The sequence below is a fragment of the Neolamprologus multifasciatus genome, chromosome 16 (genome assembly GCF_963576455.1).
Source record: "Neolamprologus multifasciatus chromosome 16, fNeoMul1.2, whole genome shotgun sequence".
Taxonomy (NCBI): Eukaryota; Metazoa; Chordata; class Actinopteri; order Cichliformes; family Cichlidae; genus Neolamprologus; species Neolamprologus multifasciatus.
The window spans coordinates 9466813-9588708 of record NC_140454.1 but is presented as its reverse complement, the minus strand read 5'-3'; the positions used below and the strand labels follow the sequence as shown (position 1 = coordinate 9588708).

Here is a 121896-nt window from a genome sequence, read left to right as displayed (position 1 = left end):
CCTTCTTTATGTAGTCTATGTTTGTGATTCACTTTGATGGATCACATTAAGAGAACCATGTCGATGTTCCAAGAAACATTTGACACTCAGTGTAGATCTTGTTTGTTTTGCCTACAATGGCGTTAATTTCAGAGATAAACAGTGAGTGATCAGGTCACTGAAGCACACAGGGCCATTTGTGCATGTAGTGTTGGTAGTCTTCCATTGACAGATTGACACTGCTTTACCAGTAGAGTTTGCAAGACAGCAGGTACATCTAGTGTGGTTGCGTACCTCTGGAAACACCTCCCTGCAGGGGAGTTTCCAGGATTTTTTAAATCCAAAAGCAGATTAATTTCAGATGTGAACTGAAGCTCAGAATAAAAAAAAAAAAAGACAAGACACGTGCTAATAAAAGAACAATTTTTAATCGTTTTATGTTATCGCAGGCAGGTAGTAGCTGTATAAATACACACATTATTTTCCAGTTTTTTTCAGAGTGGGTTACGGCTTTAGTTCACATTTGATCAACTTTATTCCAGTCAACTTGTCAAATCTTAATCTGACTGTCCTGTCAAAACCAAGGTAAATAGAATTTGAAGCAGTTATTATTTACATATGATACAAAAATAGATTTCACAATCAAAGAGAGATATATTTACAATAAGAAGCTCTATAAAATACAAATATCTTTCTGTTATAAAAAGCCATTTTTAAAATAACTCTTCCAGCTCAAGTTTTGCACGAGGGAGTGTAATCTGGTCTGTGGCAGGATGGATTGTAATTCAAACAACAAATGTTCTAGCGTCTTTACTCCTCGCACCGTTAATGGGAGTCCATTACTTCATGGCTGCGCAGTATTCTTGTCCTACAAAGCTAATCTTAACCCTGACTGCAGTCTTTACAGCCATGTGGTCTGAAGTTAGTGCTGGGTTAACTTTGGGAGCGCTGAGCGGCTGGAACTGATGCTGTGGTCGAGCTACTTGGCAGCTGCTCTGCCATCCAGTTGCATCCTGTTGGGTGGTTTTCTGTGGGGGGGGCAGGTGCATGTTAACTGTTCAAGGGGGGTCCTCCAGACTTACACTCCCTCCTTCCCTCATGGCCAGGCTCCAAGCTGACTGTGGGCCTCTGTGTCACATGCCTAGACCAGACAGAGACGGACACGGTTAGAGCAGGACTCCCTGGCTCCTGGTTCTATTCTCAGAATGGTGGACGCTCAACTTTACAGGCTGCTCATCGTAAACACTGGTGGCCCCAATAAACACACCACACTCCGTTGCTAACAGAGGAGCTGGCTGACTGCCTGAATGGCTAATTGAATGTCCAACTTTGCAGACAGACGGGATGTCTGTAGCTAAAACAGAGTAGGGAGCCCAAGGAACAGACATGGAAATAAGAAAAGTTCCTCACTCCCACCCCTGTCTCTTTCCAATACTGACATTTAAAGTTGAAATTTCCGACAGGGTTTACCCGGCACACATTCCTTATTCTCTGATGCAAGTTCCAACTCTGACAAGGCCTGAGCAAAGAGGAGGCGCAGCACAAACCAGCCGTCTATTAGCCTGACATTGTGTACGCTACCAAATTGCCTTCTCAGGTTACAGATTTTTCAACTCAGGTCAAATATTATTATTATAGCCCAGTAGGCTAGAGATGACAAATTTGCACACACCACGGAACATTCCCTACCTCTGGGATGCCAAATATACAGCAGAGGTTCCAGATTCAGCCCATTGAATGGCTTTGCAGAGTGCAAAGACTGCAACAAGGAGGGCATAAATTTTGGAATTTTCACTGCATTTTACATTTGGAAGAACTGCACTGCTGGTTGATAAGAATAAATGGTGTGATGACAGCTGTTATTAAGGTCACTGCTGGGTTTGCAGAGTTTATCCTGACATCACTCATGGCTACACAAGAGTAAGGTGGGGGTTTCTTTGCTTCACTACCACCACATATTGTTCAAACTGACTTGTTTTTCTAAAGACATCTCATCATTATCATTACAAAGACATGTTTTATTACCTGTAGATATTTTCACATTGGAGTTACGCTTTACATGAAAAGAAAAGAAAGAAATAGGGATGATTTGGAGGGTTGAAGTGGGCTGTATGTGACCCACAAACTAAAATAAGTTTGACACCCCTGCTCTAGACTAAGAGGATCAATTTGGATAAAGAACAAAAGCCCCGAGGAAAATGCCTCCATACAGGGTATATGTACCATATACTGTATACATGGAAAGTGACAGGGGAAGAATAGACCAGGATGAAATTTAAAGCAGCGTTCCACTGTGTATGATCTGCACTTCAAAGCTGAGTGACAGGTGAAAAGGGATACGCAGCCTTTCTCTCCAGTGTGGCCCTGGAGGCCTGGAGGTCCATATAGCAAGCCTCAGCCACCTCATAATCCTGACACATCATTGTTTCATAGAAACCTGTGGGGTGGCTCTCATGGCATTTTATGAGCAGTTGTTAACACAGCCGACACAGGGAACAAACGCTCCGGTTAATCCCGAGTAGCGGGCGGCGCCAGCATGCAGGCTAATTTATCATGGGGCTCTGACAGCCAGATTGCATTAGTGCTTACTCTCTAGTGTCTTGTCCAGGTCAGCGATGAAGTCCTCCAGCTCTTTAGTGTCGCCCAGTTTGGCTGCAATGGAGACACGCAGAAAGAATCACGATTTTGAAGCAGTTTAAATATAAGCTTCTTCAATCACTCATTACTACATATACAGTACAACACAGCTTGTTTATGTCCATGAGTTTTCAAGGGCTTTTACTCACGTTTTGGTGACATTAGGGGAGGTGAGGTGGTGGTGGTGGGGGAGAGCATGGTGGGCGAGTTCAGTCTCTCGTCGCTGAAGCTGAAGCTGTTTCTGTTGAGAGACTCGGCACCTGTCAGAAAGAGACAGAAGAGAAAATGAAGGCACATAAGATCAAGCGAGTACTCACTTTTCTTTACATCTGTGTCAGTGGAACAAGCTTCAGTGTGCAATCATCGCGTGCATGCCTCACAAACACGTGCGGGTACAGCACAAAAACAAAAGTGTTAAAATGAATCTCTATGGAAGTCTTTGTTTTTCTAGCAGCAAAAATTTCTGGATGACTTTCAAAGCTAAAAAGAAAAAGTCTTGATGACCATAAATCATGGATTAAAGGACCACTGAGGCTGTTAGTGACAGTAATATCAAATGTTTTTCTGGGCAAAGAGGTCTCTAAAGGCAGCCAACTCTTCTCCTGCTCTTTAGTAAGATTTATCTTTGACATGTTCAAAACAGCAGAGCACGCTCTTATTTGGGATACTGTTTGTGTTTCTTATGCACCACCCAAATCTCTACACAGAGTCTTACATAAATGATCTAATAGTCACCTTTATTTTGCCGCACAGTACTTCAAACCACCACTGTTGCTTCACAGCAAGGAAGGTTCTGGGTTTGAATCCACCATCTGTGTGGCTGCTCCGGCTTCCTCGCACAGCCCAAAGACTTGCAGTTAGTGGGGTTAGATTAACTAGTGATTCTACATTGCCCGTAGGTGTGAGTGAGAATCTTTGCTTGCGGCAGACAAGTGACCTGTCGGGGTGTAGCTTGGATAGGGATAAATGTTTATCTGACAGCATGAGAGACTTTTTAAATCATTCTTTGTAGAAGTGCAAACCACACTGATAATAATGAATGTGTAGCTGTGAAGTGTGTGTGCTCAAACTAAGATTAGGCTACACTTAAAGATGCCGATGTGTATCTTTCACCATGTCTGAGATGTCAAGCACCCACTTGTTCCCGCCTTTCTGACCAATGCCTCTCCCACAACTCTGGATTGTGGGAAATTGCACGTGGGATAGAAGACAACACGCGAGAAGGGCAAGTGGAACACATGCAAACACACACACACACACACTGATGAGCCCTTAATGTCTGCACTTGACTTGAACCTGAACCCCTCTCATTTCTCAGCTTCCTCTGCTGCTCTATATTCATGTCTGTCTGTCCTTCTTATTCACTCCTACATTCTTCATACCACTTTCTGTGGCTCTCTGTCGCCTCTCTCACTCACACTGACACTCCAGGGTGCAGCTCCAAGACTTTTTTTGTCATCTATCTACGCCTTCAACAGTCAATACATCCATCAGACTTTGAGACAATAGATGACCCCTGTGGGAGACAGCTCGTTCGTCATTACTTCACAACCATGGAGAGGACAGGGTTCAAGCAGGAATCTGATCCACTGATCAAATCAGCAAGCTCATTAGTGCCATAGACATTTGTTCAAACACCTTCCCTGTGTTTGTATCACTGATGTTGCTCCCTGCGAGATCATTAGTGATAATGGCCCCTGTTATTGTGCAATTATCTAGTTTTAAACATCTGATTCTCTTTCTAGTATATATCATACATTCGACTGTGTGGCCATCAAACCTGTACACCCTCTTTCCTCCCTTAGACGGCCCAACCCACTGGCTTTTGTTTGGAAAAGTATATTTGCACATGGGGACATGAAGCATATTTTTCTCTGTGTGTCAGCATATCCCACTTGCCCGCCTGAAGTCGGCTCTACAGCTGAGGGAAGCTAGACTTTTAAGACACTGTATGGTAGAGTGATATGGTAACATATGACAGTAAACCCTTAGAGACGCAGCCACAAAATGGGGGCAGGTGTGCCAAAATATGCAGCTCAACGTGACGCCAACATCTCTGAAGCATGAGAAAGGGATTTTCTCTCACTGCTACTCTCCCTGCGTGCGAGCATACATGAAGGCGCATGCAACAGTTAGACGCTCGACTCGGGTGCCCTCTGGATGCGGCACTGTAAATGCAAACAATACCCTAATCAATTCAAAATAGTCTGTATGCTTATCTGTACCCCATACACCTGTGAGAACGTTAATGTTTAACTTTCAGTAAGTTTAGCAGTGTGCAGTTTGCACTTCTTGTGGATGTGGAATGTGGTCTCTAGCATTTCCTCCTGTTGAGAATAATGATTCCTGCTCAGTTTTCTTGTTTAGTTGATGGTCAAATGTTTGCTAGCGTTTATGTAACTGTGTGGTATGTGGTATGTAACTGTGACATTAATCAGAAATTGAATTTAGACACTTGTTTAATTGCAATACTAAATTAAAATTAAATAACACTCTCATGTTTATGTGTACTATATTACATTGATGTGACATATCCTCCTCAAGCCAAGCACACTCAAAATAAACAAGCTTGTGAACCTGGCTTTTTTTTTTTAAAGGTTTCCTTACTTAGAGAGTTTGCATGTTTTTTACATAAAGCCAAGTTTACAGTGTACCTGATAAGACACTACACACCCAAGGCATACAGTGCGCTGTAGGAGGAGTGGTACTGTAGAGATAACAAACCCTGTGTCTTCAGTCTGCAGAGAAGTACAACGTGTCATCATTTTGTGACACTTTGTAACTCTTGCCTGACTGTCTGGGGTCCAATTTAATTGCTCCATGTTAAGGATGACAACAAAGTCGCGCCACTGAACCTTTCCACTGGTTAGATAACCATGGTAAAACTGAGGAGCAGGTGAGCCGAGAGTAAATAACAATCCTTGCCCACTTACTTTCTGTGTCGCTGATGCCGCTGTCGCTGACGCTGGCGCTGCTCCTCCTCTTCACGGTCTTCAGGTGTTCATCGTACCTGAAGTGTCGCTTCTCCACCGGCGATGTGAAGTCTTCGATCACCGCGTCGAACTCGCACAACACATCGTTCAGATCCTCCTCATTGACGAACTTGGCTGCAAAGGGGGGGAAATAATTCACAAAATTGAAATAAAATGTTACGCAAACTGTTGATGTTATGATTCAGGTCTGAAAATCATTCACGTAGCACATTATTCTATTCTTATATAAACACAACTGCAATTCAGTTATCGTACTCATATATAAGATAATATTTATATACATATATATTTAAAACAAACGACATTACCTTGAGGCTTCAGCTTTGGGGACTTCATGATTCCACTAGTTCGCTTAGAAATGATCCAGAAACGTCGTGAAAACTTCTAAATAAATAAATGTGCCCCTCAGCGTAAAGTCCCACTTAGTCGTAGGGTTCTTCAGGTCTTTATCTAACCTCCAGGTCCAGGACTGGCGCTTTTTAACGAGCCCTGAGGAGTGGGGGCGGAGACGCAAGGAAGGGAGGGGAAGCATATGTGTGTGCGCGATCTTTTACGCGCTCGCCATTACCAATAAAGCTTCCCCGGGTTAAAGTTACGGTCCCCTGACGTCTCCTTCTTAAAAGTATGTTTGTAAACAACTTCTGTGTCACTTGCCAGGCAGAAGTGTAATGCAGGGATATTTATAATCACGAGTCAGTGCTTTTCATATTCTATCACCGGGCAGATCATCACAGTAGGGTGAGTAAGTATACTTAGTAAGTATACTTACTCACCCTACTGTGATGATCTATAGCCTCATCTTTGATGAATGACCAAGTTTCTATAATCAAACTGCGTTTCCTCTCTTTGCATTTAGAAGAAATGAAATGAGAGTATGATCAGTGTGGGGCATCTTTAGATCAATGATTAACTCGGTACATCTCAGCCTTACTGTGAGTGATTGATTTTCATTCACACAGTGGGAAACTGCGTGTTTGCTGCTAGAGTTATTCACAAAGAGACAAAACACCGACAGATCCCATAAAAAAATCAAGTTATTGAATAATTTCTATAAAAAATGGGAATTTATTCTGGTTTTATAGATAGAACACATAATCCTGCACTGTACTCAGATAGGAGTAGTGATGTGTCGGTCGCGAACGAAACGGCTCTTAGAGCCGGGTCTTTGACGTGAACGACGCGAGCCGACTCCTTATTGGAGCCATGTTTTTTTTTTCTTTCTCTCACCCTCTCTCTCGCACTTTTTTTCGCTTCACTCAGCTGCAAGCCTTGTGCTTTATGCTGGGCGGGGGGGGGGGGGGAAGGTAGTTACACTAGCAGTAGCACAGGAGCAGACGGAGAGACAGAGACAACAATGTCACATTAGAAAGGTATAGTAATGGTCCACAACTATTTTCAGTTGCAGATGATAAAGGATTCAGAAAGTTTATTCATGCAGGCCCATATGACAGAGAATATGCATGTTCTTTTTGTTTTCATATTTTAATTTATATTTAATTGTGTTGTGTTTTGCAGTGTTTTGTGTTGTTTCTCTTTAAATTTGTTTAAAAGGAAAAAGCTTAAAATTTAAATAGTTAAAAGTTGAAATGTGAATAGTTGTTTTTTGTATTATATTATTTATTTATTACACTTTATGTGGAGTGAATAAATAAAAGTATATTTACGGTGGCCACTACAGACAAAGCACACACAAACTCCAAAACACGTAAAAAGTCAGAAGAACGTACAAACTCCAAAACACGTACAAAAGACAAAAGAAGTGCTCCAGGATGCTAAGCGCAGTGTTGAGCTTTTGTTACTTAGTGGCTACACAAGCCAGCAAGTACCAACGACCGGATTTGGTGTGTGGTAGTAACAGGTAAATTAACTTTTTTTTAAATTATTTGAATATATATGTGTGCTTGTGTTTTTCTGGGCAAAGAGGTCTCTAAAGGCAGCCAACTCTTCCCCTGCTCTTTAGTAAGATTTATCTTTGACATGTTCAAAACTTGTGTCCTTTTGTGCATAATTTTATATTATTGTTAATAATAAATTAATTAAAGCAACAAAGCAACCTGAAGATCCGGTTCGGAGCCGAAAGAGCCGGTTCTTTATAAAAAGCCGGAAATCCCATCACCAGTGTGTGGTAGTAACAGGTAAATGAACATTTCTTTTTAAATTATTTGAATATATATGTGTGCTTGTGTATAAATACACAAACAATACACATATGCTTTCAATCATGTAATTTAAGTGATCTAGGTAGCTCTGTTTTGAAGTTCAGTTAACGCTAGAAATGTGTTTTGGAGTTTGTACATGTTTTGTCTCTAGGGGCCACCATATATATTTATATATAAACATGTATAAATAAAACCACTTTTTTTTTTTTACATTAGTAATTCCTCTTGTGCATAATTTTATATTATTGTTAATAATAAATTAATTAAAGCAACAAAACAGCCTGAAGAGCCGGTTGGGAGCCGAAAGAGCCGTCTCTTTTTAGTGAGCCGAGCTGAAAGAGCCGGTTCTCTAAAAAGAGACGGAAATCCCATCACTAGATAGGACCTCCATAATCCAACGAGACAGCTCGTTTTGCACTGTATGATCTCCAGGATCTCAGGGGCTCTTATTTTGTCTAGGTCTGATTTTCAGCCATCGTGAAACTGCAGTGACATCTGGTGGTGGAATCTCACAGTTGCGGCTGATCTTTGCTCAGCAATACAACAGTCCCAAAACAAAATCTCACTTCAGTTGTATTTTGAACTGAACTGTAATCTACATCAGCAAGTACAATTTAAGGAGGGCGCTCTCAATATATCGCCTTTGCTTTCATTTCCAGAGTACCCAGAAGGAACCCACGCAAAGACGGGGAGAACATACAAACTCCACACAGAAAGACCCCAGCCGGGTGGTGGAATTGAACTCAGGACCTTATTGCTGCATCATCATCATCATCATCATCAGTAGTAGTAGTAGTATTAGTAGGTTCAAGGTTCAAGGTTCTTTATTTGTCACATGCATAGTTATCCAAGTATAACACACAGTGTAACCTGACACGCTCCTCGACTTGTGCAAAAAGAGAGGGGGAATAGAGGAAGAAAATTATATATATAATATATAAGTTGAATGTGCGGTAGTAGCATGCATGCAGTATTATTATTTCCAAATCACACAGTTCAGCAGCTGCTCCCAGGCAGACTGCAGGTGTCCAATAAGGCTATCTGTGAGTTGATTTGCCTCCATAGATCAGTAGCAAAGTAATCCAAACATGCTGAGACGTTCACACCTCTGGTGCCCCGTTTAACATGATCAGCAAATGGATAAACATAACATGTGTGTGCAGCTGCACGTGTCTGTTGACTCTTGTGCTGCTAACAAAGGCTTGGCCCCAGCAGAGGTGTTAAAAGTGACACCTTCAGGACACCATGAGAAGATATCAGTGTTCCCACACTCATGCTTGGGATACCAAGGCTCTCCATTTGTACAGCGTATTCAGTCATGCAAACTGTCCATCCATCACTGAACATGACACCGAATAAAAACAATGCATATTGTATTTATTAGAAATAAATTACATGTCCGTTCTCTGCTTACATATTTACATGAATCAGTATTTGTTCCTGATAAAATACTGCATATAAACTTGAAAATACAACTAGTATTTCAAAAACACACAAATCCTACTTACTCATTACATTTTTACTACTTTTTACTACTTTGATTGCAACTTCCAAAAAATAAAAAATCATAGTGACAAGTGACAATTCACTGGGTTACTCAAGCTACAAGACAAATTTGGCAAATAGTCTGAAACAAACATGTGTGAGTTTTTTCATGTTAGCTGTGATTTGGTATTTCTATGTTATGTTACCTTTTTAGCTTCATGTCCATTTATTTGCATATTCATGAGCATGCTTGAGCTGACCTCTATGATCTATTATCTATTATCACTCAAAGTCACATCCAAGCAGCTCAATTCTCATGGTGATGGAGGTCATCCAGCTTTTGGGGATGACTCGGATAAAGCGGGAGAAAATGGGAGGGTAGATGTAGTTCCTGGCGTGGCCGTTGTTATTTGTATTTCCCCAAAAAACCTGGATTTGATGTGAGCAGAGAGACAGGAATAGTTTACAATCACTTCTTTACTTCACTCAGTGAAAACACAAGTTTACTTGCTCAACATGTTGGACGGCTCACCCTGGCAGGCTCATCCTCACTATCTGTGTACTCTTTCCACTCTATCCCATTGTCACTGTACTGCAAAATGTAGGACATGACATACATCTCCTTCCCCAGAGACTTGGCTCCCTGGGTTATGACACCTGTGATCTTTTTAATCTGAGGCAGTTCTACCTGAAGCCACTGGTCCATGTTGTTATACTGAGAAGGAGAAGAAACAAGAGAGGCAATCAGGAAAAATCTGTATGCTAATGAACTGGCAAATTCTCAAGGGTTTTTAAGTGTTGTAGGTGTACTGGTTTTTACGCGATGCTTACATTAAATCTGAATGCACTTCTGTTTTATCTATCATGCCAATATTAGGACATTTACCATAGCCCGCCATGCGTTGACGCCACCTTGTCTGTTGAGGCGTGCGAGTGATGGTTTCCAGGGTCCATTGTACCAGCTAGTGGCTGTAGAGCTGGCTGTGATGTAAATGTCCCCTATAGCTTCACTTTCCATCCCAAGAGGCACTGAGCAGCCTGAGGCAGGAGATCAGAAATGTTCAGGACCTTTCACTTGATCATAACATACACTTTTAAAATTTTCACAGCATTTTTTTTTTACTAAAATGGTTGTTACTGTACCGTCTTACCATCAAGCTCACAGCCAAAGTACTCCATGCGGACTGTTGCCATGTTGTACCATTCAATGGGGTGAAGCCTAATGAATCGTCCAATCACGGGAGGGAAGAAAATATTTGTCTTTGTCTCATAGGCTTCCTGGTTACCAGTGAATACCTGGTAAGAGAGGATAAGACACAAAGTAAGAGAATTAGATAGCTGCTCCCAAGCTTGTCCAGTTTGTAGGTGTTTGCATTAAAGAAAAGAAGTGATCAAACTTCCCCCCACCTTTCTAAAGCCTTTGCTGTCGCCTTTATAAAAGATCCACTTCCGGCGGTCGTTGCTGTAGGAGATCAAATATTTGACCACATACTGGGAGTAGAACATTTGCTTGGCTCCCTGAGTTGCCACCTGGCTGATCACAACTGGCCGCTGGAAGTCTACCTGTGTAGGGGAAAGTAGGTATTAAGGCACAGTGTCAAACATAAGGCTCGCTAAAGCCTCCAGTGTCCAGGATGTCTTCAGAAAATAAATTTTGGACTTTTAATTGTATTTTCAGAAGTTTCACAGCTTTTCCTGCTGATAAAAATGTCCCCCATGGTCATCCCTACTTAAACAAAGTTATTCAGTTATAGATTTCTGTAATTTACAGATTTACATTTACACATTTACTAAAATTTAAGACTTGTGATGACAGATTTCTTTCTGTTAAAATAGTTTGTATATGAGATATATAAGGAATTAAATGTGCAGTTAAACTTCTGTTCAATGGCAGAAAGGGCAGTTTTGCTGGTCTGTCCCACACAAGATCAAAGTGGATCAAAAAGGAGTTTTGATCCATGACAGGTAAAATTTGTGCAAATATTTTGTGCGGTAAAAATATTTTTAAGACCCACATTTTCTTAATGCAGTTGTTCACACCAACTGAGTCATTTCGCTTGATGAAACTTGCAGCATTTATTCTTCAGATAAAGGTAGATTTTTCAAATTTTTTCCGTATGAACAATAAATGTGACAAATCAAACTGCTGCATTTGGTGACAGGTGGGCTCACCGATATCGAATATACAATGATAATAGTTAAATAATAGCTGAGGTGCCAAAAGTACAGACTTTACTTAAGTAGAAGTATGGATACCTGGGTTAAAAAAATACTCCAGTAGAAGTACTGAAGCAACTTCTTCACTCAAGTAAAAGTGAAAATATACAGGCTGTGAAATGCACTCAAAGTAAGAAAACAAACTGTAGGTCTTTGATTCTACTAACCATTTTTGTCCAAAGGTAACTGAGGCTTGTGCTATATTAATATAATAATAAAATAATGTTAGTACATGAGAATTTAATTTTAAATGCTAATTCTAATGAATATACTTAGCTTGAACATGTTATGTAGGACACATGAAGCGAAAGAGAATTAAAAAAAACAAACACACTATTTTCTGTTGCCTACATTGTCGAGGGTGCTTCCACAGATAAACAATAAAATGAGCGCAGTCAAGGGTTACAGTCGGATTCAGTGGGATACATTAAGGAAACTCTAAGATCTGTGCAGTGTCTAAGCGTTAGGAAAAGAATCACAACTTACATTAATTTCTAATGTGAGCTCCAGTAGGTTTTCTTTGTGTACATGCTGTAATCAGCTGACCAGCTGCTCTTTGTGGATTCACACAACTGAACATGATGTAAGCAGTTTCACAAGCTATCTTGGCTGGTGTCTATCCCCTACACTGACACTACACTTTTTATACTGTGTTTATAATAGACAGTATAAAGATGGAATTCAGTTAATTAATATAAGCATCATTGACTTAAATGCAAACTTATCTCTGCTGCACTTGTAACCGAACACTGACCATGAGCAGCACAGCCACTATGCACCAGACGCACACAGTGTTTTAATAAAGAATTCGCCACAGTACTAAAACTAACCTGTTTACCCAGTATTTTCATGCAACATTTGAAGAACATAAAGTTTGTGTAGGTTTGTTTGTGTTGCAAGACATTTCACAATATGATAATACATAATTTATCAAAACACACCATATGCAAATCAAATATGTGATTAGAATTATGACATTGAATACAAGCTTTAAAGTTGCAGTTTATCAAGCGTCACTGAGCAGTCTTTATCTTTAAATCTAACCTCTCTTTTTCTTACCCACTCCTGTTTGTGTTCCTACATCTTCATCTCTGAGTGAACTTATGTCACACAATTTTCTCTCCCTGTAAAATACAGCAGCTGGACCTTTAGCTAGCAGGAGCACTGTTGTGCCAAGGTAGTTATACTTGGCATTGGGAGTGCACAACACCATTCCACTTTAACCCCAGATGATAAATGCTACAGATGACACAGCTGAACCTAATGTAACCTATCCCAAACCTAAGCTGTTTTGAAAATGGAAGTACAGCTAGTCATTTAAAGATCTAGGGAGTAAAAGTAAAAAGTTGTCAGAAAAAGAAATTCTCAAGTACAGATACCTGAAAATTCTACTTAAGTACAGTAACAAAGTATTTGTACTTCATTACTTCCAACCTCTGACTATTTTACCTAAGACATAATTTCTCTGCCTCTTCAGATGTGGTCCCAACTTTGCCAACAAGAGCTCAAACTGCCTCACTCACATCCTGAAACATGTACAAGCAGTCGTAAAACAGCTTCAATTCCTGGATTTCAAACCATGAAGTTCTCCCTGCTGCTGCCTTCTTGTGAGAAGTGGATGAACCCAGAATCTCTCTGTCTTCCCTTTCTGGTTTAGAAACATCAGGACCAGCTACTTTTTTCAGTCCAGTGTTGGAGGAATTTTTTTTTTTTTTTGAGAACAAACACTTTCAGTGTGTATATATGTTAAACAACAAGTTTGCATCTGAAAAATGTGGAATTTCATGTCTTTTTTTTCATCGCATCTGGTATGTAACAACTGCATTTACATGGTAAGCATGGGAGTGTAGGCTATCACATCTACACCACATTACCTGAATAAAGCTGTTGTTCTTGTCTGTGCTCCATGCATTGTATTTACCCTGATTGTTCAATCTGGCAAGATGGGGCTCCCAGTATCCTTAAAAGACAGAAAAAATTACAGACCTTTACCATGCAATAATTTCTCAGGTCCTCTGACAAGATACTGAACTCCCGATTCCCTCCGATGTATCCATCAGAGTGTGATTGGTCAAAGTGCAGAAAATAACGCGGGACAGGGGTGAATGCAGCTTGTGGTATAAGAAGTGCATTGAGTCCACAGTAAAAGTCCTTTTTATGAGAATTATAGAAAAGTTGTCGGATATGGTGGTGGATTTGGAGACACAACTGGTGAAAAGAAGGATTTCTGTGATAGTTGGTGCTAGAGCAACTGTTCAAACTGTTCCACCTGTAAATATAATGTAGAAGTTGGACTTCTAGTTTGGCTTTAGTTTTTATTATTATTTTTAAATGCTCTGGGCTTGTTTTATTGTAAATAAATTATGTTATTTGCTACTCTTGAGTTTTGTACTCCTTGGGTATCACTGCCCTTTTAGTTTTTTAGTTGATTTCCACCCAATGGAAAAGGACTTCCCTCTTCCTTCTCCTTTTCCCTCATTACATAAAGGAAATGACCTTGATTACCCTTCTAGTTTTAGTCCAGGTAACAACAACATCAGTAGATCAGTAGTGATTCGTGATGTACTGTGAGTTAAGTAGTACCGAAGTGTATTTGTTGCTAAAAGAAATTATTGCAGACAAGAGGTAGTATAGCTACCTCTAGTTTTGATTGCTGTGATCTCTCCATCCTTCACACTGCCCGATTCTAGACCCAGTGGACGATAGCAGTCTTGGGGACACACGAGAAATATTTCAGTATTAAAATGTAAGACATATAAAACATGTCAAAATAGGTAGAAAATCATGTTGTAAATGCAGCAGAGTGATAGTTTTATATCTGCACCATTATCCAGAACCAAAAAGAGTGTCTGCATGCCCTTCTGTTGGCTAAGGCCAACTTCTGTCTCCAGCTGCCAGAGGCCAGGTTTGGATGGATACATCTCCAGGGTAGCAAAGCCCCCTGCGAACACAGTTCATCACACTGATTCACTTGAAATTTTTCTCTCTGCTGCTACAGCTGACAATCCAAATCCTGTAGACTGTGAATTCTAATGTTTAAAATGTGGTGAAGAAGGTGTTACTCTGAGTTTACATATCATTCTCACCAGGCAGCAGTGGGTAGACAGCCTGTCTGTAGCTGGTGCTCTTCTTGTGTATAAATGTCTGCCCATGAAAGTGGACACTATGAAAATCATTGGGAGAACCCATGTTGATGAGATGCCAGGTCACAAGCTGGTTGGTGTACATCCTCAGGCCCTTCAGGCTGTGTATAATTCCATTGATTGCTAAAAAAAAAAACCAAGACATTTTTATATAATTCTGTTTTTGTCTCTAATAGGTGCATGGTATAGAAGGCACTAAAAGTTATCATATTTAAACACATTTTGGGTGGATTACATAAACCCTAATGCATTACAATGGAACTTTAGGTTCTCCTTGAAGGTGTGATCCATGATTCTCCTTCGCCTTTTTCTTTGCATCATCTCAGAGTTCTTCTCATAGTACCAGCTCCGTGACTCATCAAAAGTCATGAAAAGTAGTGTGAATTCTCTCCTATCTGTTAATTTCGTGTCCAAGGTTCCCTCTCGACACACCAGCAAAGGCCCAATCAAGCCTGAGTGGATATCCCTTTCCTAAGAGACAGCGCACATGTGAGTTTCAATATTATTTTAAATAAATCATTACTTTGTTTTTGTTTTATTGAAGATATAACTTAAACCACAGAAAATTCTATGCATCTCTCTTTTTTATAACAAGTATTAATTATTATACTCACAGGATTTACGCCTGAATAGTAGGCCCAGGTTCGGCAGTCAGACTCTTCTGGTTTTGGCCCAACTTTATGCCCGACTATCCACAAATAAGTAAAGGTGCTATTGGGTTTAACCTCATTGTCATATTTGAACCAGTAATGGGATTCATCCTCATAGGAGAGGCCTTCTGTCCGCTTGGTATAGGACACCCCATTGGGGTGTATTGAATATGGACGGTTGGCATTGTTCCTGAACACCACCTACGAGACAGTGACACACATTCTGCATTTTGGAAAGATGGAGTGTTAGGGTTGGGGTTATAAACTTTTTTGGAAAACGCTCTTTTTTATTATCTTGCTGAGAGTTAGATTAGGAGCTCTGACCTTTAAACCAGGATAGAGGATACATAGTGAGTCTATTAGCTTAGTGAAGGTAATTGGTTAGATGGATCTTGGTTGCTTTAGACAGAATATATAAATATTGAGAAAGTAAAGGCAGCTGGCTTATGTCGGGTTAGTCTTACCATGATGCTTTGTCCAACCTCCGCTTTGATGACCGGCCCCAGGATGCCAAGATGCTCGTCTATCTCCCCACGGATGTCGGGTGTGGTGAAGCTACTATCCAAGTAACCTCGAAAGACTACCTTGGTGAACTTAGTTTCTTGGCTGGGTAGTTCATGCTTTTCTTGCCTCCTGTTTAAATAACAGGATGATGCTTTAGCTGACATGTTCTTGATTTCCTGTAAATCAGCATTCAGGTGTTATATTAGTCTTTTAAATTTTCACAACTCTGAGCTTACCTGTGTCCATACCCTGCATAATCCCATTCGACCTCCTCTGCAGCAATGAAATAAGTCTTGACATTGGGGCCTGACATTCTTAAGTAATATTTTGTGGTCTCGTCAAGGTCAAGGTTCCTGATATCATCAGCAACGCTGTAAGGGTCTTTGTACATCACGTACTCGTATTCATCAGCTTTGAAATCCTGTTCTTCTAGCGCTAGGTGATCTGGTTCTCCCCCAGGAATATAAAGCTCATAGTCACTGAAATCAGGCCGAGGCACACCAATAACAACGGGCATGTCAATGACGTGGTCCTCGGTCAAGACGGGCTTTGGTGAGTGAGGCCGTGACCCACGAGGAGTCATTCCTGGATTAAATCCACGAGGAGAGAATGGTAAACCACTCCGGGCCTGAGGCTTGTATTCCTTTCTTTTCCTTGTTTTCATGCCATGTCCCTTCTCTGGTCTCTGTCGACGGTTCACAACCCTGACTTTCTTTTTTGGAGGCAGTGTTGTTTGAGGGGTTTCCTTCTCAAAGTGTTTCTTCAACTGGTCTGGAAGTTCCTCAGGTATCATTTGGTAAGTTCCTTCGTAGGTCCAGTTGTGACCTTGTATTTTGACCAAACTGGTTTTAATAGCCTCTGTATTGTTTTCCTTAAGGAAGATGATCACTTCTTCACTGCTCTCTGAGAAACCTAGCTCTTCAGAACTGAGGGACTGGTTACCTGAAACTGTAGTCTGATTAGAAAGACTTTCCAAAGATGTGTTGGTCAACTTGTCAAAGAGACTTGAGATATTCTCCTCACGCCCCATACTGCTCATCACTGATAGAGTTGATCTGGATGCATCACCTGTGACATTTTGCTCATTCTCAAGCAAAAGCTGGGTTACATTTTTATAGCTGGAATTAGTTGGAGTAGTCACAACTTCAAGATTAATTTGAAGTCCATACTCTAGCTCTCCTGAGCTCAAAAAAGTGTTATTGTCACTGGTTTTATTTTCTGTACTTTTAGTCAACTCCAAGATGGTTAAGTTGTTCCTTTTAATGTTGCTGCTGACTTCTTCAACATCTACCTCTAGAACTGACAATGAATGGTTTGTTCTCTCTGCTGACGTGTTGCCATACTTTACTGCAGTGTTAGTCTCGTCTTCCCGTTTTGTATTTTCCAGCAGAGTGTCAGCTGATAAATTGCTGTTTAGGCTACTGTTGAAATTGTTAATGCTTGGCTTTGACAGAGGCACAGAGTAAGAGAACACATCCCCTCTAGTGTATTTCTCCTCAGAGTCCTGTACAACCTCTTCAATAGAAGTGTGGTTATCAGTGGTCAGTGTTACATTTATTCTTTCCCTTTCTAAACTGTTACTTGAATTTCCTGATGGTGCTGCAGTGGGATTGGTTGGCTCTTGCAATGCTACGTTGGTAGTCTCTGATGACAAACTGCCATTTCTAGTTGTACTGGAATCCTTTTGTGACACATTGTGGCTATTCAAACCAGTTTGGTTCTCTGTTTGATACAGAGCGGAACTGTCTAAAACGGACTGTGTCAATGGTGTACTGCTGTTCAAAATATGTGTTGTATTCTCATTTGTGCTTTGGTTCTGCAAATTACCTATTGTAATATTCAGGACTTTCAAAATAAGAAACCACATTTCAGTTAATGTATCTGGGTTTATAGTGGAGGTCTCGGGTTTACTCTTTATCTCTGTGAAATTAAGGGTGCTGTTCATATCTTTTTCAAGGACATCAACAACATCGTAATCCAGGAAAGAGAGGTCCAAGTTCTCCATATCTGAGTCAGCAGACTGGTTCTTGAGAGACCTGAGATTCAATTCTTCTGCAAACATTTCTGTGTAGGTATCTGGCTCCTTTGATGGGTTTTTAACTGGATCTACCTTCTCTTTCTCTTTCTCTTCTCTTTCTTTGATTTCCTCCAAGCTTGGGGGCTTCCACACAGTAAACTCATTTTTTGGCAATGAATCTTCGTACTCATACTGGTAGTCACGGAAGCACTCAACATCCCGAAACTTAACACGCATTCCGTTAGTTGTCTCATGGGAATTCAGGGAAGCAAGAAGCCAGACACCTGGTTTAAAAGAGACACAAAAAACATCAGTGATAAAACTATGGAGTCACTTCTCATGTGCATCTGTTTCGGATGGTGGCAGTGACTGGTTAATTACATGGACTATATAGGATGGATATGGGAAATGTTACGTTATACTTATGAAATTTTGTGAAGTCATGAAACATTTTTGTTCTCACCATCAACCCACCAGCCTGGGGTGCCTCTAAACATGAAACCAAAGGACACTATCTTTGATAAATCGTGAGCATATCCTGACTTTTACAACTTTGTACAAAATGAACTTCTTGTATATTAACTATGATCTGTAATGTAACAATTAGGGCCATAAACTCATCAGAAAAGCATTTATTTAGGGCACAAAAAAAAAGAGCTGAGGGTTCTGTTTCCATAGACTTCTGTGCAACTGCACTGGCTTTAATTTTCACACCAGAGAGCTATTGCATCTATGAATCTACACTTAATATCATGCAGTTCAATAAAGTGTTGCTTTCAATGTCTTTCTGAAGGTAAAAAATATCCTGGCAAATAATTATCTGGATGTTAAGAATCTGACATAATACGAGCACTGTCAGTCCTTACTGACCAGTGTTGAGCATGTTCATAGTGATGGTCTCTCCAGTCATGGGGTAGAGGCTTAGGAAGTCCTCTGTTCTGTCATTCAGCTCAAATGTGTGGCCGTAGAAAGTAGCTGTCTGGATGTAGTCCTGTGCGCCAATGCTGGACACGTGCCATGTTGCAACCTCACCACTGCAGAAGCCCAAGGGTGGGTCGTACTTAAAGATGTAACCGTTGACAGCTGTAAGGTAATTCATGACAATTAGTTGACTGCAGCCAGGTAAATGCAGTGCCAATATGTAATATGAACCTTAATTAGCTCAAGGAAAAACTCACTGTGCATGATATTGGACTTATAAAATTCTGGGTCTTCCCTGTTGACTTTAGATTGATTACAATATTGGCGAATGTTATCCTCGAGATACCAACTCTTGTTCTCATCAAAGACCGCAAACATCGCATGCTGCTCTTTGTCTGCTTTCAGCTGTAGACAAAAAGAAAGACATGTACTCCTCTTCACACCATCAGTTTCTATATCAACAGCAAATACATCTCAGTCTTATAGTTTTTGGGCTTGCAGGTATTTTGGTCATCATCAAATTATTAGACAAATTAAAACAACATTCATTAGAATCTTTTTCAATAGTTGTTAACTAAACATAAACTAAAAAATGATAACTAACTGAACAAGATTGTGTGCTCACAAACGAAGTTTCGTTTTACTCTTTGCCTGGTTCTGGCGGAGGTTTCTTCTTCCTCTGCACTGGTGCCAAAGTGCTTGCTCGGAGGACATCTGATTGTTGGGCCTTTCTCTGTAGGTTCTTACCTTACAGTATAACTCGCCTTGAGACAAATGTTGTTGTGATTTGGTGCTATATGAATAAAACTGGACTGAATTCAACTTAAATAAGTGAACTTGGAAAACTATATGAAACCAAACTTAATTCAAAGTACCACTTTAATATGAAGACTGAGGCCTTTCTGTGTGGAGTCTGGACGCAAACCAAATAACACTGAAAGCAGCATTTATTATTTATTTTTTATTTTTGCTGCCCAGTGTCTAGCAGCTGTTTTTCTTACCTGCACATTCCTGACATTGAGGGACTGACTCTTGCAGATGAGCATTGGTCCGATCAGTCCAGAGGCGATGTCCCGCGGTGTGTTCACCGCACTGTGATAAAGTCGTGTCAGACATCTGGAATCTCCCTCCAAAGGCTCATCCTCTTCGACCACTTTCCACACATAGGTGTGTGTCTCACCTGGCTGGACACCATGAGAATGGTTTCCTGGAAACCATAATACAAAAACTCCATCAAATATATGTCAACTTTTAATATAAGCAAACTAAAGTGGGCTGTTCAGCCTTAGAACGTTTGCTTTAAATGGGATGAGAAATTAGTACCTCCTTTTGGGTAGTTGACTCCTTCTTGGGACTTCTCTATTGTCAGTCCATGCGGGTAGATACTGTAGGGTCTGGAGGCCATGTTCTTAAAAACAATCTGTAACAGCAGTAAGGGTACATGAGGACAAACAGTCTGTAATCACTGTGAAATAATTACACAATCCCTGCAGTCCACTTTAGTGATACACACACAAGATACTTGTCTTAGCTCTGTGTTTATTGATTTGAAATACCACGGACTGTCTGGATAAAGTGCTGACTTTCAACTTAAAAGTACATCTATTTCCTGTCTTTGAGAGATAGGTTTTGAATTTTTGAACGTAGTTAAATAATATTCTGTTTTAAATCATTTAGTGAAGACTGTTGATGCCTAAATAATTGTCATTTTATTGCCTGTCAGTGCACGTTGGTGAATAATAATTAAACTCATAATATGCTAAGTGACTATAATTTGGCTTCAATACATGTTCTCTCACCGTGATAATGTCTCTGATTTGCGCTCTGATCACTGGGCCCAAAATACCCAGCTCCTTTTTCCTCGCCAGGTTCTCTGATCTTTCAGTGAACGTCTCATCTTTGTACTGAGTGTACACTGCCTTCTTGTACTTCCCACCTATGCGTGTTGGTGACTGACTCAGGTACTGGTGCTTGAAGTCCCTACACAAAAAAATGAGAAATTTTCTATATCAGTTCATGTCGGCACATTTGCAGTTTTAATCTTTCATAAACCAAAAAAAATACCTAAAATGTTTTAAAATATAGCCTGCTTACTCATCAATATGGTCTTGGTTGGTAGGCGCATAGTCCCAGAAAATTTCCTCAGCAGCGATGTAGTATTTCCACTCTGTGCTTTGTCGTTGTTGTGTATAGGTCACCCACCGCTTGGGTTTTTCAAATCCTTTACAATTTATCACATCCACAAAAGCGTGCATGCTAGCTGCAACGATAGGAATAAATTTTTACTGTCAGTTTAACTACACAGGTGAATACTTTTCTACTCTGGTTAATGTAGAGAAACACTTACCTTCTATGTGCTTGACGGTGTGTGAGGAGAGCAGCCAGCGTCCTGTGTGGACAGCCACCATGCTGGCAGTGATGGAGGAACCAGTGATGAGCCCGACTGATGACACTTTATGCCCAGCATGTTCCAGTACTTGCCCGTTCATATGCACTGAGAATACCTCTGGCTCTGAGCTCATACCCACCAGATGTACACTCACAGGGGCATAGGTGCACATGCTGACATCTGGAAGGAAAAGAGGAAACTCTGAGTCTCTTTATGGTTTTTACATTTATTCTTACAGTCAATATTTTTCCTTTACACCGACATACACACCCTAGCATTTACCACTCAATTCCATCAGCAATGTCACTGTTCCTGAAAATACTGTTGTGGCCAAAAGTTCTGGCAATGGCACAAAGGTCTTTTGGTACACTTTGCAACTTGCAGCTTTTGAATGATTAAATCTTTGTGATTGTTCTTCAGTTTATCATAGAAACATGTCAATAATAATTTCATTAAAAACAAAAGCAGCATGAAGTGAATGAAAAACCTTGTGCCAATGTCAAAACGTTTTGTACAACTCACTGTATAAACCCCAGCTGTCATAGAAATGGAGTGAACTGTAGCTAAAGATTAACGAATCTCTTGGAAATGTGAATCAGAGATGCCAGTGTAAATAATTGTTTAGGCAAGACCCAGGCAAGACCCCAGGTGCAGGCTGTGTAAAGATGCCCCAGAGACAATCCAGCACATAACAGCAGGGTGCAAGATGCTAGCAGGCAAGGCATACATGGAACGCCATAACCAAGTGGCCGGCATAGTGTACAGGAACATCTGTGCCGAGTATAACCTGGAAGAAAACTGTTTTAAAGTGTTTTCATTGTTTTGCTATTGAATACTTGATTATTGTATTGTATTATTGTAGAATCCATATATTAAAAAAGGCCAGCTTTTAGATCCCTTAGTGACAAATAACTGAGTGTTATACAGACTTACCTGGCAGAGATCCGTTTGTATATCCATTGATAGTATATTTCACATGGTTGTCTGAGGTATAGCTGCTAGGCTCGTATTTGCTCTTGCTCTCATCAAAAACCCCGAAAAGAAATACATACTCGTGGTGGATGCCAGCCTGCTGCCCTGATTCATCTAGACTGCCTGCCCAGAGAGAAAGAAAAAAGAGAGTGATCAAAATTCTAAAAGCAGTGTAAAAAACACAAAAAGCACCAACACATTTTCATAGTTACCTTGCTTGCAGATGAGCAAAGTGCCAATGAGGCCAGAGTTGTAGTCTTTGACCACATTTTGATGGGAGATGTAGGTATAGGTAAGACAGGTGGGGTCATTTTTCTGAGGAGCAACATCTGACGTCACCTCCCAGTAGTAAACGTGCTCACTGTTTGGAAGTACTCTGTCGTCCTCTTTCTCTTTGTGTGATGTGTTGTCAAAGTAGTAGGCTCCTGTGAAGAAAGGAGATAACTACCCCGAATTACAGATAAATAATATCATGATGGCAAAATTAACAAAATGCCACTGGTGTGCAGCAACTACAACTAAAAAATAAACTAAAACTAGATGTGAAAAAAAACAACAACATTTTAGTTAACTAAAATAACATAAAAACCAGCCGTGTCTCATGTCGCTCCTGTCCCTATGCTCCGTGTTCCCTCTGTTCAGTATCAAATCCATGCCTCTGTGCATCTCGTGTGTTTCCTGTTTTATTTTGATAGTCCCTGTCTTGTGTTCAGTGTTTTGAGTTTTTACATCTGATGAGTTCCAGCTATGTTTCCACCTTTTCCCCATCCTCACGTTTCCTACGTGTGTATTTTAGTTCTCAGTCTTCCCCTGCTTATTATTGCGTTGTACTCTCACAATACTGTGTGTTTTCCTTTGTGTTCCTAGCTGTTCCCGAGTTTACTCTTCCTGGTTCGTTTTCTTGTGTTCTAGTTGAAGTTTGTAGTTTCCAGTTTCTAGTTTACTTTTGTATTTAATGTTGGTTTTTACACCCTAAATAAAGCTGCCTCCTTTAGTTCGCTCTTTCGTTATCTGTGGTATGTGGAAGTCTGAGAAGATTTTGAGCTTTCTTTTTTATAACCAGCTTTAAACAGTTTACAAAGATAATAGAGACTTTCCTGCATGGTTTTCTTAAATTTTTGTGTTTCCTGTGTACTCTGACTTTTGTATTAAGAGCAAATTAAGGAACACTTTGCCTCAATTTCCTAAGTTCACTTTAATTCCTGTAAGTCTCAGAGAGTGATTTCCTAAGGCTTAGCAGTTCTTCCTGTTGGACTTCAGAACTGTCTGCTTTGATAATCTGCCTGCCTGGTTAATATTTTAGAAGAAGACAAACAGATTTGTTTGTTATATTGGCTAATGTTGTGTAATTATTACAATAAGGGACATCACAAGCACTCGCAGTAACATTATGAGGCAGACTATGTTATGAAGTAGTGGTACTGTTGTTTTAAGGATAGCAGCATCTTTTGCATTCATCTGTTAGCAGCTGGGTTAATACGCACTCACCCTCAGACTGTTTCCCATAAGCCACACCGTGTGGGCTGATGCTATACGGGCTGGTGGCCATGTTTCTGAAAGTTACAACAATCGTCTCCCCTTCTTCTGCCCTCAGTGTGGGACCAAGGAGACCTGCAGAGAAGTTTATTTATGTGGAATCATGTCATTTCAAAGGCTTTAGTTCATCACAGGGACACACTCGGATAAACACAGAATGACTCATCACTCTTTCTCTTTAACTGTTGACTTGCACAGCAACTTGACCGTAAACATTTACAATAAAATTAAAGTAACCTTCTTTTTTGTAAATACAGCTTTATTTTTTTTTTCTTGCTTTCTGGGAAAGGAATTATTCTGTGACTGTTATTTCACTATCCTGCAAATGAATATATGCTTTGGCACCACATAAGAGGTGGAAGGGAGAAAGTCCAACCTTTTAATTCAGTTCCTTTAGAGAAAAATTAGCAAAAGTGGTAGCTGCTTATCCATTAATATGCACTCGGAGTGATACATTAAATGAATAATAATAACCGAATGTGTCCTGAAGATAAAAGAGTGCATTTGATAGCGACTGTCTGTGTTTTTTTCCCACTGCGTGACACCAGGGCACCTTAAAAGCTCCTCAACACTGGTTCATTAAGTCTCTAATATACATGCATGTACATGGTGACTGCTTTCTGGGAACATTATTGGTAAATACACCCCTCTATCTCACAGGTTAGTTAATGTGCAGACAGCGCAAGTGTTACTTAAAAATTTAAACCAGACATAAGGTGTGTTCATGTAAACCGCATGAAGCATTTACCTAACCACGATGGATGAGTCTTCGCCTTTCTGAAGCCTTTCTCATATTCCCGAAAGACCACTTTCTTATAGGTGGGACCAGACCTAAGGAAGGGTGGAAAAACACAAAACATTACTCATTGTGCACACATAAGAAAATCCCCACATTATATACACAAGATGTATAAGATGTGAAATTTACTGATTTAACAAGGTGTGACTACTGATTTCATAATAAAACGGATTTTTAAAAATACAATAATAAAGTTACCAGATGCAAAAAAACAAAAAACAAAAAAGCATTCCAGTTACTCTTTTTCAAAGTTTGAAGTGCTGTCCTACCCGTCTGTGTCGTTGCCAGAGTATTTCCAATCTATCTCCACAGCAGCAATGTAGTAATGTCTCTCCTTAGGCTGAGGCTGGTTTGCTTTGACCTGGTGGGCAGTCAGCAGAACCAGGACAGGTAGGAGCCAGCGAGCTCCAGTCCGGACACGGAGCCTCATACTTATGATCAGAGAGTGTGCTCTCTTCTACAACTCAAGAACTTGGGAGCTGACAGACAGTCTGCTGTGTGCTTTATCTGTCACTGACACACGTACACATACCCACACTTGCTAGTTCAAACATTATGTCCCAGGGCAATGAACTGCGCCTCTGCATATTTTTTTTTTCCTTTTGCAACTGGAAACATATGTGCGTTGCTGTGAGTCATGCCCGAAGGGTGTTGATTGTGGGAATGAGTGTTGAAATTCTGATCATAAATTTCTCTGGCCTAAGAATGTTCCAGAAAATCACTCTTAAAAACATGCCATAATTTCAGGGAAGCATTACTGCATGTGTAATAGGTGTGGGCACACGTCATTTTGGTTTAAGTCTAGAAGCCTCGGTGGGAAAAAGTAAACAAAGCTGGGGCATAGAAGTAGAACCGAGTCGTATGTGTGGAGGGACAGTAACTGTGTGTGTATATGTAAGCATTTAAACACTGCAGAGAGTAAAACTAACAGTAATAGTATTGTAGAAATTCATTTCACCGAAACAATAACGTGGTGCACAGTGTGACGTCAAAAAATGCGCTAACCTTTGACGCTGCATTTTCTTAGTTTTTCTCTTCCACGCATAAATGCAAAAACTGAGTTTTCTGGCAGGCGTTTTTAAAAATCTCGAAAATGCCGTTTGCGTGTGGACGAAAGGTGCAAACGCATAGAAAAATCTGCGTTTTTAAAAATACCCGGGTACGTGTGGACGTAGCCTATGTGTGGACGTAGCCTGAGAATAGATTTTTTTGTCTTTGTTTTATGTAAATGTGATACTTTAAGTCACATCTTACTTAAAAATAATAATAAACTGGTAAACACTAAGTGAATGTCCAGATATGAGTCTCTTGGCGTCTGGGCACAATCGGTTGCGATACAGCCCTTTGTCTTTTGCGCTGATTTTAACCTCCTAAGACCCGAGCTCTTCCACGACATGCATTTTTAATTTCTCTTTGATATTTGGGCATATTGGGGCCCGATGAATGTAAAAACAAAGAATTACCTGATTTTTTTTTTTACCTTATTTTTGTTTTTAAGACAAATGAGAGCCACAAATGAGGATATTCATTTATAATTTTGATAGAACAGTAGCAGTATAATGTCCTCGTAAGTGGATATCAGGCCCATGTAGAGCAAAATTGAGTATTTTGGTCTAAATAACCCAAAATGTGATGTCCACATATGTGGACGGCAGGTCCTAGGAGGTTAAGCATGGTTCTGACAGTCCTGCTTCCAACAAAGTGTGTTTGTTTGTTTTTTTAACTTTATTTAACAAACAATGAGCATACAACATACGAACAGATGAAGTATACAAAACAACAGAACATGAACACAAAACGCCAGGGGTAAAAGAAAAAAGTAACAATTATAAGAATACACCCAAAAATTCACATACATATATTGTTTTGAGAGCCTTTTTGTTGGTGGAGTCTGATATTGATTGTATGTACATTTCCACATCCTTAAAAAAATGACAGAAATATGGTGTTTTGTTAGTAAACTTATATTTATGGATAAAACATTTAGCTAAAAGTATTAACAAATTTATCATAAAAAATATTTATCATAATTCTTGGGGAAATTAAAGAAACAGAATAAAACATTTTCCCATCATAAAGAAAACTCCCTTAAAATATGGACAATAACAAACCTGCTAAATTCCTTCCAGAATAACACAGTAGTGTGTTTGTTTTGATTTGTGGCCTTCTGTCATGGCGCCGCGATCCCACAATGCAATGCGGCGTGACGTCAACTCCAAAGCCCAAAACGGGATGACGTCGTAACCTGTGTTTTAACGCCTGCGCAGATCTACCAGGAAGCGGTAGTGTTGGCGAAATGCAATCCCTCGGTTATGTTTTGTACTAAAGAAGACTAGCAGGCAGGTATTTATAACACTGCCCTGTTTTCTCATGTTATGGACAGTGGCCTCAAAAAAAATCCGAATATTTAAAAGAACAAGCGTGTTTTATTGGCGTTTATTGGCACAAAAGTGACGATTTAAAGGCTAGTGATGCAAGGCCACCTCTGTGCTTATAAAGCTGTGTGTTGAATTTTGTGTGTTTGAACAGTTTAACTTACCGTCCTGCCAATTTTCGGGTGATTTTTATAAGTTTTATGAGTATTATTGGACATGGCAGTGGAGTTTAAATTATCTCAAAAGCTGGAAGTTGATTTAAAAACTGTCGACTAATTTGCCGTTAGTTTGTTTTGTTAGTTCTTAAGTCAGTAAGTCTTTGTAAAAGTGAAATATAACTACGTATTTTAGCAAAGTGTCGGTGTTTAAATCCTGTGTATTTAGGTCTGTGTAGGTTCTCAGACGCCAAGATCATGGTAATGTAAGTCGCGTTTTCCCCCAAACGCCTTAGATTGCAAGAGTACAAAACACGTATTTTCTCTTGTGAATAGGTAAAGGAGAGGAAGCACTGTATCAAATAAGCTTAAATTAAAGCAAGAGTACGTTTAAAACATCATTCAGTAGTTATTATAGCTATCTAGTGTAATCCTTATTATTATTATTATTTTTTGTTAAATTAGTGAACAGAAAACCCCCCAGCACCAATACTTATTGCACTTAGCAGGGAGTGTTTTTTTGTTGTCTTGGTGAAATTGTGGATATACAGTATTGTGCTAAAATACTGAGGCTTCCCTCATTTGTGGCTATTGGCGTTTTTTTTTTTTTTAATTAAAAAACAACAACAAATTTTCAGTCCAGTCATTGTACCTGATTATTTTCAGAAGAACTTTTATTTATTTATTTTTCTTTGTTTGATAAGCCACTTAACACTGACCTGTGAATTATTCAAGAATAGGAGAGCCCAACTCAGTGTTGTGTCTGCACATAACAAACAACTGAGCAAAGAGCCAATTTTAAAATATATTTCTACCACTTTATTACTTGCTGCCTCTCACAAAAACACAGAATTTGTGCCCATTTACTTATTTGAATATACAACAAATGCCCAGGATAATGCTGTTTGACAGGGACAAAATTGTATTTTTTGCACCAAAGAAGTGTTAGCTGAAAACTTGGCATATCTCAGCGTGGTGTGCAGCGTGTCTTTAAAAGCAAAAGGAAGGTAGAGAAGTGGAGGACAAAAGAAGAAGTGGCAGGCTTAAAAACCTGCCCACAGCTGATTAACAGTATCTCAGAGTCACGTTCTTTAGAATCAGGGTGAAAAAATGCAGCAAAGACCTGACACAGGACCTGAGAGATGCATCTGGGCTTGCAGTTGATCCATATACTGCTTACTGAAGCCGCATCAGAAATGGTGTCAGTGTGAGGGTGGCTGTCAAAAAATTACTCTTAAGGAAGGGAAATTGGAAGAAAATGTTATGGTATGCCAAATGACACAATAACCAGACTGAAAATCCCTGTGAGCCCTGTTGCAACAGTGCTTATTGAGTCATAGTTTGACAGAGAATAAACAAAAACAGCCAACATCCACATAAAACTCTTGGATTACTTAAAGAATTGACCTGAAAGCTTGCCTGATACATAGATTTTTTGGAATATAAAGGTCATCTTGCTGAATATTGAAGTTTTAAAAAATTCTTTGGCGGTATAATAATCATAATGTAAAGGGGAAGTCTGATAAACATGTGTGCGTGCATGGTTGTATGTATTCCAGCAGGTTTGGCTGGATCCATTTCCAGTCGCAGCCATGGCGTGCTGCCGCTTGTGCCCCAGGCTGTGCTCCCGCTCATCAGCCTACACTCTTGCTCTCGGGCTAGGCTTTGTAACACTGGGGACCAGCCGCATCTTACTTCTGAAAATGTCTGCCAATGCCGGTGATTACCTGACAGTAAACACATGCACACAACTTTTTTTTTTTTCACAGCTGGATAAAAAGATTTAAAAAACAGTGTTAATTTTTCTGCCGTGCATTACAGTGATGTGTTGGCAGCTTGCTCAGCACGTGTCTTCACATTTTGTTCTGTTTGCAGAAAACAAGTATGACTTCCTCCCAGCATCTGTAAATCTGCTTGCCGAGGCTCTTAAACTGCTCTTCTGTCTGGTCATGTCAGTCAGGGTCATAGTCCGAGGTAAACTTTGATGCTTGCGTGTGTGTCCTAGTTGGGATCAGCTTATGATCTGGTTTCATATCACATCTCGAAGTGTTTTCACACCTGCGGTGTTTTGTCTGTTTAAATCAAACTCTAGTTCGTTTTCCCCCCTTGGTGCAGTTCGTTCGTGCAGGTGTGACTGCACTCAGGTGCGGATGAAAAGAACCGCACCGAGACCCTTTGGAGGAAGTGGTCTCAGTATAGTTCCAAATTGACTCCAGAGCCGTTCGTTTATGGTGTGAAGGTGTAGTTTGAGCTATAAAAACCCCCATCCCATAGCAATGTATGCTTTGTAATCTCAGCATCGAAAGGTACTATAGATGTGCAAAGGTCTGTACGAGCTAGCAGCTAACCATGAAATAAATGTAAATTCTCTGTGTTCTCAAATACCCCAGAACACAGCACCTTCTTCCTGCGTTTACTTTTGTTTCTCCCGGCCCGACACATCTGGCTGCTGAGCAAACTGAACATTGTCACATTGTTTGTAGTGACGCAGTTTGGTTTGTGTGGAGTTCGCTTGAATTCTTTTCTGTGTGGAAACAAACCCAATCACAGGGAAAAGCTAAAAGTTTACAAACTCATCAAGTGGTTAGGACCAGAGTAAATGAACTATAGATGTGAAAACACCCTCAGTTTCAGATATCTGGGCAAACTGCTTGAATGTGGAGGACATTAAAAAGAAACTAAGATAATGTTGGAAGTGTGATTACAAATTCTACAAGTTTGCCTATGAAAATAAAGAAAACATAGCAGTTAAATATGACTGATCTGTTTTTAAGGTTAAAAGCCCCATTTTTGTTGTTTCATTTGTGTAAATTTTCATCTCAAACTTACAAAGAGAGAATCTTTCTGTCAGACTGGCCCAATTTCCTGTAGAGGACCATTATTAATGAATTATTAATTATGTATTATTTATTATAAAGTCCTGTGTCTCCAGAATTTTGGGATTGTACCTATTAGTTTATCATACATAGGTGTGACTGCCTTTTGAAATTATTTTTAGATTTCAATACACCTGCTAGCTTAGATCGTAGAAGGCACTAAAAATCTAAACTAATGAAGTCTATAGGAGACAGGTTAGTGAATGATGGCCAGTCAAAATAAGGTCAACCCTCCAATTAAAGGTCAGTGGCAACAGGAATGTTGAATTAACCATTACAAAATAGAAGGGATCAATAACCTGGGTATTAGTATTTATCATGTCTCGAATATGACAAAAACCACGACAAGTCTTACAACTAATATTTGTGTTCATAAGTTTATCTGACCTCATTCTGTGTTCCATGAGTGAAGGATGTTCGTTGACTCTTTCTTTCTGTTACTACAGAGGGCCGATCATGCAGAGATTTGGGTTGTGCCTCCAGCTCTTCCTTCCTCAGCTCCCTGAAGTGGGCCGTCCCTGCTTTCCTTTACTTTCTTGACAACCTCATCATCTTCTATGTTATGAGCTACCTGCAGCCCGTCAGTACAGATAAGATATTTAAGATGTTTGCTAAATGATAGATGCTAGAGGGAAATTTGGTTGCCTGGACTGCAAATTTTTTTAACCCTTTGTTAACATCCAAATCTCATTTTCCAGTTTGTAGATTTGAGCTTTTCATATCAGACTGGCATTAACAAAATGTCCTGCATGAGTATTTGATGCTTTAAATGTGCTGAGCTGCTGCTGTTCTTTTTGTTCCCAGGCTATGGCAGTGTTGTTCTCCAACTTTGTCATTCTGACCACAGCTGTGCTCTTTAGAATTGTTTTGAAGTAAGATTCACTTTTAACTCAACTGTTCTTCAGAAACATGTTGTGTGTGTTTGATTGTGGAATGAGAGGTGATATTTTAAGATTTTTTTTGGTTGGTCTCTTGAGGAAAAAAGACATTTTTTTTTCATGTTTTCCAATTGTAAGCGGACCAAAGTGTGCATGCGAGTGAGAATGGTCTCCTATACTATGGAACACTGTTACTGAATGTGTTTTGCTTGTCCCAGTGCACTAAAGCACTCACAGGTAATTTGATCTTCAGGCTGTTATTTTTATTACTGTATATCATAAGCTAATAGATTAAGCGTCATTTATTTTTTGTTTTTTTACTTGGCCTTTTCCTACAGGAGGCGCCTGTCTTGGGTTCAGTGGGCGGCGCTGGTTATTCTCTTCCTGTCCATCGTTTCCTTGACAACAGGATCAGGAGGCAAGCAAAACTCAATAGCTGTTCCCAGTCTTCACTCAAACCCACTTTCTAGCCCCTCCAACTCTTGCCTACTCTACACCCAGCTTCTGGAGGAGATGAAGAACAGCAGGTAAAAGTGAAGCATGCAGGATTATTTAACCTTTACTTAACTAGGAAGTAGATTTTCGGAGATTCAAAATGTTTTTGCAGCAGAACAATTTTCCAGAACAAGATGAGCAGCAGCACAAAATAGAACAATACACATGAGATAAAGAATAAAGTGTAGAAACGTAGGTAAAATATTTCAAAACTATGAAAACATCATGACAGGTCAAATGTAGTGAGGATGCAAAACATTTATCACTGTATTCAAATAATTTCTAATCACCTTGAATTCATTTAGTGAGATCAGTCCCCTCAAATGTAGTTGATTTTGCAGCTCATGCTGGGAAGCTGATTATTAAACTGCCCACAGCTGTAGGGAGAGATGGAAAGATTATATGTATCAGTTCCAACTATTTTAGCAGGTCTTTTATGCAAAGGGAGAAGAAAAGGTTTGGTAATCTAATAAATGACACATATATGTCATATTTGTAATATTAGATTTAAATGATGGTGTTTTTGACTGCTGCATCGAGAAAGTATTCTGTAAGTAAAATGGCACAGAGAGCTTTGGGAAATTCTGAGCACTTCTTTTGCAACTTGATAACATTTTTGTATTGTTTATTAATCTACAGTGAAATACTGTAATGTACACGTTACATTAAATACGCTTTTTCACATCTTTGTTCTTTTACACTGCCAGTATATCATGGGCATCAGCCCTGCCCGGCCAGGCCTGGAGGGACAAAGTAGTATCGAAGCTTCAATCTCTGGGTGTGGGGCACATCCTGCTCATCCTCCAGTGCTTCATCTCTGCCATGGCCAACATTTACAATGAGAAGATTCTCAAAGAAGGAGAGCAGCTCACTGAAAGCATCTTCATACAGAACAGTAAACTGTGAGAAGCTGCTTGTGAAGAAAATGGGAAAGCAGAGGACACGTGGATGACTTTGGTGCTAACATCAGTCGTTTTTACTGCGTGTTTTTAGGTATGCCTTTGGTGTGGTGTTTAATGGTCTGACTCTTGGGCTCAACAGCGAGGCACGAGGTCTCACCATGCACTGTGGCCTCCTACATGGGCATAACATTTATTCCCTGGGCTTGGTGCTGGTCACTGGTGAGTAATGGTGGATTAATGACTCGCACTGTCATCACAAATTTGTATTTTTTTTCCCCATTGGTCAGATTTGTCAGTTTCTTCCAAAATGTCAGTGTTAAACAAAAGTGGACCAAAACTGCTTCAACATTTATTCTACTTTTGGACATCATGCAGTCATTGGGACCACAAAATTACATTTAACATTTTTAACTTTTGGTGTTTCTGCCTATCGCAAGATTGATAACTTCAGTCAGCACTGTAGTGCATCATTCTCACATCAGAGGGACATTTGAATACTGTTTTATACAGCATATGACTGGAAGATGAATATCAAGCAGGCATAAGTGTGATGTTTATTGGGCTGAGATCTCCTACTGTCATTTCTGTTGCTGGAGATGTCCACTCTAATTTAATTTAATTAGTTTGCTGCTTTGAATTATATGCAAACATGTCCATGAGGATTATAGAAGTTGCTTGAGGAAGAGAAAATATGTTCCTCAAAAGAAGACAGTTGAGGTACTCAGGGCATCTAACCAGGATTTCTCCTGGACTCCTAGGTAGGTGAGGTGTTTTTGGCCATGTCCTACTGGGAGGAGGTCTCAGCGGGCTTGGGGGAATACTGTGTCCTCCAGGATGAGCTGGAAGGGATGGCTGGGTTGAAGGAAGTCTGTCAAATTGATAAGCAGAGGAAGTGGTGCAGCACCTGGTTCTGTTTGTAGAAGCTCAGATGTAGGGGCAGCCAATCAGATGAAAGCTGGTGTAAATAGAGGAGGGGTTGGGGTGGGGGCTCCAAAAGACAGTAGCATGCAAAACCACTACTTTGTACAATTTCTGTTGTCTACAGACAAAATCATCTTAACTTGTGATCTTGTAAGCTGCTGGTACTTGAGTTTTTTATGCCTCTGAACAGAACCTGGTGGGTATTTGGTCCTGCTTCTGGCATCAGTGCTAAGCTACACTAACCCAGCTGCTGGATGTAATTTGTTATTAACTGGACTAGTTCATTTATCTATCTCTAGTATGCATTTGAACTCATAATCTTCTGTGTTCTCCCTAGCTGCCCTGGGCTTATCCGTGGCGTTCATCTTAAAATTCAGAGACAACATGTTCCATGTGCTGACTGGCCAGATCACTACTGTTCTGGTCACAGGCCTCTCCCTCTTCCTCTTTGACTTCCACCCTTCGCTGGACTTCTTCTTCCAGGCACCCACGGTCCTGCTGGCCATCTTTATCTACAATGCCAGCTGGCCCAAGGACCTGGAATATAGCCTGCAGCGAGAGAAACTACGGGTCATCAACGGGGAGGTGTTTGAGAGGTCAAGAGGGGTAGGAGACAAACCACAAATCCTCAGTAGTCACGCACACAAGCCCACACACTCCTTTTCCTCACACAACTTCGCTCACCTAACCCCGATGTATATCCACTTCCTCTTCTCCCGCCCACATACCAAGTGCTCTGCAGGAAACTTGGCTCTTGTTTCTCTGTAATGTCATTTCTTGAGTGCAGGAGGAAACCTGATTCCCAGCTATGAAAATAGCATCCAGGCTCATGCTGGAGCCTTACTTCATATAATTCCTTTAGTAGTCAAGTGTTTTTTGATGGAAGAAGCTATTTAACAATACAGTAGTCTGTGGGGATACTATCCTGGAATTCTTTTCATCCTGTTCTGTATTGAAGAAACCCTGTAATTCATGTGAAATGCCAGGTTTCAGGTGTTTGTTTCTTTGCTAGAGCACTAACAAAAATACCCTCTCCATTGGCAGCCGTGGCTTTAAAATGCACGGTACTTCCCCGGTGTTTTTCGGGGAGCAAATACTGCCCTCCACTTTCTGAAGACAGAAAAAAGATGTGCACAGTACCTCAATGTCTGTCGATTTGTCCACTGGATTTGACAACTTGTGCATTCATTCTGATGCCTTGTCTCTTTTTTGTGTTGCAGGACGGTGAGGAGCTCGAGCTCCTGACAAAGGCAAATGCAGACAGTGAATCTGATGAAGAGTCCTTGTAGTAATGATAGAACTCACTCCCAAGTATCCAGAGGATACTCTGCATCTTTCCTGCTGCTGATGTCGAACTGCACAATTGACTGGATGGAACATGGTCACAGATTGTCTGTGAAAGCATTTATTTGAACAGTGATAAGCAGGTAAACGGTGAAAGATACTGTTGATAGATTATATGATAGACTTCTAGAATTAAAAACAAACAAGGTGTTTAATAACAGAATTAGCGAAATCTGTATATTTTGGAAACGTGCCTGTCTGTGGATGACTGCTGTCATTCATATGGGGGAAAGTACCAGCAACGCTGTTTGTTGGAAAATAAGTGATAAGTGATACTTTTGGATTCATTATGGATTTCTTTTATGGACAGTGTATTTCTTTACATGATTCCTGTTGTACATGCTGCTATTTGACTGCTTGCTGGTGCTGGATGTCTAAGGACCAGAAACTGCAGTTTCAGGATCGTTTTGATAATAGATTTGTTTGAAATTGTAGTAGTAGTTCATGTAGTAGTCTTCATGAAACTCGACCCTTGTCCATCAGCCTTGTTTCCACTCCATTCTGCAGTCATGAATGGATGTAGGAGCTCCTTTAACTGTCTGGACATTTGCAGCTCAAATAATTTCACATGGTGATGAATAGAACCACAAAGAAGACGCAGAGTTTTCATCAAGGTAGATAAAAGAAACTGTCTTTTATTTGGTGATCTTAATTCTGGAATCACAAAAGAAGAAACTCAACCAAAGGGAAAAAAGGAACAGAGGCAACTATTAAGTCCAAAGTAAAAGGGAAAAGAAAGAAAATACCACTCACATTACTACGAGAGGCAAAGAAAGTTGTTTTTCATTGTTGACAAAAGGAAAGCAGAGCTGCAGCTTTTTATAGGACCTCAAATTTCCCCCAAAATAATAGGAGGCTTGCTAAAATTTAGTACACCCAACATTAGGTGGAAACAGAAAAAATATAAATGAATGTTTTATACATCTGGCACCTGGACTATTATTTTCATTGGACTATTGGTGTTTATTTTCTGAGCCAGAATAAGTGGTATTGACATAATTACCACTAATGCCTGACTTTCTGTCAGAACCACAAACTCCCTGCTTCTCTTACTTGGGGCTTGAATATTTTCTTGTTAAACTGTAAAATAACATTGTCAAAAGATTGTTGTTTGTGCCATTAAAATCCTCACGTGTGAATGCATTTTCTTGTAAAATAAATGGCAAGTTGTTTTACTTCTGTGCAAGTAATGCAATTTAAAACAATCGCTGATGTCTTGTCATAAATTTATGTGCATTTATTTAAATACTGAGGTTTTCTGGAGGAAGACCTAAAGGGTACTAGCTGCTCTAACTCCATGTTTTTATTCTATTACTTTGCACATGCTTGATAGCTGTTTTAGCTCAATATCAGTTCCTTTAAGCCAACTCTTAGATATTTTACCCACCTGCTGAATAACAGTGTTCCACACCCACTAACATTATACAGATCTAAGAGAAAAGAGACTGTAACGCAGTCTGATGTCTAAGCTTTAAATGAACAAGACTTACTTGTACATACACTTTGGCCATGTTTAATACAAACTCTGTCTCTTGCTCTATGGCAGCTGAGAGATGCTCCAGCCTCCCCATGCCTTTAATTGGATAAGTGGAAGAAAATGGGTAGGTGGATTCCAGCCCTTCTTACTCACAAAGTGTGTTTGCAGATGTGATTGCATTGAGGGGACAGTAAGTTGAGAAGGTCTGAAACTACTGTAGATATTACAAGTACGGCAAGTTGTTTCAATCAAACATGACCACTAGAATATACTTGGAAATATTCTTCCAGTTTTGCCACTAGGGGGAGGTGTTGCTCAAAAGATTATTGCAGCGCATTAGCACTGAAAGTGAGACAAATAATTTGAAGGACCTGGTAGTAAACAAATGTTTATTTTCATATAGCCATATAGAAACAGAGTATAAATAGAAACAATGTATAGCAACAGAAACTTTACAAAAGAGAAATAATGTGATGCTTTTAATAATATTATTGGTAACTGCACTTCAAATGCAACAGATGTCCAATAAATATGTTCTATTATCTACAAAATCAATGTGTGTGCTGAAACTATGTAAGTCTGACCTAAAAAAGCCAGCTAGAGATGACAGACGATGCAATAATGTTTTAAGTTGAAACAAACAAACAAAAAAACCCGGCAAAAACTAAAGTACGCAATCCATCTCTGAACCTTCAGGTTCATCCATAAATTTACTGACTAACCAGATCTGACGCTGCTAAGTATAAAGCAGCGTACTATGCTATATAGGGAATGTTAAAGAACTGGATATGTGAAAGCATTTTTCTTCCCTTCACTAAGTGCTACAAAATACTCGTCTGTGCCAACTGCCCGGTGGGAGATGGGAAAGACACAAAAAGGTTTTGGGCCAAAGGAAGGTAGCACCAAGGACCAGCTGCAGGCCAGTGTGCATCATTGGAAAGCACACACCTGTTAGTAACCATACCCCTGGTGATAGCCATCCTGATAACCGTGTTCGTATCCATGTTGATGGTAACCATAGCCACCATATTCATCTTCAGGGCAGCGCATGCCAAGTGACTGCTGGATGGCCATCTCCTGTCTGCGGAGCTGCATAGAGTCTACCAGGTCATAGATGATGGCCATGGACCACATGGGTGAGGGGTACCAGGACTTGACATTGCCATCCTTCCCCACCAGCAGCATGGAGAAGTATTCTGGGCTGATTTGGAAGTAGTTTCTCATGTCCTTCACAAGGGTAGCAGAGAGCCCTTCACGCTCCACGGTAGCACTCCCTGGATGGACCAGAGGATCAGGTTAGGAACAACGTATTAAAGATTGAATTTCACAATAGATGTAGCACATCGACATTTTCCTCTTCCTCTAAACTTATCACACTGAACTCAGATACCAAAAAAGTAGAGACCTTAGCTTTCAGAAAATATATCTGTTCACTATTTTGTATTAAAAATTCTTACCATTGATAGGATAGAGCTCCAAGACTCCGCCCATATCTGGCGACTCTGTGCCAACCAGCTTCAGAATGGCGATGTGCCTCAGGCCTGTGTAACCATGGAAACCATTTTTTGAAAAGACATCAGAATGAGGCAAACAATTTTTAGACAACAGCATGACTTCAAATGAGAACAGCAGTATGCTGACCAACTGTTCCTTATCAGTCTGCTTATTCAGGCTGATTGTTACTTATTTGTTATTGGAACTGTCCTAAGCACTGGTCTCTAGGTAAAGGGAGGAGAATGTGATGGTGGTCCGGAAAGCCCTGCCAAAAAAGCTGTTTCCTCTGAAGTGAGAAAGCCCACATTAAACACAGGAGAACGCTGGCTTCACTTGGTGAGCGCCAAGTGCTGAATACCAGGATCAAACCTCTCAGGCCTTCAGCCCAGTCAGCAGGACAGGCCTTTGTGTGGGATGAGGGAGCGAGGGGGCAGCCCTGGGTGCTAAACCAGCCAACAGCAACACACGAAGGGGAAAAAGTCCCAGTAGAACCTAAACTGGATCTAGTGATGAAGCAAGAAAAGCTGATTTTTTCAATCATCTGACTTGACTTAAATAAAAACAGTGTACACTCAAACAGATAAATGGTAGCACTTTCTAGGAAGTTATATTTCATGAGAGCTTTATAAGCTAGGACAAATGATAAATAATCTGTTAATGCTTCACAGATCAACAGTAAGCTAAAAATATTTTTTTATCATTGCAAGGTTGTAAAAATTTGCTTTGGCTTAAATATAAACCGCTATTTAATGCCCCTGTGTACACACAGTGTATGTGTGTTTGAAGGTGAAACAGGCATGAAACATTCAAAAAGAGAGTGCAGTGAAAGATTACTTGTCATCTTGTTCACTAGCCCTTAAGGTCAGAAACTGATATAATGTAATTGTAGATTTAATGGCTGATTGTTACAAATAAAACATCTGACTCAAGGTCAAGCTCATACACGTGAAAGACCATTTAGTGTTGCAAAAGCAACAAAAGTCTGAAGGGAGCCAGGAAGAAATGTCCAAAATCTTCAGCTTGTGCAAACAAAACAAGAGCGTGAGGTTCATCTTGGGCAGAAAGTCCTGCTGACAGCAGTTATTTGGTTTCACAGAGAAGGAAAGTTCACCATGGGCTATTTAAAGTTTACATGTATCTTCCACAAACCTGTCAAACATGTCAGGTTGTTGAGATTTGCAAAGTTGAGACAAATGCCTCTTTTTGAGATGTGCGGTAATAACTTTCAAGTTGCTGTGGAAAAGTTGACTAACTGGCCGGCTGAAAAGTCTCCTGCCAGGGGAGGAAAAGAAAAACAGTTCAGTTTTTTGCCATTTCCGTCATCTGGGCTCCTTCTCCACATCCGCTGGTGAACATGCATTAACACACACATAGTGCTCATGTGCATAAACACAGGCTGATAATGTCTGGAAAGTTGCAGTAAACAAAAAACACAACTTCTTCATTTGATTAACAGTGTTAGGGAGTAACGGAATACATGTACCGCCGTTACGTATTTAAAATACAAAATATGAGTAACTGTATTCTGTTACAGTTACCATTTAAAAAGGTGGTATTTAGATTACAGTTACTTTGTTGAAATAAATGGATTACACGGCGATACTTCCCTGTTTCATATTGTCGCGGGTCAGGACTGTTTGTGTTTTGTTTGACAGCTACGTTCTGTTGTTCCAGGTGGCAGCATTACGGTTGCCATGGTTACAGGGTGACGCCCTCTCTCTGCGTGTTTCCTGGGTGAGAGAGCGCCTTTTTGTTGTTGTTGTGCTAAGCTAATAGGCAGAATGCTACAGGTATAGCTCTAAAGAATGTAGCCTCATGGGCAGTGTAGTCCGTGCTGCAGGGAGAATGGACTGCCATACACGTTATGTGTCTGTGAGCGAGGGAGGGAGAAAAAGGAAAAGTACGAGCTGTCATCCAGCAAAAACGGGAGCTGGAAACATGTAAATATAATAATAACCACTGCAGCCAAGAAGAGTGCCTGACGAGCCCAGTTGTAAGTAAGCTATTAAGACTCGACTGTACACCGTGTTTTCCTCCGAAACAATAAGTTCTGTTGGAGCAGCCTTTCAATGCCTCTCTCTGTCTCTCGCTAGCAAAGTTGACCCAGACAACAAAGTAAAGCTATTTTTCAGCTACGAGCCCGACACAGAACCCACCGTATTAGCCAGAGGTCCCTTTACTACGGTTCGGAGCCGCGGACCTTCAGTAACAGTAATAAATCACAGCAATAGTACATTCATGTAGTTGTAAACAGCATGATAATATATTAAGTAATCCAAAGTATTCAGAATACGTTACTCTCATTGAGTAACGTAATGGAATACGTTACAGAATACATTTTGGGGCATGTATTCTGTAGTCTGTAATGGAATACATTTTAGAAGTAACCTTCCCAACACTGTTGATTAACATATTCATGAATATTCTGACTAACATTTTGGCAAGCAGGGACGTGACACAGGCCCGTGTGAAGTGAAGGTCACCTTGGAATAAACATGTCATCAAAGGGAAGTTTCATAAAGAGTTCTGCTCTTTTAGGCATCTCTTCCCAGGAAATGAATCTTTGTACTTTCGGACTTGCAGGAACAGAAGATTGTTATGGGCGGCTGTGCATCTTCCACTAATCGGAAGGTCAGTTGTTCAATCTCTTACAGCATTTCTTATGGGGTACAGAGTACAGTGAAAAGGCACATCGTGACCGTTTACAATGAATTAGACTAAGGAGTGTTAATCACACTAACAATCGGTTCATTCAGCCTGCAACTGTGTTTCTTATAGATTTGTTTTTTGGTTGCAGCAGGCAGCAGATTTTTGGAGAAAACCTACCTACACCTTGGATTTGTACCAAATTGTAACCTACACCACCTAAACAGCACCAAGCAGCAGAGAGACTCAATTAGAGCTTGGGTGGCGAGCATATTTGAGCTTTTAGCTACTGAAGTGACCTCTGAAAAGTGAAACTGGTTGACTTCTGGTGACTCACCCAGATTGCAGGCTTGGCTGTTGAGGGCGTAGAGCTGCTGCTGATAGGCCCACTCCTCGTCGTTGGGAGCGGAGATAATGAACAGGCGACGTCTCCATCGGAACCTGCAATCACAGAAAATTTGAGTCCGGATTTAAGTGGCACTTTGGTCCCGCAGTGAAAGCTCTGTACCAAGACAAGGAGTTTGTGCTTGTGTGCTACATATTCCCCCTATTACTGCCAGAGGGTGACAACCCGGAATTATGGTCAAAAACCTGCCAGATCTCTACACTGTGTTCTGGGGGATTCAGGTCTCTATGGCAACAAAAGACAGCCTGTCTTTAGACATCTCCAGGAGAAAATGTGACTGAAATGATTCAGCCTTGAGGAATGGCAGTGTTTTTGTTACTTTTGATTTTCATGGAACACACACATGCAGGCTGCTGCAGTCTGCCAAGTGCTGCTCAGAATTATTTAATTGTGGTCCAGCTGACTGCAACAGATATTTGACTGATGTGGACACAGCATGATGGGACCACCCAGTAATTCCAACTACACAGACTATATCGATCCTTGGGGGAACAACTTATATATGGCATCAATCTCAATAAAATGTTGTAATAGAAACTGTACTGAATACCTCAATTTGTCATGCAAATCTTGCCCCTATGGAATGGTTTGTACGTGTTATTTTTGAGCTAGAAGTTAATGCTACATCAGCATGGGTGCTCTTATCCAGTGTAAACTTCACTGACCAATTATTTTTGTCATAATTTTAGTTAGTTACCTTTGTTTTCATGATGAAAGGGAGACAATAACTAACTAAAAACTAGTGCACGAGACAAAAAAGTGCGATGGAATATATTGATACTTTGGTCTAAATAAAATGAAAAATGTGAGATCCAATCAGAAATATTTTAGCTGTGTACAAAGGCGGGACGAGTTTGGAAGTGACCCAATCAGATGTAATCGCCCTGTGCATAAAATGTGACAAAATATCGAAACCTGGGAGGAAGAGGAGAGTGAGCATATGCATACATTTCACATTTGATATCAAGGAAAATAAGATGGAAACAAACCTTTACACTTTCAATGATATTTAACAGACTAAAAATAGAAATAGACTGAAACTACAATATTTCAGATGCCTAAAACTAAATATTCAAAAGACTATGACTAAAATAATCAAAATGAAAAATGTAAAACAATCACAGCAGTATTCCTGTACACAAATCCATTCTTGTGTGATCCCCGAACAGTTTATGATTGCAGCTTATTAACCAAGCTTGCTAGTGTTAGCTAATAACTTTCTCAACCTCAACCTGAATCGTGTCTCCAAAAACACCACACCATAATGCTAAAATGTAAGGTTTTCAAAACAAGTGGATCAGTGAATCAGTGGCTCTGTCCATCTTTTGTCTACAGGCTTTATTAACTGATCTCACTCATGGGCGAATATCAGCAAATCCCTGCTGATAGTTCTCAAGATGTCTTTGTCAGAAAAAAAGGTTTTAATGTTTGTACATCCACAGTGTTTTGGTCATGCCCTATATTTCCACAGAAATCCTCACCTGGAGAGAAAGTTTTCCAAAGATCTGGGCTTGTCTTCCTTCTTACAGACCACTCCATCTCTCTTCTGCTGCTCCATCTCTCGGATTCGGGAGGAGAAGGTGTCGATGTAGTTAAATACAGCCTTCATGGCAATGGGAACCTCATAGGATTGCTGACAAACAAGATTGACAAGAACCAGTCATACTCTCCCAAAGGTCGAGTCCGAGGTGAAACCACAGAATAAATAAATCAAAATCCCTGTCGACAAAAAATAAAAGAATAAGTAACACTACATTACAGCGGGCATTAAAATAGAAATCCACTGCATGAAAATGGTGAAACTCCTTCCAGTAATGTGATTATATGAAGTTATGCATGTTATTAAATGTGGTGTGGCCTTTACCACATCCCAGCAAATCTTTATAACAACTTCTGGGAAGCAGCAAAACCAAGTATCTCATTTCATCCTAACTGGACACAACACGAACATCTGAAACACGCACAAAAATGTAACACACTTGTACATCTTCCTCAGGACATGCTGAAGTTGCCATTCTGATTCTTTTACACCTTTCCTTGCACTGCACTCTCTGTCCTTTTTCTGTCTAATACACACACCCACATCCGTGTACATTCACAGACTCCTCTGTCTCTGCTGCTGACAGCAGAGGATGTGAACACTGGCCTCTTTGATGAATCTGTCTGAAAAACAGGCTGGTGATTTATCCTGGCACATGCACACACACACTCTTATACACAGATGTTGAGCAAATGTCATGTTGTGTAAATTTAAACAGTGTTTTAGTAAAAGCACCATGTTGGCAGTATTAGGGCAGAGAAAAAGAGAAAGATTTAATGGAAGTGTAAGCAGATAAGTTGTGAATCAGTGAACACTGGAAGAGGACCAACCGACCAACAGCAGTGCTGTTAATCAAGGCTGTTTAAAAGTATTAGTCAGGACTACGTGAAAGGGCAAGTAAAAGAAGTACGATTAAAATCCTCCCTGCTAAAATACCATAGTATATTTAGAGGTCTTTCACAATTCAGTGACTGAATCCTTTAAGGCTATGTTCCAGGAAGGCAGGACGTTTGACACAGCTGATCATGCCGCCTTGGTGAATATGCTACATGACAACAGTCTTGTCCAAGAACGCCGTAACTTAGTTTTGAAATAACCATGACGTGTCTGCTTTCCTGGGTCTTCTTCTGTGTTTTTTCCCGTTTCCAAAGAAATGCCTTTGGATGTGTGTGTGCATCCAAAGGCACTTTGCATTGGTTACATTGTTGCTCTGCTTGGTTCCTTCTTATTTTTTGTATGTACATGCCTTCACTTTCACAATATTTTACAAATATTTGTTTCCCAGAGTCAGAACAGACATTAAAAAGAAGCATTTACCCATGCTGGCTATGTTACGTGGCCTAATCTACAGGGGGATATCTTTTATGAATGTATTCCATTTCCCTGCATTGCTTCTCTTCTCTTCGTGTCATGTCAGCTATTTACAGTGCAGCTGACTGAGAAGAGCTTACACTGCAAATGCTTGTTAAAGGCTCTTTGAGGCTGATGGTGGCGCTTGAACCTAAAGGTTAGTGTGAGCCTGCTATTATAGTTACAATGACAACACATCACTATCATGCTAACTTGTTAGCATGTACTAATTAGTCCTAAACATAACATGGAGCTGAGGCTGTTTGGAATGTCACAGGGTTTTGACATCATATGTTTAGACTGTTTAGCTTACACATATGTACCTCACTGCATGTTTATTGGGCACCGATGCATTACAAATATATATTTACTCATTTATTTTTTTAACACCTTGTTTTGTGTTTTCTTAACACTTTACTAAAACAAGACCATTTAATTTTGGTATCTCACCATAGCACTTGCAACAGTTAAAACAAAGTTAATTTGGAGTAGAAACCAAGTGTAGACATATCAAGTGAACACTAGATATATCTGTATGCCCATCCACATTATCTTTGCCTATATTGACAGCTGTTTATCTCTCTGCTTCAAGCTTTACAGGTACATTAATAACAGTTCTCATATTTAGGCTAAAGATTATTCTCTTTCATTATTATTTCCTCTAGATTAGGGTTGTAGTGGAGATATCAAGGATAGGCAAGGTTGTGGCACTGATTCAGTCTTTGAGCACTACGGTCACCCCGGTGTGTCAGCCAGAACACAATTTAAGGGCAAATTGTCGCAGAGTAGGGAAGAAGGAGCTTGAGGTTCGGTCTGAGGCACTTTATTGTCACAACTCAATTTCTGGGGCTGTAAAGCAGTTGCATGTGTATGTATGTGGTTTTACATAACACCCCCACCAGACCAACACTGCTCATCTGACCTTAAACTGCCCACCTTACTAACCGGATGATGTCACTATACGGTGGACTGGCCCAAACTGACAGAAGATTGAATATTAAATGAACAGTAGATAAACTTATATAAACTTATGAACACCAATAGAATTATCCTATGAACTTTGGGGCCTTTTATACAAGGGTCAGCCAACTCCAGGCCTCAGGGGCTGGGGTCCTGCAGGTTTTAGATCTCACCCTGGGTCAACACACCTGAATCAAATGATTGGTTCATTACCAGGCCTCTGGAGAACTGCAGGACATGCTGAGGAGGTTATTTAGCCATTTAAGCCATCAGCTGTGCTAGATCAAGGACAAGGGTACACACATGTATATTTATATGGCTCTTTGAGAGGATATTGATTAGGGCTGCACGATTTTTTTCTCGTTTTGCACAGTGTTGATGGGAGCCATATCTTTAGCCAGGTCATAAGTGATAGCCTCCGTAATTTCTTTGTGCCTGCGGGAGGTCGACGGGTATGGGGAAGTGCTGTATAAAGTTCCCGTTATTAATGTTTGGGTGGTTGACAGGGACGGATTTTCTCCTGTCACTTTCTTGGCCTTTACAGCTTCGTCATATTGCACTTTATGGTGACGTTTGAGGTGGTTGTACAGATTTGTAGTGTTAGCTTGCGGTGCTGCTACTATGGCAAAACACAGCTTGCAAATGATATTTTTTTGACTCTCATCATCTTCTTTGAAGCCAAAAAACTTCCACATGGAGGAATGAGAACTTTTTCTTGGAAGTAATTTTACAGTGGGGTTGTCATTCTCACCGCCATCAGGAAACGTTTCCTATGCGCTCATTGTGTTTTCTCCCCTCGGTAGTGATGTGCGGATCGATCCTGAAATATCGATTCCTCCGATACCAATCATTTATGTTCTAGAATCGATTCTCACATTAAAATATCGATATTTTAGTAATTTAGGGTAAATTTGTAGTTTATCATTAACTGGAACACAGTGGAAAGAAACTATAACATTCGGATTGTCTACATTCAAAGGAACTACTTCCTCTTCCGCCTTTCATAGTCATGTGCGAAATAGGCTGTCTCGCAGCCTTGTCGTGCGCACTCACAACAATGGCTGAGCGTAATTGGAGTCATGTGCGTTACCTCCACAAAAACTGAGACGTGGTTTGCCATACATGTGGAAAAAAGGTGAGGTGTTGTGGCCATACTAGGGAGACATTCAAAAAGGCTGTTGGGGGGGGATAAATACATTTTACAGGGTTTATTTATCGGATAAAATACGTTAAATGTCCGGAAACAGCAGGGGTGTCCAAATTCAGAGGCTGCTTCCACCTGAGGACCCGGCCTTCGTGGTCTAAAGAAAGCCGGGAAGTACGGCACGAGCTCCCTCCGTGGAGTGAAACTGCCGTCTGCTCCTTGCTATCTAAAATATAACCGGGCGCTGGCGTAAACTCTCGACCGTCTCACACTTCTGTTTAATCAGTTTTCTGTTTGACGTTTATTCAGCTGTGTGAAAATCCCGGAGGAACCCTCCTGAGGGATTAATAAAGTTAAATTTAATTTAATCTAATCTAATATCTCAGCCAAACTGATTTACTCACGAACAAATAAAACACTGAAAAACAAACAATAACATTTTTAAGTTATCTAAGTGACTTATATATCATGTTTAACCCGAGTAGCGAAAGACAGCGGGGGTTTGAAAACAATGTGTCGATGGGTTCAGATATTTGAAGTTTACACAGATACATTCTCGCCTGAAAATATGTTAAAAATGTTATGTCCCGGATCAAAATGCGGTACAATCGTCATCCTTTTTTCTTTTTTTTTTAAAATCATTGTCATTTGGAAATGAGATCGCACATAAGTATGAATCGAGATTGCGATTTTCTAACGATTAATCGTGCAGCCCTAATATTGATTGACAGTAATGCATTCCCAAGTCCCTCCAACAGGACTTGAAATTGGTGTGAAATATAAGAGCTGCTCAAAAAACATGTAACTTTTAAGAATTTCATCACAGCGTGAAACTACAGTTCTCAAAAAAGCTCACCACACCACCTTCTTCCTCGACACCGTCACATTCAGTGAGTATATGTTTATAACTCTTCTTTTCAAAACAAAAATGTGTGTGTGAATCTCCAATCATCTCCTGGATGATTGAGAATGCATCAAGACGTGAGTGTGTGTGGTTCATTTAGGGGACATCTTTACATTTTAGAGTGAAAAAACTGCTTGACTTGCATGCTTTCCAAATTCACACCGCATTAATTTAAGTATTCAACAAGCTAATTGATCTACACAGCATGGCCATTCTGTTATGGGGCTGCACCTTTATTATCAATATAACATACCTTGATGTGACTGTGGTCTGGCACTATTTACCTAAACCTGAATTAAATTATTCACAAGTCACTACAACAGGTATTTAGGCAAATGTGCAAACCACTACACTATAGAGCCCCAGCCTTCACATAATCCTCCCATACTGCTTAGAAAGAGTAAGTCTCTACCTTGACTCTCATGTCAGTGTCTGTGAGGACCATGTGGAACTCCTCGTAGGTCATGCCAAACTCTTTCCTCAGCTCTGTGATCAGATCCTGGTTCACCAGGTCTTCTTGACGAAGGCCCTTCATAGGCTTGTCATTCTCTGGAGAAATAAAGGCACATTAGACAGATTCAATATCTACTTTCCTACTTTAAAGGGGGTACTAATTTCCCCTTTAAAGAAAATCAATTAACTGTTAAAATCAAAGGAACATAACATTTATTATATTTGGAATCTTAGTGAAATGGTCCAAAAGTCAAATCTAATCTAATTAGATCTAAATAATCTAATATAAATCTAATATATTGCCCGGAATATCAGATTGGAAAAATTGGGGAAAGAAGGAAAACTGCACACTATTGGTTAATCTGTCTTCTGTCATGTCTCCCTCCCCTCACTGCCAGTCGGCTAGAAAAGTACAGGGCAGATACAAAAACTGCTTAAGACATGTTACAGTCGTATTTCTTAACGTAAAACGAAGAGCAATTGTTTCCCAGTTAACATGCTTACTCCTCATGTAGTTTAGTTATCTATGCTGATTTCAAAAAACTGCTCCTTTAACAAATTTGTCTGAGACGTTTAAGAATTAGACTCTTGAGTGAAGAGCAGAACTGAAGCATGCAGAATGAATCGGGGACAAACTGGACAAACAGCAGCTGAGATCTAAAAGGGTTGGATGTCTCAGAAGTCTAATGGAGCTGGTGTTTATGCAGACCAAAGCCTTTAATCATAGCTCCTCCGGTGTGTATGACATACAGACCACAGAACAGTGTGTTCTTGGTGGCTGGTTTGCCCACTCTCTGCTGTGTAATGTGTATGAGCAATCACGTCAGGAAACCCCCAGTACATGTAGGTGGCAGAGGACAGACTCTACACACAGATATGTACAGCAAACACTCTTTAATATGGTCTATATGCAAAACATACACGTGGCCAACCAGGCTACAACCCAAAGATGAAGTCACTGTAACCAGAGGAGGGGCAATGCTGAAAGGACCAGCTGTTTTTACATGATCACACACAGTGTGTTTCTCTCACTTCCAAGGACTCTTATGTTGACTTCCATTTACTTTCTTCAGATTCATTTACATACTGTTGCTTACCTTAACCTAAACTTAAATCAAGCCTTCATAATTAAAGCGAATGAAGACTTACCAACAGAGGTGGGTCACAACAATGTGACTACATAAAAACATTATGTCTGGATAAAATCACATCTGCACATTGAGTGACACACTTAAAAAGCTTAACAAAGAGCAGTTAACACACATCAACCGCAGCCTCTGGTTTGAGACGGCTATAAAATGTCTCAAAATAGAAGCCAAGCACAAATGACGCAGTGCGTCTCACAAAAACAGCAGCAGTTTTGTTTCATTTGAACAAGTAGGTTTTCAAGCACTGTTATAACTGCTCTCTGTGTGCATGTGGGTGTGATGAATTAAATGTCTCCAGCTTACACATCAACTCCGCAGGAGATGATGCACAGGAAAGGTATGCACTCTGGTTTGCTCTCCTGGTACATGTTATACAGACTCCTGTACTTCATAGCTGCTGAACTCATCACATTTTGTATTGGAAGCTGAAGGCATTCCTACCTCTAGCTACAAATAAAGTATAATTACTAAAATAAGCAACGGTATTATGGTAAATGAGCCGAATCTAACATCACTGAATTCAGAGGTCAACACTGTTTAGTATCACCTGCACAGAGAAGCACAAAACACTGTGGCTTTGGCAGAGTCGGTGCGCATTCTGGATGTCACTGTGGGAGCAGAGATCTCTGCTGAACACATCTAGTTTTACATAATGTGAGGAAGGTAAAACAAGGACAGGACAGCAGACGTGGCAGGAGACACTTTTCCTTGCCGCAGTCTCAGTATGGACAGCACTCGCACAACAACATTTCCCTGAAAAATGGTATTTTAAGGCAAATCACGTCTACTGTATTCCTAAAAACATGCAAACTTACTTACATTTATGACAGAATGCCTGAGTCTGTTTATTTCAGTGCTAAGTAGAGAGAAAATGCTTTCCTTTTTGGTGATAACCACAATTGTTATCAACAACCCTCCGGTGTAAGAGAGAGTTTCACTGTGAAGGAGATTAAGGGTGAGGTCAGTGAGAACATGTGGCTGGACACTGATTCCCATCATTGTTTTGTTACAATAATATACTAATACACAAAATGGGTTGATGTTTCAGAAACACAGTGCCTAACCCACTAACTTCATCTAAGATGACATTACCTTTGCCTCCCAAAGCCTTCTACTGATCTGAAATACAGGACTAGAAAGACAGATCATATTTCTTACATTCTTTTATATTGCTTCCAGTCAGGGCTAGATCGGGAAACCCTGAATCATCCCTCAGTCATGCTGCTGTGGGCTCAGGCTGATGGGGGACTTTGCAAAACACTGTGAGCATCGCACTGAACAGCTTCTCTGCTCACTATTTGTCTTCTCTTTCCAGCAGGTTGCGCCTTGTTCTCCTCTCTTTCTCCTCACTTGCCCAACTGTCTCACCCTGAAGTGGTTCTGTCAGAAATCTCTTCTTGTTAAAAAGTTCTTCCTTCCCACTTTCACCAAATGTTTACTTGCAGGGTATCTGATCATTGGGGTTTTCTCTTGTATTGCAGGGTCTTTAGTATATAAAACAAGTTGGGATGGCTGTTGTTGTAGATCGGGGCAATAAAAAATAAACCTGGACTAACTGCTTTGTTGTTCTGTGTTTCTAGTTAACATGTTGTTTTTTTGTTTGTTTGTTTGTTTGTTTGTTTTTGTGTGGTGCACAGAAGTTCCCACTGTTGTGTTACTGGTTTAATATTGTTTTCCTCATACTACATGTGAGTATTCTGTGTCTTCACAAAGTAGATCAGAAAAGTGGCAGCTCTTAAAATGACAGGAAAAGCATTTAGCTGGATCTACGATGACTCTGTCATCCTAAGGAAGATTTACTGACAGCAGAAACATGACTTTGAGTTAGAATTACAGTCTTTTGCTGGTTAACTGCGGTGTTTTGCTGCATGGAAGGGCTGTTTGGGAAATCCATCTTCAGTGCTGGAAACTTCAAAAATGTTTCATTGTTTCAAAATGTTGCAGTTGAGAAATGCTGCACGTCCGGAAAACATCTGCTCCAAATTGAGAGCCACATGAGCTATTCAAAAAAGGTGCCTGGCTGAGCAACTGAAAGACTTGCTACAGTTAATAGCGATTGTGGCATATACCATGTCAAAACAAGGAGCAAAAAAAACAACAACGTATTGAACCCTCTCATACTGCATATGGAACTACTTACCTATCTGATAGTGGTCGATTTTCATGGTGGAGTTGGTCAAAGAGCCAAAAATAGTTATGATAGAGACTTTCCTGATGGCCATCTCACACACAGACTCCAGGTACTCATCCCTCTGCTGAACATACATACTGATCTCCTCACTGGGGGATGTAATCAGCTGGAGGAAGGGAGGGAGTGGAAACAGGGAGGTTAGAGTATCCTGTGTATGCTGTGACACGCGCGCGTGCAAATACAGTGCGCTGCAGAGGTGATGTTTACATTAACCTGCAGGCGGACGGTGGGGCATATTTTCCCAGCCTGTTCACAGCACCACTGTGATAAGAATCTATACTGGCTGCAAAACAGAGCCGCACAGTCTGTTAGCTCACAGCTGTGCAGTCTTTCAAATACCTGGATGATGGTTGTGCTACCTACCCTACCACTTCACTATAAAGAAGTGACACTGTACAATAAATGGTACAGAGGTGCTTACCTGTTTGTTGACTAGTGAAAAATCAATCAACAATAAATTATTTGTCCTGATGTGAGTCTTTAGAACATTTCAGTACTCTGTCTTGGAAAACAAAGTCTTTCCTTATTGGAGCCGCACCAACTGTAGGTCACTTCCTTCTGCTCCACACTGCCAGCTGCTCAGTGATTCAGAATGGTGTAATGCTCAACTTCCCAACTCAAAACCTATCCAGTCGATCAAAATTTGAAGTCCAGAAAAAAAGCACTAATTTCATGTTTGACTAATGAGTTTGGCAGGCATGTCTGTTGGATCACTGATGGCTGTGTCTTTTAATTTCTCTTATAGCTGCATTCATTACTGTAGTGCTGATGTGTTTCTTTAAAGAAACTGTTTGAGATTTTAGGGAATTTTGCTTATTTGCTTCCTTGCTGCAAGTTGGATGAAGAGATTGATCCCATTCTCGAGTTTGTTTGGGAAATATATTAAGTTACAGCTATTGGCCAGTTAGCTTAGCATAAAGCTGGCTGATAGTTGTATTTGACAGAAAACTCAGTTAATTACTGAGGAGATATTTAGATTATTACAGAAAGGAGGCAACATCAATTAATTACTGAGGTAATGCTAAATCAGAAATTAAATCACATCATGCTTCATCTGTTGGAGCCATTTTTGGCTGGGTGTAGAGAAGTCCATGCTATCTGCTTATCAGGAAGTGGCTGTGTTTGAAATATAATAGACTAATAAGCAACTGTTCCAGATGCCCATAGTCTGATATTTGTATTCATCTGTATTTTGGCAAGAAATCAAATAAGCACTTTGGACAAAATGTTAAACCTGTTCCCACACTTAGCGATGGTGCTCTGAGTACTGACATTTCCCTCTGGCCAAAGCTCGAAACCTGGAGTTTTGCCAGGTGAAAGAGCCTCTTATAAACTGTTAGTATTATGTCATGCTCTCACCAGCAGCCGCCTCCTGTTTTCAAAGTAATCCAGAAAGGAGGCAAGGGCACCCTTTGGTGGTGGCGTTGGCTTTTTAGTGGGCTTTGGATAGTCCACTTTCTCCGGGTACTTTGACGCCTTCTTTCCATTTTTCTTTCCCCCGATCTTTCCCTCCTTCCCTGGCTTTCCTCTTCTGTCGGCTTTCTTGGCACCCTTGTCATTCTTTTTCTTCTTCTTGTCATGCTTATCGTGCTTTCCCTTCCTGGTAGGAGTGATAACAGTGATAACTTCTGGCTCCTCTGGATTGCTTGCTGTTGGCTTGCTAGGCTCATACTTGTCTTCATACTCGTTAGTCAACACCTGCGCACAAAAGCAGATATTATTTTTCATTTTGTTCACTGATTCAAACACTGTGAGAATGATTTGGTCTTGAGCTGGTGTCGTGGTAAACCTTTCTTTGTACACACAAAAATGATGGTGAAATGAGTTATGTTGGCTGCTAAACAGCTATTTCATTTGAAAAGCTCCAATGAAAAGCAATTAAAGTAATCAGCAAGAAGTGTGCTGCATAGGTACTCATGGATATTATTTAGAAATTTATGTAATGTATGGTTTTAGCACTAATATATGCCCAGGTGTTTTGTATTCTATAAATAGCATGAATCTGAAACCCATTAAAATACAAAGTCAATCTATTAAATCTATCTTTAAAATGAATGTTACAGATTACCTTGTCTCCACCGTTCTTCTTCTTGGTGGGTTTGGTCTTTGGGAGTCTATGTGTGATGGGTAGCTTGCGGCTGTGTGGATCTCTGTTGAGTTTGTCAGTGCGGTTATCTCCAGCTGGGGTGGTTTTCAATGGGTACCGTTCCCTCTCTCTGCGGTTGTAGTAGTATGGATCAGCGGTAGTTCTTGGCAGTGGGAGCCACAGGGCTGTGGTAGGAGCTCTGGTCGTTTTCTTAGTGGTGGTAGTAGTAGTGGGCCTTTTTGTGGTGGTTGGTTTTCTGGTTGTCGTTGTAGTTGTTGTTGCTCTGGTTGTTGTAGTAGTCGTAGTGGTGGTCGTGGGCTGGGTTGCTGTTGTTGTTGTTGTTGTTGTAGTGGTAGTAGTTGTGGTTGGTTGTTTAGTTGTTGTTCTGGTGGTGGTTGTAGTAGGTCGGGTTGTTTTGCTATTTGAGTTTAGTTTTATTGTAGGTGTGTCAGGAACTGGCAAGATGGAGACAGAGATCACGGGTAAACATTCCATTTTGCATACACTCAAAAAAAAAAAAAGATTATTCACCCTAATAAACATGAAGCAATAATTTTGAATAAAACACAACTGAAATAAATACAATTTAAGATTAATTTAAATTCAAATTCAAACTTTTAATTGAAATAGTAAATTCCTAAGGAAAATGTGCTTTGTATAAACTGAATGTATACTATTTAAGTAAATTTAATTTGAGCAGATTCCATTAAATGTAACATATTACATTGTACTTATGTAACAATTTAATGGACGATTTATGCATTGGTATGCGTCATCAGTGTATACTGTTAAAAAAAACATTTGTAAAACTACAGGAATTTTAGTACAGTAATATACTGTACTCAACTTTGTTTCTGAGTACAGCTGCACACTGTAAACGATATTATAAAAAATATGAAAAAATATGAACAGCAAGATACAACATAATTTTACAAAGAGGAAAAAAAAATCCTCTTTGGTTTAAATCCTGGATTTAACAGTGTTGTGAGAGTTTTTCAGTTATTTGGTGTTTAGAATTTGTTTGTTGTTTCTGTATGAGGTGTTTTTAAGAGACTGCGTGACTAAGAGTAGGGTTAAGGTTCAGCTGGCAATGCATTATAATGGCACAGAATCTTTTAGGAAGTAATCTGAGATAGTAATAAACTATAATGAACTACTGACAGTGCTGCTTAGTAAAAGCTATATTCTACATAGCACAGTACCATAAAGATTTTTACAGTGAGGAAATTGTTGTAGTTTATAGGAGGGCACTGAACACTGTAACAGCTGACAAATCTAGCAGCCAGCACCCTGAAAACCCAGAGTGCCATAATTCACATTATTCAAACTGGTCTAGATTACTTACATGAAGACTGGGCAAGTGAAAACCAACCTGAGGAAAGGTTGAGTGTCAACTTGATCTCATGGCTGCCCTTCCTGGTGTAACCATCCAGTTTATCCAGGCTGCAGACTGACACTAAGTCTGTTTGCAGCTTCTCCCAGTCTCAAACCAAAGATCTTTTGTTTATAAGGCACATGTGGTAATCACTGCACCATGGATATATTCTAGAAAGGTTCAATGTTAATTAAGAAGTTTTAAAACTAAAAAGTGTGGATTTCCCTGCTGTGAAAACAAACATGTTGAAAAAAATGTTTATCATGGTCATTCTCACCTGCAAGTGTGCCTTCTTCCACTTGTCCCTCCACACCTGCTCCTTTACACTTCTGGATGAAGCCTTTCTGGCGGAGCTTCTCGAGCTTCCTCATGGGTGACTGGTCAATGACCTCATACATGGCCTCCAGCCTCACAGGGTAGGGATATCTCTCTTCCACCTGCAGGGTTTTCTTCAGAAGCACCATTCCAAACTTGCCTGCAGTTCAACACATTAATAGATTAAGCATATGATATTTTTGGTTAATATCGGCACCTGCAATGACGTTTTGACCCATGCACAAGTTGAGACAGAGGCTTATGCTCTCTACCTTCTTACCTTTCTCTAGTTTTAGGAAGCTCATTAGTCTGGGGATGAGTGCAGTATCTAGTGGCTCCTCCATCACTTTCCCCTCTGTTGTAATTCTCCGGACCTTGCCTCCCATCTCTCCTTCTTGATGAAACATGACTATCTGGTGGACGTGTCTTTCTGCCAGCTCGCAGTAGACATCTGGCTTCAGAAGTGACATCATCAGTCGGTAGTAGCCGTCTGAGTCATGGGGCGCCGAGATAACGAGGACTCGGTTTTTTCCTGCAAAGCTGGCCAGCAGATTTGGTGACCCGGCGCTGCTGGGCATGCGGGTAACTCTGGCTCTGGCTCCTGGAGTACCTTCATCTGTCAGTTGACGGGACAAGCCAATCTGTCCATTCGTCCCTATCCTTCGCAACCGGCCTCCTGCTCTCTTGGCTCCCTCCAGGTTCCCCGACCTGGCGGTAAGCGGAATCGCCTCGTCTGCCTGCACATTTTGTGCGTTCTTGTTGCTGTGCACCGAGATTGCCGAAGCATATCCAGGGCGCAAACGTCCCTGAAAGCGTCGGCGCAGTTGCACCCGCTTGAGGTGAGTCTGTTTGTCGGCATGGGTCCAGGTAAGCAGATATATCAAAGCTAAACTGAGAACAAAACCCCTCATTGTTGTGTGAAATTAAAGTAGGCTAAACACTCACTGCCGTAAATGCAAAGATCCAGTGGTGGATCCTTGAACCCGTGCGTCTTTAGCGCATCTGAGGGTGACAATCAATTAATTCCAGATGAAGAGTGCAGCGCGCGCGGGATCGGCACATAATCTGCCAATAACCACTTTCAGAGCATGACTTCTACTGAGGAAATCCACGTTGCTGTCTGCCTTTAATCTGGCAAACAATACGAACACGAGAAGAGTTCAGCGCACAGATCTACAACTTCATCTCAGCAGCACTTTCGTTTCCAACTCACAGAACAGAAGATCAGAAGCGTCGATCATTGCAGTTATAACCTGCAAACATCCACAAGTGGCGCAGAAAAAAAAATCTATCACCGCGGGATACACTCAATAAAATGCTAGAGTCCTAGAGTGAAAAGTTAAGGACCACGTCACATCTCCAAAATGCAAAATTTGTTTACGCCCTAATTACTTCTTAACTAGTCAAAGTTCTTTTGGGCTCTGTTTATTTCCCACAACAATAAGTCTTCTGGCTGCAGAAATAGTGAAGATCCCTCAAAATGCAAGACAGTTAGTCTGAGCTGGAAACCTGCGCTTAGACTGTGCAGAGGAAAAGCGAATCTGCCTCTTCTCAGGTCTCCCCTTTGGCAAATCGGAGCTCTAGAGGTTTTCCCAGAAACGTCCACACAAACCTCAGCCTCCGGACTCTTGGCGACGCAATGTCAGGACCTGCCCCGGGACGTTCGGTTGCCAGTTCACTCTGCAACACTCCTTTCACTAGAAGGTTCTTTACAGGAAACTGGTCAGAATGAGGTGGGTTGCACTCAAAAACACATTAAGTAGCTGAGGAAGATTTAAGAAAGAAAAAAGTAAAGGAAAAAGTTTACTCCCCTGCTGGCCAGATCTCCGGGAAGAGAAATTCCCATAATCTGACACAGTGTCAAGTTCTCCCTTTTAAGGCGAAAGAGGAACGCCCCCAAATTCGATTTCTTTCTACCAGCATATTCCACCTCCTCATTTTCATTCGATTTAAATTCACATCATGACCATCTCTTTCATCTTATTCTAAATGTTACTGCGAAAAAAGGAGAAAAAAAAAAAACGTCAAAAGATTAATATAGCAATATGTTTATTTCCAAAATAACGTAACTGCAAGGATCGCCCTTGCTCTTTTATGATGTTTCTTGAACCCAAATCAGTGTTTCTCAATTTCCTCTATGAAAGTTTCCTAGGTTGGCTTGTAATTAAGGCCTAAGTAAAGAAAAGAAAGCCACCAAGTCTAAACCACATCCACTCTCACCCCAAAGGCAAAAGACTACCTCAGCATAAACAAAAAGGAATAGCTGCCACATTTCTATACACACAGAAAATATATCATGTCATGCAACAACCATCTTCATCTTTCTTCGAGTGATGTTAGTGTTTAGATGCAGCATTAGATTAGATTTCACTTTTGGTCCGTTTTGTCCACAATTACAGCAACGTGGCATTATTGATGTTTCGTAGATGACATTGCCACTTGTTATGACACTTTTCTTGATCCTGCAAATGCTGAAAATCTGATTACAAATACACACAATCAAATCAACAAAAGACTTTGTGAGCTTATTCCACTTTACTATTCCTCTCACACGTATAAAAATTGAAACAACTTATGAAGGGAAAGAAATGCAAGCTTTCTGCAGCTTACTGCAAGTAAACTCTAAAACAACAGTTGTTATTAACACTGTATGGCATTTCATAACTTGCAAAAACTCTCTTTATGATCTTTATACATTTCTGTGTATGTGCCACTGCAAATGTATTGGATTGGTGTTATTTTTATAGGGTAGGGTAATTTTAGGATATTTAGTGAGTTAGGTTGGTAGAATAATGTTTTTAGGGAATTATATCTTACATACCTGTTATTTGGCCCCCTACCCATAAACCTTATGAATAAAGATACATTCTAAGCACAGCACAACTGAAAAGATCATCATAACACTGGTAGTTTCAGGATTTGTGGTTCAGTATGGATGCATCCTGTGAGTATTTGTGCTTACCATTACAGAAGTCTTATCTCTTATAAACAAGTAAAAACATTATGTAGGGACATTGTTTGCATTTACAGTGGACAGAATTAAACAGAGCACTGATTACTGCATTCAGTGCACAAACTCCACAGATGTCTCCACGATTTGCTCTGTAATTACACTCAGTATCCAAAATCACCAAAGTCCTCTGGCCGCTCCACTCTGAGTGAGCCAAGGTGAAACTCATTCCCAGGACTGCCGGCCTCAAACCATGTATTTTGCTTCCATCCAGATGGTTCTGTACAACAGATCTTTAATACATTCAGAGAACCAGAATAAGCAGCAGTGGATGGCCATATGGAAGGATGCCAACATCGAGGAGGAGGGATTCAGATGCATAAGTCACAGTGGAGGAATCACATTTGGACCTGATACTGAACCAAACATTTATCACCCAGACAATCTGATAAATGATCTGATATTTACAACATGGTTTAGTTAACAAGTCAGAGGGCATGTTGATTGTTGTACACCAGAGCTGTGTTTCTTATACCAGACATCCTTTTTAAAAGTTCTTTAATGCTGTAACAAGAAAAAAAAAATCCAAAATTGTTGGTGTTTGGCTTAACAGAAACTGAAAATACTGAATTTTATGGAAAAGATATGGAGAAAGCCAGTTCTTGGTGACAGCTTGATGTCATTTTTTTGTTTCAATGGTGTGTGCACCAGTCTCTTTTCCTAAATTTTGAACTGTGTTTAAAATATTGTGATTGTAATTGTATGGCAGTGCTTTAATAAAAGGCATTCTCCATTAGGACTTCATACATAGACTGAAGAAAAATTGCAATTGATTAAACCACAAAGGTCAATTCATTTCAGGGTTATGAAGAGACATTCTGATGTTGTGATATGTTGAGAAACAAATTGTACATCCTCGATGAAATACTGCCTTCTATTGTATCTTTTCAAATTTGTTAAATAATTAAAAGAAATCCGGACAAGGACACTGCTGAGAGTTACGTAGAAACAGGATATTTCCTGTTTCTACGTAACTCTTGTGCAGCCCATTTAAAAATAAAAGATGTCCAAAATGTAATGTTGTGTTTTCCATTTCTTCCATTTCTGAATGTTTGGTTTCATGAAAGAGTGGAATGGTTTACAGCTGGAAACCAGGCTGGTTATAGCTCTGGACTGACTGAGCTCATGCAAACATAGTATCCTGCCTACCAAGTCAAAAGATAAGAAAAATGATTTTGGATTTTGTTTAGCTGGTAGAAAAAGCAGCACAGAAAACACAAATGCCAGGTCCGATTTCTGATTAAGTGAATAGCCGAGAGTAGACCTCTAAAGCAAACCTTCCACTTGCAAACAATCTTGACATCATCAGAGATTTGATTCGATTCAATTCAATTCAATTTATATACTGCTAATTCATATATTGTATGGTAACAACCCCAACAGGCAGACAACCCCTATAAGCAAGCACTTGGCAACAGCAGGAAGGAAAAAAAAATCCCCTTTAACAGGAAGGAATGACAGGGGAGGGCAGCCATCTGCCATGACTGGTTGGTGGTGAGGGAAAAGAGAAACACCACTGCCATCTCTCTGAGCTCTGAATATTCTTGATTAGTTTGTTAATTGATTAGCAATTAGTTTAGTAGTTTATTATTGTTGTTTGTTTTAGACATCATTTGCAGAGTCATTTCAGATACGCCAGCAGCTGGACAGTGATTTAATAAATCGTAGGTTATTAGCAGTTTTTCTTTTTTTCATCCAAATTACCCACATCTCATTTTCAACTGCCCACACATAAGAGGCTAGATCTGGCCCTGGCTGAAAAAGAAATTACAATTATAATAAGTGTGGGAGACAGGATCAAAAAGAGCAACAAAATAGTAAGTCCACAGAGAGGTACTTCATGTTCCATGTTTATACAGTATAGTATTGAATTTTCTAAGGCAGTATCTATTTGAATGACAATCAAACAATCAGGAAACTGTGTTTAAGAAAGAACATTTTGGCTCCCCTGCACCGCCTTCTCCTGCTAAAATTAACCTCTTCCCACAGTCTGCCATTCCACCCAAAGATTACAGCCATCTGTGTCTCACATGTTCTGTTCAAAGGCTTGCTTGAGGAGTATAACATGTCTGAAACGTCACGGGCATCCTGAGCTCTTCCTGAGATTTAGCTCTAAGGGGTCCTGATAGTTCTCACGTGACCTATAAAGCGGCCTGTGGTGCGCGGGTGAACGGTGGCCTGCTGCATCTGTAATTTTAAGATGCTCAGGGAAAGGTGGATTTGGTCACTTCATGGTGTTCAATTCCTCTCTATTCTAAACAGGGGAGGCTGAAACAATTAGACAGACATATTTTAAAATAGAAACAAGATGTCAGCCATCTGTTTACCAGAAACCTGCACATATCTTGAACATCATCTCTGCAGACCAAGCATGGAAATAAACAGTACTGTTTATTTCATCCACCAGAGCTACACCCATAAACAATAATGACCTTTGACCTTGCTCACTGGCATTTGGTATACTTTTCTTTTTTGACCCCGCTGGTGGGTTAGTGAGAAGGAAACCTGTTGCACACATCTATATGACACATGATTGGAGACAGAAAAATCAAGCAGCATCTTCACAGGAGGAATTATTTATTGAAGCAAAGTAAAAACAGAAAAAAGTTAAGAAAATAAAATGTTTTTTATTTTCTCTCCCAGCATGCTTTAGAGGCAAATCCTTGACCGACTCCACCCACAAAGTTTCCAGCTCAGGGGAAGAGAGGAACTGTAAAAGAAATGAGAAGCTAGTGTTTACATGTGACTAAAATAACCTAATGTTTCTCATATATTATCATTTAGTGAAGCAGAGCACAAGGGAAGGAAAAACTATGTGAAATAGGACAGTGAATGTAAGAGTGAATGGTTCCTTATCTCACTGTGTTAGCCCTGTGACAGTCACGTGGCTTGTCCAAAGTGTACCCTGCTTCTCACCTTAAGGCAGCTGGGATAGGCTTCCCCTGTGACCCAGATAAGGATAAATGGATAGATGGATGTAGATGATTATCTGACCTGAAGTCCAGTGCACAAAGTTAAAATTGGAACAAAAAGAAGACTTCAACTATTTTTATTATATTATATTTTAGAGTGATCCTTAAATCCATCTCAGACTCTGCATCACAGCACAGGCATCCTCACCATTCTGAAAAGCCCTTATATTACCACATATCCACTGACTCATGTGAATAGATTCTTCTATCAAGTTTGCTCAGCTCCGCTGCCTCTAAGTGTTTTAACCTTCTAAGGCACATGGGTGTATTTCTAAATATACATATGGATGGTTATGTTCAAAAAGCAAGCTCGGGCTGATGACCTCCTGGCCATGACTCAGTTTCCCTCAATGCCCCAGTATGAGGCTAAGACCATTCATCATGTCAATAGGGAGCCTTTCATAGGGGTGAAAAATCAGAGGCCCTGCGGTGGAGGAGGACAGACTATGAGTCAATTCCCGCTTGGTGCTGCCCAGGCCAGCTAATGACCCTAACATGTGGGCTTTTCAAAACAAACTTGTTTTAAGTTCTCTGCACAGCATAGCAGACATATTGTAAAAATTTATTTAAAGCTAAATCTGAGACTTAAATGTCAGTGGGGGGATTTATCTTCATGGATAAGAGCTGTAAACTTGAAACCCAGTCAAGATACAAAAATAAGGATTTGAGACAAGAAAGAAATAAACCTTGAAATGTCAGATTTTGATTTCCACAGAGCCACAGATTTTTTGTTGATTTTTGCTTCCTTTCTTGAATGAGTGGACAGATGCACCAGGACTTAATGCTATAACTGTGTGGTTACTAACAAGTGTCAGTATACATATAAAATAAGCCCAAAGGGACTTCACAAATAATGAAAACTACACTGGAACTTGAGGCATTAAGTTGCTGTTGCTGTATTTTATTGTTGTTCTATTAAAAATTCTTTAGATTGTACAGTCTGAGAAACATCATGGAGAAACATCACCAAAACAAATACACATCATAAATTAAAATAAACAAATGCACTCATAATCAGGGGCTCTGGCTCAGGAGATGGAGCAGGTCATCTGCCCTGTTGTCTTCACTGCAGTGTAGCTGTTGGAGACAAAGCTTAGGCACTGAAAAAGTGTTTGTATGAATGTGTGTGTGAATGAGGCATATTGTAAAGAGTGCATAAGTGGAAAGGAAAAGTGCTATATAAGAGCCAGTCTGTTTATTCTGTAAAGCAGCTGAAACTGATTTTCAAACAGAAGTTTCAACCTACAAAACTAATGGAAAATGGAGCTGAAAGCACCAAAAAGACTAACTGCTGTTAAAAACTGAAATAACTGCAAGGTTACAAACATGAGAAAACTAGAGGATTTCTGCATGAAAGGCAAATTGAGCAGGTTTGTTGACAAAGGCAAACAATGCAAAAAACATTTTGTCACGTGGGCAGAGAATCTATTAAAAAACCCATTCAAAACAGTCAGTTTTGTCCTTATCCACAATTATCCAGCTAAAATTTAGGGCTGCAGGACTTTTGAGAGTGAAGATACATTTCTCCCATATTTGCTTCTCTTGATTAAATAAATAATTAATTAAATAAATAAAATGAACTAAAAATGAGGGGGTTGGGGTTGGATTCATTGCCAATGATGACTTAGACCTCGGGGTTTAAGAAAAGGAGCTCATCAAATACATGATATTTATCATATTTGACAACACAATGCTGTTAAATTGCAAGCAGTGGGAAACTGGCGCTGATGCCGCTTGCAATGCAGATAAATTAAAGAGCCAGTTGCAATGAGCCCCAAACCCAAACTCAGCGGGTCAAAGCACATTCCTGCATCACATTAGTTTTATATGAAGACGAGGGAAAGAATGTTGCCTGATTCATCCTGGGTGCGGGAGCAATACGCCGAGACCACACTGTATCCCAAATTATTTCCATGTGAAGTTTCTGTTATTGCTATGCTAATGGCTTCAGTGCAGTGATACACTGGGAATGTGTGAAGAGAGCTTGGGCTCACTGACAAGGGGATCCCAGAAGAAAGAGGAAGGCATTTGCATCATATTCAGTTGCTTTTGTTCGATCTGCCATTTGTGTTACAAACTGAAATTCCCCTTTGTCATTCACTGCTGAAGTAGTTTTTTATTCTCATGTTGAAATATGTTGGAATTTTAAGCATTTCTGTGTGGAAATTAAACCATCGTGGCCGTGGATAGAACCAGGAAGGAGCAAAGAAAGAAGAATATAAACATGGAACAAACAAACAAAAAATAGAGGTTCATTTACACAAAACAAGCTAAACTGCATCTGTAGGTGATGATGATATTAACTATACTATTGTACTGTATGAAATATGTGGAAATGAGCTATATGAGTTATATCTGCACTCAGGAGTCTTGTTAGTTATATTGCCACACAGACTGGATAATAACTTACAGACCTCACTCTTGTAGGAGTAATGGGGCTGCTAACCTTGAAATACAAGCCACTAAGCCATAGACACATGCAATACACACAACATGACTAAATCCAAACACATATAAAAAAAATAGATGTCCCATGCCTTGTGGAAGGAAATAGCAGCTATAATAGACCACAGATGAGGATGATTATGAAAATCTGACTATGTTGCACAGTAAAGAGATCCAGGCTGGACACCGGATGTTTTTCTTGGATTGTAAGGCCAATCACGGTTTATAGGCATCTTTTAATAATACTGCAAATGTGTTAAGCCTCAAAGATTGTTCAGACTTGGATCATTCTTACTCAGGAGGAAATGTCTTTCTCCCCAAGTTTCATCTAATAACTCCACATTGTTTGGATAAATTACAGTATGAGCCTCTTTAAAACATAAAGAACTTTTTATTGGTTTCCTCATTTAATTGTGTTTACTTTATTCAGTATTGCCAACAATTTTCATTTTCAACATCACACTTTAATTTTTATTGTTCCATAACAAGGTTACTGCAAGCAGCCTATTACGTTCCATAGTTGTGTGCAACCTTCAGTGGCAACAGAAAGCACACTCAATGGAAAGGATGGAGGATGTCTCCTTATATTGTTATAGACCCGTAAAAATCAGTATAGAGAGAGGTTGGGGTTCTTGGTTGATGAAATGTTGGACTTGAGAGGCAGCAATTTTCACACACCTAGAATAATTTCTCCTCATTTTAGACAAATAGTGGCTTTCTGTTTTAGTCATGAACAATATAAAAACCTTAACTTCATGTTTATTATTGTAAATATGACTACAAGGTCACATGTTGTAACACAAAGACAATCTTTGCAATCGTCAAAGTCACCAAATGAATTCAATTTTACATAGTTGCAAATCACAGGCAAACAAAAGACCCTACAGTAATACAGAGACTGGCAACAGTGGGGAGGAAAAACTCTGCTTTAACCCTTTAAGACCTACCATAGAACCAAGTCCGCCAGAGCTTATATTATATTTTTACATGCTGTGGAGCCATTTTTGGGAGCATTTCAAGTTGCTATACATCAATACAACCATTATAGCCCAAATTTTAATGATATGTCTGCATTAAGTGCATAGTAATTACATAAATTGCAAAAAAGTGCAATAAACTACAAAAAAATTGAAAATCGTTTTTGTTTTTTAACATATATTTCTAGTTAGAGAAATTTAAGAGGCTTATCCCTCAAAACTGTAAATACAAAAAAGTTGCACAAAATAGTTTCCCACCACAGGAAATTTATTTTGAGTGTCTTCATAGTTTTATTTTTGAAATACACCAATTTTTATACACTGCAGGAAATGAAAATATATATTATAATGCAGATTTGCAAAAAAGCAGCATATGCATCAAAATAAACTATTTCCAGCAGTGCAATATGAGTCCTAAGCATCCCAGAAACGACACAGAAAGTCATAAAGTCAAACATAACTTTTAAAAACACCAGTATAGGCTCATGAGGCCCTGATGGTGAAAAACTACATTTCCGCGAAATGACGTCACTTCCGGTTTTGGGCAGGTCATGGCGGACATGTGAAAGTTCGTGCTGATGGACATAGGAAGTGTTACAAACAGCTGATCGGATCAGCAAAGCGTGTTTCTGGAATATTATGTTTTTGTTGCTGCAAGTGCTTTTTATGCAGTTTTTGCAAAGCTATATGTGGAAGGAAACTGTGACCGAGGACAAGCTGATGGCATAAGATGTAAGTACAACTCCTCCGGTTTCAGAAGCAAAAAAAATTATTGCGCTAGCTCACGTGGTTGCAGAGCTACCGGGATTTAAAAATAGTTACGCAAAACGGAGCGTGCCCGCTCTGACCGGCTTTAAAGGGTTAACAGGAAGAAACTTCCATACACTCATTTCTGACTGTTCACATGTTACACAGAATGGTAAATGGTAAATGGCCTGTATTTGTATAGCGCTTTTACTAGTCCCGCCTAGGGACCCCAAAGCTCTTTTACACGTCCAGTCATCCACCCATTCACTCTCACATTCACACACTGGTGGAGGCAAGCTACAGTTGTAGCCACAGCTGCCCTGGGGCTAGGGTTGCCAACCGTCCCTTAAAAAACGGAATCGTCCCGTATTTAGAAACAAAAGTACACGTCCCGTATTGAGCTAATAAGGGACGCACTTTGTCCCGTAATACAGTGAGAATCAAAAGTAGTCTATAAGTTTTAATGTAATTAACGCTTTGTTTGAAAACATAATTCCCAGCCCCGCCCCTGCTTTGTGACCAATGAGCTGACAGCACACTTATGACAATTCGAGTATGACAATTCAGATTACCGCTCATCTCATTGGTTGAGGAAAGGTCGCTTGCGGAGAAAATACCGGAAGACAACAGATGACCACAACAAAAAGCATGGCCAACAGGGAAACAAACGCCGACACTGCGGTGCAAGTCTCAGACGACAGTACACCTGAAGCTGGGCAAACACTGTGCGATTTTCAAACTGCACGATTGGCTCGCATGGGTTATAAGTTCGTAGGTCACGATGCAGGTCTCACACTATACCGCCCGATGCTCTGATGCGACCTGAGTCACACTGTGCCTCCATAAAATGAAGGTTATAACAGAAAATCTGTCGCTCGCTCTCCCTCTTTGTCTTTCACTCACACAGACACACACCACCATCAACTTTGCTAAATTACTAATGACAAACATGATCAGGCAGCTGTGATTGAGCAGCAATGTAAATCCAACTATTTTCACGGTTGTTGTGGTCGTGATAATTTGGTGATGCCACATCGAAAAGGCTCGGATGAGCTTTCCAAAGTTCTACAAGTTGTGCCTCCATCGCTTGTGTCCAGATCACACGCTGCACAGCCGTGCTGCTCCGTCTTTTTCACCGACGTTTACGTGTTTGCGCGTGAGCAGTGTGAGCGGCTGCGGTGACACCCTCACGAGCGATTGATGATCGGGAGCTGGTCGTGAGGTGTTAATCGCTTCTCGTTACCCCACGTATACTACACGATGCACGATAAAGGCCAAAATCGGGCCGATCACCAAATTGGTCGCACGACTCAAAAATCGGCTCAAAATGGGCCAAAAATCGCACAGTGTAAGCCCAGCATTAGACCAGCAATGTTTGTTCCTCTCAGAGAAAGAAAAAAAGGCTGCAAAAGTGCAGGGAAGAATGGGAAAAGGAAAACACCTGGCTGGAAAAGTGCACGATAACATCTATAAAGCGCACTGCACTGTGTGCCGGCGCACTTTTTCCATAGGCGTGCTTCTAATGGTGGGCACATGAAGAACATGAGGGGCGTGAAAGCTCGGGGAACCCTTAACCAATTTTTGTCTACCAGGCCACGAACCAGATATGGTAAACACTGGTTTGTTTGTTTTTAAACCCTCTGGTTAAGGTTAAAATGGGCATGTGCAGTGAATATCAGCGCTATGTGGCCAGAAGTGTGATAATATAATTTATTTTGTGTAATAAACAACTGCAAGGATAGATGATTACAACAAATAGATGAGTAATACATAAAAGTAATACATAGATGAATAATGATGATGAGTTATGACGCGTAATCATGGGAACAAGTGGGTTTACAAACGGGAGCAAAAGCTGAAATAATGCCTCTGCTGAAGCCAATTGCACTAAATGCACTAAATGTGCACTGTTACAAGAATATTTTTCTTTCTATTGTTTTCTATTAATTTATATAATTTTAAGTTAAGCAGGACAGAGTTCTTTTAAAGAAAGATTTACTTTTATTATCAAAAGTTAAGCATGACAGGCTTCTGTTTAAGAAAGAGACCTGTTTTATTGTGTTAATGTTGTCATTTTGAGCTAAAAATAAATGGCTAAATGATTTTTGTTTCCCATGTGTTGATATCACAAAGAATACGCATCTACTTAAATCAAATTCAAGTCAAATGGTTAAAAAAAATAATTTCACACACAAAAAAAGAGCTAAAAAATTCACCACACTGGGAAGGGTGAAGACAACTGGGTCGCCCGGCCCTGGCCACGAGGTGTCCCTTATTTATTTCTCAGGGAGTTGGCAACCCTACCTGGGGCAGACTGACAGAAGCGAGGCTGCCATATCGCGCCATCGGCCCTTCTGGCCAACACCAGTAGGCGGTAGGTGAAGTGTCTTGCCCAAGGACACAACGACCGAGACTGTCCGAGCCGGGGCTCGAACCGGCAACCTTCCGATTACAAGGCGAACTCCCAACTCTTGAGCCACGATCGCCCACAGCTCCTAATCGTGCAACAATCAGACAACAGTGGGAAGAAGCGAAGAAGATAATGAATCCACTGTACTGTGAACGCCAGCAATCTCCTTATTCTCTACTATTAGTAAGCATGCTTTCATTTCCACAAATTCCAACTTATGAGTAAGCAACAGTGGGAAAGAAAAACTCGCTTGTAATGGGAAGAAATCTCCTTAGAACCAGGGTAAGGGTGGAGCAACCATCTTCTGCTACCAGATGGGGGGTGAGCAGTGGGAGAATCAGAATTAAATCATTGATGTCCACAACAACAACTAGCTAAAAAGTACTTCAAAAGTACATCAGAGAATACAACAGTAGATCACAGATTTACTGTACAATTTATAAGGAGGAAGCTCTCAGCCTCTCTCTCCCTGTCCAAAAGAGGACCGAAACCAAGAATGTGTCAATTTGAATAACAGATTTCTTTTTCTCTTAGTCAGAGCAGAGATATTAAAACTACAGGTCATGGTCAGCCTGGCAGGGGAAAAGCCTCCCTGAGCTGACGTGGCTGAGGGCACAGCTATCGGCCTGAGAAACGCCAAGCTAACAGTTTAAGCCGCATGTCAAACAAACGCACTATAAGCTTCTTGTGAGATGAAGAAAAAAATGAAGGAGTAAGCCATGTGTTGGAAGCAGTAACTGGCTTTTACTCTGAGAACTTTTTGGCAAGCTCCATGTTGTGACTGTAAAAGCAGAAAAGAAACCCACGTACTTTAAAAGTCCAATAATACCTCCTTTTTCCTCAACAATGCCCACTATCAGTAAGCATACTTTAATTTCCACTAACTCCTCCACATACCTCTAAACTCATTGTGGCCTGAGGCTGAAGGATTTTGGATTATATACACCTTTTTCTTAGATGCATGTCAGGCAGCTGTTAATTTGGCAGCAATTATAGTACATTAGACTTGCTTTAGAATCTTTTAATGACTTGAAACCAACTTCCTAAAAGGACACTGATATAGCCTCAAATTTATAGGATATATACTGACAGCAATGTTGAAAAATACTAGATTCTCAATTCTGAACACATTTAGTTAGAAAACAAAGTCCTAAAGAATTCAAGAGTTCAACTAGGCTAACAACACAGACAGTCTGAAAGAGAAAATATGTAAACCACTTTTTTAGAAGTAACTCACTAAATGAATACACCAAAACCTACTTTGAAGGAATGTACGATACAATAACACTTCTTTGACATATGCTGTTTGACTGCTCCACTTGTCCTACTCCCTGGACAGAGTAGTTGTACACTACAAATCACAAGTTTATTAGCTCCAGAGCTGAGCAATGCTCGAATTCACAAGCAAAAACTTTGCAGAAGCAGCCCTATTCTTCCCTAACAGCAGGGAAAATCCAAACAGATTCTGGATTAAAAACTTGCTACCTACACAGATTTCTAAAGACAACACACAGAGCTAAGCTCAGTCCCACCGGAAGCCAAAGAGGTGATGAGATGGAACATTTCAAAGAATTTTACAACAAATCTCAGCAGCTCCCTTATGTTGAGGTGGATAACTGGTAGACATGTCTTTGGCAGTAATATTACAGTGCACAAAAATGTATGGTCATGCACATTTGTGAAATGTGTTATATAGATAAAATTGTTGGGCTACACTTCTTAATCTCTGAATTCAAGGGTTTTTTTTCAGTCCCTTTGCCACAGATGTATAAAATCAAGCACCTAGTCATGCAGTCTCCCTTTACAAATCTTTGCAAGTGATTTAGAGAAGTTGCTGAATTTCAGTGTGGGGATGTAATGCCACCATTGCAACAAACTGGTTGGTGAGATTTCTTTCCTCCTAGATATTATAAAATGAACTGTAATTAACATGTTAGGGAATCACAGCAACTCAGCCACAAAGTGTCAGACCATGTAAAGTTAGACCAGGATAACCCAGTGCATACAAGTCAACAACACTCTGCTAACTCAATAAGTACAGATTTCCAAACCTCTGCTGCCTTGATCATCAGTAAAAAAAACTGTTCACTAAGAGCTTCATGACATGGTTTTGCATGGCTGTGAGGCTCCAGTAGTAAACGAGTACTTTTCTCTATATAGTGTGCCTGTAGATAAACCTGATCTGGCACTCTTTCTGCTTTAAAATACTGTACAGGGTAGAGCAAGCAATCTATTTGAACATGAATAGAGAATATTATGTTTACTACTGAGGTGGCACCTCAATGATTTTAATCTGCATGCGAAGGGAACATAGTCCTCTGTGTGGGTAAGTCTATAATGTTTGAATAGTGCATTCCACAGTCAGGCTTTAGAATAACATTGCCTTCATGCACAGCTACTGCTACAAATATTTCCAAATGCCTCATCAGCTACAGATCCAGAACATTTAAGCTTTCATGCACAAACTGTACCTGTACAATCACATGTAGGACATGCAAGAGTTCACAATCATGTACACACACACATGCAGCTTATATGGAATACACACACATGCACACTTTATTCATGTTTAAGTAATATGTATTTTCTCAGATGATCTCTAGATTATTAGTAATAAAGCATATATGGTCATGTTTTAATGATGACAGGACAGGATAGAATGCTAGAGAGTTTATTTCCATAATTCACAGTTTTAAAGTAGTCCCTATTTATTTTATTGTGGGCCTTTGTGCAGAACATCAGTTTATCTATTGTCTGAAACAAGCCACTTTCACTCCTCTGCTTTAAGGCCAGGGTTCATCTGATTGGCTGCCCCTCATAAACAAAACACCTGGACAGCAGATGGGGCTGTGGTGCTCACAACCAGAACTTTGTGTCTGAGATGACCATATAAGTATATATTTCTTTTCATATCTTATACCTTGTAATATAATAAATATTATAATAATATATAATATAATATGTAATAATAAAATCATAAAAAACTGTCTGAAATTAAGCCTTTGTGCTCACAGAGATTATTTGTACATTTTTGCATACTTGTACATCTAATGTAAAAAAAAAAGAGAGAAAGAAAACTATGTCTCATTTTCCATTTCTGATCTTCTCTGACAGCTTGGTACAAGACTCACTAACATGAAAAGTCAAATCTCTTCTCTTTCTCTCCATCTGCAGTATGTGGAGAACTTGACCCCTGGTTATAGCAATGGTTATAGACCATTCTGCACATCAAAGATCCAGATTGTAAAAACCAGAGCTGAAACAAACTATTGCTATTGTAGGTGAATCTGTTTTCCATTACAAGTACCCCTACACATCCCTTCAAAGACAGTATGAAACAGTTAGAATGGAAATGCAAACTCTTTATACCTGCATTCAATACAGGGGAATTACGAGCCATCAACTTCTTCTGCTAAAATAAGTTCTAAATTTATTTTGAAAAACATATCCAGTTAGAACTCATTGTCTGAGGAACTAGAGAGAGGTATTAACATCATGTCTGGATGACAGTGTCCTGGGCCTTGGCAAATCTGGTGGTCAAGTTTACTTTGGGGAGGATTAAGCACGAAAATGTTTGCTCAAGCCAAAATTTCTTTAGCATCTTCGCCCGCCCCAGTTGGTGTCTCCTTGTGCCAGTTCCCCCTGAGGCTAGCAGCTTAGATGACCACTGGGCACCAAAACATCGCTCATGTCTGGAGTTGGATGAATAGAACCCTAATACTAGGTTGAGGATCCCATAAAAGATCAGATCACAGGCAGACCTAAACTAGCAGGGGCCCTATCATTAGCTCGAAACAGAGAAATGCAGACGCACCTGTACAAACATGCACATTTTTGAACACACACCCACATCATGGCCTTAAAGAGGTCAACATCCAAAACTAAATGTTTAGCAAGTAGCACACTGTAGCTGTACTGTGGATCCTGGTATTTTTTCTTAACGTTGACACTGGCAGCAATGAGCAAAAGGAACATGGTGTGTATCACTATGGTTCTATTTTATTTAGTGTGCTCATAATCAGTTCAACTATTTTAATGCTGAAGAAAAAAAATGCTATAATAACCTTGCTGGGTAGTAATGTTATGCAGCCAGGGCAGGTAAAATAGATTATAAAGGGGACAAATGGCAGATATTTTGTTGGCTTCTTTTTCTGGGTGTGTTTGATGCTGCTGTACTGAATGTGTGTATGAATGAAACTTGTAATAAAAGTGCCTTGATTGCTCAGATTGATTAAAAAGCAAGTATAAGTACCGTTTACTATTTACTTGGAAAGGTGATGAAACCTTCTCAGTAGTGGCCAGCCTATCAAAATGTCTCCAAGACCACATCAAGGACTCATCCAGGAGGTCACCAAAGGTCCCAGAACAACATCTTAAGAACTGCAGGGCTCACTTTCCTCATTTAAGGTCAGTGTTCATGATTCAAGAACACAAAAGCTCATCTCACATTTACCAAAAAAACATTTTGATGATCCCCAATACTTTTGGGAAAACACTCTGTGGAATGACAAAATAAAAGTGTGAACTTTTTAGATGATCTGAGTACTGTTACATTTGGTAAAAACATAACAGAGCTTTTCATAAACATAACAACAACAGTCAAACATGGTGGTGATAGTGTGATGGTCTGGACATGGAGGATTTGGCGTGATTAATGGAACCATGAATTCTGTTCTCTACCAGAAGATCCTGAAGGACAATGTCTGACCATCATTTCGCTATCTACCTATCGCACCTGGTGCATCCACAAAGCCACTAGCATTGTCGAGCAGCCCTCACACAGGCTTTTCATCCTGCTGCCTTCTGGCAGAGGTGCCGAAGCATTCGGGCCCTCACTGCCAGACCGTAAAACAGTTTTTTTACCCAAGCCGTCAGACTCCTGACACACTCAGTGACTGACACGACAACACACACACACACACACACACACACACACACACACACACCACACACACACACACACACACACACACAGCTCAACATGCACGCACGCACGACACACACACACACAACCTTCATACACGTCACTTACATCAAGCACTTTTCGCACAGTGTTCAGTCTCTGCACATTTCTCTTGCACTGTTGCGTCTGCACTGTCTCGTGTCTGTATCGTTCTGTCTGGTGTTGCACTGTCTTCATTCTTGTTTGTTTTTTTGCAATTTCTGCACTTTATGTAGTCCTGTGTTGATCATCTGTTATGTTATATGTAGCACCATGGTCTTGGGGGAACGTTGTCTCGCCTCACTGTGTACTACACCACTGCACATGGTTGGAATGACAATAAAGCCACTTAACTTGATTTGACTTGAAGCACACTTAGTTTATGCAGTTGGACAATGATCTGAAACACACCAGCCAGTCCTCCTATGAATGGCTAAAATAAATAAATAAATAAATAGATGAAAGTTATGTGGTGGCCTGGTCAAAGTCCGGACTGTCATCTAGTTGAGTTGCTTTGATGAGATCCTAAAGAGGCAAGTTTATGCTTGAAAACCCTCCAACATATATCACTCTCCAATTATATCAATTCTGCCAAGAAGAGTGGACCAAATTCCTTCACAACAATGTGCAACTTGGTGCTAAAGCTGGTTGTACAGGCTACCGAATCATGGAGTGTACTTAGTTTTTCACAGGACTTCATAGGATAAATAAAGGACAGATTCTGAACAACTCTAACTGGTTGCATGGAAAAAATAAAAAACTAATCTGAAAACATTTTTATCTTGGCCTTTGATCAGTTCATTCAAGTCTGTTAAGTGTTAGAGACCACACTAGATGCTTCTGCATGGGCCCATTAACAAGCTTTCAAAGGATAATATTAGATCCTTATGCAAGATCTGAGTATGAGAAAACAAAAAGAGGAGGGACAGATGAAAAGTGTGTATAATAGAATAATCATTGTCAGTTGCATATTTCCAAGCTAACGGCTTAAAACATTATTTCACACTGGTCTCATGTGTCTCTCTTTGCAAGCACATTTTGAATGTGATCACAGACAAACTGGGTGTAATTATAACATGATAAATAAATATGCAGTCTGGTTTATATTAAATGCTGCATTAAGAGTTCAGAACAAAGCTTCAAATAGTCTGCAAAAAAACACAAAAATTCCAAAACAGAGCCGAGCTAAGCTTTCCCAAGTGTCCCATACTTTGAACGCTTTGTCATGTATCCAACAGCCCCATTGTGGAGTAGAGAGGCAGACAGTCTGTGCTGTAATAATGTTGACATTTCACAGAGACAACAGGGGTGCAAGTGCTACAGTCACTGTTCCATTGAGCACCAAGTCTCTTCAACACAGACTGCATAACTTTCTCAAACAATTACACAAATGACTGCATGAAGCAGTTTCATTTTCACATCATCTGGGATTGAAACTGAGCAAGACCTGATATAGATATGCAAGCACTCGAGCATTACGTACCAATCTACGCAATACATTTAATAGTAGGCATAGCCAGCTCTTGTACACCCTTGGGACTGACAATACACACGATGGGAAAGTAATTTTGTTCCACATTTATCTAAACAGCTCATCATGAAAGTTGAAGTTGCTAAAGAACGATTCTAATTGATGTGTGGTGGATCCAGTTTAGCTGTTCCCACAGGACCTTTGTTTGTGATCAAGCTTAAATGGCAGGATTTTTGAACAATGCTTGGTAGAGCACATCACAAAGTAGTGCACTGCTTACTACATCCTGTAATGCAATTCCTTCATTTTCAAGAATTTAGTAAGTTAGTTATTCTTAACAGAATCTGAAGCTAGCGATGCTAGTTCAAAGCAGCAAAACTCAAGATATAATTGCTGATGATAATTACTTCCTTTCGTAGAAAGGGACTCAAATCCAATTGAAACACCAGTCACAGGTCACTTCCATGTTCTTCCCCAACTCTCTCCACCTTCCTCTTCCTTTTTATTTCCTTGCATATCTCAGGTGAGCCAATGCATCTCTTATGGGCCATGTTTTTTTCTTTTTTCTTTTTTAAAAAAAAGAACTTTATTGGCCAAACAATGAGTATACAACATACAGACAGACGAAGTTTACAAAAGAACAGAACATGAACACACAAAACCAGGGGTGAAAAAAATGATTAAATAAAAATTCACATATATATTGTGATATATATATAAACATATATTGTTTGAGAGCCTTTTTGTTGGTGGAGTCTGATATTGATTGTATGTACAATTCCACATCCTTAAAAAATTACAGAAATATGGTGTTTTATTAGTAAATTTACATTTATGGATAAAAATGTAGCTAAAAGTATTAACAAATCTCTGTGTAGAAGAACAGTACCAAAAAAGATGTGTCACAGTTTCTGGATGATCCCCACAGAGAGTGCAATTAGTATTTATGTATTTTTTAAATTTTACCATGTAGTGACTGGCTGGATAACATTTATGAAGAATTTTAAATGAAACTTCCTTCACCTTATTTACAATCAGATGTTTATGGGGGGTCATCCAGACTGTCTTCCAGTTGATATCTGGAACATAATGGTTCCAGTAAGATGTTATATGGGAGAGAGACGATATCTTCTTGGAATAAATTATGCATTCTCTTATTGCTGTTACCAAGTTCCTGTGAAAAGCAGATTTTTCCCACTGCTGACTCAGCTGGATCAGAGAGAGTGACTGAGGTATATATTGAGCTGTCAGTGTTTTTATAACATTAAAGTACCTGAGGGTATGGCACCAAGCACCATTGAGAATTCCCAAACACTGACAGGAAAATTATATAGTGCAAGAAATTCATTGCAAGTTAGTAGTTGTCCCTCTTTACTAACCAGCTGAGCCACCAATAGGATCCCATTTTGGACCCAAGTTTCCAGGAAAAGTGATTTATTTTTAAATAAAATATCTCTATTGTTCCAGATGAGGCTTATGAGCCATGTTAACGCCTGTAGTTTTCAAACAGGTTTGGATAGCTTTTTGCAGGATAACATGGCTGACATGGTCCTGGTCCCAGGAAACCCAGAACGGGCTGCACAGAGTTTCCATTCTCTAAGGGCTGCAGAGGAGATTGAGCAAGTTTTTCAGAGGTGCAACCCACATTTTCAACTCTGTTGTTCAACCCATAAATGCATTTTCCTTACAAATGTGGCACACACACAAACACAGAAATTATTGGCCAAACAAAAATTTCTGTATTTTATATCGGACACACCTTCCCAATTTTGTACTCTATTTGAGCTCCAAAATTTCTCAATCATATGCCAGTGCTGCCCTGGATCACTGTCATGTTTACAATTGTACTAGAACACAGGAAATCACAAGGCAAAGGCAGTGAAGGAACCACCGAATACCACATTAAGAGGAAAGAAGCCAGTCTACCCTGGATCAGACAATTACAGCATGCTATAGCCATTCCTCCACCATCCAGGAGATAACAGAAGAACATATTTAACAACATATTTGTAACTGTAATGTAATTACGGAATATATTATTGAAAATGTAACTGCAATGGCAGGAACACGTTACTTTGGAATGTGCTCCACTCAACAGTATCGGAGAGTAATCAGGGCAGAGCCTAGACACAAAACCTTAGTTGTACCTGCTGCTGTAAAAATAAAAAAAATTTAAATGTAGTGTGAAGATTTTCAGTGTTTCTGCTGCCCTACATCCTATATAGTCAAATGCATCCAATTCTACTGTCGCCATTGAGCATGCAAGGTCAGCAAGGAAGATGTCAGAGGTGAAGGCTTTTGGATTGGGTAAGTAATTGCATTTTTTAAAATATATTTTCAAAGAAGAATGTGCAAGTCTGATGGCATGGAGTTGGTGAAGCAAGAGAATACTAAGCAGGAGAATGATGCCAGTGCTGCAACAAATAGCTTTGTCCTAAAACTGTAGGTCTGAGAGAAATGAGCCATCGTGTTGTTTCTCCAAAGATTCTAACAATGTAGCTCACTGTGCAGTGAGGTAAAGTCAGCATAGTTAAATGTAAATATACAGTAAGCTGCAAATCTGCCTGCAACTCCTAGCTTTTAGCTAAAGCCAAGAAAAATTAACCAGCGTAGTACTGTTTATGTAAGGGAGGATCTGTAATACACTGAAACCTTTTAAAAGTAGTGCATTCAGAGGTAAACGAACAGTATAATGAATAATTGCTGCTCGGTTACAATGGATGTTTAATGTTGGAAAAATGCTGCAACAAATCATTTCTTGGTCAGTGATGTTATAACATTAACAAATAATATAATGTTCCCAGGAGGCCAGGCCAAGTCTGCAGTTTGAGTATGATCTAGTTATACAAAAGTTCGATGAGCACTTTGTCCCAAAGAGAAACGTTATCCACGACCGCGCCTGTTTTCACAAACGGAGCCAGAGGGCCGGGGAGACGGTCGAGGCTTTCATGCAGGGCCTGTACGAGCTCGCGCAGCACTGCGGGTTCGGTGGCAGTAAAGACAAGCAGATCCGGGATTGTATCGTCATTGGATTAATTGACAAAGATTTGTCAATTAAAAACTCCAGCTAGAGGCGGACTTAACTCTGGATAGAGCCGTTCAACTAGCACGCCAGAGTGAACAAGTCAAACAGCAAAGTGCAGACCGAGTGGAAAGCACGGTGAATGAGGTGAAACAGTGGCATTATAACAGCATGAGAAGGAGTTACTACCAACCTCGTCAGGTACGTGAGCAACAACATGGTGAGAGTAAACCAAAATGCCAAAGATGCAACAGGGTGCATGACAAAAGAAAAAACTGCCCAGCCCTTAATAAAAGATGCAGAAAATGCAATAAGTTGGGACACTTTGAAGTTGTATGCAAAACCAAAATGCTAAAAGAGGTCAGGGCTGAGGCTGTAGAGGACTCAGATGAGGATTCATTCTTCATAGGGGAGCTTTTCCTGGGAGCAGTAACTGAGCCAAAAACAACAGTCATTGAGGAGTCAGGCTCAGATGCCGACTGGGACATTGAGCTACTGGTAAATGGCAGTCCAGTTGATTTCAAAATTGATACAGGCGCAGACACCACTGTTATGACAGAAACAACCCTTAATAAGCTACAGCAGAGACCCAAACTTATCCAGTGTAAGCCAACTGTGTACAGCCCTGGTGGAAAAGTCAAGTGCATGGGTAAATTCCTTGCTACTACAGTGTACAAAGGCCAAAAGTACCAGTACTGGATTACAGTTATAAAAGGGCAACTAACCTACTGGGGAAGACAGTGGCGAAGCGCATGGGACTAGTCGCTAGAGTTAACAAAATCAGTAGTGACTTAACAGAGGATGTGTTCGGAGAAATTGGCCTGCTGAACTGTGAACCTGTAAAAATCGAGCTGACCGAAGATGCAGTGCCGTACAGTGTAACCACCCCACGCCGGGTGCCTTTTCCTCTCCTTCCAAAAGTGGAAAAGGAAATAAAGCGCATGCTCAAACTTGGCACCATTGAGGAAGTCACCGAGCCAACAGACTGGTGTGCACCAATGGTGCCTGCTCCAAAGCGCAACAAGGATGAGGTCAGGGTGTGTGTGGACTTAAAACGTCTGAATAAGGGAGTAAAGCGTGAACGGTACATCTTGCCCACATTGGATGACATAACTCCCAAGTTAGCAGGGGCTAAAGTTTTCTCCACTTTGGATGCTTCCAGTGGGTTCTGGCAAATACCACTGGATCCCAGCTGCCAAAAACTAACCACGTTCATAACTCCCATGGGCAGGTTTTGCTTCAGACACCTGCCATTTGGCATAACTTCAGCACCCGAGATCTTCCAGCGGCTCATGAGCACCTTGCTCAAGGGCCTATAGGGGACTGTCGTCGTGATGGACGACATACTGGTTTTCGGGGCTAACAAAGAGGAGCATGACCAACGCTTAGATGCAGTATTACAGACAATCAAAGCATCAGGATTTAAGCTCAACAGGTCCAAGTGCCACTTTGGAAAGAATGAGCTACAGTTCTTCGGTCACATCATCAGTGCGGATGGTGTGAAACCTGATGATGGCAAGGTGGAGGCTATTGCCAGGATGCCCAGACCCACCAATGTAGAACAACTCAGGCAGGTACTCGGATTAATAAACTATATTGGAAAATTTCTGCCAGGCCTGTCCACGGTGCTGCACCCCCTCTCCAACCTACTCAAAAAAGAGACTGTATGGGTGTGGGGCGAGCCTCAGGAGCAAGCATTCAACAAAGCAAAAGCAATGCTCGTGGCTGCACAGCACTTTGTTATTATGATGCAGGCCGACCAACAGTTGTCAGTGCAGACGCCAGCAGCTATGGCCTGGGTGCTGCACTGTTACAGGACAATGCCGGGGAGTTACGGCACATTGCTTTTTGTTCTTGCACGCTCACAGATGCAGAGAAAAGATATTCGCAGATCGAAAAAGAGTGTTTAGCATCTGTCTGGGCCTGCAAACGTTTTACCCGCTACATCCAAGGCATGGGTCATGTACGTCTACAAACTGACCATAAGCCCTTGGTGCCTTTGATCAACTCAAATGACCTTAATAAAATGCCACTGAGATGTCAGAGACTGCTGATGCGATTCAATGTCACTGCTGAGCATGTTCCCGGTAAACAGTTAGTGGTGGCGGACACACTCTCCAGACATCCACTGCACGGATGCTACCCGTCCGAGACAGACAGCCAGGTCAAGGCATATGTGAGCAACGTAGTGACAAGCAAACCTATCAAGTCACATAAGTTGGAGGAAATTCATAGAGCTACACAGAGGGACCCAGAGCTTCAAAAAGCAATCATCTTCATCAGACAAGGGTAGCCTCAGAGAATGGCAAAGAGCTCACCACTGCAAGGCTTTTATGCAGCCAGAAGCCACCTTTCAGAATCAGATGGTCTAGTGCTTTACCACGATCGCATTGTAATTCCCACAGCACTCAGACCCAGTGTCCTTGAACAATTACATGAAGGCCACCAAGGACTAACTAAATGTAGAGAGCGCGCAAGATCAACAGTGTGGTGGCCCAACATTGGACTTCAAATAACACATAAGGTGAGGTCATGCAACTTTTGCAGAGAGCACAAGCCTACACAGCGACGGGAACCCCTCGTGACTACTCCTCTGCCCAGTGGTCCCTGGCAAAAGATTGCAGCCAAGGTCATCAGTAAGTCTAAGGAGCCGAGATCCTACTTGGTAGAGATGGCAAATGGGAACGTGACTCGCCGCAACAGACGACACCTTCAGCCTGTCTCAGGCACCGCTGATCCTAAGGAGCAGCAGCAGAGCACTGTTCCAGCTACACTGACTACTCCAACTAAAGGGGCAGCTGCTTCCCAAGAACCACCAGTAAGGCAGGCATTGCCAATCCCTGTCCCGGCGTCTCCTCTCCGCCCTACCACACCTGTGAGAGTGACTTCCAGGGGGCGGGAGATTAAAGTACCTCTCAGATTCAGAGACTGAGGACTATCTCCTTTCTATGTTCTAAGGGCAGATTAATCCGTTATCAGGACTGAGGGTAGTCTACCCCCATGATGTCCTGCGTTCTGACAACACTGTTTTATGTTTAAAGTACTTTTGTTAAAGGGGGAGATGTTGTGAAATCTGTTTATGTTGTCCTAGTAAGGATCAAGCGATTGATGATCGGGAGCTGGTTGTGAGGTGTTAATCGCTTCTCGTTACCCCACGTATACTACACAATGCATGACGCACGATGAAGGCCAAAATCGGGCCAAAACGGTCACACGACTGAAAAATCGGCTCAAAATGGGCCAAAAATCGCACAGTGTGAGCCCAGCATTAAGCGGAAAAAGAAACCTGCACTGAAACATAGAAAGGACTTTGTAGAAAACAGATATTTTACACCATTAAATATCCAGCATGAGAGGCAATCAAGAGCTTTAATATTCTAGACGATCATTGCACCAAGAACATAAGGGCTACGTTCACACTGCAGGCGAAAGTGCATCAAATCTGATTTTTTTTACCCACATTCGATCATGGTGTGACAGTGTGAATGGCACAAATCCGATATTTTCACATTCAGATTGAGCATTAAGACCTGCAGTGTGAATGTAGCCTGAGTGTATTCAGACATATGAACTTAAACAGTGTCTCAGAAAAATAATGTTTTGATGATGGGAAGAAATATTTAGAAAATGTGTTTCACCACATTAAAAGACTAAAAAAAAAGTCACTGCTTTTAAATCATTTCAATGAACTGAAAAGTAGAGTTTGTGCACGCAGCTCTGTCTCTTTGAGGGACACATGTGTTTGACTCCAATCTTCCTGAAGTCACACACCAGCTCCACAGCTGGTTTGACAAATGAGAGCCATGAGTACTGTTTACTGATGGGAGAACACGTTTGCTGACTGACAGATTAAGGAGAGGCGGAGACAGGCTCAGGCTGAATTTGCTGCTTTTTGCTCCATAAATGGCACAGATGGGCTGGACTACATGCTGAAACTGAAGCAACAAGCGACAAGGATAATCTCAAAATAGCTCTGCAGGAATTTAAGTAATAATGCCTTAATACCCATCTGTTTTCCTTTGATCAACCTTTACAAGTGTGATGACATAACTTTTGGACTGTAAAAGCTATTATAGGAAGTTGTTGTTGTTGTTTTTTTTTTGCCTTGCTAGCCATGCAGTTTGGGGAAATGCCAAAAGTCTCTGTGTCAGCTGCCCCACCACTTTGATCCAGATGGAAAAGACTGGAAGGGTCTCCATCAAATTTAGTACAAACACTCATGGTAATTGATGTATCCAGTGAATAATTAATGTACCCATCACATCGCAAAGGATGAATTTAAAGCAAAACCATGTTCTTTTCCAGTCTTAACCATGTAGTTTCAGTGGTTTACTCTAACCAAACATAAATAGGGCCCCAGAAAATACCTGAAATGCAGTCCATTGCTCAACAGTTACCCACCAATCTGCTTATAGAATAGAATAGAATAATGCTTTAATTGTCCCACAAGGGGAAATTTGGTTGTAACAGCAGCAAAAAAACCACATATACAAACAGAACAGGACACAGGACATAGAACAGAAACACACACAATTTTTACATATTTACATCATGGACAATAATTACCAAGACAGAGTACTGTACAGTTATTAAAATTAAAGGACAGATAAGTGTCAAACCCAGGTTGTAGTGTGACATGTGTAGACATGTATGTAGACACGTAACTTCCAATAAGTTAGAATATATATAAACTGAGAAAAGTAATACGCAAGTTATAACATTAGAAGTTGTTCTGTTGATTAGTGTACTTTACACTAGTTTAAAGTCAAAACACTCATAGGTTGCAACAAACAAACACACAACATAATTGTTTAGTTAGAGGAAACCATGAGGTTTCACATTGGTGGTTTTAGTGAAATTTCTCAACTCAACTGACCTCAGCGTTTCATTGTGATGAAATGTGGACAAGTGATAAATGACTTTTTGACTTCAATTGAACACCTTCTTATTCTGGGGATGTTTTGCCAGATGTTCTGCAAAGTGCAGTCTGCCGTAGGAGGTCAGAGTCAAGGTCATGATGATGCCATTAATTGTTTCCGCTGGGGGATGAAAAAAAGGCAAGAACATGAGGAAATGAATTGCTTCGTGAACAGTCTTACCCACTACTTGCAATGCTTGCACTCCTTCTGCTCTACTCGTCGGGTGAGGAAGCAGCGAAGCTTTGGTTGATCACAGAGAGCATTGGTTCACGTCTTGAGAAAGCAAACTGTGAGAATTTGTAGCTTCTTCGTTTCTAAGTGATCGCTTTACTTGTAAATATAGTCGAAACTGCATCACAGCCATTATGTTTAACTTCTGTGCACAGTGATAATGTCAGATGACGAATATGGCAAATACTCAAAAAATTGTGAGTCAGCTTCAAGCTGTTCTTTGTGTTGAGAGCTAATTACCAAACAAAAGCACAGGAGCAGGCAAAACTAATAAGGTGAACATCTTAAACATCATGCCTGCAAGACATCCAAATGTTTGCATTGTTCCTGTGAACGTTTAACATTTAAAGCAGTCACTGGTATGGCTGACTGAAAACAGAGGTTGCCACTCTTTGCACCATGCAGTTTGTAACAGCTTGTGTTGCTTTTTCTATTTGAGTGCAGGTTTGCAACAGCCAGGTCTATAGAGAGCATGGGCTAAATGTGTCTGTCCAGAATAAACAGAAGTTGATTCATGGTGTTAAACCTGCATAAACAAACCTATACAAGGACTACATCATATTCACACACAAACTTTATGTGTTTAAAACAAACTCACAGCTAAATAAAGTGCAAAGCTTTCTCTCCCTATTGTGAGTTCAAGCAAGCCTGTGTCCAAAGACCTCTCAGTAATTTTCCAAAACATCCTCCTCGTTTGTAACGGGGCTGAGTAATACGGGTGTTTTTTTGGTTTTGTTTATTTACCCTAAACGCAGTTCTGCAGAGTATTCAAATATTTTTACTCTGGAGAAAAATTCGGTGTTAATGAACAAAAAAAGCAAACACGCACAAAAAAAATACACCTAATCATAACCATTCTTCTAAAACATTTCAAGCAAACTGAGCATTCATAGTTTTTCATAGTATTTCTTGCCAAGTGATGTCATTGGGAAGGTTTATGGTTAATATGAGCAACAAGTTTCCTGCTTCCTATGTTAGAGCAGACATCCTGGAACCTGAGGAATCCCAGCCTCAGTCCCATGAGACGAGCCTTTGACCCCTAGCAGAGGTTGAGTCAGTTGGCAGCCACTTCCCACCAAAACTTTCCACTGATGTCATAAACAACCTCTACCCAGATTCGGGGGAGTGAGGTTGACAATCCTAGAGTTGGCTGCCTGCTTATGACAGCAGCCATTTTTTTCTTGAATCCTAACCATCAGGAGTTACAGACCTCATGCTGCTGAAATACTCTTTACTCTAACTGTGTGTTTAGTTTAGAACTCAGAGATTACTGACAATCTCAAAACTCACACAAAATACTTTTTGTGTGAAATCTGACAAAATTGTGCACACATTTACAAATCATTTTAAACATTTAAAAATTAGACACCTTAAAAAAACATGATCTGTTTCAGTCAGGACTGAAACAGATCTTCATCTGTTTCAACAACAACAACAACAACAACAAACATTCTCACGCCCTCAGACAGTGGAAAAGGCCCCCATATCTGTCCTGCTAGATGTCAGCACAGCATTTGACACCTCTGATAACAATGTGGTTACATTACTGAGATTGGAACATATTATTGTACTAGGGTGGTTAAAGTTATAATCTTACTTGTTCATGTAAACAGTGATTTACCATGTACCAAAAATATCGTCATGGAGTTCCACAGGGTGCTGTGCTTGGACCACTACTTGTACTTTTGTACATTTTTAATACCTTATGATCACTTCTCTTAGGCATTATAAAACATGTTGGTCAGAACCACTATAGTCCAAAGAAGACTGATTTACCCGTCTGTAGTAAATTATATTTGGCTTCATGCTTTCGTTTTGGGATCACCATAACCTTCAATGGCCAACAGTGATAACAGTTATGACATCACACGTCAGATATCCCATGAAATTCGCCAGCTGGATGTGTAGAAAGTATCAGCTCAGCCATCAACTGTCATGTGGGCTGAAATCAGGTGATCTGCTGGAAATATGGCTGAGCCTGATTTTTGTGGCCTTCCTCAACTAATGGCATGATCAGTTTATTTTGTAACCATAAAAAATAAAAATGTGCATTTCATGTTAGGGATTGCTTTTTCAATAAGCAGGTAGAAGTTGGTCAGGTTAAAGCACTCTTATTTGTGTCCATTAGGGGAAACTGGTATTGCTAGAGTGGTTCGCTCACACATAAAAAGCATATGCATAATAAAGGTTATCAATGTTAAAGTAACATGGATGTTAGTTCAACATTGATTTGAGGTTGCATGAAGGTTACCTGGATTTCTTTGTTAGATTTTGTAGGAAGAGAAATTTGTGTTGATTGACTGATTAGAAGACGACAAAATAAAACATTATCAATAGAAAGAAAGAAGAAATAAATCAAACACAGTCTTTTTGAATGAATTTTAAACCCACTTGTTTTCCAGCTGATTTAACCAATGCAGTATTCAGGTAGCTGCAACCCTGGGTTTATGATGCTAACACTGGAGACAGAGAAAAAATGGCTGTATCAGTCTGAGGCACCACGTTTACCATACAACAGATGAGACAGATTTTAGATGTAGATAAATTTAACTGTCTTAAAAGGGTCATTGAGCAGGGAAACAATGTCACAGTGTTTGGGGTTTGTACGTGTTTTGTCTCTAGGGGCCACCTCATATATTTATATATAAACATATATAAATAAAACCACTTTTTTTTACATTAGTAATTCCTTTTGTGCAAATTTTTATATTATTGTTAACAATAAATTGATTAAAGCAACAAAACAACCTTAAGAGCCGGTTGGGAGCCGGCTCTTTTTAGTGAGCCGAGCTGAAAGAGCCGGAAATCCCATCACTACTTCCCTGATTACCTTATGTCAACTTAAGCCCTTAGTTTTCTTTTGTTCTTTGTCGTGCTGTACTATTTGTTTGCTTGAACAATTTCTCTGTATATGACCTGCCTTTGCTTAGTTTTGAACCCTGATTTTTCTTTTTTTCCCCTCTTTTTTTGCTACCTTACCTGAATAAAGGTTCATTTCTATTTATTCAAACCTGTCTTTGAGTCTGCATTTTGGGTTCAAGTTCCCCATATACCACAACAGTATCTTAAGTTAATATCCCCATATTTGGGTATATGTCAGTGTCCTGGGGGATCCAAGTAACAAACCTGACTTGGATGAAGCAAAGAACTAATTTGGAATTTGATGGTTAAAGGTCTCAGTCTATACATAATGCATAAGTCTGGATAGACATGTATGTAGACTGTAATCTGACAAGCCACAAAAGGCATAAATCCACATAGTGGCATTCTATGTTTACTGTGGGTTAGACTGGAGACACACTCGTGCTAGTTGTTGTGATGTAAACCACTTACACATTGTTTTATCCATTGTCTCGGGTTCCATGTCTGCATAACGGATGTGGAGTGCAAAGGCAGCCACAAGTTGTGGCTGCCTTTGCACTCCACATCCGTGTGTCCAAAAACATAAACAGTTGCAGATTGCAAACAGTGTTTGTTTTTCCACTTTTTTTTGTTGTTGCACTCAAAAATTTTCATTTTGTTTTTTTTTTGTAGGATCATTTTATGTATGCGAACTCATCAGTACTGTTGGCTACATTAAGAAAAACACACTGTGAAAATGTGGTACTTTCAAAGCTTAAGTAAATTTTTAAAATCCCTTCATTAACTTCAGGAAACCAGACTGTGCAGTTCAGGGGTTCCATCTCTAAAGAGTACTCGCATACTGGCTTTTTTTTCTGGCTAAGTGTTACGTTTGTTACAAAGACCAATAGTAGTTTAATTTCTGTACGTTTCAATGTTTGTCCAAATGTGCTGCTGTGTATTATGGACAAACATCTCCACTTTTGTCTTGCCTGTCCAACAGATGTTGTTCCAGAAGTCATGTGGTTTGTTCAGATGCAAACCTAAACCATACTGCCATTTTCTTTTTAGAGAGAAGACACTTTCTCCTGGCAAACCTCCTAAGCACGCCATACTTGTTCAGTCTTTTTTTAATTATTTAATATACTAACGGAGGCCTGAACATTGCACAGTCTAACCTTGGGGTGAATTTGATGGGATGACCACTCCAGGGAAGAGTTTGGCATCAACAGACACCTGAATGCTCCAGTCCATCAAACTACCAAGACTTGTGGTCACACTCTCTGATGATCAGTGAATGAAATGCATTTGATCAGGAGCAACCTGGCTGCCCTTAAACCTCTTTATACATGTGGTGAGGGTCCTTATTTTTTCACACAATGCGTCTACATTTTTACTTTTTTTTGTTAAATAAATAAAGGCACTGTTTTTTTTTTTGTTTTAGTTCATATGAGATTGCAATCTTGACACCTCTGCTAAGGACCAGGTGTTTTTTTATTACATCCTTAATCTTAGAACTGACAGATGATGTACTTTCTTTTTGCCATGACTGTAAGAGAGAGAGAAAAAACTTCTCATCAAACCCTTCAGCCAGTTTTACATTGCCCTATAACACAGTGCATAATAGAACCCTTTCATGTTTGCCTATCTGCCCAGCTGTTTGTCTTCTCGAAATAGTTAAGCAAGCATAACACCCACACACCTGAACTTCTGCTGAAATGTCAGAGTTTCAGCTCTGGCAAAGACAGGGAGCACCAGGTTTTTGAAGATTGTTTTCTTTTCACAGACACAATCACCACAGGAATGCACTGCTGAGACGCATAGGTCAGAATGTGTTGGGAAAAAAAGCTGCGAAGAGCCGCAGAGAAAAGGACTTGCTTCAGTAGTGTGTATGTGTGTGTGTGTATACACAGAAATGCACACATATAAACACATATACATGCACGTATACACATGTATATCATATACCTGCTTCTCTTTAAATATTCACTTCAAGGTTACTGTGAATGGGCACAGCACTGCACTCATACTTGTTTGATTTATAAACTGTTTATTTTTTCCAGTCTTAAAAAGAGGCTGGACTCTATGCTGCAGTTTAAAAGCTGTTTCAGTTTGCACAGCTGGTTTAATTAGAACTTACCTGTTTGTATTTATACAGTGTTTGGAGGCAGAGGTGTGTATTATTGTAAATAATGCAACACTTCCATCTGTGGGTCAAAATTTGCAAGCACATTGTCCAGTGGAGCTCTTAACTTGGCATTACATCATTATTCTGATTAAAACTTCAGTTTGTTCCAGGCCAGACAAACTCCTCATGTGCATTTGTAAATGTCCTGTGAGCAGCCTGCCACCTTTTGGCAATTTCAAAAACAAGTCCCGGGGAAACCTTCAATAACGTGCACACAAGAGGGAGCTATTAGTCCAGTATTTCTCCTTGACCTGGAGTGACCCATTAAGAAGCTGCAAGGTAGGAAGACCTCCCCGAACCCTCACCTGGGTCATTTCTAACACAAACCGTATCTTGTGAAGCTGATTCTCTTTCAGCTTGACACTCACTCAGTTAGATTCCAATTTGCTTAACTGATGCCGTCTTCTAACTGTTTTTTGACTGATCGCTTTCCACAGACCACCTTTCCTTGTTACGGTGTTCATTGATGAATGTTTGCTTTAAGAAGAAGTAGGCAGGTTTTAGTGTGCAATCACCTCCCTTTTTTTAATAAGGTACAGGTCTGTGGGACTATGTGCAGAGGGAAAAAAATTGAACATGCTTCAAAGATCTGTTATTAAGTTGTTCCACAATTCAGCCATGTCTGGTTCAAAATTTTTCATTTCCTTGAAAGAGCAAAAAATAAATATACCTGCAGTAAGAAAATGGATGAGACTTGTTGTAGTCAGGGGCATTTCCAGGATTTTTTTTCCACAGTGCACGAGTAAAAGTTTGTTCTTAATCCTGCTTATTATACAAATGTTTTTATCATCCAAACATACATATGTAAATGTGGTAATTATGCAGTGGTAATAATTATTGATTCATTAATGTGTGTATCACTGTGATGGTGTACGCTTATATTTTAAAATCTGCAAAATAACGTGTAGCAAAGCTTTTTTAAAAAAAAACAAAACAAAACAAAAATGTATGGGGTGTAAGTACAATATTCGCATCTATATTGCAGTTGAGTAGAAAGAGAATGCAAAAATGGGGGTCTGATTTCTTATATAATTCTGTCCTGCAGTATCATACATAAATAATACAGTATGCATTTAGGGTCTCTGGGTGGTCCCAGTCTATTGATTGAGACCTACTGCCCTCTAACAACCTGTGGCACAGTTCAGGAGGGTTTGGCTCCATCTATAATTACAGATAAAAACATATTCTATTTTATAGAAACGCAATTTCTGGTGTGTTTTGGTTAAAAGACTTGTTTGTGGCGCTTTAAAGAAAATGAAAATCAGTTTTAACTTTAACAAATAAAAGCATACACAGACACAGTGAGTCGGTCGGGTATTTAAATGATGAGTGGCAGTGAAGTCAACACCGTTGTGTCTGTTTAGGATTTCTTTGATTCGGTCAGTGTCTTTGTTCCCCCTGTACCCCCGCGTTCCCCCGCTCTCCATTTTCCTGAGGGGCCTGCAGTCAACTTTGACCTCCACGAAGAGTTTGTTAAATGCCTGCGGAATCCCCACGTCTGTGTTTGCGAGTGTTTTTTATTCACTGTTTTTGCGCAAACGCCATGTCCATGTGTGCGTGTGCGCAATCCGTTGGTCAGCCACTCAGAAGACATCTTGTCTCTGTCCATCAGATCAACCTGACTGATGACACGGCATAATCCTTTAAATCATTCGCCAACAAGCTTTTCCTAAAGTCCTGGGGCAGCTTCCCCCAGCCAGATCAATACTCCCAACAAATCAACCACTGAGCCAATGTTTTGTTTCTTCTTTTTTTTTCTGGTTGAAATACAGCCCCCTGGACGGTTTACAGGAAGAAGAAAAATTTGGGAAAAACCTGAATCTATTCCAAGCTTCTAGCAGTGCCAACTCTGGCGGCCCCCTTTGAATAAAGACAGATGATCAGAATGGTCTGACAGTGAGTCACCGACATCCACAGACATGCCTGTCTCTTCCTCTCAACCCTGGTTTTCACCTCAGCATGGAATGTGAAGGAATGCTCTTCAATTCTTATGGCGAACAAACCAGGATAGGAATCAACTCGCCTCCCTTATATTTGCACTTAAGAGGATGTGTGCAGTCTGGTGAACAGATATGAGAAAATTCTTGGGGTGAGAGTCATGGTTTGAATAAGGACAGTGTTTATAGTATAGCAGAAATATGTGGTGGAACAGTTAAAATAAGCTTGTTTGTGCAGGCAGTGCATGCATACTGTGCACATTAGGCAAATACAACTAGAAGAGGGTTTGAAACTGAGATGCAGCTGCACATCTTGAGAATCAAAAGGATGATGGAGGTGGTGTCACTGATTGCAATTGTAATTCAATTACTGCACCTTGTGTGTGTGTGTGTGTGTGTTTTCAAAAGTCTCCTGCCAGCCTCATAGTGTTCAACTTGGAAAGTGTCACGAGCAATAATTCAGAATTTTCTGTTTCATTTAATGATTTCAAAAAAATACGTTTATCACCATCTTAACAACTCTGCCTGGATTTTGACAGAAAACACATTTAAAAGAAGTTTTGGAAACAACAGCATTAAAAAAAAACCATAATGAAACAAAAACTGAACAACGTCAGGCGACTCATTCTTTAATTTAATTTTTGATCTTTCGTCAACAAACATTGCAAAAGTGAAGTTGAACCATGGACTCCCCTTAGACAGAGTGCTTTGTGACCCACCCAGAGCTGTGTTGACGGGACTGGGTGGTCCGTTTTGACAAGATTCTCATGGTTCCCATAGGATTTAATGGCCTGACAGACAGAAACTGACAACCTCTAGTTAGTTTACAACAAGATCTCTGTGTGTTTTGCACTTACCCTAAGGCCACATACCAAGGTGTGTTGTGTGTATATGTGTGTGCCTGTATGCCTGTGAGCTGTGGGGGTTTCTATTAGACTAATGTTATCTAAAGTACCCCAAAAGGCATTTTATTTTGAACAGGCAGCTGCTAGATAAGATCGCCTCGGTGAATACATTAGCACCCATCAGCAACCATTCCATCCTTGTAGTCAGTGAATAAGGCAGGAATGCAGGGCGGTGGTGTGGGTCAGCTGTCTCAGAAGCTTCTTCGAGCCAAAGGGGATGATCAGTCATTTCTCTGACACCAGGCTACAGATCTACGTATCTCCTCAGGCAGTTTCTACAGGGGACAGTGGGAGCTTTTATTTTGACAGATACCTGTTATGTGCAGATTGTTTTTTAGGTAGAGTGGGCTGCTTAGCATTAAATCAAAATGGGGCTCAGACATGCACATCTGCACGTATATGCCCTGGCACACATGTAGGGGTGTAAGATGAAGCCTTCATGAACTGTGACCAAGCACCCTGAGTCAAAGGTCAAGCTACTGATTTGCCCCACCCAGCCCCCTCCTCTTGCCATGCTTCAGAGGGAGGGTGCTGAACATATCATGACCTGACAAGGTGCTCGAGACATGACCCCCCCAAATCCTCCCCCTCAATATTTCCTACTGCTTCTTTAATGCCCTCATTTCTTTGAACAAGTTTGGCATAAATCTTCCTCACCCTTTGTTCCTTCGTTCCCACCCTCATGTTGCTTCTCTTCGCTCCTTCTTCTCCCTTCTCTTTTCTCTCTTTTTTGTCCTTCTCGCTCTCTTCCCTCTATAACTGGTGGAATCCCAGCCCATCCACCTAAGTGCCATCGTTTAAAACAGGGTAGAATGCTCCGCTAATATATAACCAATTACACTGGTCACATTTCCTGTGTCTCCTTTGAGCTCTCTGCAGGCTCAAAGTGCCAATCAGGCCTGGAATGCCAGAACATGGCTCTTATTTGCCAGGGGTCAGCGCACCAGTAACCTCACATTCTAAAGAACCATTGTTCCCATGGCTAGAAAACTCGGAGAGGCACACACACACACACACGCACACATGCGCACACACGCGCACACACGCGCACACACACACAAACCCTGGCCCCTAGAGGCCCCACATCAAGGGCCTGCTCTGTTTAAACAGCATCCGCCTGCATAGCCACCCGCCATGAAAAGGATTAAGCAAGGTGTGTGAGCATGTGTGTGTGTGCATATAGGTTTATACACTGCAAAAAAATGTCTGTGATAATGACTGATTTAATACAGTATTTGGTCAAAGTATTCGATCCATGTGTATAAATGTTTATTTTTGTTTTTATTTATAATAAATTGCACTTTGGTATGCATTTGGGCGTCTGTGGCAAGAAGTAGGAGAACACAGCAGATACTCGGCATGTCTTGCTGATCTAAAGTGCCCAAACTGTCCTTGCACAAGGCATGGTGACAGAGCAAGGATGCTTTATAACGCACAGTGCCTTTCAGAGCTTCGACATTCTGTCGACAGGATATGAAAACACAAACAAGATATGACTCAGTGTGGATGAACATTTGTCACTAAAGTGAGTGTGTTAAAATTGAAAAAAAGAAAAAACTCTTTGGCTCATTCTTGTCCTACAGTAGAGATATTAGTAGAGATAGTACTGTTGCGGTTGTTCAGACCATGCCCATGATTGGACACTGAAGTATTATATCGACAATAATATTCTTCTCTATTCCTTTTGTTACAATATGTTCATACTCAAGATGAGGCCTGATTTGCAGTTCAAATACCAGTTCATCGTAAACACGGGGAGGTGATGGGGCTAGGATCAGGGCTCAGTCAAGTTCTTCTTCAAGAAATAACTATTTCTTTGTGAACTTCATTTTGTGCATAATCATGTTTTTGCACCACAATGAAAGTTTAATACCGTCTTAATTAAATCCATCCTATCGGTCTATATTTCTATTCATTTACTTGTTCAATCAAGGGTCTAGTATAGTTAGAGAAACTCTAGTAGACTGCCCTGATAGAGCTCCTTGAATTCTATTAGACTTCAGTGCACAAACCCCTCCATGAATTAACACCTTATGATTGAGATGTAGTTGGGCTTACCTCAACACACAGATTGGACTCTGGAACCAGTTCCTTGAAAAGGGCTGTCATGGGTGAGAGGCAGCAGGCAGGGGTAAGTACATTTTTACCCCATTGGTCACTTGCACAGTGAACACTTCAAACCCTATGTGGGCAATGATAGTGTAACCTGGAGGGATGTGACTGGGAGCAATGGCCTACCCAGTCTGAATCCCAGTGACTTATGAGTTAACCACACAACATTAAGGGTGTTTATAACTGAATGTAGCACCAGAACAGAAAGTAGCAGGTTGATAATAGATTTTGTAATTATATTATCAGATCTGCGGCCTTAAGTCTTGGACAAGTCTTGGGTGAAGATAAGGGCAGAGTGGTAAACTGATCATCACCTAGTGGTGAGCTGGATCAGGTAGTGGTGGGAGATGCTGGACAGGCAAACGACTCGGGAGTGGCGCTTTACTATGTTCAAAGTGTAAATCGTTAATAAATCTATTAACTCTGGCTGGGTAATGGATGTTTACTGTAGAAACAAAGAAACACAAAACGAAGAATCACAAGTGTCTCAATGTGAACATAGGCAGCATTAACCTAGCATATCTTTGTGTGGCAAATGTGCCTGAAGAAAACTCACACTGCCTTTTTCCACATAGTTTACTTTTGTTTTCTTAATCTAGCCCTTTATTAGGTTTAGGCACCAAAACCTATTGCTTTAGGACAAGATCATGGTTTTGATTGAAAATACAAATAGGATAGAGACCGCTCTCGCTCATGCCGTGACAAGTGAGAGTGGGAGTGAGAATGAGCTCCAGCCTAAGACACGATAAGTAACAAAAATGCACAAAAGTATGAGCACTAGTATGTTTGTTACCTCGTTTTTCTGCAACGACAAAGAACTTAGGTTAATTCGTGGTCTGCCAGACACCTGTGGCATCCTATATGGTTTTAACTCATGCCACTGGAGCAAATCCAGAAATCTGATTGGCTATAATGTTTGCTGTCTTTGGATTTCAAACAATTATTGAATTCCAGACCTCTTTTGATGTGTTTCAGTAGAAACATGCAAATACATGCACGCACATGCATACACACACAAACACACAGTTTCACACCGGTATGCAGTTATGTTAAGAGAAACCTGACATACCTGATGGATCGAAACTACTCCTACGCTACTCTGTTAACCCCTCAGTGTTCAGCGTGGGAAACAATGCTTTAGCTATGGCAGCTAATTCCTGCTCAAATACTTAAGATGGATGGACGGATAACGGAAACACTGATAAATGCTGACACGGCCTCGAAAAGAGAAGGAGCGTAGAGGGACAGAGGCTCCATAATGGGAAGAAAAGGTGAGGTGTGGAAAAAAAGGAGAGAGAAGGTTGTCAATGTGCTGTTTCTCATTTGTTCCCTCCTTTTCCCCTTCCCCTGCTTGCCTATAAGAGATATCTGAGGCCAAAGGGCAGACAGCCCTTTCAGAGAAACATGATTGCAGCCTTGTTGCGAAAGGCCTTTCATTTAGAAATATATGACTTCTGTTAAAGGAGAAAGCTGAAGCATTCCCTCTTCCATCACTGCTTTTCTCTACCACACAAAACCCTGGCAGAGAGAGACCTTGTGCCTCTGAAAAAGGCCTTTCAAGACACTTGTGTTTTCAAGGTCCTGCTTTGAAAGGCTGTGGGTTTACAGACATAAAAATCACCACCCAGATCAAGCTGAAGTTACATTTTTTCCTCTCTCTGTAACATACTGTAATTCCTCTTTTCACTGTCTTTATTACACACACACACACACACACACACACACACACACACACACATATATATATATATGATTAATGAATGCAGATGTATACACGGAAGTAAGCTCAAAAAATCATTTCCCTTCTTTAGTTTCACACCAAAATGCCGCGTCATGCTTTGGCCTTAAACTTGCTTTGCAAGCTACTCTGTTATTTTGGCCTCAAGCGCTTGGAGGTTATGTAGCTTAGGTCAATACCATCTGCGTGTTACCGGCATGCCACGGGGTGATGTCACATGTCCTCACTGATGTCAGCAATTAGATGGTTGAACTTTTAGATAGCCTCAAATCCTCAGCCTACTGTTCCCGGCTCATAGGTTGCTAAGTTACCCCATGAAAAACATTTGATATCTTGATCCTTATCAGTGATAGGGGCGCCATACAGCGAATAGACGCTGCTTGTGTTTATGTCACTTAAAAGTGCCTTGTAACATGATATTCTTCATAAATGCAGAGGCTAGATGTGAGGGATGTGAAAGGTTTTAGATGTGGATGGTATGATGAGTTATATTGAGTGTAAGTGCAGCAGGGGCCACATATTTTATTTTTCAGACCAAAGACTGAGTAGTTCTATTTTTTTATAGAGTGATTTTACCAACACATAAACATCAAGTTCAAGGACATTCTACAAAGCTGAGGGCTTTCAAATGGTGTCCTGGGCTTATTCACTCTCTCCCTACAGTAGGCTGATTTTTAAAGCACCCCCCCACACGTGGGCTTGTCCACTCAGCACATGAGCTGAATGTTGCGTGATGTAGGCCACACTGATAAGGGGAAGACAAGAAGGAACATTACAGTGCACTTGCTTTATCAGCGGCATGTCCTTTGATATAGTTTCACTCCTGGCAGATTAAAGGCGCCTGCCGACTCGCAGGGACTGCACTGCGGCAGCAGTAGGCTGATTGTGGACTTGAGCCGGCAGCTCGCACTTCTGCCCTTTCACAAATTTGGAATGACTTGTTAACGGTTGTGTAATGATGACTGTACAGGGCAAAAACTGGAGGTGGAGAGAGTGGTGTGAATGCTCGGGTAAAATTTCATTATTCACCTTAGCTTCTGAATTTCTTTCTCGCACAGGTGTCCATTTATCATATTTGGGATTTCCCTCACTTTCACCTTGGTTTAAAAAAAACCAGGTCACAGTCTGTCCTCTGACAGATGAACTCCTCTAAACATTATAGTTGTTGGTTGGGACTAAAGTTAGAAACTGAATCGTTTTCTGTTCTCGTTCAGTGTCCCGTATTTTGGATTTCACTGGAAACCCCCTGCAAACAAAACATAAGCTGTTTTCTTGCAAATTAGTGGATTAGTTTATCCTGTCACAGATTTAACATTCCTCCTTTTTTAAAGGTCCACTTCCACATGCCTGCAAGGCTGGTTTCTATGACAGTTTAAGTTATAGAGATAGAAATAGGTTCCGGTAGGGGATAATCACGCTTTTCTTTCCTTCGACAGCCAGGAAAATCTATCCTACACCTCAGGGTCATTGTTCTTTGTCTGGCAGTAATATCTGCATGCTTTGCACAGCAGGCTCTTAGCAAAATTACACACACTTGAGTGTCTGCACTCATATATGTATAATTTACAACAGCATATACTATTTGCTTCGTGAGACACAGTTATGAAAACCACAAATTAGGGCTAAAAAACTAACTTTAATGTTCCTAAACATCAGTACAGTCTATAGGTTTATGTTAAAGAATAAACAATGTTAAATTTTAAACGATGAATTTGTTGCTTTTCATCCCTCTGGTGCACATTTCCGACAAGCAAATCCTCAGTATGGCATCAGCTGTGGTGCCATTTGTTTGAACATTTGTTTAGAAAGAATGAAAAAGTTAGAAGTTTTCTGAGCAAAGACAGATAGATGGATGGATGGATGGATGGATGGATAGATCTGCTCAGCCATAATAGAAATAATAATAGAGGAAGACATAGAAAAGCCTGCAATAAGATTATTTTTTCTTCAGCAATCAGACTTTTTATTTCCAGAATATGACTATAAGTTCACACAGTCGCCAGATCTTTTGTGGTAAATTTAGTTGTTTCTGACATACACGGCAGTGTCTTACTTAGTAGCAGCCAAGTGGCTCCTTCTCTTCTCTGGCGCCAAGGCTGATAAGGAAAGCAAAAGCAGGATGAAGTCACAAGGATTTTCTTTTCCAAATACCTTATTTGAGACCAAGTTATTGTCAAGTTTATAAATGTTGCTGCTAGTTTAGTAAGTAATCAAATGTTGCCTGCCCTTGTGTTTCCAAGTGAGAATCAGTAATACAGTTAAGATGATCGTGGTTCTTTAAAATCACAGATATACACAACATGTTCGGAACATGCAGGAAGTTTTGAGCGTGGGCAGAAAATCTTGCTAAAACACATTGGTTTTATTGAAGTCAGCAGGTGGATGATTAAAAATAAACTGATTTATTATTCCTAAAAATAATATATCAGTCACAAAATGGTACAGTACTGCCTCTGGGTTTGGGGGGGTGGGGTGTTGTCAAGCAAGAGAATTTTAATATTCTTTGGGATCTTTTTTATGAGCGATGGGAAGGTGAGCGTGAGGTGGATCATCAGACTGGTGCAGAGCTAGCAGTGAGTCAAAACGTTCGATTAAGTCTATCTATGTTCAAACAACCACCTGACTGAAAGGCTAAGGCCATGTGAATACAAGTAGGCAAAATAAGTTGCTGCCGTAGGGTGGTTGGGCTCAGCCTTAGAGACAGCTTGAGGAGCACGTAAGCCTGGAGGAGGGTGTTGAAAGGACACATGGGTGGCTCCCCTTGGAGGTTTTCTAGGCACGCCCAACTGGGAGCACACCCTGGAGTAGACCCAGAACTGCTGGAGGGATATTTATGTCATCTGACCTGGAAACGCCTCTTCCCCCGGGAAGAATTAAAAAGGATGTCTTGAATATCCTGCTCAGCCTGCTGCCACTGCAACTCGTTTTTAGGCAGAGGATATTGGATAGATCAATGGACTGATAGTTTATTACTGATCGCACATACATCCGGGGTAAGTTCCCAAACAAAATACAGAAAACTAGCGTGATATCAGACCAAATCTTTTAGTCTTTGATATTATATACCAGTAACTGTTGTTATTTAAAGACATTTTAAGCATTTGACGCAGAAATTGGTGCATTAAGAGTAATCTAAACAGAAAAATGAATTATCAACGTTTCATGGGTGAAGACTCCTCTGACCATATTGCTTAACAAAACTTAGAGTTGTCAAAGGAGCTTGCAAAGAAAAGCGTCTGGACTTCTTTAAGTTGCTATAAGACGTTTCACCTCTCATCCAAGAAGCTTCTTCAGTTCTAAGGTCAAATGGTGGAGAGTCCCAGATATAAACCTAGTGGGAGTATCCCCCCCACAGAGGGACAAAAGGACCCCCTGATGATCCTCTAATCGCCTGAGCCAAGGTGTGAAAATGGGTGTGGGTCCCAATCAGCCAGAGTTTCGGGTGAGTTCATTGTGAAACCTGGCCCCACCTTATCATGCAAATTCCTGAGGTCAGATGGCCCAGGATGTGAGTGGGCGTTAAGGCGTCTGGGGAGGGATCTCAAAACTGGATTATAGACGGCAGAGAGTTGGTGTCGTAAACCACCGCCTCTGTTCAAAGATGGTCGCTCAGAGTGGACATAGATGGCTTCTTTCACTCCTCTTTCAAACCATCTGTCCTCTCTGTCCAAAATGTGAACATTGGCATCCTTGAAAGAGTGTCCTTTATCCTTAAGATGCAGATGGACAGCTGAGTCTTGTCCTGTGGAGGTGGCTCTTCTATGTTGTGTCATGCGCTTGTAAAGCGGCAGTTTGGTCTCTCCAATGTAGAGGTCTGGGCATTCCTCACTGCACTGTACAGCATACACCACATTGTTAAGTCCAGACGCTTTTCTTTGCAAGCTGCTTTGACTATGATGACCTGGATGACTGAGAACCTTCACAGACAAAACTTAGAGTTACAACAACACATTTTTATTTCATGGCACATCTTTTTGGTAATTTTATTTGTAAAATAAAGCAATCACGATGTGATTCAAGTGCAGACTTTCAGCTTTAGTTCAAGGGTTTTCCACAAACTGTTGTACCGTTATACGTTTAGGAACTGCTGCTGTTTTTATACATAGTCTTATTGGTCTTACTTCATTGGATAAACAGACAGAATTTTAAATATATGGACTCTTGCTCTGCTAGACCTTTATTGCACCCACCTTTGGTTGCTGCTTGTTTGTGGATCTCTCTTCCTCCAGGTTGTTCTTCAGTAACTGAAAAGCATGCTCTGCTGGTTAGAGCCCTGGTGACTGAGTTGGCCATTAAACAATATCTCATTTCATTACCTTGAGTAACTCTTGGCTTGCCTTTGCAATATGGTTTGGATCAATGTTCCCTCTAATTTTTCATGTGTCTGAGCGAGCACACAAACTCCCTGAGCGGTCCCTTGGACCACTGTGAGCAACAGCAGACGTGTGGACTGTGGTCACGCCACCATTGAATCCATCCAAGTTACATGGTTTATTAAAATAATCAAATTACAGTGTTTACATTTATGTTAGACTACTTTTAATTAACTGCTTTAGCCCACTTACAATGAAAATTAAAAAGAAAAATCTTGTTAATGACCTGTGTAGTATGTTAACACTATTGGAAGTAAAAATAACTTGAACTCCAATTTTGAAAACACAACTTTCTTTTTTTTTCTGACTTGTATTATGAGTATGAATCTGTGGTCTGGGAGAGAATCCTGTAACTCTCAGTCTGCAAAATACAGTACATAATGACCAGTGTTGGGCAATTAATTATATAGTTACTTCTTCAATAAAGTAACTGAGTTATGCAAACAACAAAGTTTTTTGCAGCTGTTTACCTAAAAATGCAGCCAAGGCAGTTTTAAATAAACATTTCAAACTATTTACAGAACAATCAGCTGTTCTGCATCAAATTTGATGCCACACAAATTATTTGTGCCACTCCAAAAATAATTTCTGTCCACTATGAGATAAAGGAGAACAACAGCCTGATACCTGCAGGCCTGACAACAGGAGATGTGTCACTCCTGTAACACCTGTAACATTCAGTAGTCGCCTCATTGTTCTGACACACACAAGAAAACTATTGACTACACTACGCACTGACTACACAAGATTTGCGCTAAACATCGCATTTTTTGATTGGTCGACATGGTACATTTTTCGACGAATAGGAAAGGGTAGCTTTTTTTGGTTTTGTTTTTGCTCACAGGCAGAGAGTGCTTTCCTTATAAAACGCCATTTTTACCGTTTCTTCCCACAGTAAATATAAACAAAGATAGTATTCAGGAAGAAAACCAAACATTGCAGATATTTTTATTATTACTCTGGTTTTACGTGACCTATCATCACAATTTAAAGACTGGTTTAAAGTCCACACTTTTCTGTCTGTCCTGCTCACATCTCCAATGGTTGTACACGTTGTCATTAACGTGGCTTCACTCCACATCAGCCGCTTTGCTAGCTAAAACACCGGTGTCGGCACATAAGGACGCTGTCATAGCCTGTCAACGACGTTGATTGGCTGCGTATATACGAATGTGAATCGCATTATTGGCTGGACTATGGGATAAGGTGGCATCGTTCTAATCCCATACGGGAGCAGCCAGTCACTTACTGACTAACACTGCAAAACAGAATTGTTAAAGTTTTAATTTCAATTCAGGTTCGATTTTTTTTGTGCGCAATGCAGATTTTCTGTGCGCAGAGACCGTGCCAGCAGCGCGCAATTGCGCACGCGCGCAGCTTAGAAGGAACATTGATTTGGGTTGTTGTCCATTGGCACTCTTCAGTGCTCTCCAATCAGCTCTAGAAAATTTGAGTAAATCTGAGCAGAATATAGCCAACACACTTCATAATCCATCCTGCTGCTTCAATCAAAAGTCCCATTATCAATAAACACTATTGGTCCAGTTCCTTTGGTGGCCATAGCTGCCTCCACCAAACTTGAAAGATAATGTAGTATGCTTCAGGTATTTCCTTCTCCATACTTTTGTTCTTGAGTGTAACCATTGGTTTTCACCTTGATTTTAGACTTTGACATATGCCCGCTTCGTCAGGAGTGTTCTTGACTTTGCCAGATGTTGCAGACAGGTTTTTCCTCTGTTGTCTTTCAGGCCTTTTGCATTCATTTGTTTTAAAAATGTAACAGGTTGTCGATATGGCTGCTCCTAAAGTTTTGCTCTTAAAGCATGTGCACTAGTTTTGCTCTCTTTGATAGAATTATTGAGTTTTTTTTAACCTAATGATGGCCTTCTTCACTTTCACCAATATTTGTCTGGACCTTATATTAAGAGTCCCACTGAAAACTTACCAAATTAAATGGTTGGAATCAACTCTAAATATTTTATTAGCTTATTTTGTCATGGAATAACTAGGGAACAGGCCACACCTGGCATTGAGATGTCCACTGTTAAGGCAGTTGTTAGGCCAGTGCTAGTCATAAAAAATCTGCTACTAGACTTCCCCACTGACGCAGGGCACCCTCTTCTCTGATGGAAGACCAAGACATACTGTGGTGACTCACAACATGTGTCTCTGTTTTTGTTCTTTTAAGATGAAGGAAAAAAAGAACCACAAAAGTCCTCCTAACCATTTTTTCTCTTGGAAAACACCAGCTGTCAAGTAGAAGTGCTGCATTTGAGAACATGTGCAGGTTTGTGCATGTGTGTGTGCGTGTGTGTAGCCAGGACACTGTCTTCATCCAGACCACAGTAAATGAAACAGTAGCTTCTGGTCAGAGATGAGGCAGGACTCGAGGCTGGTTATGGTAAATACAAAATGACTCATGTACAGTTGGCCATGTGGACTGAACAGATTTGACGTGTTGTGCCAAATGTTGGTTTTCAGATCTTTGGTGCTTGAGTTCTAGCATCAGTCGATATGGAGCACCAAAAAAATAATAGATAACATCTCACAGTTAATAATATAGAGCACATACTGTACTTACAGCAAGTGATGAAAATGATTTTCTTGTAACCTCAAGGGAAATAACAGAATACAGTGTTATAAATTAGAGGGTAAGGATTTTTGCTGCAGGCAGATACTGTTTGCACCTGCTCAGCTGACATAGTTTCATAGTCTCATCTCACATATATATCTCACCTCATGTCCTCCTGAGACCCAGCCTATTCATTTATGTCCTTGTAATGGACATTTGTTTTTGGTCTATATTTTTTGCTTATGCTCAATAGAAGACAGATAGAAGATAGAAGACTCAAAAAAAGTTAAACTGAAAGGTAGTTTTTCCCTTGGTTCTCAGGAGGACAAGCCTCAAGTGGCCACTACTGTAACTGCAGATTTTGGCATTTCCATGCTGACTTGATGGACTGTCATGTGTGATACATGACATTTGTTTGAGTAACAGCGCAACACTGCTTGGCACACCTCTGAAATCTCTTTATGAAGGTGGTTTACATGCTATATATACTGATTCTTGGGGATGGCTGCTAAAGCTAATAAACTTGAATATTGAAATTCAAAATGAAATAGGGTAGGTGTGTTTTTCCAATGATTTCATGACTTAATAATGAGAGAAACACCTTGTTTAGTCCATATTTCCAAAATTCTGTTGGGGCAGATATATAAACTTGATAAAACAGTCCATATCAAACAAAAGATGTTGTTATGGAAAGACAGTTGAAAAGTCCACAAAGAGGAAAATCTTTTAGGCATTTATCAGCTGAAAAAAAAACAAAAAAAAAACAGACATATAAAAGTCCCTAAAATGTCTATTTTTAATGGGGTTTTCCATCTTTTTGTAGTTGCTTTTTGTTATGTCCTGGTATATTCACTTATCAGTTATATGCATCATCCTGTTTTGCATCAGTTTTGTGGTGGTTTTTGCCAGTTTTTGTAGTCATTTTGCCCTCTTATGATCATTGCACATCTCTGTATGGTTCATTTGGTGTCTTTGTAGTCACTATGTAGCTGTTGTAATAATGCTGTGCAGGGGACCCTAGGCCAGTGTCTACTAGTATGGGTCAGGAATTCTTCCTGGAGAACAACTGTTTATGTTACCACATCAGCCGTTTCCAGCTACCAGAACAGCAGTTTACTGCTGCTGAGCTGTTATCTATTTTTGGAATGTGCTGCTTCAGAATACAAGAGTGAAAACATTACACAATCGCTTTCTGATTAAACATGCATTACAGTTTTCATGAAAATCATAAATCTAGGTTACAGGTTGTTACTTTACATGAGCCTCTTTTAAAAAAAAAACTTGAATTTTTTTTTTTTTTTTTTTTGCTTTATAACTGAATCACTAAACAACTTATTTAATTAATTATCTGATGATCAGAAGATTTTAGGATGCTAAACGTCAAATCCCTACCTGATTACAATTTGGCCAACCTCCCATTCAAGATCATTTCCTCATACTAATGTCCAAGGTTGTTAAACCAAAGTTATTTAAATAACACAAAACCAAGTAAAACATTTAGGTATTCTAAAGTATCTTAGCTAACTGAAATAAAAATAATAACTATATTTCTGAAAAAATGAAAATCAAAAAGATCTTTTTGAACTTAGAAAGCTTAATGTCTCTCTGCAGATAGTTTGCTCACATCTATATAGGGAACAAGTGCCCAATCAGTATTACACTCTCTGATTTCTCAAGTGCTTATGTCATGAACCAGCCACTGCTATTGAGAGAGAAGATACAGGAAACGTCAGTAAACATGCACAGTCTCTCATGGATTACTGACTACCTAACAGGCAGACGTATATGACATTAGACAGTGCTCTGATTTGGCAAACAAGGAACTGTCCTGTCTCCATTCCTGTTCAACTGGTACACCTCTGACTTACAAGTACATATAAGTAAGTACTGGTCACTGAATGTACAAAAATTAAAAACCAAAATAAGGTGTTGCCTTATTGACACAAAATTTTGAATTTTTCAGACTTGAACTTGTAATGTAAAGTACAGACCTGCTAAAAGTGTTTCGTCATCAAAGGATACAATGTGAAAAAACTTAAGTCAATATCAAGCGATAATAAGCTAATCCTGAAATTTCTAAACAATAAAAGGAAGAAATGGGTTTGATCCAGAAGTTGAAGCTGTATCTGTATTTTTGTACATACTTCATGATGTCAGTGAGGTAGTTTGAACTCTTGTTGGCAGAGCTGGGGCCACATCTTAGGAGGCAGAGTGGTAAAAAAAAAAAAAAGTCTGTAAAATAGTGACCAGCATGAGGAGAAAAAGTCTGAAAAATAGTAGTATTATTTTACTATTTCCATATCATTGTACGTTCAGCAACAGTAAGCATTTTGAGCGTAGTTGTTTCCAACTTCTGTAGTTTGACTGGTCAGATCAGTTGCTCACAATTGAAAAATTTGGTTTGAAAAAAAGGAATGCCGCAAATGTAAATGGCTGTTTTAACAAAGGTGAGTCTGAAAAATATTTTCAGTTCACAAAAGACAGCTTTTAGGTGTCCAGTGTGTAAAAGTTTTAAAACTCATTAGTGAAGCTGGTTCTGTGATTGGCTGCAAACTGGACACTGTGATTTAGAAATCACTGAACCAATCACATGGATAATCCTGACCACAATCTGCATCACTTACTGGACAGGCAGCATAGTTTAATCTCTATCACACTGATTCAGCTGAGCTACAGTAAATCTTTTATATCACATCCAATTACTGTACAGGGCAATGTGTCTAATAGAAAATCTTTTCTTTTAATAATTCAATTCGGTTTTGCTTTGTTAATTTAAAAATAACCTATAGGATATTTTTAAATTAACAATAATAATAATAACAGTAATAACTAGTATACTAGTTATTACTGTTATTATGATTACTATATTAGTAATCGAAAAGTAATATAGCAATTATATATTATTAACTGCTGTAAGAAGTATTTCTTAGTTTGAATTGAACCTAAACAATATCTAAATTACAAAATAATACAAAATAAAATAAAGACTAATTAAAGACAAATTCAAAAATGGAGAACTGTAATAATTCCTCCAGAATGTTCTTATATTGCTGCTAATTTTAGATCGCCTCATGTATGTTCATTCCACAGACACTGTGATGCATGACAGATCTTATCTATAGTGTCAAACAGCAATCCTTACATTTCAATTTGAATTACAATTTTGGTAAGCGGATGGAACATCTATCTGTAAGCAAAGATTTTAATTATGTAGCCAAGAAGCACATGTAGTGCTGCCACTACCACAGTGGAAAGTACAGAGCCACGTCTCACAGCGAAAAAAGGGAAAGCAATTTTTTTTCCATGTTTATTTAAATTACAATTGAAAAATTGTAATTTCTTTTTTCTAAACATACTCTAAACCTTTTGAATGCCTTTTGATTTTGTGTATGTGGACACAAATCAGTACTTATGAGAGTGAAAGTTGTGCTCATTTTTACAAAATAGTGTAGGGAAATTTGTGCCGAGGAACAGCAGCACTCGTAAATAGACTAAAGGTCATGTCTATTTCACGAACTGCCGTGAGACTGAGTTGAATCACCACACTTTGAGTTATTTCCAATAAATGTGTTCCTTTATACCAACCAGGTCACCATGGTACCAACAGGCAGCTGTGCTGGAGGCAGTCCAGAGGTGCATGAGAGGAGGCTCCTTAAGGGAAGTCTGAGTTCATTTAAATGAGATAAGGATTTTCATTTGATCACATCTTCTATTTTAGGAGTGTTGTGCCATGTTTAGTGAACATTTATTGCACCTTGTTTCTTTTTACTACGATACAATGGGTGGAAACCATGCTAATCCTACCACTGCATGTAGGATTAAGTGTGGGATTTAAGGCCTGACTGAAGACCCTCTGACATATCATGTTTCAAGTTAGGAATGAGAGGAAACAAAAATGACAAAATAGGAATTTCTAGAATCCCTTTCTGTTTTTATTTGTTTGTGATGGGACTGTGTTTTAAACCTGTCTACAGAAAGGGAAGAAAAGTATTTATCACCCTTCAAATCGCATATGTAGCGTGTCATTTTTTTTTTTTTTTACCTGCTATGTCTGTTAACTCCTTTCACTAATTGTCTTAAGATGGACATAACCCAGGCAGGTATTGCCACATGAAGTCCATCCACGGACTTAACTGAACCCACCCACTGTGCTGTGATTAAAGGCGGTCATTTCTGTGATGGGTCACATCAACATCTGCCTGCTTTTCCTTGCTTGCCTCTACCCCTCCTGCTCTCTTTATTCTTCACCATGTATGGCTTAAATTACAAAGAGTTCAGCCAGTAGTGACTCATGTCAAGAAAATGCACTTCTGTCTCTCATTTTTTTTCTTTTATTTGTTTTGGGGTTTTTGGGTTGTTTTTTTTTTTTTTTTTCTCCAAATGTATTAATGCCTTTCAATCACACTCACTCTCCATTTGTCTCAGTGTACTCTTTTCATTTCAGGACATTTCTGCTTCTTTCTTAAAACACCCCTTTGTCATGGATTTGGAGTGCCACATCATATGCTACAGCAAGTACTACAGTGCATCTTGACAGAGTGTGGCAGCACACATTCTCTTCCCATTTGCTAGACGCTCACCCCCCAAAGACCACTGCAAGCCTCAGATCCAAGCCCAGAAAGAGAGAGTTGGGAGACACTTGGGGTTGTAGAGAGGCAAGGATCGAAAGAAAATGGAGCTGAGGGAGATGGATGGACATGAGTTGCGTGGATGAGGAGGGAGAGAAAAACGGGAGCACAATTAGTCATCGATTTCAAAGACAGCGTATAATAAAACATTTCCCCCTTAGGTAAACCGCCCACGCTTTGCTCAGTGAATAAGGCGAAAAGAATGCACGAAAGCCCACTCACCGCCGAGCGGCTCGCCCCCCCCTCACTTATTCTGGCGCTCTATCGCTCTCTCTCTCTCTCTCCGCCGACACATCTTATAATGGGTTTCACCTCCACCACTCAAACGCGGGCTTTGGCAAATAATACAATAAAATAAATAAAGTAAAACTGAAACATTGTTTAAAAGAGATCCACGCTCGAGAAGTGACTGTCAGTTTTTAAGTTTTTTGTTGCTTTTTTTTTTTGCAGCCGTGGGATTTGTCAACAGATAGCAGCACAATGACGAGGGCGTGCCAACCTGGTGAAAAGGACTGTCGGCTTTGAATCCAATGAAAAGCATCATATTTAATGGAGGATGCACTAACGGTTGGGCGACTGGGGGGGGGATACACAATCCAAAGAAAGCCCCCTGAATACAGTGAACACGTGCCGGCAATAAAGGCTAATAAAGGCCACTGATGTCACACCGCCTTTGATGAATTATGGTGAAAATAAAAGTTGAGCAGGGACAACGTACATTAGCAAGGGCAAACCTCTGTTAAATTAATGAAAGGAGCGAGCCTAGTCAGGTGGTGAAAGGAGCAGCAGAATGGTGTGCAGAAACAAATGTAAGCGAGTGATTTAACGGACAGCGCTGATGATTGAGACCTGTTTTGTCCGGCTGTTAAAGCGAAATTCACTGTGCTCGAAGAGAAACACAAAAGACAAACGCATGCACAGTTTGCGTGTGCTTTTTCCTTTTTTTTTTTATACTCACCTGAATGTATCCTTGCTGTTACCCGAGCAACAGGCAAAATTTCAAGGGCTCTTGTACTGCACTGGCAGCCCAGACCTCTCTCTCTCCCCGTCTCTCTTTCTCTCTAAAACACAGGATCTTTAATACACAATCAAAGTCACTGATAAAGTCATTGTAGTCCTTGCACAAGCTGACAATCAGCAAATAGTCACTGTTGTTTGGGGGTGGTTGTGGTGGAGAGACAGAACAAAAGAGCAAGAAGTTGAAAAGCAGAATTTCCCAAAACCAGATGGGCGTTTCACAGTGTGTCAAAAACATCAAATCTCTGACAGAGGTTAAATGAATGAGAGCTTTTGTACAATGTGTTATTTAATGTGTGTGTGTGTGTGTGTGGGCACAAAAAAGAAGAAAAAAAAAACACCCTAAAAAATTCTAAAAAGTACAATGAAAGATACAGAGCGGCGATCTCTGTGGTGTCAAGGTTGACCTGGTGTCCTAACATCTACCCTGACGTTCACGACTGCGGCAGTCAAGTGCAACATATGTGAGTCACATCTTTCAGCATTTTTCAACATTGTTCATGCTCACACAAACACACACACATACATGTGCACACTGCGATCAAGATAAAGGAAACCACGATGAGTCAGGGACAAGCTACAAATCAGCTTTCAACCCTTTAACTAAAGGGAAAACACGGTGACATCAGACGTGACCTTAAACATGCTGATGAGCGAGCTCTGCATGCAAGCGCGCACACACGCACACACACAGACATGCATGACAGTATTATTATTATTGTACATGCAAATACGCAGCCAGGCATCTGTGAAAACCCCAGTTTAATTTACTGCATCTTAGCCTTCACCTTTTCAAATAAGTGCAATAGCGGTCAAAGATCTACTGGAAATGTTTCACCATGTGAAACTGCCCACTCTTTGTTTGACTACAATATTACTCGAAAATATTCCCCTTTTCCTCCAGAGTGAAATACTTAATTGGAGAGTTTTCAGTGTACTCAAACTATGAACTCACTTTCCATTTCTCTCTAAACTCTCAGACTGTTTTCAAGTAAGCTAATCAGCACCTCCTGCATTAGTCACCTCTTTACCCTCTCCATCCCTCTTTCTCCATCCCCACTGTCTGCCTTCTGTTAATGCTGGCAGTGTTTGGCTGTGTAAGTGTCCTTTTGACTGTCATCTTGTCTGGGGCCGCAATACATTTCTCCCTCCTCCACATTTTCTTCCTTAATGTGTATGAGTCAGGGTCTTAAGCACAGGTTGTACAGTGGTAAGTGTTGAGGAGGGCTTTGTGTGTGATGCGTACGTGTGCATATTTTTGTGTCTTTATTTGCATGTAGCCGTGTGTGTATGTGCATGTCTGCTAATGCCAGTAGGCACCATTATCTTTCCCGGTTCTTCATTAGAATTAAATGTCAGAGCAATTACCTGCATTTGTGACTCACCCCTCAGCCAGGTGCTCTTTCTCTGCTCCCACATGCAACCTGCAAACCTGGAATTCAAGGATGCAGATATATGCAAGACACACACAACACAACGCTCCATACACACTTAAACTTCTAACACGGTGAGAAAAATGTGGGACCCTATGGCCAAACTGCTCGCCCACAGATATACCTAACATACCACAAATGAATATCATCACATAGCATTCTGAAAGACAGCAAGCACACCAAAGCTTTGCTGCGTCAAGCCCAGACTCATTCCCGTAGCTCTGGCTTCCTTTTTTTGTGATACTTTCTGCTTGATCTGTCCTGTAAATTTTCCCAGGTTCTATTTTTTCCAATTAGTCCACCTCGGAAATATTTCATTGACTACTTTGTGTCACTAATTGTTGGAGGGGATGGAAAGGATACCACGACTCCAGGGATGCTGATGTTTTAGAAGCCTTAACTTGTGTTTAGTCTTTAAAGCCATTAAGTCTACATTTGTTAACTAATTGTCCTCAATAACACTAAGAGAGCTACAGAGAGGGAAAATAACATAAAATGAAAACAACATTAACATTAAAATGCACCTTTACTTACCAGCATTATTCGAGGTGTTTGCAAGTATGCATTTTTAAACACTTTTTCACTATCAGTTAACTCAACTTCACAGGACATTGAAATGAAACAAATCTAATCTGACAAAACCTTGTTCCCATTCCAACTAGGGGCCTGATTATTAAATCATAAAGGCCCTATATTGCAAAGTACCATTAAAGCCAGGATAGCAATTCCACTTCCATATACTTTAGTTTAAAATATGTTGCAATTCAGCCAGAGGCACAGGAGGGGTGCTAACAATCCAATCCGCAATGAGTAGTAGTGAATGGAGCTAAACAGCTAAAATAAACATTTATACATGCTTCTGGGAAGAAAAAAAACCCCATATAATTTATTTTGCAGATAATGTAAAGTCTTTTTGTTTTTCTTACTGGGAGGCCACTTCTGGAGTACTGCCCTTCTATTATTCCATGCCGATCGGTTTATTACGGATTTAAGACAAGAGGATGGATTGTCTGTTGATGGCACAGCTTTACAAATGATAACTGAAGTTAGAAGCACAACCCACAACAGAGACAACTGTGTGTATAAGAAGCAGCTGGTTATGATGGCTGAAGGTGACTGTTATCAAGAGGCTGCTGCAGCAGATGCTGAAAAGTGGTTTCTGATGCTGGTATGTCTGTGATATTTACCGAGAGGCATTTTACTCCAATTGACTCTCGTTTCAACACACTTCCAGGCGTAAAACATGACGGAAATTTTCAGAAGAGAAATGGTCAGCCCACAAAATTCAAATTCTTAAATTTTGTAAATAATTATTATTATTTAAATATTTCAATAAGATTGGGCATACTTTGTTATATGGTTGTTGAGTTTAACTTCAATCTGGAATAAATAAATAGCATTAATGTGTCGAATGGTGTAAAGGTTGATAAAATAGACTACATTATCACTGAATAGGAATAAGAAGGAAAACGCTAATCAGAAAGGTAAAATAAGTACAAATATGAATGTTATGTAATAATATATTACAGAGATGCATTGACTGCAATTTTCCAGACTGATTTCTGATTGTGACCCACCGATACTTTTTTTTTTTTGCTTTGAAGAAACAAAACTAAACTGCGTCTCCAGTCTATATCAAAGTTAAATATACCAAAATTAACAAAGCAAAAACAGAGCATCAAATGGCTTAATAACTGTAGAAAAAAGACAGTCTAATTCTAATGTAACAAACCCAATGTAAACAGGAAGGACCTAGGACACACAGTTTTGGGCAGTGGAGCCTGTTTATTTGTGACTTGTTTGCTGGCTCTCCCGGCTGCATCTGCTACTGGTTACACACACACACACCAGCTCTAGGCCCTTACGTCACTGAAATAAGGAGAGCGTGATTAGTCTATTAGGCTCAGTTGCCCTGTAAGCCTGCCACTGCACCACCCCTCCTCTGCAGAAGAACCCATCTCATACCTCCCACGCCCAACTGAGGCAGAGGAGCCGTCCGGCCAAGCCGACTCCCCCCCACGTGAGCAGCCAAAGTCAGCCATAACCATGTGCGTCCCCTATGGACCACCATGAACTTAAATGGCTGTAAGACCAGATATCACCAGGTTGGCATCTTTCATGCGGTGGAGCCATTGCAGCGGGCCGTGGTCTGAGTAGAGGATGAATGCGTGTCGCAGGAGGTAATAGAAGAAGAGGCAACCGCCCACTGGATTGCCAGACACTCCCATGCTGTACCTGGGCTCCCTCTCCGACAGCCCTCTGTTTGAGGCATCCAACTGCAGAGCAAAAGGGAGGGAGAAGTTAGGCATGTGGAACAGGGGATCCCCACAGAAAGAACTGCCTCACTTCTTTCTTGGTCTTGGGACATGGGCAGGATGTAATGGCCAATGTTTTGTCAATCTGAGGGCACCCATGCCCCAGTACTCCAAATACTGTACCTCCTTCCATCCAAATGCACACTTCTTCAGATTGTCTGTGAGCCCTGTATGTCTCAGACACTCCAGGACCGGGCCACCCGCTGCACATGCTTTGTCCAGGTGTCACTATGGATGTCACTATGATTGATGACTTCACCCAATTAGGCAGCCGCATATACAGGGTCACCAGAGAAGCAGTTTCAGGCTCTCGCCATGCTTTGAGGAGGTTGAGGTGATATATCTGTTGGCTCCTCCGCTGTCAAAATTGTGGAAACACTCCAGAATAAGCATAAAAACATTGAAGACATTGAAAAACCTTTTCATCTACAATACATAATATCATCAAAAGATTCCAGAAACAGTGCAGCAGTCCATTCACTAAAGCTCATTTAAAATGGACTGAGACAAAGTGGAAAACTATTCTGTGAAAGACAAATCTAAATTTGAAATTCTTTTAAGTTGATTTATATATCACTAGTTGAGACAAGTCATCCCTTTAGTGCTCTGTATGCAAGGGTGAAAATTTTAAAACAAATTCAACAGGGAGACAATTTAGAGAGAATAAAATAGGGGTAGTGCATGCTTTTTTGGAAAACATGGACACGCCACACTTCAGACTACAGAGAAGAGGGAACATCTGGCTTGTTATTAGCTCTCATTTCAAAAGCCTACATCTGTGGTGGTATGGAGGTGTATTAGTGCTTATGGAACTGGCAGCTTGAACATGTACAGTTTTTAGACTAACATATGCTTCCAACCAGAAGACAGCTTTTTCAAGGAAAGCCTGGCACATTTCAACAAGTCAGTGTAAAAGTGCATGCTGCATCTATCACAACAACATGGTTTCATAGTGGAAACCAAACTGTCAAACCAAGTTTCAAAATGGTCAACAAGAATTTCTAAATTCTGTTTAACTTTGGGAGGAAAGAATTCCCAAACTTCCTGTTTCATAGGTGGTGCTGATAAAATAACAAGGATAAAAAAATGTAGACCTGTTTAACGATATCCCCAAAATGTAACATTTATGGGCTAAACTAAATGACATGTATTATGACATATATTATTTTATTAGGTGTACAGACTCTCTGTAGACTCGTTCTGACTTTAGACCAGCATGTGCGGCACAACAATGTCCACCTTTTATATACAGTCTATGATCTTGATGTCACATTTGAAAAACTTTGCTTTGGAGGCAATCACAATGTTACAGTGTGAGGTTGCAACACATGAGAAGTGAGTAACTGTGTGAATAAGAAAAGAGAGTTCGACAGGTGACATGACAGCTGACCAGTTGGACCATTCACTGCATTTCTATCTGTTTCCCCATATTTCCTGTCTGTCTCTACTTCTCCTGTCTAATAAAGGCAAAATGCCAAAAGAAGCCTGAGACAAAAACTCCTTCTTTCACATTTCCACTGATCAGCTTACCTTGTCGTGTCGCATCTTCAAGTGGGCATGCTTCGCAGAGTTTCACTTACATAATCTGTCAGACACAAAGTGGTTCTAGGGTGCTACTAGACAATTTTGCCAATATTTTGCCTGGAATATACTAACGCCCTTATCATGGTCGGTGTTGTTCTAGCCCATGGATGACCAGAAGGCAAAGGGACCTTGTCAAGTCTGTAAAATTATTATATAGATGGACATTCGGCAAAAGGCTCTGTGGGGCCAGCTGAATAACCTGCTGCGAACACGGGTTATTTAGACACACAATTTGAACATGCTTTTCCTTACCTCACTTTGTCCAAGCTACTGTTGGAATACCTGAAACGGTTGCAGTCAGTATCACAGATAAGCTTCTTTTCATCTCATCTTGTTATCATTTGACTCTGTGTGCATCTCTCTGACGAATCCTAGGAGAGCACTTCAATCATTGAGTCAAATGCTCTTGGTGCAACCTAGGTCCCGGCTGAAAACCAGAGGTGATCGTGCCTTTGCCATTGCTGCACCTAATCTCTGGAACAGTCTTCCAGCTGATATTCGCGCGTCGGAATCCATTCAATCTTTTAAAACACGATTGAAAATGTATTTATTTGATCTTGCATATTAGATTAGTTAGTGATTCAGATCAGATGTGCACTTTGTACTTTTATTGCATTTTTATGTAATTTTAACCTATTGTGTTACTGGGTTTTTCCAGTTGATATTTCTGTGTTAATTTTACCTAACTTTTACACTAGGAGTGAAATATTTCTTTTAACATAGTACTCACAGGTTAATTAGTGTTTTGCTTTGTCTGGAAATGTATTTGTACTTTACTATCGTACCCATATGTAATTAATTTTATTTCATATTTTATCATTGAGAAGCACTTTGGTGTACCTCTGGTCTTGCTATATAAATAAAGTATTGATTGATTGAATAACCCTGTGTGGTCATTACTCAGCTCACCCTGCTCGGAGACAAAGGCAGGTGACAGTGTGATGCTCCGAATAAGCATCTCTCTTTGCTTGTGTGGCGCACCCAATATATGATGCCCTCCCCCCATCTCCCCATCTTCTGACCCATGGAGAAAATTATTATGGGGATGTGTGGGGGAGGAGAGCTAGGTGACAGAGGTAGGTGAAATTAACTCAGTGGACCTTTGAATAAGCACCACAGAAAGAACCATCACTGCAAAAATCCTGGTAATTGATGACTTACAGCTCTCCCACTGTTAATATATCTCTCCCCAGCCTACCAATGCAGAGCTGCTGCTCTGCCCAGCCACCTACGCAGTCAGAAGGCCTCTCTGTATTGAAGGCCTTGAGCTCACTGCTCGCTGCACTGTTCTCTGGCTTTAAAAGAGCATGTTTCCACAGTATCTCCGAGGCGTCAGTTTTCTTTTCCCTGAACATCCTTTGTGAAGGGCTGCATATTTCTCTGACCTCCTCAGCGTCCTTCTCCATCCTCAGCGTCATCAGCGATACATAGAACAGGCCTTATAGGCAAAAGCAGGACTAGATACACACACACATACACACATGTGCCTATATGTGATTGTCTTGGTGTTAGGTAGCGTGAGTACTTTACAGTGCGGTTCAGATCACATGTATTCGGCACGGAAGCTGAGAGATCCTTAGGAGTTTTGGCAGCACAAATGAGGCAGAAATACGCTTCCATTATTGCATGACACATCATTGACTTCTCATCTCTCTTCATGAGGCAATGCATGTGTCTCTCCTTGTCTCTCTGATCTTGCTGGCATTCATAAACCGCTCTCAGTAGCATTCGCTGTCGCACACGCAGGCACACATTTGTATGATTAATTATGTGTTCATGTAATGTATTTCTCCCCGCAACCACTGCAAAAACAGAGACATCAAGGTGCTGCAGTGTAAACATGCAGACAGCTAAATGTAGACCCTTTTTTATGAGCATGACATGGGACTTCACCTAGGTGCACCTTATAGCAACTTAATTACTTTAAATGTAAATAATTTTATGACGCTGCTTTTTCAGCTGAATGGGTGAATCCAGCTGAGAGGTTATGTTGGATGCAAGGCTGACTCTGGAAGATTTGACCTGATCTTACTTCTAAATCCACAAACCTTAATGCAAGAAAATCTACATTTGTGTTACAGAATGTATTTCTTTTATGTGAATTTGGTTTCACAGATGCCAGTCTTCTATCAGATGCTTCATGCTGTTCCTGCTCTAAATTTCCTGCCAGCTATCAAGGGATTTGTCAACGCACACAGACGAACATGATGATGATAGACCTGCCTTTTATCCACTATTAAAGGAAGACACGCTGTTGCTGGCAGATTGCAATGTTTTAAAAAAAAAAAAAAGAAGAAAAAAGAATAGTAATGTGGGTACCCATCACATACTGCAGCTGTCCTTGTGTCCTTTTTTTCATAGAAATGGATAATGGCAGGCCACCACATTTATTCAAAATATAGGAAATGTGAACTTGGTATTGATGATAAACATTGGGTAGTAATATTAAGTTTAAACTATATTTATCCTGAGAAGCATTGCAGGCTTTTGAGTGATTTATAAAAACGTGCAGGTAATCTGTGAATCACAAAAAAGACAGGCATTTGAGAACATGGAGCCATCCAACAAACAGTTGTAATTTTTACTTGAGAAGTCTCTGTTGCTCATCTAAACAGGATTGCCAATTAAACTTGTTAATTCGCAGTGCATGTCATAATGTCAGATCCTATTCAGGCTAATATTTCAGGAGTAGGAGCCAATTTTCCTCTGAATTTTATGTTCAAGACCAGACTACTGTTCACTTTCACTATCTTTGTGAAAGATATAGTGACAAGTTTATGAATCAGGTGGACGAGTGGTGCGGCAGTTAGCACCATTACCTCACAGCAAGATGGTCCTGGGTTTTAATCCACCAGGCAGCTGGAACTTTTTTTTGTGTGGAGTTTGCAATTTCTCTTTAGTATGCATGGGGTTAGTTTAAGTGTGATTCTGAATTGACTGTAGGTATGAATGCGAGTATGAATGGCTGCTTGTCTTTCTGTGCTAGCTCTGCAACAGACTGGCAACCTGTCCAGAATGTACCATGCACACTGCAGCTGGGACAGGCTCCAAGTCCCCCAAGACCCTGAATTGGATAAGATGCAGGGAAAAGATGGATGTGTGGATGGAAGTCTGACACTGTAGTTCTCAACCAGAAAAGGGCTGGAGTGCCCACTCCACGGGGAGGAGTCAATGCCCCGAGCGGAGGAGTTTCAGTATCGGGAGTCTTATTCAGTGAGGGAATTAAGGAGTGGGAGATTGACAGATGGATTGATTTGGCACTGGCGATGATGCAGATGCTACGATGAAGAGAGAGCCAAGTGTGAAAGTGAAGCTGTTGATTTAGCAGTCGATCCTCGTTCTTATATCCATTAGTTATGGTAGTGACCGAAGCATGAAAACATTGGAAATGAGCTTCCTTTGAAGTGTGGCTTTGAAGTGTGGCGATCGTGGCTCAAGAGTTGGGAGTTCACCTTGTAATCGGAAGGTTGCCAGTTCGAGCCCCGGCTTGGACAGTCTCGTTCGTTGTGTCCTTTGGCAAGACACTTCACCCGTTTCCTACTGGTGGTGGTCAGAGGGCCCGGTGGCGCCAGTGTTCAGCAGCCTCGCCTCTGTCAGTGCGCCCCAGGACAGCTGTGGCTACAATGTAGCTTGCCATCACCAGTGTGTGAATGTGTGTGTGAATGGGTGGATAACTGGTTGTGTAAAGCGCTTTGGGGTCCTTAGGGACTAGTAAAGCACTATACAAATACAGGCCATTTAATTATACTGTAATGAATATATGTCGAGCCTATGATGTAGCTTACAGTGCCAGCGTCGCACGTCACCAGTTGCTATGTCCCCATTTTGCCCTCTTAAAATATGTCAATCTGAGGTATTTGGGCTGAACCAGCTTTACCATCTTAACATCTACCAGGTTTCAGTAGGTTTCCAGTAACCTGTTAGTGGGGCTAGTGGGAGAGCTTAGCTTAGGTTCAAACTACCTCTTTATATGGAATTTCTACATATTTCACACACAAATATAGGAGTCTTATAAAAGCAAAGCTATGAAGCCAAAATGCATGTAATATCTTCTAGTGTCCCAAGCTATACATGTTTAATATGCAACTACGCCGCTATCTCTAAGAGTTTAACGATTTGGGAGTGGTGGCTCACTCGTGTGGGGACACGAGTGAAGCCAATGTTTTTCTATTCAGAAGTTGCAATGTCAAAGATGTAGAAAGTAGAACATGTAGCATCTTGATGCATGGTGAGTAATCCAGGTAAGTAAATCCCAAAGAGTTTATTCTATTCATCTGGACGTAGCATTTTTAGTGGGAAAAACATTTCGTCACTCATCCAAGTGACTGGAGCACAAACTGTGTGTCATCAGGACACTACAACACAGAGCGAACACCATCCCCACAGAAAACGCGACCAGGGAAGCAGAAGAACATCACATCAAGAAGGCCCTGAGCAAATGTGGTTATCCCAGCTGAACATTTGTCAAAGCCGAGAAGGCACCTAAAGAAAGCTGCAGGCAATCCAGGAGAGAAGGTCAACTGCTGACTAGGCAAAAACCCTTAGTGATCCTTTATGTGTCAGGAGTATCGGAACAGTTGAGACACATTTTTTCTAAACAATGTCTCTGTGGCTTTTAAACCCCAAAACACCCTGTGCCTAAAATTGGTCCACCCAAGGATCGGGTCCCCCGACATAAACAGAGTAATATAGTGTACATTGTTAAGGGCCAGGAGGATTGCCAGGATTTATACATCGGGGAAACCAAACAACCTCTGTCGAAGCGGATCGCACAACACAGAAGAGCTACCTCGTCAGGCCAGGACTCTGCAGTCTATTTACACCTACAGGCCAGTGGACACTCTTTCAATGACAATCGTGCACACATCCTGGACAAGGAGGAATACTGTTTTGATTTACATGAAAAAGAAAAGACCATCTCTAAATTGATCAATGATCAGTGATCTTTGATCAGTGGTTGTTGATCAATGGTGATGACAATTTGCATATTAATAATCAAGAAACTCAGCTGCCAGCCCATTGTTCATTCAGTGGGCTGGTTTCAGTCATTGTGCAATGTACTGTTTATAAGGTTGGGGAAACCTGCAGTCAGCTGAGACCAAAGAAGACACTTAGATGAGTGACGAAATGTTTCTCCCACTGAAAACGCTTCGTCCAGATGAACAGAATCAACTCTTTGGGATAGAACATGTAGCCTACCTTTGGAGGAGATAAGTAATGTAATCACTGTCAAATTAAACTTGCCTATTTGATGTCTGACCAGAACAACTTCACCAGGTTGCAGCTTAGGGTAAATCATAGAGTTAGTGTCTCGTTCAGACCTACCTGTTTATGTAGAATTTCACCTATTTGGCATGCCCAAATGGAATTTTGTAGAGAAAAATCCATAAGGCCAAAATGCATAAAGGTTTTAAAGTATGTGACTAAATGCATCCCCTAGCTTTTTTTTAATTTAAAATTTTACCACAAGCTTGTATGTCCATTGCAAGCTTGTGGTAAAATATAGTTTTTAAAATTTGATGATTCTTTCTGGTACATCCTGTATATTTTCTAATATTCTTTTTGGTCATAATATACTCCTTTAATATACATAATAAAGGAGGATTACTCAGGATAAGCTAACTGGCTATTGACCAGTCAAGTGTAACTCAGAATGTGACACTCATTGGCTTGTCAGTCACTGAACACACAGCTTTAGACAAAAACACTATTCTGTGGCATCGGTGGGTGATGGCACAATAGGTACTGCTGATAGTTAAGTATAGTTCAAACTGGACCTTAAGCAGTACTTATTTTGCACTATCAAAGACCCAACAGACTGATGTACTGATTTGAGGAATGTAAAAACATAGTAACTGATAGCAAAACACTAATGAACTAAAATGTCCAAACAAAGTGATTTTAAATCATATCTCATTTATACGTCACTTCTTCATGCTTTATTGTCTCATTTTCTTTTGGTTCTCAAAATAAAAGATTTGTATTTCTGTGCTTCTGTTCTATTTTTGCAATGAAACCTTTGGAGGCACATTTTAGAGGCTCATCTAGCACGTTCATCAAGCATTCAAGAATCTCAGCAAGGAGCCCATTTAGAAGAGGGACAAAAAAATGTGTTCTAAAAGCGAGAAAACTCCAGTTAAGGACATGAAAGGCATGCATGGCAGCATTTGTGCTGTTAAATGTTGAGTGTAAGTCATCTATTCCATGAGAGATCATCAGTTAATGCAGGGGAACGCAGATTTCCTAACATTGAGTGATAAGACAAATGTAGTACCTGTGAAATGGAACGGAGTCAAGTGGCGAGTTTAGAACACTAGACCTCAGTTTCTATTTGAATTGTAGATCATATTTTTGACTTTTTTTTTTACAAAGTATGAGACTAAATGCCAAAATCAACTTGTGTGTTCATAATAAACTGAATTTTCAAATAAGACAAAGCTCTGTACATCTTGTCTCTCTCTTTGTCTTTCCCATAAACACTCGGCTACACTTTGTTTTGTCTGAATCCCCCTTGTCACTTGTCTAGCTGATAGTCAAAATATGGTACAATTTGGCCCTGAATGTCTCAATCCCCCACCCACATCTCTTTCCTATTCAGCCAGAATATGAGCCACCCCAGTGACAGCACTGCTGATATTCAAAGAAAAAAAAAAAAGATCCAAAACACATTTAACCTTTGCATCAGCTTAGGGAAGCAGTGACTGTGAAATTCTGGGCTGATATCAATATAAAAAATAACTATTTGTGTGAGATTCATATTGTTGTTGTTTTTTTGTTCACTTTACTGTAATTTATTTCTGTCTTTGGTGCCAGGAAAATTTTTAAAAAGGAAACACTTTACTTAAAAAGTAACTTTTTAGAGTTATCTGTAATCATAGAATATATTGGAGGTGGCTTTACAATCCTGTTACACTAACTCAGAGGTTTTTAATGCCTATCTTTAACCAGCTTAAACAGTTGATAAGTAATACAATTATATAAATGATCTCTGGCATAAAGAGACATGTTTTAATTTGCATTAAGCATCACAAATCAGTAGATTCAAGGCTGGGACTATTTCAAAAAGTAGTAGTAGTAGTTTGGATCCTGTAACTCTCACATCAGTTGTTGGTGGGACATTTGCTACTGTAACAAAATAGCAAGTTTAATGGTTCAATATAGACATATTGTGTGAAAACGTAACCTTGATGTCAAGATATAACCAGAAAAAGTTGCATTTTCTGCAAAAATGCCGGGTGAATGCTGTGTAGCGGAAATCATGTGCCGAAAACAGCTTAAGCTGAACTGTCTGCTGAAGACGACTTTATTTGAAAGGGTACACTGAAGCGTGTCAAGAAAGCAGAGGGAGCTTGAGTGGGGAAGACATACAGCAACAGCCCAGCCACAGGTAAGATTCAAACATGCACCGCCCGCTCTCAGGGCGCCTGCTCATCTCAGCGAGCCAAACCAGCACTCATCCCAGAAAGAGATATGACGAGAGAAAAAAAGGGCTTCATTTCCAGAGTCTGGAATCTGAGAGAAGGATAGATTTTGTACCCTGAAACAAACATAATTCACGGGAAAAGGTAAACGGTATAAAAAAAAATTCTTTCAACGTGAGCGTTAGGAGTGTCGGAAGATATGGCACAAGGCTCATGTCTCTTGCAGTTAGAGTTTAGGAGCTGTGACGAGTTTAAAAGTTAAAAAATGTAATATTTTAAAAAGTATAAAAGTTATGAGCACCAAAAGATATAACTGGCATTGGCAGAAATAGCAAAACAGTTTTAAATTTGAATGGTGAAAATAGCACAAAAATTGTGGGAGTAGTTAAGCAGCAAAGAATAAAGAAACAGGAGCTCAGAAGGTTGAATGCCTACAGCATTCACCCAATTTTGCTGGAATTGCAGTGAAGGTTCAGTACTTACTAAGCTGCGACATCAGAAACTGCAGTTCTTTTAGAGGCCTGTTGAGGCTCACTCCAAAACCTTGTCGATCCTATGTTAAAAAGTCTGTTTATAGTCACAAAAACCATTATTGGCACTACTGTCCCATTCACATCAATAGTGTACTGCATTCTTTTTTTTTTACACTCATTTAAATGGATACAGTTAAAACTTACAATTAGGGGTGTGGCCACTTTGATCAACATGGCCAATTCGAATTACTGAACTGGACTTTTTTAATGTTCAGCATTTGTGCTGTTGGTGAACTGTCCGGTCTTTTTTAATGGAATTATCTAACAAATATGATGAAGAAGTAAAGTAAGGAAATCTAATATTTTGAAGACCACAAAACCTGTGACACTGAGACGCTGATGACTGCCCACTCACACACCCCCAATTAACAGGCATCATCTGGAGTTTTTAGCTAGAGTAGGACTGATGTAGCATAATCGAAAACATCATCCATTAATATTAATGAAAGTTATTCTATACCAATGTTTGGCCATATGTCAGCACATCCCCACTTTTAAGCGATATTGATTAATGGATGCTAATTAGTTATCTTTTAGCACTGAGTGAGGCCGGTGAAAACAAGTCTTTAAGGAGCCCTTTGTGTTTGACTTCATTCAAGGGCAGCAGCACTTGAGCAGCATTGCTAGGTGTGATTGCTGCAGAGCTGAATAGGAGATGGAGAATAAAACAAAAGATTCACAAATACATGCTACTGGAGGCTCTGTCAAAAAGCTACTGAACACTCCTACACAGTGCCGCCCACACACACACACACGCAGCCACTACACAATAATGCTATGCACGCATTTAGATGGTGGCACACAAAGAAAGACAGTTAGATACGCACATGCACAAACAATTTCACACGCACACACACTTGGAACACACAAAGCGGCACATGCACACAGACAAACACAATGGCCCAGAGGCTTCTTTTGAAAATCTGAGCTGATTTTTTTCTTTAGCCTTCTCTTCAGTAGAACCATATGGGGAATGGGAAAAGAAAAAGTGCAGCAGAGGTGCAGGTTATCTTCATATTTATTCATCAGGGTTCATCTCTCTCCCTGCAGACAGCACTGCATGAGAACATCAGATGGTGGGTAGAATCTGCCTGCTATTCTCAGGTACAGGCTTCTCACAGCCTGAGGTATTGAGGTCCGGAAGGCTGCTTGCAGGTCTGTGGTGAAATAACCCTTTCCTTGAGACCGGAAAAATACATCTAAAAAGACATGGGACTTGAGGGATTTGTAGAATGGACTGCTCATAAGCTGAAGCATTTAACACTGTAGGTGTTTGTCGGCTAACATTTGGGAGGATACAGATGAGTGATCTGATTTTAGATCTTTCCTTTTTTCCAAACTTTGACTCCTCTCCACCATTCATGTCCCTGCTTTATATTCGCCATCACAAGCTGTTAAATCCAATTTCGAAAATATTTTCATGTCGTATTTTCTTTTTTGGACAATGGAAATATGCACCTTGTGAATGCACAAAGGAATCTTTTTACACTTACAAATGCATATGCAAAGTATCCATACCGTGGATGTGTGTGTCTGTGTGGGACCGAGGAGCAGAGGCTAAGGTGAATTCTGCGTTAGCCAGGCTTAGTGGATGGATGGAGAGCATCCGCATTAGTCGTGACTGCTCAGGCATCTGTAGGAGGATCTGACTAGCACTTGCTGCTCCCTTATATAACGCACTGGAGCACACTGAGCACTGATTATAAGGCCACAGGTCAGCTCTCTCAACACCTCTGCAATAATCTGTGTGCATGTGCATGGGTTTACAAGATTTACAATTGGTAAATCTGGCCGATGGTAAGGAAACAACTATCGCGCATGCATACTGACCTACAAACAAAACAAAACACCGGAAAATATAAAAACATTTGTTCACCATGTTTGGTTTTTTTTAACATCATTTCATCTTTTTTCATCTTTATTTTAATTTTCAAAACTGTAAAATGTATTCACCTTTATTACCTCAGCATTTTTACAGAATCCTAATATGTTATTGATCAAATGTGCTTCTTATTGTGCATTCATCTTCAGTTCAAAATTTAGCTATGTGACTATCCCCTGAAGCAAAAATACTATATCCATTTCTCTTAGTAAGGCTATCATAATAGCTTTGGGAAAACTCAAAAAACAAATAAATAGAAGAAAGAAAACTTTTTAAAAGACAGAAAGTTTCCTTCATGCGCTTGTCATCTGCTTTGACCATAATAATCATAATACAGTGATATTACCATAATACTGTTCTTGTAAATACTTTTGCTGACAAATTATCCATTATTTGTGTTTTTGTTTGCTTTTGAAGGCACTGTTGGTTTTTTAGTCCAGTCATCCAATATGTTCTATAATGGAATCTACAACAATTCAAGGAAATGCCACTTACTGTTGGAATTCATGATTCATGCTCGAGCACTGTTACTTTGACATTTCTGTTTTTGAGTCTCTACAACCAATGTTGGAGTCATTGCTTTATTTACTTTACCCATTTACTGCCTGAAAAAACTTTTCATCACATTATTTGTCTGAAAGAGTCGCCATTTAAAAATATAACACTAAAGTCTGCATATCTGCACAAATTTATATCCTGATAAGGGCATACACAGATTTTTTTCTTTTAGCAGGTATTAGTATTACCACAAAGTACCAACAAAAAAGTTAGTGAAGAATTGAGCAATTCACAAGTTTCTGCTGATTTCTGCAGTTCAAACAGGTACAAGCCTTTATTAGCTGTTGTAAATGAAGCTTTAGCTGCTTGGTTGGGCTTCGTTTGCTAGGATACACTCATATTTAGTATTATATGGGCCTTAGGGTTGTTGCTTGCTTTATTTTAGCATTACAGATTGTTTGTAGCTACTTGTTTGGCTTTGATGTCTTGGTAGCAGCGATGGATTTTTTTTTCTAGATTGAACACAGTTTTCTCTGTACAAACACATTTTTGTCCCTTTGTGCAATAAAGTATCTGTCATTCTCAAAAGTTAGATTGCTTCACCATTTTTGTCCCATTTCCCTTAAACTGAGTTCAAGTGATTTTTGTGCATGGGTACATGAGACAATATGCTGGATAATTTCACCCATCATTCAGATAATTTAGTGTAGTTGTGCATTATGACAAAAACATTGCAGACAAAAACATATTTTTTTAGTATTTCTTTTTCAAAATTAACTTTCGTTTTCATCTTAAATAGAACACCAAAACATCCCCTCCACTGTCAATAAGGCCACTGATCATGCCTTTAAAAAATAATAAATGAATAATGTTTTTTATTACTGTAAATAGCAATGTCTATATTAAATTACATTTTAGTGTGAGCATCTTTTACCTTT

The 121896-nt window shown here is 40.2% G+C and overlaps 4 protein-coding genes across 7 annotated transcripts; 1 reads left to right on the top strand and 3 right to left on the bottom strand.

The window, feature by feature from the left end:
• Positions 1-388: 388 nt before the first annotated feature.
• Positions 389-6076, bottom strand: rgcc (regulator of cell cycle). Its single transcript, XM_085135731.1, has 5 exons — positions 5918-6076; positions 5550-5723; positions 2766-2876; positions 2569-2631; positions 389-1120 (listed from the first exon to the last, which is right to left on the bottom strand). Exons 1-5 carry the CDS (start codon positions 5943-5945, stop codon positions 1113-1115), a joined length of 384 nt encoding a protein of 127 aa, XP_084991857.1. The 5' UTR covers positions 5946-6076; the 3' UTR covers positions 389-1112.
• Positions 6077-9124: 3048 nt separating this feature from the next.
• Positions 9125-24921, bottom strand: f5 (coagulation factor V). The gene is made up of 25 exons (XM_085135725.1): positions 24671-24921; positions 24351-24433; positions 23555-23677; positions 22279-22491; positions 22028-22189; positions 21053-21274; positions 20800-20965; positions 20505-20685; positions 20029-20125; positions 19707-19912; positions 18963-19110; positions 18655-18867; positions 16004-18068; positions 15728-15896; positions 15228-15464; positions 14868-15084; positions 14557-14736; positions 14295-14411; positions 14109-14180; positions 13345-13430; positions 10661-10816; positions 10405-10549; positions 10140-10291; positions 9786-9968; positions 9125-9682 (listed from the first exon to the last, which is right to left on the bottom strand). The coding sequence occupies exons 1-25, from the start codon at positions 24829-24831 to the stop codon at positions 9536-9538; spliced, it is 5901 nt and encodes a 1966-aa protein (XP_084991851.1). The 5' UTR covers positions 24832-24921; the 3' UTR covers positions 9125-9535.
• A 1720-nt stretch (positions 24922-26641) lies between these two features.
• slc35a5 (solute carrier family 35 member A5) lies at positions 26642-35552 on the top strand. Of its 4 annotated transcripts, none has more exons than XM_085135728.1 (9): positions 26642-26744; positions 28491-28650; positions 28807-28905; positions 30254-30387; positions 30612-30679; positions 31024-31212; positions 31888-32082; positions 32174-32301; positions 33341-34213. In XM_085135728.1, exons 2-9 carry the CDS (start codon positions 28524-28526, stop codon positions 33769-33771), a joined length of 1371 nt encoding a protein of 456 aa, XP_084991854.1. In that variant the 5' UTR covers positions 26642-26744; positions 28491-28523; the 3' UTR covers positions 33772-34213. The 4 variants fall into 4 exon arrangements, with proteins under 4 accessions (XP_084991854.1, XP_084991855.1, XP_084991853.1 ...); XM_085135729.1 differs by having other exon boundaries at positions 26659-26744; positions 28494-28650; XM_085135730.1 differs by adding an exon at positions 34224-35552 and having other exon boundaries at positions 26665-28650; positions 33341-33609.
• A 644-nt stretch (positions 35553-36196) lies between these two features.
• ccdc80 (coiled-coil domain containing 80) lies at positions 36197-54746 on the bottom strand. Its single transcript, XM_085135726.1, has 10 exons — positions 54116-54746; positions 53798-53995; positions 52128-52600; positions 51419-51757; positions 50009-50165; positions 46681-46817; positions 41852-42003; positions 40302-40405; positions 37282-37365; positions 36197-37098 (listed from the first exon to the last, which is right to left on the bottom strand). Exons 1-10 carry the CDS (start codon positions 54744-54746, stop codon positions 36776-36778), a joined length of 2598 nt encoding a protein of 865 aa, XP_084991852.1. The 3' UTR covers positions 36197-36775.
• Between the last annotated feature and the right edge of the window lie 67150 nt (positions 54747-121896).

Coding starts and splice junctions, on each gene's coding strand:
- rgcc (XM_085135731.1), bottom strand. CDS start 5,945: ATGAAGTCCCCAAAGCTGAAGCCTCAAG. Junction 5,724..5,917: donor CCCAAAGCTGAAGCCTCAAG/GTAATGTCGTTT, acceptor CCCCCTTTGCAG/CCAAGTTCGTCAATGAGGAG. Junction 2,632..2,765: donor TCCCCTAATGTCACCAAAAC/GTGAGTAAAAGC, acceptor TCTCCATTGCAG/CCAAACTGGGCGACACTAAA.
- f5 (XM_085135725.1), bottom strand. CDS start 24,831: ATGAGGCTCCGTGTCCGGACTGGAGCTCGCTGGCTCCTACCTGTCCTG. Junction 20,126..20,504: donor AAATCAGAGACATTATCACG/GTGAGAGAACAT, acceptor CTGCTGTTACAG/ATTGTTTTTAAGAACATGGC. Junction 10,817..13,344: donor AGAACAACAGCTTTATTCAG/GTAATGTGGTGT, acceptor TCCCCTACACAG/GTAGACTTCCAGCGGCCAGT.
- slc35a5 (XM_085135728.1), top strand. CDS start 28,524: ATGGCGTGCTGCCGCTTGTGCCCCAGGCTGTGCTCCCGCTCATCAGCC. Junction 30,388..30,611: donor TTATGAGCTACCTGCAGCCC/GTCAGTACAGAT, acceptor TTTTGTTCCCAG/GCTATGGCAGTGTTGTTCTC. Junction 30,680..31,023: donor CTCTTTAGAATTGTTTTGAA/GTAAGATTCACT, acceptor CTTTTCCTACAG/GAGGCGCCTGTCTTGGGTTC.
- ccdc80 (XM_085135726.1), bottom strand. CDS start 54,746: ATGAGGGGTTTTGTTCTCAGTTTAGCTTTGATATATCTGCTTACCTGG. Junction 52,601..53,797: donor GGAAGAAGGCACACTTGCAG/GTGAGAATGACC, acceptor CCATCTTGCCAG/TTCCTGACACACCTACAATA. Junction 40,406..41,851: donor TTGGAAAACTTTCTCTCCAG/GTGAGGATTTCT, acceptor CTGTGATTGCAG/GTTCCGATGGAGACGTCGCC.